General features: G+C 41.0%; 1 protein-coding gene and 1 pseudogene across 2 annotated transcripts; both read left to right on the plus strand.

Moving 5' to 3' along the window:
• The first annotated feature begins 41,808 nt into the window (after window positions 1–41,808).
• On the plus strand, window positions 41,809–114,407 carry HTR1E (5-hydroxytryptamine receptor 1E). Of its 2 annotated transcripts, none has more exons than XM_030859179.3 (2): window positions 41,809–42,219; window positions 109,987–114,407. In XM_030859179.3, the coding sequence occupies exon 2, from the start codon at window positions 110,173–110,175 to the stop codon at window positions 111,268–111,270; it is 1,098 nt and encodes a 365-aa protein (XP_030715039.1). In that variant the 5' UTR covers window positions 41,809–42,219; window positions 109,987–110,172; the 3' UTR covers window positions 111,271–114,407. The 2 variants fall into 2 exon arrangements, with proteins under 2 accessions (XP_030715039.1, XP_060139562.1); XM_060283579.1 differs by lacking the exon at window positions 41,809–42,219 and adding an exon at window positions 45,493–45,586.
• Window positions 114,408–131,597: 17,190 nt separating this feature from the next.
• On the plus strand, window positions 131,598–136,864 carry LOC115854735 (N-alpha-acetyltransferase 40-like; annotated as a pseudogene).
• The last annotated feature ends 7,315 nt before the right edge of the window (window positions 136,865–144,179 follow it).

Raw genomic sequence — 144,179 nt, forward strand, 5'->3', positions numbered from 1 at the left:
CCAATATCACTGATGAACATAGATGAAAAAATCCTCAACAAAATACTAGCAAACAGAATCCAACAGCACAGTAAAAGGATCATACACCATGATCAAGTGGGGTTCATTCTAGGAATGCAAGGATTCTTCAATACACGGAAATCAATCAATGTGATACACCATATTAACAAATTGAAGGAGAGAAACCAAATGATCATCTCAATAGATGCAGAGAAAGTTTTTGACAAAATTCAACACCCATTTATGATAAAAAGCCTCCAGAAAGTAGGCACAGAGGGAACTTTTCTCAACATAATAAAGGCCATATATGACAAACACACAGCCAACATCATCCTCAATAGTGAAAAACTGAAGCATTTCCACTAAGATCAGGAACAAGACAAGGTTGCCCACTCTCACCACTATTATTCAACATAGTTTTGGAAGTTTTCGCCACAGCAATCAGAAGAAAAGGAAATAAAAGGAATCCAAATTGGAAAAGAAGTAAAGCTGTCACTGCAGATGACATGATACTATACATAGAGAATCCTAAAGATGCTATCAGAAAACTACTAGAGCTAATCAATAAATCTGGTAAAGTGGCAGGATACAAAATTAATGCACAGAAATCTCTGGCATTCCTATACACTAATGATGAAAAGTTTGAAAGTGAAATTAAGATAACACTCCCATTTACCATTGCAACAAAAAGAATAAAATACCTAGGAATAAAACTACCTAAGGAGACAAAAGACCTGTATGCAGAAAATTATAAGACACTGATGAAAGAAATTAAAGATGATACAAATAAATGGAGAGATATACCATGTTCTTGGATTGGAAGAATCAACATTGTGAAAATGACTCTACTACCCAAAACAATCTACCAATTCAATGCAATCCCTATCAAACTACCACTGGCATTTTTCACAGAATTAGAACAAAAAAATTCACAATTTGTATGGAAACACAAAAGACCCCAAATAACCAAAGCATCTTGAGAAAGAAAAATGGAGCTGGAGGAATCAGGCTCCTGGACCTCAGACTATACTACAAAGCTACAGTAATCAAGACAATATGGTACTGACACAGAAACAGAAACAGAGATCAATGGAACAGGATAGAAAGCCCAGAGATAAACCCACGCACATATAGTCACCTTATCTTTGATAAAGGAGGCAAAAATATACAATGGAGGAAAGACAGCCTCTTCAATAAGTGGTGCTGGGAAAACTGGACAGCTACATGTAAAAGAATGAAATTAGAACATTCCCTAACACCATACACAAAAATAAACTCAAAATGGATTAAAGACCTAAATGTAAGGCCAGACACTATCAAACTCTTAGAGGAAAACATAGGCAGAACACTCTACAACATAAATCACAGCAAGATCCTTTTTGACCCACCTCCTAGAGGAATGGAAATAAAAACAAAAATAAACAAATGGGACCGAATGAAACTTAAAGGCTTTTGCACAGCAAAGGAAAGCATAAACAAGATGAAAAGACAACCCTCAGAATGGAAGAAAATATTTGCAAATGAAGCTACTGACAAAGGATTAATCTCCAAAATTAACAATCCACTCATGCAACTCAATATCAAAAAAACAAACAACCCAGTCCAAAAATGGGCAGAAGACCTAAACAGACATTTCTCCAGAGAAGTAATACAGATTGCCAACAAACACATGAAAGAATGCTCAACATCATTAATCATTAGAGAAATGCAAATCAAAACTACAATGAGATATCATCTCACACTGGTCAGAATGGCCATCATCAAAAAATCTAGAAACAATAAATGCTGGAGAGGGTGTGGAGAAAAGGGAATCCTCTTGCACTGCTGGTGGGAATGTAAATTGGTACAGCCACTATGGGGAACAGTATGGAGCTTCCTTTAAAAACTACAAATAGAACTACCATACGACCCAGCAATCCCACTACTGGGCATATACCCTGAGAAAACCATAGTTCAAAAAGAGTCATGTACCACAATGTTCACTGCAGCTCTATTTACAATAGCCAGGACTTGGAAGCAACCTAAGTGTCCATCGCAGATGAATGGATAAAGAAGAAATGGCATGTAAATACAATGGAATATTACTGAGCCATAAAAAGAAACGAAATTGTGTTATTTGTAGTGATGTGGATGTACCTAGAGTCTGTCATACAGAGTGAAGTAAGTCAGGAAGAGTAAAACAAATACCGTAGCTAACACATATATATGGAATCTAAAAAAAGAAAAAATTGGTCATGAAGAACCTAGGGGCAAGACGGGAATAAAGACACAGACCTACTAGAGAATGGACTTGAGGATACAAGGAGGGGGAAGGGTAAGCTGGGACAAAGTAAGAGAGTGGCATGGACATATATACACTACCAAATGTAAAATAGATACCTAGTGGGAAGCAGCCGTATAGCACAGGGAGATCAGCTCGGTGCTTTGTGACCACCTAGAGGGGTGGCATAAGGAGGGTGGGAGGGAGGGAGACGCAGAGGGGAGAGATATGGGGACATATGTATATGTATAACTGATTCACTTTGTCATAAAGCAGAAACTAACACACCACTGTAAAGCAATTATACTCCAATAAAGATGTTAAAAAAAAAAATCAGGGACTTCCCTGGTTGTACAGTGGTTAAGAATCTGCCTGCCAATGAAGGGTACACGGGTTCGAGCCCTGGTCCGGAAAGATCCCACATACTTAGTGGAGCAACTAAGCCCACAAGCCACAACTACTGAGCCTGTATGCCACAACTACTGAAGCCCATGCGCCTAGAGCCTGTGCTCTGCAACAAGAGAAGCCACCACAATGAGAAGCCCGCATGCCACAACGAAGAGTAGCCCCTGCTCACCACAACTAGAGAAAGCCCGCGTGCAGCAACAAAGACCCAACGCAGCCAAAAATAAATAAATAAATTTTTATAAAACATAAAAAAATAAAAAAAATTTTAAAAAGCAGTTAAAATAGAATACTAGCCACAAATGAAGAGAAAATGAGTGAACTGGAAAATGGAGCTAAGAAAATACTGAAGAATGTAGTAAATTGATTTATTCATTCAACGACCATTTGAGTGCTAAAATGTTCCAGGCACTGTCCTTTGCAATGGTTATATCTCACAGAGCTAAAGAGAAAAGTCCCTTTTCTGACCTTTTTGAGCTTACACTATAGAGGAGAAGGTATACAAATCAAATAAACAAAAAGAAATGTATAAGGTCATGTCAGGTAATAGTATGTCTTTGACCAAAAATGAAAGAGAGAAGTTAGCTAGAGACTGAAAGTAGATGCCATTTTAGATAGGATTCAGAGAAATCATTTCTGAGGAGATGGCTTTTGAGCAAATACCTAAAGCAAGTGAGGATCCATGAGAATGATCCATAAGAATACCTGGAGGAAGATCATTCTAGATGGAGGAAACACCAGTGAAAAGGCCCTGAAACAGGAACCTGATTGGTATGCCAAAGAATATCAAGAAGATGGCTCAGAGAGAGAGAGATGAAAACTATAAAATAGGGGTTAAGAGACATGGAGGACATACAGGAGCTCTTAAAGAATGAAGTATAAGGATGGAGACAAGTCACCATCCCAAGAAACAATGGCTGAAAATTTTCTAGAAATTATGAAATGTATGAACCATTAGATTGAAGAAATATTATGAATCCCAAGTAAGAGGAAAAACAAATCCATACCTAGACAAGTTGTAGTGAAATCTTGGAAATATCAAAGACAAAAAAAATTCTTGAAAACAGCTCTTCATGGCAAAACCACTCTTTTCTCACTCGTGTTTCCTGGACTCTCTCCCCAACATTTATGCTTCACTCTGAGAGGAAGTAACTGGTACAATTAAAGAAAAGCTTGGCTCCCATCTCTCTTTATCCTTGCCCATGTCTCTCTTTATGAGCATTTTCCTACATGCCCAAAGTGTATATGCTGCCTAGTGGTGAAAGGAACCTGCATCGACAGAGCAGGTGTGAGATGGCCCGCTGTGCAGGACTGTGATTTACAAACTAGGTTGTTAAAGGACATCAAGCTCTGGCTGCAGCAATCAAAAGAACAAGCATTTAACTTCCCACCCTTCATTACTCATCATAAAGCACTAGTGAGGTTATTACTATACTAGTGTCCCGAAGAAAACTGTGTTCTTTCATTAGTCAAAAGCCGACTAATACAGCCTTAGGACAAGTAGAAAAACAGTGGTTGAGCTACTAAAATAGCACAGCAACTTTAAAATGTCACTTAGATTTCTTCCCAAAGTATGTTCCTTATGTCCTTTAACTATGCTCCTACTTAAAAACTTTTGAACTGCTTAGGAAATGCCTTCCTTGTAGGTGAAATTCACATAAAATTAAATTAACAATTTTAAAGTGAACAATTCAGCGGCATTTAGTGCATTCACAATGTTATGCAACCTCTATCTTTCTAGTTCCAAAACATTTTCACTACCCCGAAAGAAAACTCCATATCCATTAAGCAGGTGTTTCCCCTCCCACCCCCGCTCCCCAGGCCCTGGCAACAGCCAATCTGCATTCCGTCTCTATGGCTTTACTTATTTTGGACATTTCGTATGAATGGAATCACGCAACATGTTGCCTTTTACATCTGCCTTCTTTCACGTAGCCTAATGTTTTCAAGACTCACACACAGTTTAGCATGTATCAGTACTGCTTTCCTTTTTAAAGCTGAATAGTATGCCATTGTATGCATATCCCACAATTTGTTTATCCATTCATCCATTCATGGACATTCAGGCTACTACTACCATTTGACTTTTATGAATAGTGATGCTATGAACATGCAGCTACATCTCTCTGTTTCAGTACCTGTTTTTAGTTCTTCTGAGTATATACCCGGGAGTGAAATTGCCAGGTCAAACGATAATTTAAGGCTGAACTTTTTGAGGAAGACATTTCTTTTAAACTTTACAATGTTACATTGTATTTTTATCATGATTCTAATTCAGTTAGCCCATTCAACTTTGTCCCTCTAAAATATTTAAATTTTTTCAAGTATATGTCATTTATTTTGCATGTGTTATTACCTATAAGTATAAATGATACATTAAAGAATTCTGATGTATTTAGATACTCTTAAGCAACTGAAATATATTACCTTCAAATTTCAAAGATATTCCATTATACTATTTTATTGGAAAATTTAACATGTTTTTAACAGCTAATGGGCTATTTTATATATTAAAAACTTCTCCCAAGTCTAGCATAATTTAGTCCAAATTCTGAAAAGAGAATTTGTCACATTCATACTTATAAGCCTATAAAACTGTCTAATGATGATTCTGGTGATTCTTTTATTGTTTGCATTTAAAGTCTCTTATTTTATCTCTATCCAACTTAATTGATTGCTAGTTTGCTCAAACTACCATGACTTATAATTAAATATATTTCTGGCAAATTTATTCAACAAAAATCTCTCTATCATTCACATTAAATAACATCCATATTGTAATTGTAATTCCAAAGTTAAAAGAAGTATTATATTTTCTAAAGAGATTTTAATGGCCAATTTTCTTTATTCTCTTTGTTTCTTTATTCTTTACCTTATTTCCATAAATAAATGTCTAATTTGAAATTACCCTAATTTTAATCTCTGATCATCAGTTCTCTTACAAAATCAAAGATACTACATTCTTGGGCCATCACGATATTTTATTGTGGTCAGATATTTGTTATCAGCTCTGCCCTTAGATGGAATAATTCCTCACTTATGGACCATATCATGATTTTCATGTTACCTAATCTGCCTATAAGGACATAAAAGATATATATCCACCATCTGAGGCATATAGTTTTAAGAAAAGAACTATAAAAAGCTCTACTTATCTGCCATTCCATTTTCCTAGGGACCACTCAAGAGTCATTACACCACGAGGAAAGCAACATTGTATACTAGGTAACACACAGACCTAAAGGAAGCAAATCATCCCAATGTGATATCATGACTGCTATAACAGACATGTGGCAGGTGCAGGACTTTACAAAGGAGGAGGAAAGCTGCTGAGCCTGCAATTCTCACGCTTTCCCAGAGAAGTAACCCTTCTCATGCTTTGCCCAGTGTTTTACAGGATGCATAAGGCTCAGAGGCCAGAAACATCATGACGGCTTCAGAAAAACATGAGTCTCACAGACACAGAAAACAAACTACGGTTACCAAAGGGAAGGGGGTGACAAATTAGGAGGCTGGGGTTAACATACACACACGAATATATATAAAATAGACAAACAACAAGGACATAGCACAGGGAACTATACTCAGTGTTTTGTAGTAACCTATAATGGAAAAGAATTTGAAGCTGTACACCTGAAACCTATAAGGGAAAAGAATCTGAAAAAGATTCACTGTGCTGTACACCTGAAATTAACAAGACATTGTACATCAGCTATACTTCAATTAAAAAAAATACTAGGCATGCGAAGCGAACATTGTCACTAGTAATAACAAAAAAAAGAAAAACATGAGTCTCCTAGTACTCCTATTTCCAAAAGTGTGAAGGACATTAACTGAAGGAAGTGAACGGAGGCCAGACCATACACGGCCTCACAGGCCATGGTAAGAAACTTGAATTTAATTCTGTAGGTAATAGGAGCTTCTAAAAGGTTTTCATAAAGGAGGCCGGTCAGGAGCTCTTTGCTTAATCCAGGCAAGAAATGAAAGAATTTGACCAAATAGCAATGACAAAGGAAAAAGTGGAATTTATGCATAAGTAGGGTATAAAATGGACAAATCTTGGTGTCCGGTTAGAAGATTGAGCTAAGATGTGACAGGGGTTAGGGAGAGAGAAGTGGAGTGTGATTCCAAGGAGGAACCTGTGTAGAGTTGAAGCCAGTCCATCCTCTGCCATGAAAGTAGAACTCAGTGTCCACACTTCTCGAAGGAGGGGTGAGACAAGGGACGTCCCCTTCCAGGAAAAACATGCTGCATCTGACATTACGGACCTAGCCTTTCTGGGGACAGAGAAGGACAGCTCCAGTGTACAGGAGGCTGGAGGGACAAAGATAATTCACAAAACACACACACACACACAAACACACACACAACAGGCTTGCTACTAAAGGCATTTAATGCTAATAGCCATGAATTCTCAAATGTCCTTAAATTCAGCCTCATCATTTAACCATCTCACGTACGGAAGGAAGCAAACGTAAGTTCTTTAAGAAAGACATCGATTCCTAAGACTTCCCTGGTGGCACAATGGTAAAGAATCTGCCTGCCAATGCAGGGGACATGGGTTCGAGCCCTGGTCCGGGAAGATCCCACATGCCGCAGAGGAACTAAGCCTGTGAGCCACAACTACTGAGCCCCGTGTGCCACAACTATTGAAGCCTGAGTACCTAGAGTCTGTGCTCCACAACAAAGACAAGCCACCGCTATGAGAAGCCCGTGCATCGCAACGAAGAGTAGCCCCTGCTCACCACAACTAGAGAAAGCCCGCACGCAACAACAAAGACCCAACGCAGCCAAAATTAAGTAAATAAATGTATAAATAAATAATATTTTTTTTTAAAAAAAGAAAGATATCAATTCCTGTGGAACTCAGTATCTATTATTCTGTGCCTGCTTCACTCTTAATGAAAGTTAAATGTGAGTTCTTGATTCTGATAGTCCAGGCATTTGAAATATTGTTCTGCATTGGAAATGAATTATGCCAGCATCTTAAGGACCACATGATCAACAGCATATAAAAGTGCTTGCCGGGCTTCCCTGGTGGCGCAGTAGTTGAGGGCCCGCCTGCCGATGCAGGGGACACGGGTTCATGCCCCGGTCCGGGAAGATCCCACATGCCGCGGAGCGGCTGGGCCCGTGAGCCATGGCTGCTGAGCCTGGGCGTCCGGAGCCTGTGCTCCACAACGGGAGAGGCCACAACAGTGAGAGGCCCGCGTACACAAACAAAACAAAACAAAACAAAACAAAGTGCTTGCCACACAGAGTGAAACTTAGTTTTTCTCTTCTTCTGCAAAAGACAAACAAACAAGCAAACAAATCCCCAAGGTTCTTATAAAATGTTACAGGAAGTTTATAAGCTAAGTAGATTTTTGCAAAGCTAATGATTTTTCAAAGTCCTCAACAAGATAAATTTACTTGATCAAAAGAGCAACATTCTCTTCCCTCAGATACTCCCTTTTCCTTCTCGAAAGTCAGAGTTTAAAAATAGAATCGCTAGTATTATCAGACAATAAGCCTCATTCTTCCCATCTCTGAACTACTCCAAAATTATAAGTTACACTCCCTTTTAGGTCACCAGGGTCTCAAAATCTATGGTGTTTTTAATATACAGTTTAATATAATAGTTCTCTCATTGAGCAAATAAATACTAAAGCTTCTACCAAAGGTGATTAACATAAAAACTATAAGTAGGAAGCATCGTAATATAATTGTAATAAGATCAGAAATTGCCTCAAACTCCAATAACAATTAACTTAGAATTTTTTTCATACAGGAAATATTATTACAAGTTTTAGTCTGTGGGTCATAGTGCTTCTAAAACAAAAACCTCAAAAACTGTTAGCAAATGGTATTCAAAATTTTCTGCCTCAACTCCATTCACATGTGCGACCAATTCATTTCTCCCATCATAGGCATTCATTCAAAAAAGTACATTGAATTCCTTCTATAAGCAAAGTGCATCCAGAAGTAAATACCACTGACATGGTCCCTATCCTCATAGAGATTAAAGCCTCCTAGTGGTGGAGATAGATAGTAATCAAGTAATATAAATGTAAATAGGAATGGCAAGATTAAAAAATGACATTAAGATACATGCACCCTGGGCTTTCCTGGTGGCGCAGTGGTTGAGAGTCCGCCTGCTGATGAGAGGACACGGGTTCGTGCCCCGGTCCGGGAAGATCCCACATGCCGCGGAGCGGCTGGGCCCGTGAGCTATGGCCGCTGAGCCTGCGCGTCCGGAGCCTGTTCTCCGCAACGGGAGAGGCCACAACAGTGAGAGGCCCGCGTACCGCAAAAAAAAAAAAAAAAAAAAAGAAGATACATGCACCCTAATGTTCACTGCAGCACTATTTGCAATAGCCAAGACATGGAAGCAACCTAAATGCCCATTAACAGATGAATGGTTAAAGAAGATGTGGTACATATATACAATGGAATATTACTCTAGATAAGGACTAGATAAGGCAGAGAGAAAGAATGAAATATTGCCATTTGCAGCAATATGGATGGACCTAGAGATTATCATCCTAAGTGAAGTCAGACAGAGAAAGACAAATATATGATATCACTCATATGTGGAATTTAAAAAAATACAAATTAGCTTATTTACAAGACATAAATAGACTCACAGACATAGAAAACAAACTTATGGTTACCAAAGGGGAAAGAGAGGGAGAAAGGGATAAATTGGGAAATTGGGGTTAAAATACACACACTCCTATATATAAAACAGATAAACAACAAGGATTTACTGTATAGCACAGGGAAATATACTCAGTATTTTATAATAACTCATAAGGGAAAAGAATCTGAAAAGGAATGTGTGCGTGCGTGTGTGTGTGTGTGTGTGTATAACCGAATCACTGTGCTGTACACTGGAAACTAACACAATATTGTAAATCAATTATACTTCGATTTAAAATTTTTTTCAAAGGCATATACAATTTGGTACCTAGGTTTATAAATTATGATATAGGAAAATCCCTGGTTAAAAAGTGCCTCAAGGAGATGAAAGTTGTTTTCTCTCTCCCATAATAGTGCCACAAAGTCATCCAGATTCCTTCCATCTTGTTGGCCCATCATTCCTTAGGGTGTTCCTTTTGGAAGCCCAGTCACCATGCATCATGTCTACATTCTAACTTTACAAAGTAGAAAAAAAAAATAAAGAAATGGAAAGCAAGCAATTTCCTTTTAAGGGACAGGACCCAGAAGCTGCCTACATCATTGCTCCTCTCATTTTACAGTCCAGAATTTAGCTGCCCAGCCACATCTGTCTGCAAGAGAGTCTGTGAAACATAGTCTCTAGCTAGGCAGACATGTGTCAAACTCGGGGTTCTTTTACTAAAGAAAAAAGAAGGGGAGACGAGAGACAGGGGACGCTTCCCAGTCTCTGCCTTATCTAGTCCTTATCTAGCATTAAACAGATGTCAAATGAATAAGGTAATTAGCACTTGCAGAAAATCAGATCACAAGCATATATGGCCTCTCTCATATGAATTAATAAAATGACTGAGTATTAATTAAAAGGGTTTTTGTTCTTAATTTGTTATTATTTCAAGGAAGTTGGAGATTGGGTCTCATGACACTGTTTATCAACGTCTGGGAAATATCCAAACCTGGTTGCTATGTTACCATCTTTATTTGACACATAGTTAAAATCTAATTGAAGTAATCTTTACTAATAGGAGAGAAACTGCTTAAATAAATTTAAAGTACCCTAAATTCATTCCAAGTAATGATTGTAAGTGGTTCTAAACAAACCAGTCACTTAAGAAGTAAGACAATAGTTAATAAAAATTAATGCAAGAATAAATATAAATCAGTGTCTTGCTTGAAATATAATTCTTTTTCTATTTCTTCTCATTCACAGACTTAGTAATCTTTTCTGACAAGGCTCACAAGAAGATATATATGTAAGAAGTATGGATCCATTGGCATTCGCATTTCAAATTACAATTAAGAAAGATGTGAAAACATGATAGAATTAGAAGAGCAGATACCTAGATTCCCCATGATCAGGAACAGAGGAATATCTTTCCCAGGCTTCTGCTGAGCACCCACCCTGTGTTAGATGCCTACCCTGTGTTAGATGGCGTGCTAGGTGGTGTCAAGAGAGTTAGGGGACATAGTTTATGCTGGCAAAATAATCACAATCAATGGTCAAGAAAGATAAGTACATGGGCTCTTTCATCTCCCATGTAATGGGAGATGTAATGTAGACTAAGCATATTTTAAGCCTTCTACCACCGTTTCCTCATTGTGTTTACTTGTCCCCGTCCTACCCCTTGTGTAAGTGTTTACCATACTTGTACAAGCTATTTGTTACCATTGTATTTAACTTTGTCTTATTTAATTCTTATTGTCAAGAACCTTGAAAATTTTGTCTAAGGAAATTAGCAATGAAGTCACATAATGTTATCTACCATACTTTGACTTGGGTAGGAAGCATTTATGAAATACTGTATGGCAGGGAAGATGGAACGGTTAGGTCCGAGTCATTACAGCCAAGCTGTTCTCTAATCACAAGGTACCTCTGGCTGTTTGGCATGAATCTAATTTCACAAAACATGTCATTCATTGTTGCTGGTATAAAAGAATTTTTTAAAAGAATATTTTTTAAAGAACACTGTAGTTATGTAGGAACAGAAGACCAAATTTTATTTTCAATGGTTCTGTTTTTAAATTCAGTATTAGAAATAGATATGAACATCTCTTCTGAGCTCATATACGTGAGTAAAACAACGCCGTTCACCCACATCAATCTGGACTGATGGTTTCCTACTTTCCTTTAAAGCATGAACAGCCATCTCCTGCAACCTTCGCAATTGAGGGGCAATCTCCTCCTGGGACGGGAGCCCCAGCTCTTACCTCAAGATTCTCCTTTGAGCATTCTTGCTACCACCTTGCTGGCATCAAGCATTGACCACCCTTAATAAACAACAGCACAGAAGGAAAAAAAAAACCCAACCTGAAGCATTTAGCAAGGCTTTAGTAAAGACTCTGGGATAAGAAGGCATTAAAAACAGAATATCACATGAAACTGAATACATAACAGCTCATCAGGACTCTGAGGCTCGGTACCATCCTCCTGTACTTCTAGAGAGAAGACGGGGCCAACCGTTCCCTCATTTAACTCCTTCAGCGTCTTGCCACACCCGTTTCTCTCTCTCACACACGCGCGCGCGCACACACACACACACACACACACACAGTTTTGCTTTTGTTTTTTGGCTCCATCATGCGGTATGCGGGATCTTTAGTTCCCTGACCAGGGATCAAACCCTGTGCCCCCTGAAGTGGAAGCCCAGAGTCTTAACCACTGGGAAGTGGTTAGTCCCTCCTCCACACTTTTAAGAGATACAATTGTTTCACCATGATTCACAACAGTTTCCTCACTATTGTGTCCAAGATGGATACAGGAATGATTTTTAAATTAAAATACCATTTGAAGAGATGTTTTAACATACAATATGTCAATATTTGTCACTATTACTGAGATTTGACCCTAAAAAGATGTTATTAAACAGGCACAAAATGTAAGTTGTAATCTCAGAAGAAAGATCATAATTAGGTGTTCGGGGTCCATCACAGAATTAGAATGAAGTCAATCACATACATAACCAACTGTATGGAATTAAGGGATGTTATTGATGCCAGGTGGTACCTGCCCCATTTTCCTTCTACATCACATGATTGAGCCTCTCAGGCCAGCTTTTTCTCCCCTATTGTTTCCTAATGGAATTCCAGCATTTTGCCTTGAAACTGTAGGCCATTTCAATTTCTAACAAAAAGAAATTTCAAATGATAATGAGAAAACATTATTGACTCTTCCTCTGCAGTTACAGAGAAGCAGATTTAGTTTTGTGACCTAAAACTGAACTTACAAATGTAATTTCTAACATATAAATCTTGTAAAACATCTGAACTTCGAAGATGATTGCTATGCCCTATAAAAGTAACCTCTAACATCTAAAAAATCTATAATTGTGATTGTTTAAAAAACCTGTTTTCCAGGTGTTAATATTTAAACAAACTCTTCCTTATTTGCCCAGGCCTTTCCTGGTTTTAGCACTGAAAAGTGCCACTTCCCAGGAAAACGCTCAGTCTCAGGTAAACCCAGACAGTTGGTCACACTAATTGACATCCCTGTGTTCTGTAAAGTATAAATGCATGTAAATTTTCTTTGTAAAGTCAGAAGAGAATGATTGGCATACAGCTCTTCTCCCCAAAGCAAGAAGATTTTAAAACCCATGACTGCAATATTCCTTGCTTAAACAAAGGGATTAAGAATTTGTAATTTAATTAACAATGCAAACAACTGTAAACTCTGAACTTCCATGATAATTGCAAATAAGTCAACATGTCCTGAATCCTAGAATATGGGCAGACATTTTTGTGCTCACCAAGTACTCACAACAAAAGGAAACATACTTAATAAGTCTACCATGTAATAAAACAGATTTATGATTCATTTCAAACTGCTAATTAATAATAATTTTGGTGTTCTCTTAGAATGCAGAGGGGCTTTGAGTCGAAGGGTTTAATGACTCAAACACTGCCCTAATTAGAATTAATACTGTGGTCCTGGATTAGAATCAGAGATGTAAGTATCAATTCATGTTTAGCTTAATATAAATACAAATGGACAGATAGAATAACAATTATAGACGTGTGTATACGTGGGTTAGTACACATACATATATTACCTAAATTTGTCGGCACAGATGGCCTAGAAGTAATGACATCCCAGGAGCCGTTAGCACAGCCAGTTCCTGATCTTGGACCCAGGAGCCAACATGGAAGAGCTTCCAATGGCCAGAGCTGGAACAACCTGAGCAACAAAATAAATAAAACAGTATGAGATTGTAACTTAGAATATAATATAAATAAGAGATTCCATTAAAATTTTAGTAAAGGAATAAAATAAATGGCTAAACACAAAAGTGGACTGAAGTAAAAAGGTAAAGCAGTTGCCAATCCAAAAATGGGCAGAAGACCTAAACACACATTTCTCCAAAGAAGACATACAGATTGCCAACAAACACATGAAAGGATGCTCAACATCACTAATCATTAGAGAAATGCAAATCAAAACTACAATGAGATATCACCTCACACCAGTCAGAATGGCCATCATCAAAAAATCTACAAACAGGGCTTCCCTGGTGGCGCAGTGGTTGAGAGTCCGCCTGCCAATGCAGGGAAAACGGGTTCGTGCACCACTCCGGGAGGATCCCACATGCCGCGGAGAGGCTGGGCCCGAGAGCCATGGCCGCTGAGCCTGCGCGTCCGGAGCCTGTGCTCCGCAACGGGAGAGGCCACAACAGTGAGAGGCCCGTGTACCGCAAAAAAAAAAAAAAAAAAAAAAATCTAGAAACAATAAATGCTAGAGAGGGTGTGGAGAAAAGAAAACCCTCTTGCACTGTTGGTGGGAATGTAAACTGATACAGCCACCATGGAGAACAGTATGGAGGTTCCTTAAAAAACTAAAAATAGAACTACCAGGGACGAGGGGAAGATGGCGGAAGAGTAACACACGGAGATCACCTTCCTCCCCACCGATACACCAGAAATACATCTACACATGGAACAACTCCTACAGAACACCTACTGAATGCTGGCAGAAAACCTCAGACCTCCCAAAAGGCAAGAAACTCCCCACGTACCTGGGTAGGGCAAAAGAAAAAAAAGAATAAACAGAGACAAAACGATAGGGACGGCACCTGCACCAGTGGGAGGGAGCTGTGAAGGAGGGAATGTTTCCACACACTAGGAAGGCCCTTCGCGGGCGGAGACTGCAGGTGGCGGACGGGGAAAGCTTCGAAGCCGCGGAGGAGAGCACAGCCACAGGGTGCGGAGGGCAAAGCGGAGAGATTCCCGCACAAAGCATTGGTGCCGACCAGCACTCACCAGCCCGAGAGGCTTGTCTGCTCACTCGCCGGGGCGGGAGGGGCTGGGAGCTGAGGCTCGGGTTTCGGGCGGAGAGCAGGGAGAGGACTGGGGTTGGCGGTGTCAACACAGCCTGCAGGGAGTTAGTGCGCCACGGCTAGCCCGGAGGAAGTCCGGGAAAAAGTCTGGACCTGCCGAAGAGGCAAGAGACTTTTTCTTACCTCTTTGTTTCCTGGTGCACGAGGAGAGGGGATTAAGAGCGCTGCTTAAAGGAGCTCCAGAGACGGGCGCGAGCCGTGGCTAAAGGCGCGGACCGCAGAGACGGGCAGGAGACGGTAAGGCTGCTGCTGCCGCCAACAAAAAGCCTGTGTGCGAGCACAGGTTACTATCCACACCCCCCTTCCGGGGAGCCTGTGCAGCCCGCCACTGCCAGGGTCCCGGGATCCAGCGTCAACTCCTCCCGAGAACACACGGCGCGCCTCAGGCTGGTGCAACGTTATGCCGGCCTCTGCTGCCGCAGGCCCGCCCCACACTCCGTGCCCCTCCCTCCACCCGGCCTGAGTGAGCCAGAGTCCCGGAAGCAGCTGCTCCTTTAACCCGTCCTGTCTGAGCGAAGAACAGACGCCCTCCGGCGACCTACACGCAGAGGCGGGGCCAAATCCAAAGCTGAGCCCCTGGAAGCTGTGAGAACAAAGAAGAGAAAGGGAAATCTCTCCCAACAGCCTCAGGAGCAGCGAATTAAAGCTCCACAATCAACTTGATATAACCTGCATCTGTGGAATACCTGAATAGACAACCAATCATCCCAAATTAAGGAGGTGGACTTTGAGAGGAAGATTTATGATTTTTTCCCCTTTTCCTCTTTTTGTGAGTGTGTATGTGTATGCTTCTGTGTGAGATTTTGTCTGTATAGCTTTGCTTCCACCATTTGTCCGAGGGTTCTATCCGTCCTTTTTTTTAAAAATTTTTTTCTTAATAATTGTTTTTTATTTTAATAACGTTATTTTACTTTATCTTCTTTCTTTCTTTCTTTCCTTCCTTCCCTCCTTTAGACAACAAATCATCCCAAATTGAGGAGGTGGACTTTGAGAGCAAGATTTATGATTTTTTCCCCATTTCCTCTTTTTGTGAGTGTGTATGTGTATGCTTCTGTGTGAGATTTTGTCTGTATAGCTTTACTTTCACCATGTGTCCTAGGGTTCTATCCGTCCGTGTTTTGTTTTTTTTTAAATTTTTTTCTTAATAATTATTTTTTATTTTAATAAATTTAGTTTTTTATCTTACTTTATTTTATCTTCTTTCTTTCTTTCCTTCCTTCCCTCCTTCCTCCCTCCCTCCTTTTTTTCTTTCTCCCTTTTATTCTGAGCCATGTGGATGAAAGGCTCTTGGTGCTGCAGCCAGGAGTCAGTGCTGTGCCTCTGAGGTGGGAGAGACAACTTCAGGACACTGGTCCACAAGAGACCTTCCAGCTCCACATAATATCAAATGGCGAAAATCTCCCAGAGATCTCCATCTCAACACCAGCACCCAGTTTCACTCAACAACCAGCAAGCTACAGTGCTGGACACCCTATGCCAAACAACTAGCAAAACAGGAACACAACACCACCCATTAGCAGAGACGCTGCCTAAAATCATAATAAGTCCACAGACACCCCAAAATACACGACCAGATGTAGACTTGCCCACCAGAAAAACAAGATCCAGCCTCATCCACCAGAACACAGGCACTAGTCCCCTCCACCAGGAAGCCTACACAACCCACTGAACCAACTTTAGCCACTGAGGACACACACCAAATGCAACGGGAACTACGAACCTGCAGCCTGCAAAAAGGAGACCCCAAACACAGTAAGATAAGCAAAATGAGAAGACAGAAAAACACACAGCAGATGAAGGAGCAAGATAAAAACCCACCAGACCTAACAAATAAAGAGGAAATAGGCAGTCTGAAAAAGAATTGAGAATAAAGATAGTAAAGATGATCCAAAATCTTGGAAATAGAATAGACAAAATGCAAGAAACATTTAACAAGGACCTAGAAGAACTAAAGATGAAACAAACAATGATGAACAACTCAATAAATGAAATGAAAAATACTCTAGATGGGATCAATAGCAGAATAACTGAGACAGAAGAACGGATATGTGACCTGGAAGATAAAATAGTGGAAATAACTACTGCAGAGCAGAATAAAGAAAAAAGAATGAAAAGAACTGAGGACAGTCTCAGAGACCTCTGGGACAACATTAAACGCACCAACATTCGAATTATAGGGGTCCCAGAAGAAGAAGAGAAAAAGAAAGGGACTGAGAAAATATTTGAAGAGATTATAGTTGAAAACTTCCCTAATATGGGAAAGGAAATAGTTAATCAAGTCCAGGAAGCAGACAGAGTCCCATACAGGATAAATCCAAGGAGAAATACGCCAAGACACATATTAATCAAATGGTCAAAAATTAAATGCAAAGAAAACATATGAAAAGCAGCAAGGGAAAAACAACAAATAACACACAAGGGAATCCCCATAAGGTTAACAGCTGATCTTTCAGCAGAAACTCTGCAAGCCAGAAGGGACTGGCAGAACATATTTAAAGTGATGAAGGAGAAAAACCTGCAACCAAGATTACTCTACTCAGCAAGGATCTCATTCAGATTTGATGGAGAAATTAAAACCTTTACAGACAAGCAAAAGCTGAGAGAGTTCAGCACCACCAAACCAGCTTTACAACAAATGCTAAAGGAACTTCTCTAGGCAAGAAACACAAGAGAAGGAAAAGACCTATAATACCGAACCCAAAACAATTAAGAAAATGGGAATAGGAACATACATATCAATAATTACCTTATATGTAAATGGACTAAATGCTTCCACCAAAAGACACAGATTGGCTGAATGGATACAATAACAAGACCCATATATATGCTGTCTACAAGAGACGCACTACAGACCTAGAGACACATACAGACTGAAAGTAAGGAGATGGAAAAAGATATTCCATGCAAATGGAAACCAAAAGAAAGCTGGAGTAGCAATTCTTATATTAGACAAAGTAGACTTTAAAATAAAGCCTATTAGAAGAGACAAAGAAGGACACTACATAATGATCAAGGGATCGATCCAAGAAGAATATATAACAATTGTAAATATTTATGCACCCAACACAGCAGTGCCTGAATACATAAGGCACATACTAACAGCCATAAAAGGGGAAATCGACAGTAACACATTCATAGTAGGGGACTTTAACACCCCACTTTCAACAATGGACAGATCATCCAAAATGAAAATAAATAAGGAAACACAAGCTTTAAATGATACATTAAACAAGATGGACTTAATTGATATTTATAGGACATTCCATCCAAAAACAACAGAATACACATTTTTCTCAAGTGCTCATGGAACATTCTCCAGGATAGATCATATCTTGAGTCACAAATGAAGCGTTGGTAAATTTAAGAAAACTGAAAGTGTATCAAGTATCTTTTCCAACCACAATGCTATGAGACTAGATATCAATTACAGGAAAAGATCTGTAAAAAATACAAACACATGGAGGCTAAACAATACACTACTTAATAATGAAGTGATCACTGAAAAAATCAAAGAGGAAATAAAAAAATACCTAAAAACAAATGACAATGGAGACATGACAACCCAAAACCTGTGGGATGCAGCAAAAGCAGTTCTAAGAGGGAAGTTATAGCAATACAATCCTACATTAAGAAACAGGAAACATCTCGAATAAACAACCTAACCTGGCACCTAAAGCAATTAGAGAAAGGAGAACAAAAAAACCCCAAAGTTAGCAGAAGGAAAGAAATCATAAAAATCAGACCAGAAATATATGAAAAAGAAATGAAGGAAACGATAGCAAAGATCAATAAAACTAAAAGATGGTTCTTTGAGAAGATAAACAAAATTGATAAACCATTAGCCAGACTCATCAAGAAAATAAGGGAGAAGACTCAAACCAATAGAATTAGAAATGAAACAGGAGAAGTAACAACTGACAATGCAGAAATACAAAAGATCATGAGAGATTACTACAAGCAACTCTATGCCAATAAAATGGACAACCTGGAAGAAATGGACAAATTCTTAGAAAGGCACAACCTGCCAAGACTGAATCAGGATGAAATAGAAAATATGAACAGACCAATCACAAGCACTGAAATTGAAACTGTGATTAAAAATCTTCCAACAAACAAAAGCCCAGGACCAGATGGCTTCACAGGCGAATTCTATCAAACATTTAGAGAAGAGCTAACACCTATCCTCAAACTCTTCCAAAATATAGCAGAGGGAAGAACACTCCCAAACTCATTCTACAAGGCCACCATCACACTGATACCAAAACCAGACAAGGATGTCACAAAGAAAGAAAACTACAGGCCAATATCACTGATGAACATAGATGCAAAACTCCTCAACAAAATACTAGCAAACAGAATCCAACAGCACATTAAAAGGATCAAACACCATGATCAAGTGGGGTTCATTCCAGGAATGCAAGGATTTTTCAATATATGCAAATCAATCAACATGATACACCATATTAACAAATTGAAGGAGAAAAGCCATATGATCATCTCAATAGATGCAGAGAAAGCTTTTGACAAAATTCAACACCCATTTATGATAAAAACCCTGCAGAAAGTAGGCATAGAGGGAACTTTCCTCAACATAATAAAGGCCATATATGACAAACCCACAGCCAACATCGTCCTCAACGGTGAAAAACTGAAAGCATTTCCACTAAGATCAGGAACAAGACAAAGTTGCCCACTCTCACCATTCTTATTCAACATAGTTTTGGAAGTTTTAGCCACAGCAATCAGAGAAGAAAAGGAATCCAAACTGGAAAAGAAGAAGTAAAGCTGTCACTGTTTGCAGATGACATGATACTATACATAGAGAATCCTAAAGATGCTACCAGAAAACTACTAGAGCTAATCAATGAATTTGGTAAAGTAGCAGGATACAAAATTAATGCACAGAACTCTCTTGCATTCCTATACACTAATGATGAAAAATCTGAAAGTGAACTCAAGAAAACACTCCCATTTACCATTGCAACAAAAAGAATAAAATATCTAGGAATAAACCTACCTAAGGAGACCAAATACCTGTATGCAGAAAATTATAAGACACTGATGAAAGAAATTAAAGCTGATACAAATAGATGGAGAGATACACCATGTTCTTGGATTCGAAGAATCAACATTGTGAAAAAGACTCTACTACCCAAAGCAATCTACAGATTCAATGCAATCCCTATCAAACTACCACTGGCATTTTTCACAGAACTAGAACAAAAAATTTCACAATTTGTATGGAAACACAAAAGACCCCGAATAGCCAAAGCAACCTTGAGAACGAAAAACGGAACTGGAGGAATCAGGCTCCCTGACTTCAGACTATACTACAGAGCTACAGTAATCAAGACAGTATGGTACTGGCACAAAAACAGAAACATAGATCAATGGAACAGGATAGAAGCCCAGAGATAAACCCACGCACATATGGTCACCTTATCTTTGATAAAGGAGGCAGGAATGTACAGTGGAGAAAGGACAGCCTCTTCAATAAGTGGTGCTGGGAAAACTGGACAGGTACATGTAAAAGTATGAGATTAGATCACTCCATAATCATACATAAAAATAAGCTCAAAATGGATTAAAGACCTAAATGTAAGGCCAGAAACTATCAAATCCTTAGAGGAAAACACAGGCAGAACACTCTATGACATAAATCACAGCAAGACCCTTTTTGACCCACCTCCTAGAGAAATGGAAATAAAAACAAAAATAAACAAATGGGACCTAATGAAACTTCAAAGCTTTTCCACAGCAAAGGAAACCATAAACAAGACCAAAAGACAACCCTCAGAATAGGAGAAAATATTTGCAAATGAAGCAACTGACAAAGGATTAATCTCCAAAATTTATAAGCAGCTCGTGCAGCTCAATATCAAAAAAACAACCCAATGCAAAATTGGGCAGAAGACCTAAATAGACATTTCTCCAAAGAAGATATACAGACTGCCGACAACACATGAAAGAATGCTCAACATCATTAATCAGTAGAGAAATGCAAATCAAAACTACAATGAGACATCATCTCACACCAGTCAGAGTGGCCATTATCAAAATATCTACAAACAATAAATGTTGGAGAGGGTGTGGAGAAAAGGGAACACTCTTGCACTGCTGGTGGGAATGTGAATTGGTACAGCCACTATGGAGTACAGTATGGAGGTTCCTTAAAAAACTACAAATAGAACTACCATATGACCCAGCAATCCCACTACTGGGCATATACCCTGAGAAAACCATAATTCAAAAAGAGTCATGTACCAAAGTGTTCATTACAGCTCTATTTACAATAGCCCGGAGATGGAAACGACCTAAGTGTCCATCATCGCATGAATGGATAAAGAAGATGTGGCACATATATACAATGGAATACTACTCAGCCATAAAAAGAAACGAAATTGAGCTATTTGTAATGAGGTGGATGGACCTAGAGTCTGTCATACAGAGTGAAGTAAGTCAGAAAGAGAAAGACAAATACTGTATGCTAACACATATATATGGAATTTAAGAAAAGAAAAAATGTCATGAAGAACCTAGGAGTAAGACAGGAATAAAGACACAGACCTACTAGAAAATGGACTTGAGGGTGTGGGGAGGGGGAAGGGTAAGCTGTGACAAAGCGAGAGAGTGGCATGGACATATATACACTACCAAACGTAAAACAGATAGCTAGTGGGAAGCAGCCGCATAGCACAAGGAGATCAGCTCGGTGCTTTGTGACCACCTAGAGGGGTGGGATAGGGAGGGTGGGAGGGAGGGAGACGCAAGAGGGAAGAGATATGGGAACATATGTATATTTATAACTGATTCACTTTGTTATAAAACAGAAAGTAACACACCATTGTAAAGCAATTATACTCCAATAAAGATGTAAAAAAAAAAAAATAGAACTACCATATGACCCAGCAATCCCACTACTGGGCATATATCCTGAGAAAACCATAATTCAAAAAGAGTCATGTACCACAATGATCATTGCAGCACTATTTACAGTAGCCAGGACATGGAAGCAACCTAAGTGTCCATCGACAGATGAATGGATAAAGAAGATGTGGCACATATGTACAATGGATATTACTCAGCCATAAAAAGAAATGAAATTGAGTTATTTGTAGTGAGGTGGAAGGACCTAAAGTCTGTCATACAGAGTGAAGTAAGTAAGAAAGCGAAAAACAAATACCATATGGAATCTTAAAAAAATAAAATGGTTCTGAACAACCTAGAGGCAGCACAGGAATAAAGGCGCACACATAGAGAATGGACTTGAGGACACGGGGAGGGGGAAGGGTAGGCTGGAACGAAGTGAGAGAGTGGCATTGACATATATACACTACCAAATGTAAAATAGCTAGTGGGAAGCAGCCGCATAGCACAGGGAGATCAGCTCGGTGCTTTGTGACCGCCTGGAGGGGTGGGATAGGGAGGGTGGGAGGGAGACGCAAGAGGGAGGGGATATGGAGATATATGTATACGTATAGGTGATTCACTTTGTTATACAGCAGACAGTAACACAACAACGTAAAGCAATTATACTCCAGTAAATATGTTAAAAAATAAAATAAAATAACGTAAAGCAGTCGGAAGCTTCCTGTAACCAGTTAATCAAGATGGAGAAAACCATAAAGCAAATTGCTTACAGAAGGGATAGAGTCTAGATGAGGGACAATTTTCCTCATAAAGTTCTGAGGATGCTCAATCCTTAGAGATGCAAGATACAGAATAGAGGGATAGAATTGAGGGAGTAGCCTGAAACAGGGGCTTTGGTTAAAACTTCGTATGTGAAACATTCATTTATTTCTTTGCCTTCCACACCCTAAATATAAAACCCGGGAACTAGATGTCCATTCTCCAGAGGGCACCTTCTCTAGGAAAACTGAGAAGTTCAAGAGAAAAGATGATCTCTGAGACAGTAGATTAAATTCGCAAAGATAGTCAAAAGAAATGGCATCCATAAAGCAAGAATTAGAAGTTGGTTCAATCAGCTAACAGGAGTTTCAGAGGTGAAAAAGAAGAATTGGAAGATGTAAATTAGCAGAGAAATAATACTAGAGAAATTCCCGGAGATAACAAGTACAAGTTGTCAGACTGAAAATTCCCACTGAGTATCCAATACACTGAATTTTTAAAAACAGACCTAGGGCACATCATTAGAAATTTTGTCCACTAAATTTGAATAATACAAATGAGAAAATATAGGTCATCTACCAAAAATAAGAATGGCATGGAGTTTCTCATTCATAACCCTGTATCTGGAGAACATGAGACCAAAACTGTCACAAATATGAGGAAAAATGGTTTTCAGAAATGAATGCTCTGTGAAATTATCAGTCAAGTGTGAGGTAAAAGAAAGATATTTGTGTCAATTCATAAATTCAAATAAATTCTTAGGTGCATCTTTTCTAAGGATTCTGCTTGGCAAGATGCTCCAACAAAATAACAGAACTAACCAAGAAAAAGAAAGGGAAGGAAACCCCAAATGGTGGATTCAACCTAAAAACGTGGTGAAGGAGAGTCCCCAAATGGCAGGTCTAGAGAACAATCAGGCCAATGATCAAGAGCAAAGAAGTTGACTCCAAAGCCTTCAAGGAAAAAAGGGGAGGAAAACAAATGAGATACAAAATATGGTAGAACATTTAGAGAAATTAAATGTAAGTGAATGGAAATTGGGCAAAAGAAAAAAAGAGCACTTTGAAAAATTTTCACTCTACAATAAATGAATACATTCATATAAGTATTGATTTTTGATCACTTAGAGTAGTACTATATCCATATTGGGAAGACTGGAGAAGAGGAGGTGGGAGTCCCAAAAGAGATAAACCCTCACCAATCAAAACAGGAAGTCATTAGGTAATCTCTCAACTTGATTAATAAGAATATAGTAGTATAAGCATATCATTGTAAATAAAAACAACTGAAAATAAAGCAAATAAAGACAATAAAAATGATTACTTCCTAAAAGTTCTTATTACAGGAAAAAAATTTTGTAACTAGGTGAGGTGATGGATGTTAACTAGACTTATTGTGGTGATCATTTCATTATATATATATATATCAAGTCATTATATTGTACACCTACTTGAATTAATTCCTTTTTCTGTGTAGTAGTTAGGATATCAACTTTATACACTGTAAGGATTGTTTGTGTTTGTATTCAGTTTTAGTGTTTGTTTGCTTCTTATTTCATCCTTTTTGCTTGTTTATTTTTGAATATATAAAATATTTACGTGAATATTACATCACAAAATTCAAAACTATTTAAAAGTTTATTCAGGGAAGTCTAGTTCCCAGCCCTGTCCCTTCCTCAATTCTCACCTACCTGCTTATATAACCACTTTCATTCGTTTCTAGCTTGTCTTTCCTGTGTTTCTTTTTTGAAAAACCAAGCTGTGTGTGTTTGTATGTGTTCTAATTTCTCCTTTTTTGTTACACAAAAGGTAGTACACTACATATCCTCTTTTGCACCTTGCTTTCTTTAACAATATATCCTGGAAATCATTCCATATAGTTTCATAAAGATCATTTTTTGTCATTTTCATGGTGGCAAATTATTACATTTTGTGGCTATTCAACTACTCTAAGAGTGGATATTTAGGTCGTTTTCAACATTTTGCTAATACAAATCATTTTGCCAGGAGTAGTTTTGGGCATTTTGTTTTGTATTTGTAAGATGTACCTTCAAAGGCTTAAAAATATTTCTAGTATTTGCCATATGAGATGGTTAAATGCTAGAGAAATCGTTAGGACAGTGAGATCGTTGTCTATCCAAATTCCATCTTCTTCTCTCTACTAACAGAATCCTGATTTAATTATAGACCTCAGTATGTCAACTAGAATACTATATTCTCTACCCACTACTAGGGAGGAAGACTCAACAAGGAGGGGGGTCTTCTGCCCTTTTCTCCTCTGTACAATTTCTGTGTAAAATTTGAACAAAATGTCTGGAACCCCAGCAGCCATTTTGGACTATGAGGCAACCTCAAAAGCTGGAATCTAAGTGCAAAGGATGGCAGAGCAGAAAAATAGGAGACTGTGTTTTGGCCCCAGACTGCCTGCCTCTAGAGTTCTTTACATGAAAGATAAATAAACTTCTATACTGCTTGAGCTATTTATTCAGATTTTTCTTTTAATCAGCCAAATAAAATCTTAGTGATACAGAAACCAGTACCTGAGAGTGGAGTGCCTCTAGGAACTTAAACCAAAATATGTCAAGGCTTAGTGGAGGCAGGCCAGCTGGAAAGCTGATGACCCTTATAATGGGGCAGCCAAACAGTCAAATGCTGATGGACTCCAGTGTTAGGTGATATGGTTGGGATATTCATAATGACACATGTGTTGGCTTTTTCTTGTCACTTTTAGTAAAAAGCTAACAGAGAGAAATAAACTCAGACCAGAGCTATCAAGTCTGCAAACTGAGATTAAAAGGAAACACTGCTTTAATGAAAGAAGTGTTCCCTGCCTGAGTTCTTCAATCTAAGTTTAATTAGAGACCCACGGTTCCAAGCCTCCGAGGTACAAAAGCAGCCAATGCTTCTGTACTTTCAACAAAAACAGCAATAAGAGGTGTCTGTAAAACTGCAGCCTTAACAAGATTTAACATGGAAGGTGCATCCTCTGTCAATGACAAGATTGAGGGTTCAGCCTCCCACTGGAGCCATTATTTCAAATGTCCTCCAGACATCAGCCTTGAAGTTGAAAGACAGTGTTGGAGAGAACACTAAAGCCACAACCAAAAGATGAAACTCTCAGGATTTAGAATTATGTCCCTACAGGAGAGCCAGAATATTACCTCCTTTGAAAATGGATGCCACTGCATCAGCCCAGATCTGTGACCATGAAAACTGTCCCTGCCTCTTTGACTTCTATCTTCCAGAGGAAAACCAGCTGCTTGATGCTCAAGTGTTTACTCTAAAGCAGTTATATCAGAAGTGCTGCAAGGGAGGAAATCTGTTATTGGCTTTCTTCCTCCTTAGATCAGGAGGTCTAGCTGCCATTGGATGGACTTATGACAAGTTCATTCAATCAGGACATTCTTCCACCTGGGCCCTGCTGACCACACAATGTTACCTCAAAATCCCTGATTCCTTTTGAGCCAAAAGTCTTAAATGCTGGTCTTTGACTCTTTTCAAGGTAAGGGGAAAAAAATCTGCAAAAGAAGATCCCTCTGCCAAGATTAGAGTCTGTTTTGCCTTTTTCGAGTAAATCCCTTTGGTGAGATCATCACAAGACTAAATTGAAGGGTTATCTCTTACAGACTTCATGAAGAAGTGAAACCTGAAGGATGGGTAGAATTAAATTAACTATGACTTACTTCAAGTAGAATAAGCAGCATATACAAAGGACTGGAGGAAAGAAGGCTCAGGGCCTGTCCAAAGAAGAATGGACTGGTTTGGCTGAAGCTTCGGGCACAGGTGAAAAGATGCACTTGGACATGGCCTTAAGTGAAAAGTTAAAGATACTTGGACATTGTCCTGTAGGTAACAAGGGTTCATAGAAAACAATGAGTGATGTTTGCAAATACTGTTTTTCTACCAGCTATATAGCGATGCCCACAGCTAATTCATGGAGTCAGCTAGGACCCATAGGAAACTGCACAAGTTCAACTGAGGACAGTGAATAAGCAAAATGGAGTGAATCCGTGTCATACCAGCAAGTCCTTTTAGTGCTCCCCAGCACGGGCAGCAATGGCATTGTGAAAATGAGGTCAACTCTGCCTATTTGGAAAAACTCTTCCATCTTTATGTCTATAGAATAAGACTAACCAATTTGGGGACTTAGGTAGCCTATGATGCATTATCCTTGCCAACTGAGAACTTTAAAAATCTTGCTTTTTTTCTCTCCATCATAGTAAGTCAGCATTATTTGATAGTAGGTCAGCATTATTTGATAGTAGGTCAGCACTGTTAAACATCTAGGAGCATCAAGAGTGAGATTTGTGACTCGCCAATCTAGATTAAAATCTGCAAATGCGTGACCATTTATAAATATGTTGGAATTGCCTAAATAAATACAAAAACAGAAGCTCTCCTAGGTGTACTAAGCAACCTTGATTTTTTTTTTTTTTGCATCAATTTGTATAGTACATTCTCTAAAAGCCTTAATTGAGTTAGGATAAAAAATGTTGTCTTTCTCTGGTCTCATTTATATCCATCAGATTGTGTTACTTCCCTCTGGCAATGTCCAAGGATTTCTCTGCATTTTAAACAATGTGATCCTGAAATGTGGTGTAATCTAAGGTGACTTGGTGAACAACCATTATCCCCACATCAGTGTAGTCATCTCAGCCTCTGAACTTTCAGCTCCAGATTATAAATTTGATCTACCTGTTCACAAAACTAGCTCATAGAGAGAAGTCAGGCCTTGCTTTGAAAGGGGATTAGAAGCAAAGATGGATTCAAGTGCAAAAAGAGTATTAAAAAATAATGAAACCAAAATATATATTATCAATGCCTCTCTAAGCAACACAATAAATTATCCTAACATGAGTGCAACAGGAGTATTGCTCTTTGCTAGAGTTTGCCTTTCTCTCTCTCATTCACTCTGTTTATCTTTTACCTTTCTCCTGTTTGGTACAGTACATTCTTTTAAATTACATGTTGCCAAGGGCAAAGATAGTTTTTGCTGGTACTTTCCTACCTCTGGAGGGAAACAAGGGTGAGTGTCACTTGAAGGTAGACAGCATCTTATTTGTACTGTTGGAAACCTTGCACACTGCAGACTTGATAAAAGCTCTAAAAATAAGGAAGAATTCTACTTCTACTTTCAGTGGTACCATCAAGATCAATGTCCATGGTTATAATGAGAATAAAAATTTTAACTCCATAATTCCAGAGTTTGTGTTCCCATAAACACATAAAAATCCTTCTGTACTCAGGCGTTTGACTAGTTTGATGTAAACTTGTAATAAAGGTGAAAGCTCCGATTATCTTTTTACCTCCACAAAATCATACTTTCTACTCCTAAAAGGAATGCATAGCCATCAATCAGAAGTTAACTAGATATTTTCTTTTTAGTTTAAAAGATTTTAAAATTAATAATGTTCTCTAAATTATGGTATTTTCCTCTTTGGGCTAACACACTGTGTAATGTGGAGATAAAGATGATCGTCTATTACAGAAACCTAGGAGCTCTTACTGGGTTACCAGATATTGTGGATTGATTTGTGTCCCCCAAAAAGATATGTTGAAGTCCCAGTCCCTTGTTCCTGTAATGTGATTTTGTTCAGAAATAGGATCTTTGCAGATGTAATTCAGTTAAGATAAGGTCGTTAGAGTGGGCCCTAATCCAACATGACTAGTGTCCTTATAAGAAGAGAAAAATGCCATGTGAAGAGTCAGACACAGCGGGAAGGCCATGTGATGACAGAGGCAGAGATTGGAGTGATGCAGCTACAAGCCAAGGAATGCCAGGGGTTGCTGGCCACCATCAGGAGCTAGGAAGAGGCAAGGAAGGATTCTACCCAGAGTTTCACATGAAGCATCACTATGCCAACACCTTGATTTTGAACTTGTAGTCTCAAGAACTGTGAGGGAATAGATTTCTGTTGTTTTAAGCCATCTAGTGTGTGGTACTTTGTTACAATACTCTGGGAAATACAACATGTTACAATACTCTGGGAAATACAACAGACAATGAGCTAGTTGGGACCAATTACATCCCCTTTTCCCAGCTGGAGGGACTGCACCTGAACTTGACATCTCATGGGACAGAGACATCACAGCCTCCAGGTACTGGCAGCTGACATTTCCCTACATTACATGCCTTAAACAGCTGTTTGCCTCCTGTTTTACCAGGTGCTCTTACTCTCCCCCCATTAAAAGGTCGAGCAAACGGAGGAGGAGTTGTCCTGTGGGAGCACAGTCTCAAAATGAGTGCCACTATGCCCAGGCCAAGCACAGAATGCTGAGGACACGAGAGATGTGTGCAAGCTGCTGACCTGCCACTCATGAGTGCCAGCCTGCACCAAGTGACACAACTGGATCTTGATCCAAGCCCTTTGCAGGACACATGATGAATTCAAAACAATCTGACATTCCATTTACACACTGAGTAACAGATAGTGTGGAAGTACAAAGCCCATATCCTTGAGTCATGGTGCTTGGCTTTGGAATTGACTCCTCTTTACCAGCAATGTAGCCTTAGGCAATGTATTAACCTCTTTGGCCTTAGTTTCCTTATCTATAAAATGAAGATAATAAAAAATAACAAGAATTTGTTCTGGGTGTCCTTGAGAAGGGTAAATGAAAACAAAATCCATGTAAAGAGGTGAACACAATTAGACGCAAGCATTAATTGCGTTGATTGATATTCTTTTATCTGCCCTGAGCACTAAGTAACAGAGAATTTATTTCTCATGACTGATGATGCGTCTCCAGCCTCCCAGCATGCCAAGCCTCTGTTTTCCTGCAAGTATCACACTGACAAATTTCAGTGGCTCATCATTCTTCCTTGCATGCAGTTGTTCTGAGGCTTCATGTCCTCAAGGACAGCCATGTTATCTGTTTCCATTATTTTTCCAAAATCAATAAGCAAAATATTTACTTAAATTTTTGTACTTGAAAACAGCACAGTCTGAACGACTCTGAGCTCCTTCAAATGCATATGAATGATGATTGGTGAATAACAGGTACGTATTGTCACCACCAGTCATTCAGTTGCTTTCTCACTCAACTGCGAACAATGAGCCACCATATCCCAAGACAGTTTTAAACTGTCTTTACTTTCAGTCATATACAAAATTTGCATTCTTTTAACCAAATTCCAATCAAAATGTTTATAATCTAGCAAAAACTAATGTTTAAAAAATAAACTATCGAGGAGATTCGTTCAAGGTGGTGGAGTAGAAGGACGTGCACTCACTCCCTCTTGCAAGAGCACAGGTATCACAACAAACTGCTGAACAATCGACAGGAAGACACTTGCACTCACCAAAAAAGATACCCCACATCCAAAGACCAAGGAGAAGCTGCAATGAGACGGTAGGAGAGGCACAATCACAATAAAATCAAATCACATAGAGGCTCGGGCTTCGGTCGGAGCGCAGGGAGAAGACTGGGGTTGGCGGCGTGAACAAAGCCTGAAGGGGTTAGTGTACCACGGCTAGCCGGGAGGAAGTCCGGGAAAAAGTCTGGAGCTGCCGAAGAGGCAAGAGACTTTTTCTTACCTCTTTATTTCCTGGTGCACGAGGAGAGGGGATTAAGAGCGCCGCTTAAAGGAGCTCCAGAGACGGGCGCGAGCCGCGGCTAAAAGCGCGGACCCCAGAGACGGGCAGGAGACGGTAAGACTGCTGCTGCCGCCGCCAAAAAGCCTGTGTGCGAACACAGGTCACTAACCACACTTCCTTTCCGGGGAGCCTGTGCACCCCGCCACTGCCGGGCTCCCAAGATCCAGGGACAACTTCACCGGGAGAACGCACGGCGCGCCTCACGCTGGTGTAACGTCACGCCGGCCTCTGCCGCCGCAGGCCCGCCCCGCACGCAGTGCCCCTCCCACCCCCGGCCTGAGTCAGCCAGAGTCCCCGAGTCAGCGGCTTCTTTAACCCCGTTCTGTCTGAGCGAAAAACAGATGTCCTCCGGCGACCTAAACGCAGAGGAGGGGCCAAATCCAAAGCTGAACCCCTGGGAGCTGTGAGAACAAAGAAGAGAAAGGGAAATCTCTCCCAGCATCCTCAGAAGCAGCGGATTAAAGCTCCACAGTCAACTTGATGTACCTGCATATGTGGAATACCTGAATAGACAACCAATCATCCCAAATTGAGGAGGTGGACTTTGAGAGGAAGATTTATGATTTTTTCCCCTTTTCCTCTTTTTGTGAGTGTGTATGTGTATGCTCCTGTGTGAGATTTTGTCTGTATAGCTTTGCTTCCACCATTTGTCCTAGGGTTCTATCCGTCCGTTTTTTTTTAAATTTGTTTTCTTTCTTAATAATTAATTTTAATAACCCTATTTTATTTTACTTTATCTTCTTTCTTTCCTTCCTTCCCTCCTTTAGACAACGAATCATCCCAAATTGAGTAGGTGGACTTTGAGAGCAAGATTTATGATTTTTTCCCCTTTTCCTCTTTTTGTGAGTGTGTATGTGTATGCTTCTGTATGAGATTTTGTCTGTATAGCTTTGCTACGACCATGTGTCCTAAGGTCCTATCCATCCGTTTTTATTTTTAATTTTTTTCTTAATAATTATTTTTTAATTTAATAACTTTATTATATTTTACTCTATTTTATTTTACTTTATCTTCTTTCTTTTTTCCTTCCTTCCCTCCTTCCTTCCTTCCTTCCTCCCTCCCTCCCTCCTTCCTTTCTTTCTTTCCTTCTTTTCTTCTTTCTTCCTTCCTTCCTTCCTTCCTCTCTTTCTTCCTACTTCTACTAATTATTTCTCTCAACTTTTTCTCCCTTTTATTCTGAGCCATGTGTATGAAAGGCTCTTGGTGCAACAGCCAGGAGTCAGTGCTGTGCCTCTGAGGTGGGAAAGACAACTTCAGGACACTGGTGAACAAGAAACCTCCCAGCTCCACATAATATCAAACAGCAAAAATCTCCCAGAGATCTCCATCTCAACGCCAGCACCCAAATTCACTCAACGACCAGCAAGCTACAGTGCTGGACACCCTATGCCAAACAACTAGCAAAATAGGAACACAACCCCACCCATTAGCAGAGAGGCTGTCTAAGATCATAATAAGTCCACAGACACCCCAAAACACACCAACAGATGTGGACCTGCCCACCAGAGAGAAAAGATCCAGCCTCATCCACCAGAACACAGGCACTAGTCCCCTCCACCAGGAAGGCTACACAACCCACTGAACCAACCTTAGCCACTGGGGACAGACACCAAAAACAACGGGAACTACGAGCCTGCAGCCTGCAAAAAGGAGACCCCAAATACAGTAAGATAAGCAAAATGAGAAGACAGAAAAACACACAGCAGATGAAGGAGCAAGATAAAAACCCACTAGACCTAACAAATGAAGAGGAAATAGGCAGTCTACCTGAAAAAGAATTCAGAATAATGATAGTAAAGATCCAAAATCTTGGAAATAGAATAGACAAAATGCAAGAAACATTTAACAAGGACCTAGAAGAACTAAAGATGAAACAAACAACGATGAACAACACAACAAATGAAATGAAAAATACTCTAGATGGGATCAATAGCAGAATAACTGAGACAGAAGAATGGATAAGTGACCTGGAAGATAAAGTAGTGGAAATAACTACTGCAGAGCAGAATAAAGAAAAAAGAGTGAAAAGAACTGAGGACAGTCTCAGAGACCTCTGGGACAACATTAAATGCACCAACATTCGAATTATAGGGGTTCCAGAAGAAGAAGAGAGAAAGGGACTGAGAAAATATTTGAAGAGATTATAGTTGAAAACTTCCCTAATATGGGAAAGGAAATAGTTAATCAAGTCCAGGAAGCAGACAGAGTCCCATACAGGATAAATCCAAGGAGAAATACGCCAAGACACATATTAATCAAATGGTCAAAAATTAAATGCAAAGGAAACATATGAAAAGCAGCAAGGGAAAAACAACAAATAACACACAAGGGAATCCCCATAAGGTTAAGAGCTGATCTTTCAGCAGAAACTTTGCAAGCCAGAAGGGACTGGCAGGACATATTTAAAGTGATGAAGGAGAAAAACCTGCAACCAAGATTACTCTACCCAGCAAGGATCTCATTCAGATTTGATGGAGAAATTAAAACTTTTACAGACAAGCAAAAGTTGAGAGAGTTCAGCACCACTAAACCAGCTTTACAACAAATGCTAAAGGAACTTTTCTTGGCAAGAAACACAAGAGAAGGGAAAGACTTACAATAACAAACCCAAAACAATTAAGAAAATGGGAATAGGAACATATATATCGATAATTACCTTAAATGTAAATGGACTAAATGCTCCCACCAAAAGAAAAAGACTGGCTGAATGGATACAATAACAAGACCCTATATATGCTGTCTACAAGACACCCACTTCAGACCTAGGGACACATACAGACTGAAAGTGAGGGGATGGAAACAGATATTCCTTGCAATTGGAAATCAAAAGAAAGCTGGAGGAGCAATTCTCATATCAGACAAAATAGACTTTAAAATAAAGACTATTACAAGAGACAAAGAAGGACACCACATAATGATCAAGGGATCGATCCAAGAAGAAGATGTAACAATAGTAAATATTTATGCACCCAACATAGGAGCACCTCAATACATAAGGCAAATACTAACAGCCATAAAAGGGGAAATTGACAGTAACACATTCATAGTAGGGGACTTTTAACACCCCATTTTCACCAATGGACAGATCATCCAAAATGAAAATAAATAAGGAAATACAAGCTTTAAATGATACATTAAACCATATGGACTTAATTGATATTTATAGGACAGTCCATCCAAAAACAACAGAATAAACATTTTTCTCAAGTGGAACATGCTCATGGAACATTCTCCAGGATAGATCATATCTTGGGTCACAAATCAAGCCTTGGTAAATTTAAGAAAATTGAAATTGTATCAAGTATCTTTTCCAACCACAATGCTATGAGACTAGATATCAATTACAGGAAAAGATCTGTAAAGAATACAAACACATGGAGGCTAAACAATACACTACTTAATAACGAAGTGATCACTGAAGAAATCAAAGAGGAAACACAGACCCAGGACCAGTCACGCTGAGCTATTTTATTCTCTAAACACTTTAGCTTATGACTCAAATGAATTCACACATTTGCTATTGTAAACTAACCTTCTGCTTGGAATATGACTTCCCCAAAACCTGTACATTCTGACTCATCACTCCTTCCAGGCCATCCTCCATTCTGCCTCCTCTGTGTAATGCTCCTGAACTTCCCCTGTAAGGTTAAGAGAAAATAAACAAACAACCAACCAAAACAAACATAGTTGTTGTGAATAACTCAAATCTCTGGATAGGCCTGTCCTTGATAAGATAAAAGAGTATGGGGAAGTAAAAATCCCGCCTTGAATTTGTGCCTCTAGAGCCTGGAAAGCAAAAAGCCTAATAAGCCATGATGAAGGGAGAATCTGGTGTCTGAGAGGCAGCTCTGCAGACTTTGTCTCCCCGGCAGTGCCCCACCATGCACACTTTCCCCCACCGTGCACCACAGCCCTGAGGGGAAGGCTTGCACCATCTCCCAAGGGAGGCTAAGTAAAGAGAACAACAGCAAAAACAAAGAGAGTAACGTAGAGAAGATGAAACAAAACAAAACAGTACAACGAAAGAAAATGGGAATACCATCTGGAAAGCTCAAGAAGAATATACTCCTAAAGGGGATCTAATGAAGGATAAAGGTGTAACACCAGGGACCCTCACACACAACGTGAGGACAAAGGAATGGGTCGAACATTCGATGAGAGAAAGGCACTACATTTAACATATTTGAAGTTCCTAGAGCTGAAATTTTGAGAGGGGCTCTCAGGGGAAACTCGATTTATTTTCTTTCCAAGGACTCACTTTGGGAAGTACTTGTTGATAATAGTTTCCAGAGTCTGCTGTAGCTAAATTTAAAGGAAAAAAATTTTAACACCAACCCTTTCTGATAGGACTGTGGCCTCTTCTCTCTGTATAGATAGATACATGACACACATGAAATTCTCATGCTGGCCCAGTCACCTGTGAATTCAAGACTTTGCTAAAGTAGGTTTCAAGCCCTGTCAGACATGCATTCTTTGTGCTCCAAACTCAAAGAATTATGCCTCCTTCAGCTTTTACTTCCCATTTCAGAATCCCCCTATTTAATACAAGCTCATCCTCTTTCTGTCTCCAAGGATCCTAAATGTTTCCATCACATCAGGCTTTGTATTGATCTTTAAGGAAGAGGCTAATGACAAAAGTACCAACTCTGGAGTCAGGAGAACTGGAATCTAATCCAGGCCCTGCCTCTGACCAGATATGCGATTTTGGAACAGGACACATACACCTTTCTTTCTTTTCTCAGCCATATTATCATCCATACAAAAAGAAGTGTGCTACATATTAACGTCCAAGGTGTCCAATTTTGTCTAAAATTCTCTGGGATCTGATAAATAAACTTATATCAAATATGCCCATGTTGAGAGAGAGAGAAACACCTCCATTTACTAGCAATGGCCTTAAGTAAGTCAAGTCATCTCCTAACTTCTCTAGGCCTCACTACTGGTGTCAGATTGCCTGGTTTTAAACCCCCGTCTTGCCACTTACTGGCTACAAAGATTTGGGAATATTACTTAACCTCTTTGAACCAGTCTACCAATCTAAAAGATGAGGATAATAGGGACTTCCCTGGTGGTCCAGTGGTTGAGAATCTGCCTTCCAATGCAGGAGACGCGGGTTCGATCCCTGGTCGGGGAACTAGGATCCCACATGCCGCAGGGCAACTAAGCCCACGCTGCAACTACTGAGCCCATGCACCACCACTACAGAGCCCACGCACCACAACTACTGAGCCCATGTGCTCTGGAGCCTGCATGCCACAACTAGAGAGAAGCCCGCAACAAAAGATCCTGCGTGCCGCAACTAAGACCTGATGCGGCCAAAAATAAATAAATAGATACTTTTTAAAAAAAGATGAGGATAATAATGGCCCTTTCCCCATAAGGCTGTTGCAAAGATTAAATGAGTTAATATACATAGCATGTTTAGAGCAGTGCTGCAAATAGTAAGAGCTCAATAAATGTCAGCTATTATTATCATCCTTGTCATTATAAAATGAGAATAACAACCTGCTTTGACTTCTTCCTATGATTCATGAGGGTCAACTGAGATAATGTATATCAAAGTGATTTGTAAATTTAAAAGTGCTATTTAAAGTTAAGGAATTATACAAATGTTCAGCAACTGGTGACTGGACTTTAAAATATGTGCTATATACAACTACTATGGAGAACAGTATGGAGGTTCCTTAAAAAACTAAAAACATAACTACCATATGATCCCGCAATCCCACTCCTGGGCATATATCTGGATAAAATCATAATTCAAAAAGATACATGCACCCCAATGTTCATTGAAGCACTATTTACAATAGCCAAGACATGGAAGCAACCTAAATGTCCATCAATTACAATAGCCAAAGACATGGAAGCAACCTAAATGTCCATCGACAGAGGAATGGATAAAGAAGATGTGATACATATATATAATGGAATATTACTCAGCCATAAAAAAGAATGAAATAATGCCATTTGCAGCAACCTGGATGGACCTAGAGATTATCATACTAAGTGAAGTAAGTCAGACAGAGAAAGACAAATATCATATGATACCACTTATATGTGGAATCTTAAAAGAAAATGATACAAATGAACTTATTTACAAAATAGAAACAGACTCACAGACTTCAAAAACAAATTTATGGTTACCAAAGGGGAAATGTGGTTGGGGGGGAGGGGTAAATTAGGAGTTTGGGATTAACATATACACACTACTATATATGATATAGATCATCATATACAGTTCCTACTGTATAGCACAAGGAACTCGACTCAATATTCTCTAATAACCTATATGGGAAAAGAATCTGAAAAAGAATGGATACATGTATATGTATAAATGAATCACTTTGCTATATACCTGAAACTAACACAACATTGTAAATCAACTATACTCCAATATAAAATAAAAAATTAAATTTAAAACAAAATAAAATATGTGCCATATTTGTACAATGGAAAACAATTCAGCAACTGAAAGGAACTACTGGTACATACTACATACTGATGAACCCAAAGACACTGTGCCAAGTAAAAGAAGCCAGACACAGAATATTGCGTATTCATATGTGCTGATCTTCAAACTTACAGAAACAGAAAGCAGCTCAGTGGCTGCCTAGGACAGGGGTGGGAGGAGGGAAATTGACTGTAAACGGCCATGAAGGAACGTTTTAGGGCACTGGAGGTATTCTACAACTGGACTGTGGTGACGGCTGCACAACTTCATAAAGCTAATAAAACCACTGAATTGTATACTCACAATGGGTGAACGCTACGTTGTATAAACCATACCTCAATCAAGCTATTAAACTAAATAAATAAATACAAAGTGAAGGTGTTATTGTCACCTAATATGTTATATTGTAAACCCTGTTCCTCTTTAAAGAAATGATTTGACATTGCTCAGTTTTGAAGACAAAGTGCTTTGAAAGTTGTCAATCTCTACACAAAGTAGTACTATTACTGATAAAAATAAATAATAATAAACACATTTTAAGGTACTCTCTTATCCCCCCAAACCCCCATCCTCACAGTCAAATACTCCCACAGGAATCCCTTGCTTCATGAGCCTGAGTTCCACAGCCCACTCATTCCCATAACCAAGCTTTCTTTGGAGCTCCATCAGCCCATCTCTGGAACACACTCCAATGGAATGAAAAAGAATAAGCCTTAGAGCAGTCATGGGTTCAAACCTTAGCTCAGCACATACCACCTATATGACCACCAGCAATGTACTTACCCTTGAGCGCCTCCTTTTCCCAAGGGCAGGAAGAGAGGCACTGAGGCAGAAAGATCAGCCCTACACTGAGAAAGCCCAGTGGTCCTCTGCACATCTTTCCAAATCCAGCTGAGCCCCAATTCCTCCACCTAGGCTTCTCTGCTCCTTTAGCTTTTCCATGAAGTCATCCATCGAAGTACCTTCCCCGACCTTGACTTTGAGCTCCTTGAGGGCAGGGACCAGGTCCTACATATATTATTTCAAACTTCCAGGTTGGAGGTGTGCAAGAAATATTTATTGAAAATAACCTATTTCTACTCACCACTGAGTGAGCTGCTTCCTATGATCACTTTCCATGAAGAAGGGTTGACCATGAGCCCCTGTCAATACCTCTAGAGCCTGAGGGTTTGTTCCTTGCTATGTTTGTTCTAACCAACCTAGTCTGCCTTACTTACTTCTTCATGGGAACAGGTGTTAACGTGTGCTAATGTGGAGAAAGAGCCAGCCCGTTGCCAGAGCAAGGAGCTTTTTCCTAGTGCAAGGACAACTGTTCCTGTAAAGTTGGGACTCTGATGACGTAGTCTAATCAATTAAGTTAATCAGCCTAGATTTATTATTTTGCTCCCCATATCCTGAGTTTGGTGAACACCATTGGCCAATAAAGTCAATACATAAATATTTTTAAAGAGAAAATGCTTTCATTCAAAAGCATTGCTGGACACTTGTCATTTGAATACCTGGTGGACAATATTTGTCACTCCTAGGCTCATCTCTACACAGCCCTTCCCTGGAATCCCTCCCAGTGGAGGAAGTATACTTTTCATTCAGTTGACATCAGACTCAGCCATGTGACTTGCTTTAACAAATGGAATGGGAGCAGAAATGATCAATCTTATAATTAAGCAAAAACTTTAAGAAGCACTGTGATGTTCTGCCATGACTCTTCCCTCCGCCTAAGAATGGTCTGGCTCCATCAGCCTGTGTCCCTGGACAAACATGTGGAGTGAACCTGCTAATCCACAGCTAATATGTATTGTGGGCAAGATACAAACATTTGCTGTAATAAACCACTGAGATTTGCAGGTTATGCTTTGTGACCATAGCGGAACTTACTGAGAGTTGACTAATACAGGAAGCTAACTGTAGACATCTCATACTCCTCCTCTGGCTTTTGTCACAACATAAATCTAGAAAGCAATCGGAAGCTCATTCTTTGAAATCAACAGTAAAAGAGATGAGAACTATGTCATACGGTTATTGGGATTGTTTGGTAGGCTATCATGTGGAAAGCGTCTAGGATTCTGTGAGCTCAATTACTGTGAGCTCCTCCCCATTATAACTCCTTCCCTGCTCACTTTATTCCTACTTCCACGGTGGAGGTAGGAAATTACAGATAAATGTCTACTAGGGTCTTGACTTTTCCCCGTACTACTGCTGGGATGAACAAGTCATACACAGTCCCCTACCTTAAGAAGCTTCTAGGCCATCTTCTGGTAGGAAAATGTGCATGCTTGCTCCCTCAGATGTTGAAGTAAGTGTCCAACATCCACGTGGAAAGTTAACAAATGCGACTGGGATATGCCTCAGAAGCAACGCATTGTTCATCATTTTTTCCACTTCCCACCACTACCAACCACCACCCCCATGTCCAGCTAATACTCCCTGGTACTCAGGCTGGGATTCCCTGAGTATTCCCAGGATTCCCCCCACTTTGCGTTCCCACCCCTCCCTGTACTTCCCCTTTTGCCCAACTATTACTTTGGATTGGACTTACAGTTTGTGAATCAGACTTTCCACCAGATGCTAAGTTCTGTGAGAGAAGAAACTATATTTTCTTTATTGTATTCCCAGAAGCTGCCTCATGTCTGGAACATGGTACTCATTTATCAACATTTTTTGAATGAATAAATTTGATCAGTTAATTCCTTCATAATGACTTTTGAGTTCACACCGAAAGTTGATGAGTTTGCTATGCCATGTGCTCAGGGCTCCAACTCAATCCTTATAGATATTTTTTAAACTGACAAGGAGCTCTCCACATGAAATCAGTATGTGATTTACATATACCTACAATCTTAAAGCACTCATAGAACCTTGTGGAAATTCAAATGGGCAATCCACCAGCTAAATTATCAGCTCCTAATTAAGCAGATGTTGGCTTTCATTAAAACTGGTAAAATATATCCCAGAAGTTCATTCATAGCTTGAGAATAACCATGAACTTCAAGAAGCTGAAATCTGCTAAAGCAGGGGTGTTCTGAGGTATGTTCAGCAGAGTTTCCAAGTGTATGATACATGTTTCCATAGTTGCCTACACTGTAATAACCAAAGAATAGATAAGCTAATTTCCTAAAAAAGAATAGAATAGAATGGAAAGAATAGAATCTCCTTCATCTCTTGGAAGGACTCCAGAGTTGCCAGAGTATGACCATGTCCTTGCTCCTGGGATATCTACAAAACTTTGATTCTGTGAGTTTCTTTTTAATGATGAGGAATGATTCTTGTTCTGTTTATTTTTACATAACACCTCTATCATCAAACATATTTCAAAATGATGATTTGGATTGGTACAGCCACTGTGGAAAACAGCATGGAGTCTTCTCAAAAAAAACTTAAAACAGGACTACCATGTGACCCAGCAATGCCATTCCTGGGTATATCTGAAAAAAACAAAAACACTAATTCAAAAAGATACATGCACCCCAATGCTCATAGTAGCATTATTTAAAATTGCCAAGATATGGAAGCAACCTAAGTGTCAACAGATGAATGGATAAAGAAGATGTGGTGCATATACATACAATGGAATACCACTCAGCCATAAAAAAGAATGAAATTTTGTCATTTGCACGGATGGATTTGGAGGACATTATGTTAAGTGAAATAAGTCAGACAGAGAAAGGAAAATACTGTATGATATCACTTATATGTGGAATCTAAAAAATACAACAAACTAATGAATAATACAAAAAAGAAGCAGAATCACAGATAAAGAGAACAAACTAGTGGTTACCAGTGGGGAGAGGGAAGGGGGAGGGGCAATATAAGGGTAGATGGAAAAGGGGGGTTATTACGGGATTATATGAAATCACATGTGTGAAACTTCTGAAAATTGTAAAGCACTATATAATTTAAAGAATCCTTCTAAATACTATATGATATCACTTACACGTGGAATCTTGAAAATACAAAAAACTAGTGAATATAACAAAAGAAAAAGCAGACTCACAAATATAGAGAACAAACCACTGGTTACCAGTGATGGCAGGGGCAATATTGGGGTAGGGAAATAGGAAGTACAAACTATTAGGTGTAAGATAGGCTCAAGGACGTATTGTACAACACAGGGAATATAGCCAATAATTTTATAATAACTGTAAATGGAAAGTAAACCTTTAAAATTGTATAAAAATAAAAAATTTTAATACAAATAAATAAAATGAAATCAGATTTTTAAAAAAGAGTATTTCATTCAATAAAAAATTTTAAATAGAGGAAAAAATTTAAAATTTTTAAAAAATTCCAATGACTTGGAAACACCACCTTTCTTTGGTGGAAAAAAAAAATCCTTCCATCCCATCCTCCTGTTAGGCTTCAGTCAGCTTAAGCCTTTTCTCTTAGTTTCATAGGATTAGCAGAAGCAAAGCACAATTCAGGATTTTGGTTTTCCAACTTTCTCTGGTTCAGTGAAATTCTCCTTCATACCCATCACCCAGTCCCTGCTGATCCTGAGAGGCACTCCAGAAAGCAGGAAGAAGGGTACACATGCTTGCTTTCTGAATTGAAGAAGGATTTTGTTTGCTTTAGAATTGCCAAGCTACTTGAAAAAAATCACGTCAATTTAGCCATGAGGCTACACACAGCAAAGGCAAGCGTGAGTCAGGTATTTGGGGAACCACATGGTTTGTCTGCAGAAGTTCCAATGACCTTTCAACTCAAAGATTATATCAAGCTGTCTGCAAATCACATTGTCTATGTAAAATTTTCTCTTTCATTTTATGGCTCCCATGTCTCCTCTCCCATCTGCCAGGGCTGTGGTTCAAATAATCTGATTTTTTCCTGAAATATCATGGAATAAATCTACATAAAGCCTCAAGGTTTCAGAGCTACCCAGGTTCCAGACAGTTAGTAATCCACTAGCCCTCGGGAAGCCTCCTTCAGCCGGGCCAGGATTCTATAAAGTCCCTCCCAAGTTAAATTCTCTGGCCTCGCGGCAGGTGGCTACTCAGAACACTCGGAAGAGCACGAAAGCTCCTGCCAACTTTTCTCCACCCCAATTTGCCCCCCCCCCACCCGCTTCTTCCCATCCCTGTCCGTAAAACATCCTGTGGATGTTGACTGGAATTTTTCCCTTGAGGAAAGCTGAGGAATAATTCACCTCCAGAGGGTTTGCCTGGAGGAACCGCAGGAGACAAAGTCCAAATCTGCCCCACTCTCCCCCGTAGCCAGGTTGGCCACAGGAGAGAGGAACGGGGTATGCTTCTCCCAGCAGCCACTGGCCCGCCGCCAGCGAAGGGCCCTCGTCCACTCCTCCCCCCTCCCCTTAGGCCAAGTTTATATTGCGGGCAGCGCTGCCCTCTAGCGTTGGCAACTGGGAGCCCTGGGGCGCCGTCAGCTCCAGAATTTCTCTTTTACAGCCTAAGCAAGACCTGAAGCACCTCGGAGCTCCGGCCCCCTGTTCTCGTCCACCACCACCCCCGCACTGCACCCCGCCCCACCTCTTCATCCCACCCACCCCCTTCTCCTTTCAAGGGTGTCCTGGACGGCTGCAACCTACCGGTCGATTTAACAGACGGCCCCGCGCTCCCGCTCTTCTCCTGGTCCGTCTCCTCCTCCCCGCTCTCGCTCTCGCCTCCTCTTCCTGTCGGGGCGCCCAGACGTGGCGGAACGCAGCGCCTGCCGCCCTGCGCGCCGCGCTCCCGGCCTCTTCTCGCCGCAGCCCGGGGTCACCGCGCGGGCAAAGGGCGCCCGAGGGGCCAGCGCCCGGGCTCGAAGCGCCCCGAAGCCGGGTGCCGTGAGAAGCGGCGCTTTGGTAAAGCTCGAGAGGAAAAGGAGCGGTTCGGAGTGAGACTTCTGGAACCACCGGACGCCCGGGTTTGCCCAGTGCGCGGCGGCTGCGCGCACCGTCCACCAGGTGAGGAGCGCACGCCTTCCGGTACGGCCTCGGCCTCCCCTTGACCCCGTCCCGAGGCAGAGGTTCGGGCTCGGGCTCGGGCTGGCGGATTTCTGCCCGGTCTGAGGCTCAAAGGCGGCGGGGATTAGGGCCCGGGGAGGGCGACTACGGGGTTCGCCCAGGCACCGTGCCTGCCTCTGGACTTCTTAGCACGGGACACGGTTCTCGATCAAACAGCACCCCAGATGTGTGAACCTGAGTGTCGACATTGTGTAGAACTGTGCTTTGAGAATTTTATACGGCTTCCTTGCAGAAGGATTTGAGGCGGCGTAAAAATTAAGTAAAGGTAGAAAAGGGGTGCTTGGTCCAGGAAGGAATTTGGGTGGCAGTCCGGAGGAGACGGGTATGCTGCGGGGACCGCGGGAGGACGAGGGGGAATGCAGAGCCAACGCTGATGGAAAAACCTTTTATTAGAAAGGAATGCACGGTTGCTCCAGCGGTCAGAAAACAGTGATGTGCTCCTGAGAAAGAAAATACCCAGGTGGGGAGGTGATGGGGCTGACTCGTTTTCTTAAATTACCAAATAAAGCTTGGAAATGCGAGTGAAGACGGGAAGTTTAGTCTTAAGCTATTTCCACCCAGTACTGCAAGGTGAGAGACTGGCCCCCTACGTAGTGAAAATGAAAGGGAATTGAAGCTAAATGGAAGTGGTTCCTGCTTCTATCTCAGGCTATCAAGGTTGTGCGTTATTAAAATATCATATAGTTTTATGTGTTTCCATCTGCGTCCAGTTTGGGGTAAGACCTTGTATTCAACCTAACCCTGCTTGTCCTTGAGTTAGAAGGATGAAGCAGAGGGTGTCAGCCTCCCAGGGTGCTTCTTCCTAACCTTCCTTATTGTCCTTCCGTGCTTCCTGCACCAAATCTCTCAGAGTCTGGGAGGGACTAATAGATGGTCAAATGGATTGGGGGAGGGTTTTTTTCCCCAAATAATTCAGGGTTCTCTTACCATTTTTCTCTCACTCCCAGCTCCAAGCGGTATATGCTCAGATCTGAACTTGACATTGCTCCACAGTGTATGTTTGCCATAATTATACACTCAGGTGCAATGTGCATGACCTTAAACACCCAGGGTGGACTTGTGAATCCGGGACTTCCCTGAATTAACCCTGTTCAAGGGGCAGGAAGCAGGGGCCTGGGTCTGGTTCCCTGTGCAGTCTCTTCCATGGGGAACATATTAGAAATACATATTTGAAATACAGAGGAGATTATGAGCCAGCCTTTCTTCTCTTGCTGGTGTACTTGTTTACCTGCTGAATTCAATGAGATGATCCTGTCTTCAACAAATAAATGAGTAGAAGTGTCTGAGGGCGGCTTAGCAAATGCAGAAAATATGCCTGCCTGCCTGCCTTTTTCCTCCCTTCAGAAATTTAGCCCCCAGACCACAGAACTGTGAAAATGAAGCAGGCCTCCTAAATGGGGCTCAGCTCAATTTCTGTAATCATGTTTAAAGCGAAGTATGTTGCTTATTTCTAAAATTGCATAGTACCTCCACTACTAACCATTTTGCTGCATAGAAGTGGGAGAAGTACTTCTGCTAGGTATTTCATCACTAGAGAGCTATACAGAGAAGCTCATTCACATCCTGATTCATCGTTGTTGATACAACTTAACTATCATGTCATCATCACCCGATATGGGCTGTCAAAGCCCAAGGGTTGCTGCAGATCTCATGATGAGCTGGAAAGAGCTGGAAAAGAGTTCAAAAAAATAATGTAGCTGAGACTCAGATTCTCAGAATCATGGTTTATGCACGCCCAAACATTCCTTTAGGTGGTCATTGTTCCTTTTGGGAAGACTTCCAGGGATGAAGACTTCACAGATTATTTTCAAAGTAAAAAGTATTCAAATTGGCCGTTTATGTCCACCAGCTGACAAATTTAAAATTCCATGGAAATCAACATAGTAAACTCAAGTTTTCCTTCTCTTCTCTTCTCCTGCCCATGGTGACTTTACACAGGGCATATTCCCAGAGCAGTGCTCCTGGCACACCGTGCCCTTAGGCACATGTTGAGACATGAGCCATCACCTCCTTTGCAACTCTCCCTGCTATCACTTTTTAAATTTATTTTGTTTTATTCATTTATTTAATTTTTGGCTGCATTGGGTCTTCGCTGCTGCACACAGGCTTTCTCTAGTTGTGGTGAGCAGGGGCTACTCTTCATTGTGGTGTGCGGGCTTCTCATTGTGGTGGCTTCTCTTTTTGTGGAGCATGGGCTCTAGAGGCGTGGGCTTCAGTAGTTGTGGCGCATGGGCTTCAGTAGTTGTGGCTCACGGGCTCTAGAGCACAGGCTCAGTAGTTGTGGCACATGGGCTTAGGTACTCCGTGGCATGTGGGATTTTCCCAGACCAGAGCTCGAACCCATGTCCCCTGCATTGGCAGGCAGATTCTTAACCACTGCGCCACCAGGGAAGCCCTCCCTGATATCACTTTTCTTAGCCTTTCTGGTATCTATTCAGAAACATCTGCTCCCCATTTCTTCTTATTGATGCCTGGTCAGCATCAATCATGTAAATAAATTTCTATTCTTTGGAGGAAAATAGCCAAGGTTCTCAGAGATGGGACCTAGGAAGAGACAAAAATCCAGGACACATCTTTAGCCCAGATGACACTGCAATATGTTTCCATTCCCTGCTGTTTGATGAGATTCTTACTGGAGAGTGAAGGGAAATATGTCTCTAGTGGCACCTTGTCCCCAGCTGGCTCAAGTACCTCCCCATGGACGTATTAAACCACCCCCCAGGGGCTTCCCTGGTGGCGCAGTGGTTGAGAGTCCGCCTGCCGATGCAGGGGACACGGGTTCGTGCCTCGGTCCGGGAAGATCCCACATGCCGCGGAGCGGCTAGGCCCGTGAGCCATGGCCGCTGAGCCTGCGCGTCCGGAGCCTGTGCTCCACAACGGGAGAGGCCACAACAGTGAGAGGCCCGCATACCGCAAAAAAAAAAAAAAAAAAACCCACCCCCCCAATCACCACCACCACCAGGATCTCAAGGCTTCAAATCAAAAGTAGATCCCTTTGCAGAAAACCTCAGGCCCTGACCTGCTAGGTTATCTTCACACTAATCAAGCATCTGATTTCCACGCCTCACCTGTATACACGTGTCATTTTTTTCATGTTTCTATAGTCTTTCTTGGAACTTTATTTCTATACTGTCCTTTAAAAGTACAAGATTTAAGTCTAATATTTTAATATAGAGAGGGCTTCCCTCTATTTCCATAGGCTTGTCTACATGAGAAAATAAGCTCGAGGCTGCTCAAGTGGTGTATTTCAACCAAATAAGGATTTCCTGTTCATACCACATTCTATCAAGGCCATCTCATGGCAGAGGTGAGTCTGGGCATCTTAGCTTTATGCTCCTTTATGCTCCACCTCCCACATTTTTACGCATGGGAAATGATATGAACATTAGTTGCAGGGAAACACTGAAGATAAGTATGCTGTATGGGTGAGGAGAGGGGTAGATGGCTGGAGAGGGAAGAGAAAAGGGGGGGAAATGGGGCAGTGGCTCTTTACAGCATCTGACTTCTCCTGTTTTCTCCTCCCTGAGTCATTTTCTAAAACTAGTACTGGGGCCTCTAAAGCTTGGGGCCAGTCATCCTTCCAAAGTCTATCTTCCTAGGAATGAAAGGACTTTCATCAATATCCCATCACCTTTTTATAATTTGGTATTTGTTTCCACATTTTGTGGATTGAGAAACTGAGAACCAGAACTTACAGAGATCATTCAGTCAGTTGGCATGTTCCTGAATCACAACAAATTGGCAAAATCTTTGAGAATTCTGTTTCTGATACAGTTTGATTCTGATTTTATTTTTCATTTTTACCTTATTGTTTGTTTGTTTCATCCCCTGTGGATTACCTGGTCACTGTGGTCTTTGTCCTAATAGATTTCAGTGCTTTTAGTTCTGAAAAATGCACATAACCAGAACACTTGTAATAGGTTTGTTGTTAGAGCTCTCTCCTGGTCACCAGTTCTCAACACGTGCGTTGTAGGATTCGGAAGACAAAATCCTTTGGAAGAAGCTGTAAAACCCAATCCTTCTACATGTGGATCATTTTAAGTTGTAAGGAATGAGCATCTCAAGATTCTAGTTATCAGTACAGACCAGATGGAAGGTCTTTGTGAAATCTGGCTTGAGAAGGAAAGCATTTTTAGAGTAAGAAGGTAGTATTTTGAAAGACAGCAGCCAGTAGCAGCAGCACCTTGCAGTTCTAAAGCTCTCAGCTCCTTCTAACAACCTCATCTACCGAAAATGCCCAAGTAAAGTAAAACCAGACCCTGAGAAATGTCTTTCCTTATCTGCAGCCGTTCTTTATCCCTTTATCAAATAATGGGTATATGGTGATGTTTCCAAGGGATCTGGGAAGGATCTGACTTAAACTTGAAAGTATGGGTTTGGTTGGGACAGCTTGCCCATGAAAGTCAAATTTGTGTCAAGATCTGTATTCTTGGGAATCAAAGACAAGCCAAAGTGTCTTTGGGGAGTAAACTCTGCCTAATAGTGAGATTGATAGGCAATACCTCCCAGAAAATGACTTCAGCTACAGTATTATAATAATGTGCAGAGTTTTCATAAGCCCTTTCATATATGGTGGAATGGGGAAAAGAGGAGGGAACTAATGTAATATGAGTGTCTGCAATGCTTCAGGAATTGTGCTAAGAACTGCACATATATTCTTTTATTTAATGCTCATAGAAGCACTGCAGGGTAAGTATTATCAACCCCTAAAATTCATTCATTCATTTAAAAACTACATTTGTCATCCAACTGCTGGACCTGCTGTCGTTTTCAGGAAGCTGCAAAAAATCCAGAGTGAGTGATGTGAACACACACAAGGGGAATAGCTAGAGAGAAGGTTTGAAAAGAATGTTGGTCATGGAGGGGATGCTATGACTTGGGACTTTACTCTGTAGGCCTGGGGGAATCATTACAGAATTTGTAAATGTATTTAAATGTATTTATTAAGAATAATATACATACAAAAAGTGTACAAATCATAAGTGTTAAGCTCAGTGACCTTTCTCAAAGTGAACATACCAGGTAACTAACCACCACCAAGATAAGAAATAGAACCTCTTCACTACACAAATCTCTTCTGTCCCCACCCCATCACTCCTTCACCTTCCTCCCTAAATGTAAGCACTCCCTGCCTTCCAACATCATAGATTTTTTTTTTTTTTTTTTTGCGGTACGCGGGCCTCTCACTGTTGTGGCCTCAACTGTTGCGGAGCACAGGCTCCGGACGCGCAGGCTCAGCAGCCATGGCTCACAGGCCCAGCCGCTCTGCGGCATGTGGGATCTTCCCGGACCGGGGCACGAACCTGTGTCCCCTGCATCGGCAGGCGGACTCTCAGCCACTGTGCCACCGGGGAAGCCCTGATTATTTTAAGCTTTATATACACATAAATCACATAGAATGGTCTCTTTTGTAATTTGGCTCAATCTTACATTCATGAGATTTATTCTTGTGGATGGTGATACCAGTAGCTTGGTGATTTGTTGCTGTGGTTGAAATCGCGTTGCATTGTATGAATGCGCCACAGTTTAATGAATTATTCTACTGTTGATGGGCACTTGGGTTGTTTCCAGCTTTCTAAACCTGGTGACTAATGTTTCCTTTCACCAAGACTGAGAACACAGGAGAATGAGTAAAAACGCATTTGTTGGCTCTCAGAAGGTTAAAAGAATTGCCAAATTGGGGACTTCCCGGCGGTCCAGTGGTTAAGACTCCATGCTTCCAATTCAGGGGCCGTGGGTGCGATCCCTGGTCGGGGGAACTCCCACATGACGCTGGGTACGGCCAAAAAAAAAAAAAAGAATTGCCCCAATCTGTGCTTCTGCCACAAGCACTCTGTCCCCTGGCTCCCCCCATGACCCTTCCTCCTGCCCCAGCAGCCCTCACACCCCGAATTACAATGGGAACCTCAAAGGGAACATGAACTACTTCGTATTTCCTGAGCTGGTGACCTGTGAATCATTTGCTTTCCCTTCAGTTTTACCTCCTTTCAGCGGCACAATTCCAAACAAAGAAGGAGACGAGGAGGAATCAACTAAAACTTTTTTTTTACCTTTTAGACTACAAGACAGAATTCAGGGCAAGAGAATGGAAATAAAGGAAGTAGAATGTAGAGAGCCTAGTCTTGTTCTGGTTGGTTCAGGGGGACTGACGCAGTTAAAATGTGCAGAGCGGCAGATGCCAGCACTGCACGAAAGACAAGCACTATCTGAAAATGCAGTTAGACCGCCAATGGGCTGTGTACTTGGCTTTGCTGGGGACCTGTCACGGGTCAGGCTCTCTAAGAAACACACTCTGAGATGGGATTTATGGTACCGGATGTGTATTAGGGAATGCCCAGGGGAACCACACCAGAGGAAGGGGAGGAAGCAGGATTGGGCAGAGGGAGAAGTTGAGCTGCAATGTGGGCCTCCGGGGGGCGCCTGAGCATTCTAGAATGATCCACCAGAGTTGTCCCAAGCTGGGCCACAGCGTCAGGCTTCCCAACCTTTCCTCCGGCAGGAACTGAAAGTGGCTGCCCTGAGAAGGGCACAACCCAGCTCTCTGCAGCTGAGGACATTCCTGAAAGGGCTGTCCTGACCCAAACCCAGCGGCCTAGCTACAAGCCCTTTCTTTTTTTTTTTTTTTTAATTAAAAAAAAATTTTTATTGGAGTATAGTTGATTTACAATGCTGTGTTAGTTTCAGGCATACAGCGAAGTGAATCAGTTGTACATGTACATATATCCCCTCTATTTTAGATTCTTTTCCCATATAGGCCATTACAGAGTACTGAAAAGGGTTCCCTGTGCTATACAGCAGGTCCTTATTAGTCACCCATTTCATATATCGTAGTGTGTATATGTCAATGCCAATCTCCCAATTTATCCCTACCCCCTTTTCCCCCCTGGTAACCATAAGTTTGTTTCCTACATCTGTAACTCTATTTCTGTTCTGTAGATAAGTTCATTTGTACCCTTTTTTTAGATTCCACATATAAGCGATATCATATGATATTTGTCTTTCTCTGTCTGACTTACTTCACTCAGTATGATGATCTCTACGTCCATCCATGTTGCTGCAAATGTACAAGCCCTTTCTTGAAGGAGAGATCTGGGCAGCGTGTCTCTGTGTCCATCTCAGGACATTTTTTTATATGGACTCCAACTAGAGAGGGTTAAACTAGATAACTTTCCAGGCTGCTCCTTCTAACTGTGAGATCTGCATTGACTTTTTTCATTATACCCAGGTTTCTAAGCCACTGAAGAGCTTCCAAAGTGTTGTAACTAATTTGCCAATTTGGCTTTCATCTCTCCTCCCTACCATTTCAGCAAGTAAATACATCACTTAAACCACTCAAAGAAGAAGGGCGGCAAGACCCCCTATAAACACACGTGACCCCTTGATGCAGAACTTCTCTTAAGAAGGTGGGGAGGGTATACTGCCAACTGTCTTCAGTAGTAACCTTTTAGATGATCCTAAAGGGACTGTGTGTGTGTGTGTGTGTGTATGTGTGTGTGTGCATGCGCATGCCTGTAATGGTGATGCCTGTATTTAATGCTTGAGAAAGACTGCTGTAACTGCTCCTTTATAACTGGACCTGCATGAAGACTGAAATATAATAGAAAAACTGCTCATGAAAACCTCTCCTTACTATCTCTGCCTATTCAACTCAGTAACATGCTATCCTGTAAAGGGGTTTTTGCTGTACATCTTTGACGAGGGACTGGATGATACTTATCGGTTTGAAGAACCTCTTGGAGCAGATTCTGCTGGGGAAACACCTGCTCACACACCACACGCAGCAGCCCCTGAGCTGGAAACTCTGCCTCTGACCTGATGATTCATTCCATTTTGCCTTTAATGCTGGGCTGCTGCTCCCAGCTTTCCCACGACTGTATTTAGTGAATTCCTACCAAGGGCCTCTCCCCAACACTTTTGTGACCCAGAAAGGGCAGAATTATACTCTGCATCCATCCGAGCTCCATTCCTGGGTCCTATTTGCTTTTCCTCCCACTGTTTGGTCTCCTTTCAAAAACGGTTTTAGTGTCTGCAAAAGCATCATTACGAAAGAAACACGGTCTGTTAAGAAAACGTCATTAGTTTTTGGCCTTCGCTGTGTTAATTTTCTCCAACGTTCTTACTGCAGTTCTCCAGTTTGCTTTTCTTGATTGCAATCTGACGCCTCCCCCTCCCTTATTACCTAAAGTAAGTTCTTTGATCGCTCTGGGTTGTCCCATCTCTAACATGAGAATGACAATTCCTGCCTTCTAGACCTACTGTGAGGAGTAAAGAAAGGGTAGTGTAACATAGGCTGTGAAGAAGCTGAGGTATTATTACAATCACTATCTTCATTATTATTCCTGTGTGGGGTGTTGTAGAAATAATCCTGACCTAAGTTTAGTTGAAGGATGTGGCGCTGGTCTTGTACAAAATAAACAGCGATGGATCCAGGCTGAGTTCCACTGCCCTGAACCCCGTCGGCAAGAATTTTTCCTCTTTTAATTACTAAACTTTGCCTCAGATCAGCCCCAGAGCATGCTCTTGTGGGCTGCTTTCTCCAGCCACTTCATCTCCACACTCTGGATCCACTCACAAATCCCCCCTCTGTACATGCAGGAAGAGAGACTGGTCCCAGGGTGGAATTGTGGAATTGCATTTGTCGTTGCTCTGCACCTAGAAAGTCACATGGTTTCTGCATGCTCTGTAGTGATGCCTCTTAAACCTCAGTGTGCAGAAGAACCACCTGGGAAGCATGTTAAACCTCAGGTGCCTGGGCCCCACCTGCAAAGCTACTATGAGTAGGGTGGGGAGGGCAAGAATTTTCATTTCTCACAATCTCCCGGTGATGCTGATGCTGCTTGTCTGCACACCACACTTTGGGTAGCATGGGTCTGGGTGGGTGGTGGGGGTGAGGGGGGTGGCCACGGGGTCAGCATGCCATACAAAAGAAAATGTTTTTGTCACAGCGAAAGAAACAGAAAACGTATAAGGGAACTCAAAGAACTACAACCCAGATTAGAGGTGTGTCATCTTTAAGCAAGAAAACATTTTGCTGTCATGTTACAAATACTTTATTTCCACAGTCTTCTTTGTGGGGAAAGCAAACTTCCTTTTAAAATGAGCAAAAATGTCACATCAGTGAGCCAATGTTCATCTCAAAGGCTACCAAAAGTTTACAAAATTCAATGTATATTCCTAATTTTTTTAAAAACTAGTAAACCGGAAGTAGAAGAAATAAATTTATTAATAAACTAGAAACAGTAAGGAACAGTTTTTCACAGTAAGAACATCTTTCTCAAACAATAGCCAACATCATGCTTACTGGTAAAACACTATAACAATAAGACAAGGATGCCTGCTAATACTACCATTATTTAACTTTCATCTAAATGTTCTAATCAATGTGGAAGGAAGGAAGGGGAGCAAAGAAAAAAGAAAAGAGAAAAAGAAAAAAAAAGACTAGAAAAGAGGTGTTATAAATACTGGTCAGGCTGTAGCTATATTATTATTTATAGATGATGTGATTATCTACTAGGAAAACTCAAGTTAATAAATGAAAAGTGCCATTAAAAAGAATGGAGGAACTCACGAAGATGAGTGTACAAAAATATACGAAAGCCAATAGCTTGCCTGATTGGCAACAATATTATTGTAGGGATATCTACAAAGCTTGCAAATCACTGGGGAGAAAACAGTCCTGAGAAATGTCAAAAGGTTCTGTCAGAGTCCTAGAAGAATGGGAAATGAAAGCCCACCTCATCTGAAGAAGCTGAAGGAAAGGACCCTACCGGAAGGGACTTCACATTCCAAAACTCATCTCCACGAATTCTGTAATATTTATCACTCCATGGTTTCTGACCACACCATGTGGCACTCTAACTAATTCTCTCCTGTATTACCATAAATGAACAAGAACAGTATCCTTACTTAAGTAGCTTACATCTTTTTTGGTTTTCCCCCTTTTAAAATTTTTATACAATTTTTAAAGGTTACACTCCATTTAGTTATTACAAAATATTGGGTATATTCTCCAGGCTGTACAATACATCCTTGTAGCCTATATTATACCCAAAAGTTTGTACCTCCTACTCCCCCACTCCTATACTGCCCCTCCCCCTCCCACTGGTAACCACTAGTTTGTTCTCTATATCTGTGAGTCTGCTTCTTTTTTGTTATATTTACTAGTCTGTTGTATTTTTTAGATTCCACATGTAAGTGATATCATACAGTATTTGTCTTTCTCTGTCTGACTTATTTCACTTAGCATAACGCCCTCCAAGTCCATCTATGTTGCTGCAAATGGCAACATTTTGTTCTTTTTTATGGCTGAGTAGTATTCCATCCACACACACACACACCACATCTTCTTCTTTTTTTTTTTTTTTAGTTTTGGCCACACCCCATGACATGTGGGATCTTAGTTCCCTGACCAGGGATCAAACCCACGCCTTCTGCATTAGAAGGCAGAGTCTTAACCACTGGACCACCAGGGAAGTCCCTATACCATGTCTTCTTTATCCATTCATCTACTGATGAACACTTAGGTTGCTTCCATATCTTAGCAATTGTAAATAATACTGCTATGAACATTGGGGTACCTGTATCTTTTCAAATTAGTGTTTTTGATTTTTCAAATATATACCCAGGAGTGGAATTGCTGGGTCATAAGGTAGTTCTATTTTCAGTATTTTGAGAAACCTTCATACTGTTTTCCACAGTGGCTGCACCAATTTACATTCCTACTTATTATGTATGAGGGTTCCTTTTCTTCATATCCTTGCCAACATTTGTTATTTGTGCTCTTTTTGATGATAAGCAGCTTACCTCTTAAAACTTTATTTCATGGTGCAGATTTTAATGTTGAACTCTGCCCTTCTCAAAGAAATTTTTGTCACCTGGCAGAAGAAGTGGACATTTAGTAATCCATAAATACTCCCCTACCATATAGTCCAGCATAATTTAAGTAAACATTCAAGGAAAGAAGCAGAGTTTCCTCTTTCATTATGTTTTCATTTGAACTGTTTTAACTTTCTGATCATTCTGTCCCTCTGAACCTAATTTAGTTCCTTACAAAGATGGTCTAAAAAAAAATCAAGTATTAAATATGACATTTTATTAGTAGTTGGCAATTAGCAAATAAATTTACAGGATACATTCATATTGGCAAGCATATTTCATAGATTCTAAACTAGTAAAGCCGTGTAATCTCCTCACCCTTTCTGTGACATGATAAGCCTGTTTCTAAGGCCACCTGAGACCTCACCTGATGTCCAAGGCATTGGAGGGCCAAAATGTGCTGACCCCAGGATTTGGCAACTTACATATAAATGAAGCATCTTATCAAGAAGGCATGAAAATGACTTTAGAGGAAAGAAAAATCTCCAAGCTCACGAGTCTTGCTTGGTTTTCAGCTTGGTAGCAGAGGCAGTGCTCTTGTGATACAGATAGAGCGGTTTTCTCCAGCACATCCATGGTGATTTATACCTTTACCAAAAAGGTGAAAGGTGGCCAGCCAGGTCTCACTGATTTTTGGATAATCTCTCATATTGCCTTAGTGTACTGAGTGCCTCTTTCTTAGACATATTTAACACTGACATGCATTTAATTAATAATTTATGGTTCATACTATTGTTAATAAATTGCTACACATTACTGTTATTATATTAAAACGTGGTATTAGTAGCATATGGTTTGCCAGTTTAATAAAAATGAGCATGAATCTAAGGGTGAGGATGCATGGAGCAAAGACTTAAGGTCAGAGAACCTGGATTAACATCCCAGCCTCCTGGCTTGTGAGCTGCATGGTTTGTCATCATTACTGCTGGACAATAATACCTGCCCTGCCACCTCTAGAGAAGTTTCTCAAATCAGTGTGTGCTGTAGGAATTCATCCTTTACATGATCACCTGTGTTAAGTCAAACTGCATCTTGTTTTCCTCCAAGGGAACAATTCAGCATGGAACTCAAACTTTGGAGTTCAGCGAGCCAGGTTCAAATCCCAGCTCAGCCACTTGTTATCTGCTTGCTTTGGGGAAAATTACTTACCTCTCTAAACCTTAATGTCTTCATTTGTTAGACAGGGCTGGCATAATAGTACTACCTCATAGGGCTACTATGGGAATTTAAAATATGTATTAGTTATCCATTGCTGCATAACAAATTACCCCAAAGCCTAATGGCTTAAAACAACAGATTTTCATTATTTCAGTGTTTATGTGGGTCGGGAATCTGGGCATGGTTTAGCTGGGTCCTCTGGCTCAGATTTCTCACAAGGCTGCAATCAAAGGGTCAACCAGGAGTGCAGACATCTCAAGGGGCAACTGAGGGAAGATATGCTTTCAGACTCACTCATGTAGCTATTGAAAAGCCTCAGATACTGGCTGGCCAGAGACTTAGGTTCACTGTCACATGGACCTCTCTATAGAGCTATTATCAACACAGCTTGCTTCTCCCAGGTGTTGCAGCTTGCTTTCCCCAGAGCTAGGGCTGAGAGGGAGAGATTCCAAGATGGAAGCCACAGTCTTTTTATAACCTAATCTCAGAAATGACATCCCATCACTTGGGCTGTACTCTGTTCGTTAGAGACAAGACACTAGTTCCAGCCCATACTCAGGGGAGGGAGTTACACAGAGGCATGAGTACCAGGAGGAACAGATCACTGAAGTCCCCTTTAAGGCTGCCTACCACAATATGATGATATATGAAAAGTTGTTTGATAAAGACTCAAGTCAGTACCAGCTGCTATTACTATCTCACAGTACTGTTCTTAGACTGAAATTAGAAGCTATGTAATCTATCAGGATATATGTAAAAGGAATTTGTAAAATGTAAAGATCCTTGCAAAATAAAGGTTTTATTAGTTTTATAACATTCAAAATCTACTTCCAAATTATAGGTGGTGATATAAAAACAGCAAATCAAGGAGTAAGTGACCTGAATTCTATACCTTGCTCTGCAAATGCCCTTGGAATAACCATTTATTTGTTTCATGCCTTAGTTCTCTTATAAGAGCAATACTAATAACAGCCTTGCGAGGATAAAATGTAATAGCGTACATAAAATTATGCTGAAACCTAAAGAAATGAGATGCTGATGGTGATGATGATGATGACAATGATAAAAATGATTATATATTTCAGCTACTGCTTCTTGGCCCTTTGTTGACAGTTCAAGTAAACAGATGTGATTTTTTTTATCAGTTATATTTGAAATCTATGCATAAAATCCAGCTACTCCCAATTTTTACACTTTTATATGGCTTAATCTTATCTGGCTTTGCATATTAGATATGCTGCCCTGAAAAGTGGATGCAGATAGAACTTTTGGAAGCTGACCCACAATTCAAATGCACAGAAAGGATTTCCATATATCTAGTGGAAGTTCACAATGCATGTGTGACATAATTAGTATTTTTGTAATAGAAAGAATTATCTTTATCTAATTAGCCTGAGGTTTCTGACATTATATCAAGTGCTTTAGAATTGGGCACACCTGGATAAATATTCTTCTAGTATATGATCAAGCCTTAAAGTTATTAGAGAAAGAACTTGCAAAACAGCCTTTTGAAGTAGGCAAATATAACGAACTTTTAGTTATCTCCAAGAGTGCTTTATGTTTAATTCTTGTGCTATGTACACTTCATCTCTCACTGTACACTGACTCACATTTAGCAGGCACAAGTTCAAAGTCTGTTCAACCACGTTATGTGGTTTTTTCCCCCTGCTTATAAATGTATTACATGTTCATTGTAGAAAATATGGAAATACAGAAAAGTGTACAGAAGAGAATTAAAATTATTCAAAACCCCACCACCAAGAGATAGCCACTGTTGATACTTTGATGTATTTTTGCTCCCAGTGCTTTTACTCTATATAAACAGAAAACAGATGTTTCTTTTTTAATAATATTAGAAGCATACTATGTGCTTTTTGTATCCATTAACTTTTTTCCAATTGACGTTATATCTTTAATAGTTTCACATATAACTAAATATGCTTTTAAAACATCACTTCTGGGTTTCCCTGGTGGCGCAGTGGTTGAGAGTCCGCCTGCCGATGCAGGGGACATGGGTTCGTGCCCCGGTCCGGGAAGATCCCACGTGCCGCAGAGCGGCTGGGCCCGTGAGCCATGGCCGCTGAGCTGCGCGACCGGAGCCTGTGCTCCGCAACGGGAGAGGCCACAGCGGTGAGAGGCCCGCGTACCGCGAAAAACAAAACAAAACAAAAACATCACTTCTCATAAGTATATATTATATGGATATATCATAACATTTAACCAATCATTACCACTGGGTTTTTAGATTGTCACTTTTTTAATACTATAAAATTAGAGTGTGAAATTATATACATTTAATACTATAACATAGCTTGAAATTTTTTACTTAAATCTTGTCGTTCGTTATTCTAGCTATTTTGGTAAGCGGTTTGTAGCAAAGGAGTTCTTGGCGTCACTAGAAGGGAAATGAGTTTTGGTAATTTAATTGTGAAAGGACTCACATACACACCACAGCCTTTTCTTTCCCTTCCTTCCCTCTTTTGGCAGCAATTTATAGGCTTTTAGTGCTGGACATTGTCAAAGCAACAATCTAATTGGAGTGGCACCGGTCCTTTTTTCCCTACCCAGCATCCATCCCCTTTCTCTGATAATTGCGCCCTGATTTTTCTTGAAGAACCACACCTCTTTTTCCTCAGTCTGCATGACCCACTCAGGTCAAACTGAATGCACCCTTGACTCCCAAGAGTTACACGTGACCCAGACCAATTGCAACATCTTGCTCTTCTAGCCACTGTGATCGGTTCAGGGATGTCCCGTGGTCCAGAACAGACCAATCAGAACCAGTGAAACTCAGTTCAGAGGTTTACAGGTGCTGCCAAAGCCTTTTATCTGTATCGGCTGGGTAGATTTGAGGATCTATGCCTGGAAATGCTGGGACCCGACCTAAGGGGAAAGCCCCCTAAAGATAACACCTTACATGGTGAAAAGAAGAGATGGAGAAAGCGTCTTGATTTAACTCTTTGACTTCCTGGATCCAGCTGTTCCTGGATCTACCCTGGACATTAAAGTCTCACGAGCAGTCCCCTTTTCTGCATAAACCAATTTAAGAGGATTTCTGTCATTTGTGTTTGAAAGGATTCTCACTAATCCAGAGATCTTACACCCTCAACTGATGAAGAGGAGTTGTGATTAAGATAGTATAAATTCATACTTTATAACTTTATGAGTTGTGGTTAAGAAGATTCTGGAGCTGAATCGTGTATCCATCACTCACTGTGTAACTGCGGGAAAGTTAACATGACCTTCCCTCCACCTCAGCTTCCCTACTTCTACAATGAGGAAAATGAAGGGTTAAATACATTAATATGTGAAAAGTGCTTAGAACAGTGCCTGGCACCTCCTCAGTGCTATCTAATTGTGCCCCTGCTGCCGCTGTTGTTAGTCTGAAGGTAGAAAGTGAAACACAGGAGAGGTAAGTGACCTTTTTCACTCAGGGCTTTGTTTGCCAACCAAAAATTCAAACTTAGGTCTTCTCTTTTCTGTGCTCAGTTAATGATATCATCATCTTTATGAAAGAGATTTAAGCATTAGGCTTTGAGAGGGTTTCTGTCCGCATATTTGAATATTTCTGTCAAAAGCATTGGAGGGAAATCTGAGGCCCACAAAATAGCTTTATGTTGCTAGCAGTGACCAGCCCCTACCAATAGGACTGTAGGTTATAACTTGTAACCGAATATCTTTTATTATAAGAAATTTAATTAACTGTATTGTTAAATGTATTTATTTAATTAAAATTAAAATACATTTTATTGTAATTTCTATTATTACAAGTGATTGGAAAGGAAATACTTGGTCCCTTTCCCAGCTTTCTTTTTCTTACATAAAATATACCTTCCCACTAAACCAGTTGCCCCTGCAGAATGCCCTCAGGTGGTGGGCTCCCATTACTACTGAGCACTGGGCAGGCAGCTGGTCTCTCCCAAACGTGAATCAGATTTCATCAAGTGTGGCTCGGAGAGAACGTGGCATATGGCCAATGAATACACAGCTGCCTCGTGAATTTTTCCACCGAGATTAGTCTAATACCTAAATGTACAGTGAATAAAACACTTTCTAAATAAGAATATTATGTTCACATTCCTTGTCACTGTCAAATATTAAGAGCCAGGTCATTCCCTTGAATTATAACAAAATCCCACTCTCCTGTTTGAAAAAGTCCACATTACTTAGTATTTATTGTCATACTATTCAAGTCCAGGCTGCCTTTTAAATTTTATTACTAAAATTTTTTTCAGACAGCTACATTGCCTGTTATTAAAATAGAAGCTCTTCTGTGAGTGTAGAACTGCTTCGTAAAGGCCTCATAAAGTTCTGATAGAGATGGAGAGCATGGAAGAATGATGGTGTGATTGGAGGTGCTGGGCCTGGGGCTTTGGAAGGGTCCGATCGCAGTTCCAACGCAGCCCTGACACTTCTTGGCTGCCTGCCATTGAGCAAGGTACTTACTACCCTCTGCCTTAGTTTCCTCATCTGTAAAATGATAGTAATAATATCATGCCCTAATGATAATACAACTATTATCAGAATCAAAATTGGGATAACAAAATTGTCAGAATCAAAATGAGAACATGTATACAATGCTCTTAGCACAGTACCTGCCGCATAGCAAGCCCTCAAAAACAATGACAGCTGCTTTGTTATTGATTCCAAAGTTTGCAGAATTATCTTTGTAACCACGGGACAATTAGCAAACCTTTCTGGGCCTCAGTTTTGTCATCTTTACCAGTAAATTGGATCAGATTCAATATAAAATGCCTTTCAGGTTTAGAATGCTATGACAGTGCCCTTAGGTGTAAGGTAAACCCCAAATCTATAACAGTGTTGATGTTGGGGGAATTTTTTCAAACCTGTTCTTCCACGGTGAAATCAAGCTGTACCCATTTCTCAGCAAGGTTCCTCCATTCATGACTTTTTCTCCATCCAGTGCTCAGATTTGTCAGCACTTGTTTGGGGAGAAGAGTTAATGGCTCATTGCAGAACTTTCCTCATCATGACAACTTTAATAGTGTTATCAACTTTCTTTCCGATTCCATAATGAATCTTTGTCATAATTAAAGGGCTGCATGATGTTGATAGCACAGACAAAAGTAACCAATTCAAGGATTAACTTGGTTACTGAGGATCACTAATATAGGTTATTCCTTCCCAATTGTTTTGCTGGGGTGGGTGCTGAGGGCACTAATCGTCTTCACTGATTAAGCCAACCTGAAAATCTCTTTATCGGCCCTTAACTTCGTACTTCACCAACACAGCCTTTGAAGTATTTATGTTTTTCTTCTCATGAAGAGCTTTTAATTTTTTTTTTTTTTTTTGCCTAGGCTCCAAAGTAAGAAATTAATTTAAAAAGCATTACTTTCAAAGTAGACTTCTGAAAGCCTCCACACATCAACATTAAATCTAAATTGATAAGTATTTTTTTCTTTAAATGATGCAACTTGTAAAACTAGTGGTATATTTCCTGTGTGAATAACTATAGCTATATTGATTTATGAACTCCAGAAAGAATTACCGCTAGGGAAAAAGACAGGCTAGAGAAGCATTCGTTGTGAAGCAGATATAACATTTTAAACTGTGTTTACATTTACATGTGTTTATGTGTTAACTGATATTTATACTCATTTTCCAAAAATGAATTACAGATTGATGAAGGATGTATTCAAAACTCAATTCACTGGAAGAAAAAACAATAGATATAAATATACGCTGTGAAATTGAAAAATGTTTTTCTTCTAATAATATAAATGGAATAATGCAAATAAAAATGTCACCTGAGTAAGTGGCACGCTGTATTTTTGGACCCCAGATTGACTACTGGCATAACTACCAGAAAATAAAATAGAAACTAGATACAGCCAGGAAATGGCAAATATCCTTCCATATTATTGTTAAGAAATTAAAATAACTGCCTCTTCATGGTGTGAATTTTCCTTATTTGAGCCTTTCTTGATTACAAATAACAGATTTCCAATTCAAATTAGCTTAATCATGAAGGGAATTTATTAAAAGTTGCTAGGATATATGGTGGAACCCCAGAGCCACAGCTAGCTGCTAGGAAGTTATCCAGAACCCAGAACCCAGTATGTATATGTCTCTCTTTTCTCTCCTTCCCTCCTCTCCTCTCCTCTCTCCAGATTGGCTCTCAGTGTTCTGCATGCACGTAGGGAAATGTAGGTGTTCTGCAGCTCCCTAGCTTAGATGTCCAGGTTCAGACAACTCAGAGAGAAAACCAGTAAACATCTCTCACTCACAGGTCCAAATTTTTAGAAGAAAGTGATTGGCCCAGCTGTAGTTAGGTATGTACCCTTGGCCCAATGAACAATGGCAAGGCGGTGAGGTTCTGGAATTGCAAACATTGTTGCTGGGAATCTAGTCCTACCGGGACGGGAACAGTATGCAGGAAAAAAGAGGATATGAGTTGTAGAGATACTCCCCCCGAAAGTTGTCTGTCCTTCCTTTTGGCTGGCATGCATAAACACACACACACACACACACACCCCTCTACCTGTCTCCTTATATGAGGTCTCCTGGCCATATGTGATTAAAACAGCTTACATTGAACTACACACTCTCACCCACTCTCCTCCTAAAGGGAGATAATCCAATCAGTCATATCTAGCAACTGAAACCAAAAATGTCATCAATGGGCCCCTATCCTCAAAATGAATGATTTCCAGATTAGCCCATTTTCCCTCTAGACCAGACTCCATTTTGTCAGACAATGCTCTTTTCCATCCTGCAATTCAATGGTTAGATGGAAAAATTAAAAAGCTGTCAGAACCACAAACCACCCCCACTTAGAAAAAGATACAAGAAGCAAAAGTCTTCAAGGCAACACCATGCATTGGTTACCAGACCCCAGAATATATTGCATCTCACAGGAGGACAAGGATTACAGGATTAAAGGGAAGGATAAAAATATTTTATGGGCCTCCATTGGTGTTGTGGTGGGTTCCTTGCTTAATTAACTGCTTCAGTAAAACATAATGCAAATGAGGGAATTCTTTCTGCATGCTGCCCTGAGTGACTTAGCCAATCAGTTCCACTGTCTCTCTGTAGTTCTGTAGCCTTCTCTATTGATACAATTTCTCTCTTGGTCAAGATTCTTTGGTTTGCAAGTAAAAACATACACAGATGTAAAAACACACAGCTTAGGGGGAAAAATAGGTTAGGAGTTTATTGGAAGGGTACAGGGGTGTACCAGTTAGCTACTACCGGATAACAACCTCAAAACTTAATGACATAAAACAGCACCCTTTATTTAACTCAGCTTTGGAGACGGGGTAATTTTTCTGCTGTGGTCCAGCTCAGCTGGTCTCTGCTGAGATAGCTTGTGCGTCTGCACACAGCTGGCATGTCAGTTATAAGCCTGATCTAGTGTGTTCACACACTTACGGGGATTGGCAGGCTGCCGTCTAGTGCACCTAAGTGGGCCATTCAGGATACTAGACAAGGTGTCCTCACTTGGTGGCCACAGCGTTCCTAAAAGAGCAGCTCTTGAGACCCAGAATCAAAACTCATACAATTCCATTTCTGCCATGTTCTACTGGTCAAAGTAATTCATAAGTTCAGCCGGATTCAAGAAATGGGGAAAAGATCCACCTCCCGATGGGAGGAGCTGCAAAATAGTATGGGCATTTCTGCAATCTCCAGCAAGTGATATTTCAAGGAGGTCCAAGATAATGTGAATAGCCAGACACCACAGTGGCTAGAACTGGGAATTGTAAAGCTTGCAGAGCCTGGGAGATTTCCATTTTCATTCAGGCTATTGTCTGCCTCTCATCATAGCTAGCTCTGCTCCCCTCAGTAAGACAACTGACTTTATTCTGTGACTTTCTTCTCTTGTGTGTGTGTACAAGACCAAGAGGATGGCCCCACAGTTCACCAGTGCACATGTCTTCAGTTCAAGTGACCAATAGACAGCTGTTCACCCAGCCCATCCACCGTGTCTGGGGGGAGAGCCACAGAATAGACACATGGTAGCTGGGAGCCCACCCTGTGGAAGGGGAAGTTTGGGGATCCTTCTCAGAGGATGAGAGAGACCCAGGAGGCACTTTCTGTCACCATAAGTAGTGACAAAGCCTGTGTGCTATAAAAAAGACAACTCTCCAAATGAAATATGTACCCTATGGCCAAGTCAGTAGCAGGCAAGTGCAACAAAAATTGAAAACAAGCTTGTCATTTTCTTTTATTTCTTCTGAATCTGAAGCTCCTGTAAATACTTTCTGTTCTTTTAGAAGGTTTATAAATGATATTTAATGGAAGTCAATTTGGTCTGCAGCATATTTTGTTCATTCAATTTTTCCCCATTATCTTGGGAGCATCCCCTAATGAACATCCCCTATTCCATTGCGCCAGCACAGCATCCTTTCCATCCATCTGGGAAATGGGCACAACATAAACCAGAGCAAATAGACTATCTGCTTTCTGATAGCAAGTATGATTTCAGGAGTTTCTCTGAGCCCGTGTCTTATGACTTCACCACATTTTCCTACACTTTCTGGAGGTCCAGCAAAGAGTCAGTTTTCCCTGGCAGTCTTTTTTTTTTTTTTTTTTTTTTTTTTTTTTTGCGGTACACGGGCCTCTCACTGTTGTGGCCTCTCCCGATGCGGAGCACAGGCTCCGGACGCACAGGCTCAGCGGCCATGGCTCACGGGCCCAGCCGCTCCGCGGCATGTGGGATCTTCCCGGACCGGGGCACGAACCCGCGTCCCCTGCATCGGCAGGCGGACTCTCAACCACTGCGCCACCAGGGAAGCCCCTCCCTGGCAGTCTTGTTGGGGCAAACAATATCTCTTGCTGGCACCACTGCTTATTTTCTACAGAGCGATTGAGAGGGACTATACACCCCATGCAGATTATTTTCCCACCTGCACTTACCCATCATGGAACCTTAAGCAAAGCCTCCTCTCTGTCAGCTTGTCACCTACAAAATCTAGATGTAAAATATCTGCTCTTGCTGGTACTTGATATGTTGGTTATCAAGATCAAATGAGTCCAGGTCAGGTCTACATGTGGTAGCACCTTGAAAACAGTAGAATGTTCTGTACATGAAAAGAAAAGGAACTTCTCTCACAGATGCTTGGTAGTGAGATCAATTGGCACAGGTTATTTTATGCCCAGTGTCGTAGTACAGAAGTAAAACCCCACCCTGTAAATGTAGATGAGCCTGTGGAGAACTGTTCCTCTGCGACCCCAGCCTGCTGCTGCCCCTTGCAGTATCCCGGAGGCTTTTCCTCTCAGCCTTCCTCTTTACATACAAACACTTGAATAAGTCCATCAGAAGGAGGTGGAAGGTATGAGAACTTAACCAAGTTTGGTTCTTCCAGAAAAAGCCTCCAGAAAGCTTGCCAGTGGGTTCAAAGATGATTTGTCACACTGGTCTGGTTTAGAAGTCCTTTGGCTCACCCACTTTCTGATATCCCTTCCATAATTTTCTCCTAAGTTTATCATTACTGTCTTCTCTGATTTCCTTTGAATTTTTTTTTAACAGATCATGCATTCCCATGCTTGAAATTACTCCCAAATGTCAAGAGGACTCTTAAAAAATGCCAAAACAGCCAATCTTCCAATTATGTTCTGGATGTAGTAACTTTTGCCCTAATTTTCAATTATTATACTTGGAATTTTTCCATTACTTCAATATTTTGATAAATGTCACATCTACAGAAAAATTAAAAGACTAGTACAATGAGCATGGGTATATCCTTCTGGATTCTTCAACTGTTAACATTGTCCCACATGTATTTGCCTTCTGACTCTGTCTCAAAATTTCTCTCCCCCTCCGCTCGAGTATGCATATTCATGTATGTGTGCATATATACACACACATATGTATAGGCTGAACTATTTGAAGTTACAAGATGTTCTGGGCTCATCTTGGGCTTTCTCTACAACCAATTTGGAATCATCCATTTCTCCAAGGAGTACTGGTTTCTTTTAATGGAGAATTGTACTTAGAAACCACAGTCTGGGCTCTAGGTTTACTTGGTACTAAGGTGTCATTGCTTCTAGGCCTTTTTAGTGAACAAAACTAAGAAAACAGTTTTAAGAGTTCCTATCGTTGATGTTTCCAACTCAAATCCAGCATCCCTGAGTTCTTTCTCACCATCTCTTATTTCATATTTGTATCTTCCTTCTACAAATGAGAACTCTTGTTTCCACCTACATCAGTGTATTTAATCATGTGTTCTATACTGCCATACACACAAAATAGTTTCAGAATTACTGTATCCATACTACTGCTAGCAATAAAACTTCTAAGTAAAGGTCAAGATTTCTTTGCAGTTCTTTCTTTCCTTAGGAAAAAAAAAACTGCAAAAAAGTTCCTTAATATTATAGAGTATGTGTCACTATATTATCAGTTTGATTATGTACCTGTGTTTATATTTGCATTCAATTCTACAATTTTCTTTTTCCATTGCTCTTCAATTACTTTTGAACACATAAAATATTTACAAAGTTCAGAAGTCCATCTCCTCACTTTCATTCTGTGTGTGTCTTTTGCCCTTAAGTGAGTTTCTTATAGGCAACATACTGAAGGGTCTTGTTTTTTTTAATCCAATCAGACACTCTTTGTCTTTTGATCAGAGCCTTTAATCAATTAACATTTCTAGTAATTATTGATAGGTATGTACTTATTGCCATTTTATTCCTTGTTTTCCAGTTGTTTTTTGTAGTCCTTCTTTTTGTTTCTCCCTCTGCAGTTTGATGATTTTGTTTTGTAGTATGCTTGGGTTCCTTTTGGTTTTTGTGTATCTGTTGTAGGTTTTGATTTGTGGTTACCATGGAGTTCACGTATATTGACACATAATTACATCTACTTGATTTAAACTGATAGTCATTTAAGTTCAAACACATTCTAAATGACCTAACATATTTTACTCCCCCTTACCACATTTCATGTTTTTGATGTCTTATTTTACATCTTCATACTTATCCCTTTACGGTTAATTGTAGTTATAGTTGCTTTTACAATTTTTTTGTCTTTTAATCTATTGAAGTGATAAAGTGCTTATTTACGTGATCTTCAGTCTTTACATTGCCTTCCTATTGGGATTTCCCCCCTCCTATAGATCTTTATTTCTTTTCCATTTAGAGAAGACCCTTCAAATTTCTTTTAGAGTAGGTTTAGTGTTGATGAATTCTTTTAGTTTTTACTTGTCTGAAAACTTGTTGATCTCTCCTTGTGTTCTAAATGATAATCTTGCCGGGTAGAGTACCCTAGGTTGCACATTTTTCCCTTTCAGGACTTTAAATATATCATGTCACTCCCTTCTGGCCTGTGAAGTTTCTGTGGAGAAATCAGCTGATAGCCTTATGGGGATTTCTTTGTAAATGACTCTTTGTTTTTCTCTTGCTGCCTTTAGAATTCTCTCTTTATCTTTAACTTTTGACATTTTAATTATGATATGTCTTGGTGCGGGTCTGTTTGGGTTCATCTTGTTTGGGACCCTCCGTATTTCCTGTACTTGGATATTTGTTTCCTTCTTTAGGTTGGGGAAGTTTTCAGCCATAATTTCTTCAAATACATTTTCAATCCTCTTCTCTGTCTCTTCTCCTTCTGGAACCTCTATAATGTGAATTTTGGCACGTTTAATGTTATCCCATAGATCTCGTATGCTGCTTTCATTTTTTTTTTTTTTTTTTTTGGTCTTTCTGTCTGCTGTTCTGTTTGGGTGATTTCCATTATTTTATCTTTCAGATCACTTACGAATTCTTCTGTGTCATTTAGTCTACTACTCATTGCTTCTAGAGTGCTTTTTATCTCACATATTGAATTATCTTTTTTTTTTTTTTTTTTCTGGTTCGCAGGCCTCTCACTGCTGTGGCCTCTCCCGCTGCGGAGCACAGGCTCCGGACGCGCAGGCTCAGCGGCCATGGCTCACGGGCCCAGCCGCTCCGCGGCATGTGGGATCTTCCTGGACCGGGGCACGAACCCGCATCCCCTGCATCGGCAGACGGACTCTCAACCACTGTGCCACCAGGGAAGCCCCGAATTATCTATTTTTGATCTATTTTTGATTGGGTCTTCTTTGTATTTCCTAGTTCCTTGTTAAAATGATCTGCGTTTAGACCAATTCCCTTCCCTAATTCACTTAGCATTTTTATTACCAATATTTTGAATTCTTTGTCTGACAGATTGCTTATTTCTGTTTCATTATTTTTTCAGGGGTTTTTTCTTGCTCTTTCAATTAACACTAGTTCCTCTTCCTTTTCATTTTACTTAACTTTCTCTGTCTCTATGAATTTAGATGAAACATATGAATTGTGGTCTTGAAGCGGTGTTCTTATGTGGACTATGTAGACTGCATTTGCCCAGTCCCTTTGGTGGGAGTGCTGGATTTGATATGGACACCAGTCACATTTTTCCTCAGGGTGTGGTAACCCCTCTCACCTTGGTAGGGGCTGTAGCTGGTGATGGAGGAGCTAGAGCTGGCTCTAGGTGTGAGGCAGGACTTCCTCTCTGTTCAGTGGCCATCACTGCCCTGTCCTGGGTGGGGTCTACTCCCAAGTTACTGGAGCAGAAGCCCTGAGGGTCCGGCTCAAGCTGGCTCTCTTCTCTTTAATGGTGTGTTTTTCTTTCTCCCCGCACTGAGACCTTTGCCCAAAAGGAGGGGAGTGCTAAAGGAAGTGGGGCTCATGTGCTTACAGAGGTCCGATGTGCTGCCTGTGTAGGTGTCTGTGGCTCCGCTCAGATGCAGCCCACAGTTGCATCTTTTGCACTCTTGTGGTCACCCCAGATCTAGTGCTAGGCAGTGGCATGGAGTGGGTGGGGCTGGAGCTTTTGCTCAGACTGGGCTGGGGCACACAGTGAGGCAGTGGTGGGGATTCCAGCAGCCACGCTGCCATCAAAAGTCTGGACTGTTTCTGGGGTGCTTTTTGAGTAAGCACCAACAATGGCCACCACTGCCCCACCTGGACTACACCCAGGGACCCCAGGTTGCTTCTGCATTCCTAGGTTGTAGGTTGAGTCTTTTCCCAGGTCCCAGCAGCCCTAGATCCACCAGTATGGAGTAGCAGGGTTGGGTTGTTCACTCAGCTCAGACTAGGGAGCACAGCGAGGTGGCAGCTGCTAGGGCAGACCTCTCTTCACCCAGCCTAGAGGCAACCAGCACTAGCGCACTCCTTATGAGTGGAGGCTAAGCTTCAGCCTTTCTACCTGTCCCAGCAATTCTCCAAGCAGCCAAGGGGGCTGGTCTTCTACATGTAGGACCCCAGGACTGGGATGCCCAGTGTGTGGCTCAACCCCCTCACTCCCCAGGGCGAATGCCTGCCTGTGTGATCTCCCTTTTCCTCTTAGTTCCCTCCCAGGGGCACAGGTCTCCACCAGATGGTTTCCTTCCCATCCTACCTGATTACATGTTTATCTTTCTTAGAGCCCTGATTATATAGGAGTCCATCTCCCAGTTTCCAGTTAATTTTCCATGAAAACTGTTCCACATGTAGATGTATTTCTGATGTGTTCATGGGGGAAGGTGAACTCCACATCCTCTTACTCCATCGTCTTGATCTCCCTCCTCTGGCCTTAGACCTATATCTGGATTTTGAATCAACACTATAAAGGCTTTTCCCTGGCCTATAAAGAAATTGACCTATGTTTTCTTCTATTCTTGTATAGTATTTTTACATTTAGAACTGTAATTAATTGGGAACTTTGGTATGGATCTAATTTTATCTTTTTTCAAATTGCTATCCAGTTGCCCCAACACCATTTAATTTACAAGTCATCGTTATTCCAGTAATGTTAGAGGCAGGCCACTTTTATCATAATCACAATTTCCACTTGCACTTGAATCTACTTGGGGAGTTTCTGTTCTGTCCCATTGATCTATCTGTCTATTCATGCACTAATATAAATGTGATACCTTTTCAGCTGGGTTCACACAACAGCTACTCCTTCTGCCATTGGTTCTTGGAAGGGGTGCAGGGAGGGAGTACCATCAGGCCCAGTATCTCACAGTCTAAAGACTTGGAAAAGTGTTTGTGGTGGACAGACCCTAACGTGATCCCAGTGATTCTGCCCTCTGGTATTCACACTTTTATAGATTCTCCTCCCCTTGAATGTGAGTGAGACCTGTGACTTGCTTCTAACCAATGAAATACAGCAAAGTTGATGGGATGTCATTCCCTTACATTACCTAAGACTGTCTTGCTAGCAGATGTACTCTTACTCTTCCGCTGGCCTTGAAGAAGCAGAGGGCTCTGTTGTGAACTGTGGAGCAGAGCACATGACAAAGAACTGTGGGTGGCCTCTGGGAACTAAAGGCAGCCTCTGACCAACAACCAGCAAAAAATAAAAACAAACCTGAAGCTCTAGAATCTCTCTCTCTCTCTCTCTCTCTCCATTGTGGGCTTTAAAGAGGCAAGCTGCCATGAATCCTACAGCCATAAGGAAATTAATTTTGCCAATAATCCAAGGAAGCTTGAACGTGAATCTTTCTGCAGTCGGGTCTGTGATGAGAACCGAGTCCTGGTGGACACCCTGATTGCAGACTTGTAAGACCTTAAGCCAAAGACTCAGCTAAGTCATGCTCAGACTTCTGATCACAGAAACTGAGATAATAAACAGGTGTGGCTTTAGGCTGCTAAATGTGTGGTAGTTTATTACGTGGGAAGGAACAACTAATAATACAGTGTTCACTCTTAAATCTAAAATAGTATTTTAAGTAATACAATCCTAACTGTGTATGAGTGTGTGTAGGCTTAAGAGAAAGTGTGTGTGTGAAGAATGAAACACATTTAAAAATTAAATATGGTTTTAAAAACATGGGGTTTTTTTAGTGTTTAAAATTTATTTTTCATTGGATTGTCATTACAATTATGGATATTATGTAATTCTCAAAACAATTTGAACTCATTATAAGTATTGGTAGTTACTAAACATGAAACAATAATTATAACAGCAAATCTTAATAAAATAGATGTGAGAGCTTTGTACCCTTGTGAAAAGTAATTTTACTGACATCAAATTTTTGAATTGCTCCATTTTTTTGGTGCCCTGAATATTTTTACATCTGGGTGCAAAGCACCACAGTAATATAGCTGTTTTCTTCTGGGAGACACAATTTTACACACAAATCGACATTATAAGAGTATATGTGGATGACAAAGTCTGAATATTGATTCCTTTAAAAATGTGTGTTTTATTAAAAATATGATTCCTTTAAAAGTCCCCTACTATTAGGATATTTTCCTACCCGGTTTTAAGACCAATGATATATAAAATACAACCTTCCAACACAAAATGGACCTGCCGATTCAGGAAAAGTCTATGGTTTTCCAGCTATGCCTGACAGAGTGGAAGAATCTATAAAAACATGTTTTTTTAGAGTCAGAGAGAGCTCGGGTGCTACTTGCTTAGCCTATGGTCTTATTACATGTTATTTACTTTTTTTGAGCTTTATTTTCTTTTTCTGTGAAAAAAAGACCACCACCACCAACCTTAGAGTTTTATGAGAGTTGCATATGCAACTCTTATTTAGCCAGGCTGGAAGACTATAATGTTAGATTTGTGCTTATTTGTTTGTTTGACTCTTTATTGGTACTCACGGGGTTCCATGGCTGAGTTCCATCACATGCCAGCCTTGTTGTTAAGCATATAAAACAACCATTGTTGAAACCGCCAGTCTCCAGATACCCAACAACAAGGCTGAGGCTCTGAGACAGCTTAGTAAAATCTATCCAACGGAATTGAGAAGGCTTGGGAGCAGATGTTTGGGGGCATTTTAAAACAACTTTAGTCACCAGTCCAGGGGGAATTTTTGTTCAAGTGGAGCTGGCATTGTGGGATTTTTTCAAAAACAATAAGCAGTCCACCATTGTTCAAAGATGATTATTTCCTGCCTCTGAGGCAATTACTTGAGCTATGTATTTCAAATAATCCTGATCTAAGAATTTTTCACGTGAACCTTTGGGAAAAAGCAAGAAAAAATATCTATCTTTTACTCTTTATAGTTGTGTAGAACAACCTCTAATGATTGGGGTATTTGGAAGTTTCTTTTTATGATAGATGCTGGCCAAGACCATCTGTGTTTTTGTGAAATATTGTTAGAATTAAATCCCCAAATTCAAGATGAGCTTTCCCTTACTGTCACTTTTCTTCCTGCCTCTTGACCCTTCAGGGACTCTCCATGGATACCCTCAGCCCCAGCTTCTCAGGCCTGTGACACTGGAGAAAAAGCACAGTGTGGTCTGTCTCACATCAGTTGATCTGAAGGTTTAGTTCTTTCCATTTGTTTTACAATTTCTTATAAAATAAATTATTTTCCCAGTGGGGGGAAAAAAAAGAAAGACTTACAGGCATTCGCATGGAAAGATTTCGAAGATGTATTGTTAAATGGCATAAAAGCATGTGATGGAATGAAGACTAATATGCAAAACCAGATCCCACAAGCATGGAAAAGCATGGACAAAAGTCTGCAGGGTGCGTGGTGGTTACACTGGGCACCCATGGAAAGGGAGTGGAGTGGGGAGGGGTCAGGGGGCCTGTTGCCTTTAGTTATGTCTATTTCTGTATTATTTAAATTTTTTACATTTAGGCTCTATTGACTCACTGTTTCATTTCTTAAATTGTTTTCAATTGAAAAAGCACATGCAGCACTTGATCAGTAGAGGCACTTGTCATTGACAAGCCTATGTTTAAATGGCAGCTCCTCGAAATCACCTTCCTTGATCATTCTATCTAAAGGACCCTCTCTTCCTTCACTCTGTCCCTGCTTCCCTCATCTCCCTCAAAACACTTGCCACAATCCAAAATTAAATTGTATCGATGTTTATTGGCCTCTCTCCCGACAAGAATGCCGGTTTTGTGATGGTGGAAGTCTCATCAATCTTGTTCAACTTTGATTCTCCAATGAGAATCTGGAAGAGAACTGGGCATAGAGTAGACGGTCAGTGAATATTTGAATAAATACTGGAATGAATGAGACGGGTGCCCATTTACCCTGTGTTCTCAGCTGCACAACTCCCGAGGGGCAGGAGCTGCAAGGGAAAGTAGCAGCTTTCCCACGTTCTGTATCTGCTTCCAAAATACCCCTCTCTTCTTTGTTAGAGACACTTGTTTCAAGAGATTCAGAGAAAATTTGCCCCACGAAGGATCCCAGCAGTCACAGATTTGTGATACAGAAGTGTCTACCAACCTGATGTTGGCCTGGCTCCCAAACAGTATGAGGCAGTGTGTTACTCAGGGTTCTCCAGAGAAGCAGAACCAACAGAATGTGCGTATCTCTCTGGCTCGCTCGCTCTATACACATATTTTTTTAAACACACATTATATCTGTTTATTCTGTAAAAATGTAAAAAGTGAATGTTTTTTTTCCATCAGGGGAGAGCACAAAAGAATAACCACAGCCACCCTCATATGTAGAGAGAGATGGTCCCATATCAGATTGTGACTCCCATCGCAGCTTTGTAGTGAAGCAGTGGTACTATTCAAAAGAATCCAGAATTGGGCTTAAAGTCTCTCTGTCACCTTGCCTGAAGTAGTAAAGAAATGAATTATTCTAGAAGAAGAATAGATGTTTGATATAGCACAACATGAAGGAAACAAAGTGAAGTAATTGATTTTCACTAGTAGTGTTTTTTTTTTTTTAAGTAGTATGAATTTAAGCTTGTATCCATCTTTTGGAGCTTAGATGTGATAAAAGAATAGCAGCACAGGACAGACAGGCCCTAACTATTGGGAGGGGTTAATGTGAGCTGCTCTACAGAACCAAGCTGCTTCCAAAATTGTCACTATGATTTTTCAGGTACCACTCTGTACTGTGGGCACATTTTGAATTAGAGATTGGTCCTTTCTGTTATTCTCTGTCTTGTCCTGTGCAGCAGTTCCACTGGCTCCGGAAGCATCACTCCATATCCTACCAACAGAGAGAGACTGATCTTAAGGAATTGGGTCACAGAATTGTAGGGGCTGGCAAGTCCAAAATCTACAGAGCAGGCCAACAGGCTCGAGACCCAGGGAAGAGTTCATGTTTCAGCTTGAGCTCAAGGTCAGTCTGCTGGCAGAATTTCCTCTTTCTTGGAAGGCATCAGTATTTTTTCGTTTAAAGCCTTCCACCGATTGGATGAGGCCCACCCTCATTAGGAAGGGTGATCTGCTTCACTCAAAGTCTACTGATTTAAATGTTAGTCTCATCTTAAAAAATGCCTTCACAGGCAGGGAAACTCTGCATGTTTCCCCATACTTTGCCCTGTGTACGTATCTCTTCCTTCTGGTTATTCCTGAGTTGTAGCCTTTTATAATAAACCAGTGATCTTGTAAGTAAAATCTCTCTCTGAGTTCTGTGAGCCACTTTAGCAAATTAATTAAACCCAGAGAGGGGTTCATTGCAACTTCCAATCTATAGCAGGTAAGTCAGAAGCACAGGTGACAATCTGGACTTGGGACTGGCATCTGAAGTTGGGAGGGCAGTCTTGTAAGAGTGACCCCTTAACCTGTGGGATCTGATGCTATCTTAGCAAAGATAGGTCAGAATTGAGTTAAATTGTAGTGTTGGGACTTCCCTGGTGGTGCAGTGGTTAAGAATCCGCCTGCCAGTGCAGGGGATACGGGTTCGAGCCCTGGTCCGGGAAGATCCCACATGCCGCGGAGCAAGTAAGCCCGTGCGCCACAACTACTGAGCCTGCGTGCCACAAATACTGAGCCTGTGTGCCACAAATACTGAAGCCCACACGCCTAGAGCCCATGCTCTGCAACAAGAGAAGCCACCACAATGAGAAGCCCACACAGCGCAACGAAAAGTAGCCCCCACTCACCACAACTAGAGAAAGCCTGCATGCAGCAGCAAAGACCCAACACAGCCAAATTAAAAAAATAAATTTATTTTTAAAAAATTTTAGTGTTGGAGAATTTCTCCTTGGTATGGGGAATCGCCCCCAACACACACACACACACACACACACACACACAGAGGAATTGGTGGCCAGAACCTTTAGAGACTCACCCACGTTGTGTGCAGTTGTGCTTTGTTTATTCTCATTGCTATATAGTATGCCAGTGTATGAATATAAAATAAATTTTTTAAATACAAAAAGAAATGCCTTCACAGAAACATTTAAACTAGCATTTGACGAAATATCAGGGTAGCACAGCCTGGCCAAGATGACACGTAAAATTAACCATCCCAGGCAGGATGACAGAGCTTCAGCTGAGGCAGGTGGGTAGACAGTCCAGTGGTGAAAAGATTAGAAACAAGGGCATGTGTGAGGAAGAAGGGGCAAGTTTTATATAACTTCCTGACAGATGTTGAACCTCTCTTAACCCTCTTTTATGCAATGATTGGAAAGAGAATCAGAAGCTGGAGGCAAGGTCAGCAATGGGAGCCCTGGCTTTCCAGTCCCATCTCAGCCAAGCGGGGAGATAAAGCTGTTGGAGGCCAGACAGCTCTGAGTGTCCAGCTTTGACAGCAGTGACCTTCTTCCCCAGTATCACTACATTCTTGGGTACTAGTAAGAAAGCCAATCAATTCTACCCAAATTACAAATAAGTTAAAATGTAATAGGGAAGAACTTTTTGTATTCTATTACAAGTTAATCACTAAAGGGATGTCGTCTATAAGTTTAAATTATATGTAATGGCCCATCTCTGGGAACCCTGCTTCCCAGGTAATGAGCGTTAAGCTAGAATACCTTTGTTTAGCTCACAGGAAACATCCTGACCAGGCCCACCTGTGAATGATTGCAAAGAGGAAGAAATCAACACACTCCCTCTGGAGGCTGATGGGAACCAGAGTGTTTGACTTTACTGCCTCCCCTTCTAGTATGAAAGGAGCTTCAATTCTAACTCAGGCAAGATGGTTCTTTGGGGGCACGATCCCACCATCTTCTCGGTTTGCCAGCTTTTCAAATAAAGTCGTTATTCCTTGCCCCAGAAGCTCATCTTTCGATTATTGGCCTGGTGGGTGGCGAGCAGTACAAGTTTAAGACTCGGTAACAGGGCTTCCCTGGTGGCGCAGTGGTTGAGAGTCCGCCTGCCGATGCAGGGGACGCGGGTTCGTGCCCCGGTCCGGGAAGATCCCACATGCCACGGAGCGGCTGGGCCCGTGAGCCATGGCCGCTGAGCCTGCGCGTCCGGAGCCTGTGCTCCGCAACGGGAGAGGCCACAACAGTGAGAGGACCGCGTACCGACAAAAAAAAAAAAAAGACTCGGTAACAGAAAGGCAGACTGTCTAAAAAGCAAACTTAAGTGGCACACTGCAGAAGTTGTCCAGATAAATCAGGATAAGATTCGGCCGGCAAGTTTGTAAAGTTTATATTTGGGGTTCCCATTATTCCAGCGGAGCTGCAGGTGACAAGAGCAGTGGAACAGGGACAACCCCACCCGGAAAGTGGAGGTTAATGAAAGGATGTCAGAGGAACAGGATTCTAATGGGCTTTAACACCTCTCCGGGTGATGCGGGACCAGTCACTTAATCTTCAAGCCTCCGTTTCCTTTCTGCTTCTCTCCCAGCCCTACAATTTCCTGGAACTTCTAATCTCAGACACTCTGATGGTCATAATGGCCTCAGTCCCCTCTCCTAATACCTAATGCTAACACTCTATGCCTTCAGATATCTGCCACTGCAGCTGTTGATTTTATTTCCACCACTTCAGTCACGGAAAAACCATACTAAAAAACACTTCTTTTCCCCACACTGGTGAGTCAGAATACAGGTTCTGAATTGCTTTATACATACACTGTATGTTTATCTAATTATAAGTAGAGAATAATACTGTGCCAGTGATAAAAACAAAGCGAGGAACTATCAAGAGAGCCTGGCCATATTTCCAAATACCACTATATTCTTTCATAGTTTGGTTTCAAATCAGCTTCCAGTATTTGGGGAGTCAGGTTTTCTTTTTTTAATATTCCTGCTGTTCACTTGATTCAGAAAATCTCTTGTTGCTATGGAAGTCGAATGGGTTTTTTTTTTTCATGTTTTCAAATCCTCTCTTCATGCCTTTACAATTAAAAAAGTCAGACCTAATTATAATGCTAAACATTTCAATGCGAGATCACATGTGAAATAAAAGAGAATGCTTTTTCTGACTCGGTTTATTATTCTACCCGACTTTAACTCTTTCCCACTCTTTCACATCCCACTTAAATGAGACTAAGGTGTGATGAAGATCAATTATATGACTTCAATTTGTCCAAGCTTGGGATCAAATTTTATTACTCTTTTCCTGAGCATCTGGTTATTCTAATTAATTTTCTCCTCCTTATCAGCGAATTTAATGATTCACTTCCATGCCCTTCTTTTGCCAAGCGTGTCAGAGCGGTGTTGTTGGCCAGAGGTGTCTCCATGGCTGTTAGTAAGGTCTGACACTGGGAGAAGAGCCAGGAGCAGGGCACTGAGAAGGAGAGGAGGGATGAGGTCATTCCACTGAGCAGTGACTGTCACCTTCATTTTGCCTGTAGGCTTTGTAATGTCCACGTGTGCACATGCAAGTGGACATGGGCACATACAGAGATAGCCATCGTTGCATGTATCCTGATATCAGAAATGGGTGGCAAGTGAAGATGAGGGCATATTCCACATTTTTTAACCTAGGGACGACCCTGGCAGTCCAGTGGTTAAGACCCTGCGCTTCCAGTGCAGGGGGTGTGGGTTCGATCCCTGGTCGGGGAACTAAGATCCCACATGCCGTGCAGTGCTGCCAAAAAAAGACCTAGTCTAAATTCAAGTTCTTTGCAGAGCTCATCTGAATAAGCCCTTTTAAATCTGAGCCCTTTAATTACTCCAGATTCCCTTAACACGTGGCTACTTCTGTACCTTGACTGTCATAGCAAAGTCACAGGTTGACATGCACCTGCTAAATAGTTAAAAATGTGATGTGAGTGCCTGGAATTAAGAGTGGAGACAAATTAAATCTGAAATGGTATGTGTGGCCCCATCCATGGAAGGTGTCAAAATGTCCCTGGTCTACCGCAGCCTTCGGTAGGTTTATTAACTCCTTCCCGAAGGGAACATGTCTCAGCCCCAGACTCTGAGCATCTGCAAACACTGAAAAATGTGCAGGGAAACAGATGCATGAACATGAATACATCCATGGGGAAGGGTACTATCAGCACCAAAGACTACTGAGGCTGACGTCAGTCACACGGAAACAATAAATCGACAATCCATGCCTTGTGCTTCTGTTTCACCTTTAATTCCCAACGCTAATCTTCAAAGTAAGAACTGCCTTCCTGAGAGCATGTTTTCATGTACCTTTTACTAGTTCACAGAGTGGGCAAAGAAGATGTGAACACAAAGCAGGTAAGATTTTGTTTGCACATGAAGGAGAATTTCTTGGTGATGAACAATTGGAACAGTTTATAAAATGTGGTGTGTGGTTTTCAACCCTGGAGCAGGTTAAAGAAAAAAAAAATCAAAAAACATTTGCCTGAAGTTGCTTGGGTCTGAAATGGCAGGGATTAAACGTACATAATTTTAAGCAGCTGTGAAACTGGTCAGACATAGATATAGAGAGATTAATATCATCATTTGTCCTGTAAATACTTGCCAAGTACCTAGTATACACCAAACACTAGGTCTGGCTTTGGAAATACAATGAACAAACTCTCTTTCCAAGGCCTTCACAGTCTTAGGGGTAGGACAAATAGACAAGTGAAAATTGCTGTACAAGTCAGGACATAATTCTAGAAAACTCTAGAAGAGGAGTTGCACTGGGTGCTATGGAGTACAGAAGAAAGGCACCTTACCTGGGGCAATGCATGCAAAGGAAGGCTTCCTGACAATAACCAGTCCTCCAGTTCTGAAAACTAAATCATGTGATTATAAAGAAAGCTCAGCTGTAGGAATAAAATAATATGCATTGGAATCGTATCATGTGGTTTGGGGTGGTTGTATTATTAGCCCGCAAGACAAAAATCAAGTATATTTACAATTATTCGCAAACTTCCTGCACGTTGCCCCTAAAGTACAATGTACATAAATATTTGCAGTTTTATGTTATAACTGTATTCAGTAATAAATATGCATAAATATGTGGTCTAAGCAATAAACACAAAGATCACAATCAGCATAGCAAGATGCTCTCAATGTGAGAGACACAAGAAAATGTGATACACTAATTTAGTGGTAGAGCAGACTCGTTTGCAGTATTTAAACTGTTTCTTCCTTCCTCTGCCTTTGTATTTTTTTTTCAAGCATGGGTAGTCAGATTTGACTAAGGTAAATGAGGACATGGTGGGATTACACTGTATTACTTTGACTTCTCTTTACAACAATGATAAATTACAGTTGGAACAAAAGGCTTCAAAGTGTCTTAAATTCTCTTAAAATAGTGATTCACAGTACTGAAGAACTAAATGAAAACTTCAGCAAAAGAAACCTTTACAAATACCAAATATTTATTAATTTTGGTATCCTTATATTTTTTAATGCTCTGCGATTAGGAAGAATTCTTTCATTTATAAGAATGACGACTTTCTCTTAAAATTATAACTGATCATTTAAAATTAACAAAGGAAACAATATAGTACCATTAAAAGAAATGAAAAGGAACATCGTTAGAAACATATCCTCCAGATTTACTGTGTTCCATCCACCCCTGGACTGTGTTGCCCCAGCTGTTGCTTCAGAGCCAAATCTGCTCAATTAATATCACCTTCTGCCTCATTTCCATTGCGTCTGTAAGTCAAGTTCCCCATCACTGGCCCCCTCCGTGCCCCATATGAAGCCCTCCAGACCAACCTTGCCTTGAGGGACTCAGCATCCTGGGCTTCCTACCCCTGTCAGGGGAGCTGTCCGAGATGCTCCTCCTTCAATCCTGGGACATGCTCACTGCTGCTCTGGCCCAACGTGGGACCAGAGCTGGCTGACCTCTGTCGCTAGGCATTTCTGAGTCTCCTCACCTTCTACGTAAAGTTCCCTGATAACGAGGCTCTCATTCCTGGCATGGAGTCTATCCCACTCCTCCTTCTTCTATGAGTGCCACTCCAGGGAGTCTCAATGATACGCAACTGAAAGCATTTGAATTCCTTAGTGCAGTAGCTCTCAAACTTGACTGCATATTTTATTCATCTGGGAAATTTTTTTTTTAATATCAGTGTCTGGCCCTACCCCCATAGATTCTGACTTAGGAGTTCTAGGAGGGGTTATAGTCATTAGCATTTTGTACAAGTTTCCCAGATGGTTCTAAGGTACATGCAGCCAGAGTTGAGGACCACTGGCTTAGAAGGCATCAGGCTTCATCCCAGGCTCACCTTCCCAGGAAATGCCAACAGCCAGGTCAGTCCATCTAGGGGTTCCTAGCGTGTGTACATACACACACACACACACACCAGGCTAGGTATAAGTAAATAATTCAAGGAATGATTACAAATAGGAGCAGAGACAAAGTACACCCACCATGCTGTGTCTGAATTCCTGACCCACAGAATCCAGGAGCGTGATAAAACAGTTGTTGTTATATACCATTCTGTTTGGGAGGTTTTGTTACATAGCAATAGATAATTGGAACAGCAAGTTACATAACTTTTCTAAGGTTTTGTTTGATCGTTTTCTAAGGTTTTGAAAAGTTGTGTTGAAAATTAAAATTAATGTATATAATTTACCTGGCACAAAATAAGTGCTCAATAAATGACATCCATTCATGATAGTGATTATCATTTATTTTCATTAACTGTTGTCTCTTTGAGGCCTGGCTGCTGCCACTGCGTCTTAGGTGCTCTTCACATTTGAAGATGCATAAAAATATGAACAAAAAATTCTATGTAACGAATGCTCTTTCAAAGCTAACCATGCAAAAGGACCAGCCCCTTGGCTTGAGGTGACACCAGTCATTTGCCCAACAATTTAATCATAAGTTACTTTTTCGATTCATGTTTTTCCGAGCAATTTAACAAATATTTATGAAACAGTGTGCTATGTACGGTGACACAGAAGATAGAATCCCTGCCCAAAGGAGTTAATAGTCTTAATAATAATTAAGAAAACAAAATCATCAAATAGGCCTAAGAGAGCTTCTAAAATATCCCTTCATTTTGTACTTGAGAAAATCAAAGTCTGGAAAAGTTAATCAAGCTGCTCGGGACCACACATTATTGGCAGCAGACCTGAGACTAGAACCCAGGACTTATTACTTCCAATAATTTATTCATTCCTTCCTTCAAGAGACATTTGTTGAGCACTTCCCATGCTCCAGTCACTGGGGACTCCAAGATGAATAGGAAACACTCTTGCTGACAAGGAGTCCACAGTCTGATGGGAGGTACAGGCACAAAAGCAGATAAGTACAGAGCTCAAGAGAAGAGCTGCAGGGTTGAAAGGTGGCCTAGGAGCAGAGAGGGGGCTGCCCATCTTTGCTGGGGAAAGATTCAGAAAGGAGATGACATTTGGGCTGAGTTTTGAAGGTTGAGTAGGAGTTTGCCAGGCAGAGAAAAGGCATGCCAGGTAAGAATAACCAGTTTTGTGATGCCTTAGAGATAGGACTATGCATTTTTATTAAGCCAGAGTTTCAGAAACTCAGCTCCATGGACATATTCTTAAAGGACCTAGAGAATTTTTATCCTTTTAAAGGGTTAATATTTTATTCAAGTTTATTAAACAGACAATTCTTCACAAACAAAAACAATACAAGACACATAAAATATACATCTTTTCTAAAGGAACAGTAGTGTCTGACCTTCAGAGATCATTTATCTCAGCCCCCATGGACTCATGGGCCATAGCAGAGGAGGGATATAGCTTAATGAGCAGGAAGGCTGTGAAACCAGAGACATAGTTAAACAGCAAGAACAATTAAAGGTTAAAATTAGATTATTATTCCCTTTGATGCCCTTCCCCCATGGCATATCACAAAATACAAAAGCAAAGGGGAGGAAAAAAAAAACAGCAACTGAGAAGATTACCCTTGAGCCAGCCTACCACAATTATAATATGGTATTTGATAAAAGAAAAGACATTTCCAAAGGCCACCATTATTAATGCCACCAAGAAAGAATTGGGAAGTTGCAGTTTAAATCATTGGTTCTGTGCCAGTTCTCTTTTTTATATAAATAACAGTTCTCACTGTGAGTTATTGCACCTTAATTTAGTTAGGAATACATTTTAAAAATGGCTTGCTAGAAGGTGTGACTCAATGGAGGGAAAGGATTATCAGGTAGGGCAATGATCCATAAATAGCTGTTATTATTATTTAACATGTGGGTGTTAAACACCCACAGTGAGCTAAGCACCGATTAAACCTCGGGAAGTTGTGGTTCTTTCTCTGACAAGGAAAGGCTAAATACACAGAAGAGAGGAACGCTTAAATCTACTTAAGATCAGGGAAATTTATTTTTCTACTCCAACTTTTCTTTGCTTTGTTTGTCAAATTAATACAATTCAAGATATTAGACTAGTATTGATAATAGTTATTCCTTACCCGTATTAAGTGTTTTATACTTTACAAAGGGTCTTATATAAAGATCTCATTAGATAACAGGGCACATAGTCTTTGGAAGATGTGAGCATTCAGGAGAGATAGTTTCATTTCAGGAGAAGACGAAAAAAGTAAGAGGGGTCAGCTGACCTTCAGAGCATCACAGGGCAGTTGTACTTGGGGAAGGAGAGAGATTTTTAGGATGGGTAACATATGCACAGAGCAACTGTCCCTCCCACCTCTTTCAGCCACCAGTTTCTCTCCCTAGAGGCAGTCAACAAAATCAATTTCTTGTGTATTCTACCAGAGCTACCAAATGCATGTCCTAGCATAAAGTTTACACGTGTGGTATCATACTGTATGCACTATTCTACACCCTACTTCTTTCTCCTATATTTTGGAGATTATTTCATGCTGCATTATTATTTGTAATGGCTGCATCATATTTCAGGTATACATGTGCCATAATTTATTTAATTAGTGTGGTAATAAAGGATATTTAGGAGGGTTGGATTTTTTGTTTGTTTCTGCAAACTTCTGCTGTTACAATGATTCAATACATATCCTTGTAGAAACAACTTCCCTATAAGTGGATTTGCTGGTCAAAAGTGTACATGAGTTGGTAATTTTGATAGCTGTTGCCAGATTCTTCTCTGGAACATCCTGAAATTCTCAACAGCAGTGTATAGGAGTGCCTATTTCCCCCACTGTCACAGGCACAGTGCGTTATCAAAATTGATGATTTTTATTTATTTATTTATTTATTTTTTTGCGGTACGCGGGCCTCTCACTGTTGTGGCCTCTCCCGCCACGGAGCACAGGCTCCGGACACGCAGGCTCAGTGGCCATGGCTCACGGGCCCAGCCGCTCCGCGGCATGTGGGATCCTCCCGGACCGGGGCACGAACCCGCGTCCCCTGCATCGGCAGGCAGACTCTCAGCCACTGCGCCACCAGGGAAGCCCAAAATTGATGATTTTTGATAATCAGATAAGTAAAAAATAGAATCTCATGGTAGTTTCATTTGCCTTCCTTCCAATTATAAGACTTTTTTTTTTTTCACAGTTCAAAAAACATTAGCATTCCTTTCTGTGAACTCTGTTTATATTCTCTGTAAGATTTTCCTTTTGGGGTGGTTCTCTTTTTTCTGATTGACTTTGGGGAACTCTTTTAATACTAATGAAATACATAATCTGAATAGCATATATTTTTTGTAGTATGGCATTTCTCTTTTGACTTTGTTAAGGATAATTTTTGCCTTACAGAATTGTCTCATTTTAATAAATTAGTGAATTAATCAATCTTAGGTTTTGTTTCATATTTATAAGTCACTATTAATACAAGATTGTTTTTAAAAGAAACTCCCTAGTTTTCATCTGGTATTATGATTTTTGTATGTAAGTGATTAATCCATTTAGTATTTATTTGGTGTGAGGTAAGGATCTAATATTTTGTTTTTCTCGATGGCTACTAAGTGGTCCCAACTTCTTTCATGAATAAATCACCTTTAAATTTAAATGACACTTCTGGCAAATATTAAATTCCTCCATAGACAGTAATGTTTTGTTAAGACCATTATTCAGTTTAGGAATCTAGAAATTCCCCTGGGTCGATTTACCGGAGTTCATGCTAGAATGACCTCCTGAATCCAAGTAGATGTGTGTGGCAAGGAAAAAGTGATATGTAGGAAACAGAGTGCCAGCTGGCGTTAAGATAGCAAATAGGAACAGAGAAAAGTTAAGATAAAAATATGAAGAAAAAGTAGGGAAGATTCCAAAACAAATGCTTATGATGCAGAAGGTGATCTGCATTCCAAGTGCCCTACTGATAAAATAGGCAATCATCTATTCCAATTGCCCTCATGATAAAGTTTAAATTCCATCACGTGAACTCCAGGACCTGTCTGATCTGGCCTCTGCCTACCTCTCTAGCCCAGGATAGGTTGTTACCCCTACTTGTCTTTCAGGTTTCAGCTTAAGCACTATTTCCCCAGGTCTACTTCCCTGACCTGGCCAGTACTGAATCAGGTATTCCTCTTATGTGTCTCTGCAGGATCCTGTGCTTTGTAGAGTCTGTCTAGTCTCTTAATGCTTTCACCTCTGTTGTAGACTTTTCCCCCACCCCCCAGCTTTTATAGATCTTTCTCCTGGTAGATAGATTTCTCTCTGAGAGACTGCCCCTTCTCTTACAATAAGCTCAGTGTTGCTGAGGGCATTGACTCCGCCCAACGCAGAGATCCCACACGGGATTTAGAGCAAAGCCATTTTAGCGCCAATCATGCTCCAAGCCCCAGTGCTTGGTTCAGGGATGGGCGTGTGCCCAAAGGGAGCTAATAGGACACAGTGAAACTTAGACTGGGGAGCCTGAATACAGACTCATACCAGAAGTCATCGCAAAACAGGAGGCTTAAGAATGAACCAAAAATAAAGTGGGACTAAGAAATGGGAAGACAGAGAACATCACTTGAAGCCCTAGGTCAATCTGAAACCAGTCTTGTGCCTGGACTGTTTAATGACAGGTGAGTTAATACATTCCCTATTTGTCCTCAGGTCACACTGAGTTGGGTTTTTTGTCACTCCCAACTGCAACTTCTTAACCTAAAGGTTAAGCTTCTTAAGGGCAGAAACTGTCTTAATGCTATTGTATTCCTAGCACCATGCCCGGAGCACAGCAGCCTTCAATACAGCTACAGGGGAAAAAACAGAATAACTAATCTGATAAAGTTCTTTCAAATTCTGAAGTGACAATTGCTTCCATGTATTGATATTCTACTTGCAAAAGATCACTGAGCCCCGGTTGTAAGGCAGAACCTGGATTCTTTGCAGGGCTCCCTGGGTCAAGGTCCTTGGTTTTCTCATCTATAAAATGGCAACAATAATACCTAATTTGAGGCTTGACGTAAAACTGATGATAAAATAGGACCTGGGAGCGCGCCCCACTGCTGCTTCCGGTGAGCGGCCACAAGACCCGCCACACGCCCCGCAGGCCAAGTCCAAGGTCAGGTGCATGGGGACCCATCCACGGTGGAGCCTGTGGAGTTCTCCATGTGGACCCAGCATTACCCTCAGTACTGCCAGACTGTGTGGGTCCTCAGGCTGAAATTAGTGCCCAAAGTGCAGAAGAAGGCGGACCAAGCCTGGGCTGGGTCCTGGCAGGGTGCAAGGTGCTGAAGGCCATCAGTGAGTGCCGGGAGCTGATGGCCTGGGAGTAGGCCAAGAACCTGGAGCAGGGGTAGCAGCAGGCCGAGGACAGGGCCCCCCAGGCTGGAGAGGCGCAGGCCTGGACATGACTCTAGGAGCTGGAAGTGCTACAGCTGCAGGAGAAGATGGAAAACTTCCTCACCCAAGAGAACCTGGAGATGCAGGTGCAAGACGACTCCTGGAAGACATACAACTGGGCCATTTCTAGCACAGGGCTCCTAGGGGCCCAGCAAGGACAATGCCCACCCAGGGCCCAGAAACCATGTGTGTGTGGGGGGCAGGGGGGATTAGGAGAGTTGAGCCTGATCTGGAATAAAGCATCTGGTGCTTCTTATTAGGAAAGCTCAGCCTACGCCAGCACAGCCCTCACCTTGTGGGCTCTGCACCCACCACTTGGTTAGAAACTCTCCAACACAGTGCCCTGTGCCACCCACGTGCACAGCTCTAAGCACAGCACCAGCCCCTGGGACAGGTTCCATCTCACAGAGGAGCAGACCGGGCCATAGTCCCCTCAGGCAGCCAGGTCATCTCTGAGTATCTTTAAGGTTAGCAGTTAGCAAATTACAAGCCATGGGTCACATCTGGGCTGCTGCCTACTTTTGTTAGTAAAGTCTAATCGGAATACGCGCACGCACACACGCACACACACGATGATAATAACAGCACACATAAATACTTATTCTTAAACTGATTATTTCACCCTTTTTCTCCTGTAGGCTTAATCCTCTTCAGAATCTTTACAGATTATCAAAACCACATAGGAACTCTCTAAACTCAGAAAGGAAGGTATCATGGCTATCTATGAGAGGTTACCCTGATTTTGCAAGTAAAATTGTTTTCACTCAGCTTCCAGTTGTCTCTGCTGATGAGAGAATGCAAAGTCGTGGATAATCAAAAGTCATTTATACATTTTCGGGGACCTTGTTGTCTGACGAGTTCAGCAGTAAATTTTCCTTCCTAATTGCATTTTGCCTACAGTGGCACCAAAGTGAGTCTGGATTACGTGAGCGTATGTTGACCGGGTGATAAAGAAGCTAATCATTGTGTCGGACAGGAACAGAAACCGAAACCATTTTTAAATGTTTTTAAATTTTACTTCATGGAATCCTCAAAGCAGATAATCTACAAAGCAGAGCGATAATGTCAACTAAGTATAGGAAATTTTTTTGTTCGACGCCATCATTATGATTTTTAACATAGCATTATAATTTTTTTATTTTGCAATAATTAAAAAAAATTTACCTACTGTAGTTAGAGGAACTTTTATTAACTGTAAAATTTTACACTACTTGAATAATCTCATGTTTCAATTACCATCTTCTTTTTTTTTTTTTTTTTTTTGCGGTACGTGGGCCTCTCACTGCTGTGGCCTCTCCAGACACGCAGGCTCAGCGGCCATGGCTCACGGGCCCAGCCGCTCCGCGGCACATGGGATCTTCCCGGACTGGGGCACGAACCCGCGTCCCCTGCATCGGCAGGCGGACTCTCAACCACTGCACCACCAGGGAAGCCCTACCATCTTATTAAAGTAGCACAAGTAATGGTTGAAGCATTATTCATAATGCTGTTTTAATTCTGTGAGTGAAATGGATTAAAAATTCTTTATGGAGTGCTGCTGAACCACAGATCACAGTATGAGCAGCTGCGCTTTGGAGAACAAAATGATTCCTCTGTGCATGTGTGACTGGGGAGCCAGGATAGGAGGTATAAGAGCATAAATTGGTTTGCAGAGAAAATGTAGCAGGCTCAGCTGGACTGGGAACTATCGTCTTAGGTGTGCCTAGTGAGATTTGCAGGTGCAAGGCATTGCTAGAGGATTCCTTTCTTAAATGTCTGTAAAGAAACTTATTCCTGTAGTGACATCAGCATCATGGCTTCATGAGATGCTCCCGTTGCCTCTCTCCCTTTCAATCTACAATTAAAATAAAACATCCATAACTCAACAAAGGCTCCTCTGCCCAAGACACCAGGACGCCAGAGAGATCCACACGGCTGTAGATCTAAAGGTGAGTGGATTGGAACACACAGAGGAGACAGAACCGGGGGAACAATGGAGGTGGTGCCCACCATCCCAGCCGCAGCCCCAGAGAATGCAGGAACAGCAGCAGAGGTGACACACACGACTCTGGCCGCCCAACACAGTAGCACCTGCAGCCACAGGGAACCAGGTGTAGTGGAGGTGGCACTCACAAACCTGACAATCCCAGATGTGGCAGAGGCACCTGAAGTCCTGGCTCACCCGCCTCCCCTCACCACAGCGGTGGTGCCCACGACTCAGGCAGCCCCAGACATGGCAGAGGCGTCGACCATCCCCATGCCCCCGATGACAACACCAGCAACAGCAGGGACACTGGAAGCAACAAGGCTCCAGCGGCCCCAGAAGCACAAGCAATGATGACAAGGACACCGCAACACCTCTGGCAGAGGTAGTAGAGGATGGGAAGTGCCAATTCTCAAATACAGCCTGAGGAAGCGCAGCTAAGAGAAACCAAAAACTTGTGCTATAGCGCCACCTACTGAAAGACAAAAGAAAGGCCTCTAATTACCAACCTGTTGACTTGATAGAATCAAGTTTGCAAAAAACGCTTAACTTAAAGACAGGTGTTTGCTACTTCACATGCACTGGCAAAGGAATAACTCATCAAGCACCATGAAAAACCTTGGTCACACAGAACCACAAGAAGAAAATGACAATTCTCCAGAAACCAGACTTAAAGTCATGAAAGACTGTGATCTGATAGAGAATTCAAAACAGCTGTCGTGAAGAAACTTAACAAGTTACAAGAAAACTCAGAGAGGCAGATCAGTGGGCTCAGGAATAACATTAACAAACACAAATAATATTTTACCAAAGAGACTGAAACTCTAAAATAGAACAAGACAGAAATTCTGCAGCTTAAGAACTCAATAAATGAGATGAAGAATGCATTAGAAATCATTGGAAATAGAGCAGACGATATGGAAGAGAGACTAGTGAACTCAAAGATAGAAATCTAGAAATGATTCAGGTAGAAGAGGAGAGAGAACTAAGTTTTTTTAATGAAGAAACTCTATGAGAACTACCTGACTCCATTAGAAAAGGCAACATAAAGATAAGCGTATCCCAGGGGCTTCCCTGGTGGTGCAGTGGTTAAGAATCCACCTGCCAGTGCAGGGGACACCGGTTTGAGCCCTGGTCCGGGAAGATCCCACATGCCATGGAGCAACTAAGTCCATGCGCCACAGCTGTGCCACAACTACTAAAGCCAGTGTGCCTGGAGCCCGTGCTGTGTGACAAGAGAAGCCACCGCAATGTGAAGCCCGCACACCACAGCGAAGAGTGGCCCCCAACTCGCTGCAGCTAGAGAAAGCCTGTGTGCAGCAATGAAGACCCAACGCAGCCAAAAATTAAAATTAATTAATTAATTTAAAAAAAGATAAGCATATCCCAGAAGGAGGGAGCAGAGAGCTTATTAAAAGAAATAACAGCTAAGAACTTCCCAAACCTGGGGGAGGAACTGGATATACAAGTCCACAAGGCTAATAGAACACTTAATTATCTCAATGCAAACAAAGACCTTCTCCAAGACACATTATATTAAAACTATCAAAAAATCAATGATTAAAGAAAAGAATTTTAAAGGCAGCCAGGGGATAAAAAGACCGTAACCTACAAAGGAACTTCCATTAGGCTATCGGTATATTTCTCAGCAGAAACTCTACAGGCCAGGATACAGTGGAATGGTGTACTCAAAATATTGAAAGATAAAAACTGTCTGCCAAGAACACTCTACCCAGCAAAGTTACCATTCAAATATGAAGGAGAAATAAAGACTTTCCAGACAAACAAAATCTGAGGGAGTTCATCACCACTAGACTTACCTTACAAGAGATGTTGAAAGGAACTCTTCTGCCTGAAACACAAGGCAAAAGTAAATAAAACTTTGAGTAAGGTGATAAATAGACAATCAGAAAATTGCAACTCTATATCCGAATAGGTTGTTAAACACAATTATAGTATAAAGGTTAAAGGGGGGAAAATCATTGAAAATAACTATAGCTACTTCAATTTGAAATGAACCCACAAATAAAAAGGGATAATTTGTGGCAATAAAAACATAAAAAAGGAAGAGGAAAAGAATGGAACTTATATAGGCAAATGAAGATAAGACGCTATCAGCAGAAAACTGACATTTTATCTATGAGGCATGTATACAAACCTTATGGTAACCACAAAACAAAAATCTAGAGCAGAGACACAAAATATAAAAAAGATGAAACTGACAAAAGCATCATAGAAAACCATCAAACTAAAATAGAAGACAGAAACACAAAGAAAAAGAAATAATGAAGACATAGAGCAGCCAGAAAACAAAATATAAAATGGCAGTACTAAGTCCTCATTTATCAATATTCACCCCCTAAATATAAATGGATTGAATTCACTGATCAAAAGACACAGAGTGGATGGCTGGAATAAAAAACAAGACCCAACTATATGCTGCCTCCAGGACACTCATCTCAGCTCTAAAGCAAACATAGGCTCAAAGTGAACGGTTGGGACATGATACTCCAAGCAAATGACAGCTAAAAGAAAGTGGGTGTAGCCATACTGATATCAGACAAAACAGACTTCAAGCTAAAAAAGTAACAGATCAAAATTATCAGTATATAATAATAAAGGGGACAATCCATCAAGAAACAAATTTATTAATATATATGCACCTAACTTAGGAGCACCAAAATATATAAAACAATTACTAACACACCTAAAGCGAGAAATTGACAGCAACACAACAATAGCAGGGAAATTTTACACTGCACTTACATCAATGGATAGATCATCCAGACAGAAGCCAAGAAGGAAACATTGGCCTTAAATGAAACATTAGAACAGATAGACTTAACAGATATATACAGACCATTCCATTCAAAAGCAGCAGAATACAAGTGCTCATGGAACATTCTCAGAGTTAGACCGTATGATGGGAAACAAAACAAGTCTCAATAAATTTTAAAAGATTAAAATAACAAGCATCTTTTCCAACCACAAAAATAGAAAGCTAGAAATCGACTATAAGAAGCAAGCTGGGAAAATCACAAATATGTGGAGGCTAAACAACGTGCTATCAAAGAACTATTGGGCCAATGAAGAAATCAAAAGAGAAATTTTTAAATACTTGAAGACAAATGAAAATAAAAATACAACATACCAAAATCTATGGGATATAGCAAAAATAATACTAAGTGGAAACTTTACAGCAATACAGGCCTACTTCAAGAAAAAATTCAAAAACAATCTAAACTTACACCTAAAGTAAGTAGGAAACAAAGACTAAACAAAGATCAAAGTGGTAGAAGGAGGAAATAATATGGATTAGAGCAGAAATAAATGAAATACAAACTAAAAAGACAATAGAAAAGATCAATGAAACTAGGAGCTGCTTCTTTGAAATAATAAACAAAATTGACAAATTTTTAGCTATACTCACTAAGGAAAAAAAGAGTGAAGGCTCAGATAAATAAAATCAAAAATGAAAGAGGAGAAATTACAACAGCTACCACATAAATACAAAGGATTATTAGTAAGAGAATACTTTGAATAGCTATACAGCAACAATTTGGACAGTCTTGAAGAAATGGATTAATTATTCAGATCAATCATACAACTTTCCAAGACTGAATCATGAAGAAATAGAAAATCTGAATAGACCAATCACTAGTAAAGAGGTTTGAAACAGTAATAAAAATCTCTCAAAAAGTAAAGGTCCTGAACAGATGGCTTCACAGGTGAATTTTACCAAACATTCAAAGAAAACTTAATACTGATCCTTCTCAAACTCTTCAAAAAAATTAAAGAGATGGGCTTCCCTGGTGGCGCAGTGTTTGAGAGTCCGCCTGCCGATGCAGGGGACACGGGTTCGTGCCCCTGTCTGGGAAGATCCCACATGCCGTAGAGTGGCTGGGCCCGTGAGCCATGGCCGCTGAGCCTGCGCGTCCAGAGCCTGTGCTCCGCAACGGGAGAGGCCACAACAGTGAGAGGCCCGCGTACCACAAAAAAAAAAAAAAAAAAAAATTAAAGAGATGAGAATGATTTCTAACTCATTTTACAATACTAACATTACCCTGATACCAAAACCAGAAAAGGACAACACAAAAAAGAAATGAAAGGAATTCAAATTGGAAAGGAAGAAGTAAACTGTCACTATTTGCAGATGGGATGACTTTATATATAGACTCCACCAAAAAAAAATTATAAATATATACTCCACCAAAAAAAAAAACCTGTTAGAAATAATAAATGAACACAGAAAAGTTTCAGGGTACAAAATAAATGTATGAAATAAATATATGAAAATCTGTTGCATTTCTGTACACTAATAATGAACAATCAGAAAGAGAAATTAAGAAAGCACCCTTCATATTCTTAGCTATGCAGGGTTTAAAGAGCAAGCAGGATATTTGAAGATATGCTTTGGGCATTCTTTAAAAAAAAAACAAAACATAACCTAAACTCAGTGAAATGACTCACTTTTACAAGGAAGTCTCTGGTATCTTTCCCATTATGGCCGGTAGCTGTGTACATTGATATATTATTTCTGTAGTACAGTTTACCAATTTGTTTAAAAGTCCCAAAATATTTAGCATTTGATTCAATTACACTTTGAGGAGTTATCTTAAGAAAATAATTAAAGACACAAAAACCATGTCATTGCAGCCCTATTGATTATAGGGTGAAAGGTCTAAATTTCTAACTATAATGACATATCTGTAATTTTAAAAATCATGTTTTCAAAGATTATTTCATAGCCAGACAAGATAATTGTAATGCAATTATTAAGCAAAGTACACACACAGAGAAAATTATCCTGGATATCTCTGTGAGTGTATAGGGGGAGTAGGGGAGTGCGGCAGAAAATGTGCCAGCTACTACTAGGGTTGTGCGGTGATGGATAATTTTTACTTCTCATTTTCAACTTGCTGTCTCATCACAAATGTCCGTGATAAACATATACAGCTTTTATAAGTATGAGATCTATGTGCTCCTTGTCTGGAGGCAGGAAGACCTGTTAGGAGGCTGTTGCAATCGTCTGGGTCAGAAATGATAAATATGAACCAAGGCAGTGGCAATTGGGGGAGGGGGCTAAGTGGGAGATTCAGTTATAGCCCACCCAGCCCACGTGTATCCTCAGCCTAGAATGACCTTCATCTTTGCTCAGCCAGATCCTCTCATTCTTCATGCTTCCATTCAAATGCCTCCTGCATAAAATCCTTCATATTTTGTATTTTGAAACAATCACACTTACAGAAAAGTTGTGGGTACAGTACAAAGAGCTTTTTCTTAAACTATTTGAATGGAGCTAATGCTCCATTACCCCTGAATACTTCTGTGTGTATTTCCTACCAAAAAGAAGACGTTCTCTACATAACCACATTACAACCATCAAAATCAGAAAATTAATATTGAAACACTAATGCCATCTATTTCTCACTCCAGTCATGCTTTTTCATAGCAAAAGGATCCTGTTCAGAATCAATGTCTCTTTAATTTCATTCAATCTGGAACACTGTCTGTCTTAACTTTCATGACTTTTACACTGGAGAAAATCACAGGCCAGTAGAATATCCATCAATTTGGGTTTGTCTGGTATTTCCTATGACTAGATCCAGGTTATACATCTTAGTAAAAATAACACAGAAGCTATACTGTAGTCCTATTAAATGGTACATGATTGCAATTTGTTCTATTATTGGTTATGTTCACTTTGGTCACTTGATTAGGATGATTTCTGCCAGTCTTCTCAACTCTGAAGTTAATCTATCCCCCATGTAATTAATAATACTTTATAAGGATGTACTTTCAAACTTTTAATTTATTCATTCATTTATTTCTTATCAGTGTGGACTCACCATTCATTTTATTCTATAGGCTATAATCTATTACTATCATAATTTATTTTGAAGCTCAAATTGACACAGATTTGGCCAGTGGGAGCCCCTTCAAAGTGGCTTCTCTGTCCTTTAACATGTCCTCATTATTCTTTGAGTATTTCCTTGCTTTGTCGTATGTTCCAAGCTCATTTGTACCTTCCTTGTTCCAGACCTGTAATCATCCATTTCTATTGGGTTGGCCAAAAAGTTCATTCCGGTTTTTCCATGCGATCTTACGGAGACCCAACCCAATACAAAGATGCCTGGTTCCCTTAAGAATGGTACTTAGAAACCAAAGTCTGAATCCTAGGAGTATTTATTGCTTTCAGAGTGTAACTGCTCCCAGGGCCACTCAGTGGACAGAGATTAGTAATCTTGGGAATACATGTATATGCAATGCGTATAAATTCACACACATTTACATCTACAGCTATTAACATGTCTGTCTGTATATACTGAAAACCATGAGTTCACACTTAAATCTTTTAATTTAAAAGCTAATTCAAGCTTTCTCCTTTTCCGTATTTGCAATTCCTTTTTCCGACAGTGAGAAATCTGGCTTCCATTAACCTTATTATAGCTACTTATTTAAACACTTCCCCTATATGTAACCAGTTTCCCATCTTTGAAACTACTACTTCTCCCCTGCATAGATGTCCTCCTTAATCCACCAAGGCTTTATATGACCACACATGGATGTCCTCTGTACCATGTTCAGTCACTGAAACCCCACTCCATATGTATACCCTCTTCAACCACTTTGTTCTGATACTTCCATGCCAGGCCACTGGCCCCCATGTGGATGCCCTTGTCACCCTGCTTATGCTCTGATACCCCACTCTGGGCTATCCTACATGTGTACCTTCCTCATTCCACCAGGCCACCTGATACATGGACCTCCTCTTCACTCTGCTTACAAATAATAAAATCTTTAAGTTAAGAGAAAAGAGATACTGGTAGAATTTTTACTCTAGGGACACCCTTGACCAAACCCTGAAATTATTAGAATACTTGAAACACACTCAAGGAAAAGTGATTCCTTCTTTTCTACCCCACAGGCCATTCATCAACATAATGATTGTTTAAAAGAGAAAATATATCAGCTTTTCCTTATTCAGTATCACACACACTCACTCACCGTGAGAGTCTCCTTCACTTTCACTCATTCCTCTGTGGATTGAAAGTTGGCAAAGGAAAATCAAATTTTTAATATTTTTCATGGAAAGCACTGCTTATTACATTCTGTTGCTGGAAAGAGGCTTCTTTTGCAGATTCCTTCTGTTTAGACAACTTTAAAACTTCAATGTGAATTCATAATCCTTTCTTTTCTGGCATAGAGAAACTCAATAATACCAGCTTGGCCAAGGTTAAACTCATTGATTTGGGGACAAAGGAAATAACAGTATATAAATTCAACCCAAAAGAATCTTGGAAAATTTTGATGTTCTTTGACAACAACCCACCATTGAGTCACAGATTTTAGCACCAGCTGCCATCAAAATAAAAATATCAAAATCAATTTAGTGCCCAAGATAACTTTCACATTGCTATGTCAACCTCTTTTTCAAGTTTAATATCAGAAGTCTTAATTTGGACAGAGTTAATGTTTACTTTTTAGGAGGGGTGGTTTTTGTTTTTGTTTTTTTTTGCACAAATTAGATTTATTTCAATTTTTCCAGAAGGGCACTATTAGATTTTACATGATTTTGTCCAAGAATAAATTATTCTGGTCAAAATCAATTTCCAGTTGAGTAAAATAAATTATACGCGAATTTGTTATGCATATGTTTTATGTACTATTCTTGGGAGAAAACTTATGTTTTCATCAGGTTCGCAAATGAGTCATGACTCAAGAAAGTTAAAACTATTGCTGGAGAATGAATAATAATTGTAGGTGGTCAGAAAAATTACCATGACAGGGGAAAGGACAAGAAGGAATAAAATAAGATGTATTTAAAGAGTTTTGACATGAACAGATATAAGAAAACTACCTCCTGGACACGGCAAAGTGGTTGCATATGTATTCACATTTGTTACGGTGTAGTTGGGAAACTCAGCACGTGCATAGAAGCCACTGGAGCCTTTAAGATATTTAATGACGATACACTGCAGTGCATGTATAAATTAGGTGCATGCCTATATCAGTGAAAGTTCCAGCAGGAAACGTAAGGCACAAACTAAAAGGGTATTTGAAGAGATTTTAATGAAGGGAATATTTACAAAAGAGTAGACAGGATTAAAGGAAGCCACAGGGGTGATGGGGGAGCCTAGGATTGACAGCAGTGAAAAACTATTACCACTCATTCCTAAACCCAAAGGGGCGAGGAGGGAATTTTCTCAGAAGCTAGCCTTTGAGAGTCAAGGCTAGGGGACCAGGATGCCTGGCAGGAACTTTGACCTTAGGAAGAGGGGTGTAGAAACTGCCATACTGCAGCCCAACAAGGAAGAAGCCAGGATCATACATGCACCAACCTCACTCTCTCCCCATCCTCCGACCTCTCACTGACCAAATCCACACAAAAGCTGAGGATAGGGGAGCTGGCTCATCCTGTCTGAAGAATTCAGTTTCTAAAGCCCGAATAGGTTCAAGGGTGGAGAAGGACCTGACAGGGCAGACACCACCCAACACAGATGCTGCCTGAATGAGTGCATGGGAGGGACTCATTAAGAAATGGAGATACTTGGTTCCACAACAGCATTGGTACACATTTTGGGCGAAAGTGTATATTTTAGAATCCTTCCCATTTTCTTAATGTTAGTTTTTAGTCTTCACACTTCACGGTGACAACTTTCTGAGTGTAAACAAATAACGTATTTCATCATCATTAACTTTCTGACAGTAAATCCAATCCTTTTTCCGTCAGGCAGAATCACTCTCCTAGTTCCATAATCTTGGCAGTACTTTATTACTGTCAAAAGCAAAGTGTTTATGTAACTTGAGATCATTTGCTTTGATTCCACCTCCAAGTTATACTCATTCACATTCGATTCATATTTCTCTTCTGAGTCATTACGAGTATAAATTGTGTCTGGGAGCGTGGGTAGGTGTATGTGGTTAATTTACTGATCAACGGAGAGGCCGTGTGTCCAGATGACCTGAGTGCCACCACTAGCTCATCATGTCTGTCTTTTCAGGAACTGATTGTATAGGTTGTGTGCTGCAGTGGAAAATGTTCTGGACTTTGGGTCTGGAGGCACTGGTTATGATCTGTCTTTTCAATAACAAGCTGTAGGACTCTGCAAGTCCCTCTACCCCTCCAGCTTCTCTTTTATTTCCATAAAATTATACTCCAATAAAGATATTAAAAAAAATAAAAGGGTTAAATTAAAAAAAATATGGAAGGCAGCAGAGGCTCTGATGTCACGCCTAGCTTTAAAATTCTGTACTTCAAACATTAACTCTAAGTACCATACCTAATAGGAACCATCAGTTTTGCTACTTATTGGTAGCTTTAGTTTGAAAGAGCTTTTTTTTTTAATTGAAGTATAGTTGATTTACAATGTGTTAGTATCAGGTGTATAGCAGAGTGGTTCAGTTATATATACATATATATATTCTTTTTTAGATTCTTTTCCATTATAGGTTATTACAAGATATTTAATATACTTCCCTGTGCTATACAGTAGATCCCTGATGTTTATCTATTTCATATATAGTAGTGTGTATTTGTTAATCCCAAACTCCTAATTTATCTCTCCCCCTGCTTTCCCCTTTGGTAGCCGTAAGTTTATTCTCTATGTCTGTGAGTCTATTTCTGTTTTGTAAATAAGTTCATTTGTATCACTTTTTTATGTTTTTGGTTTTTTTGTGTGTGTGGTATGTGGACCTCTCACTGCTGTGGCCTCTCCCGTTGCGGAGCACAGGCTCCGGACGCGCAGGCTCAGTGGCCATGGCTCATGGGCCTAGCTGCTCCGCGGCATGTGGGATCTTCCCGGACCAGTGCACGAACCCGTGTCCCCTGCATCGGCAGGCGGACTCTCAACCACTGCGCCACCAGGGAAGCTCTGTATCACTTTTTTAGATTCCACATATAAATGATATAAAATGATATTTGTCTTTCTCTGTCTCATATCATACTTCACTTAGTATGATAATCTCTGGGTCCATCCATGTTGCTTCAAATGTCATTATTTCATTCTTTTTATGGCTGAGTAATATTCCATTGAGAGAGAGAGAGAGAGAGAGAGAGAGAGAGTGTGTGTGTGTGTGTGTGTGTGTGTGTCTGTCTGTGTATACCACATATTCTTTATCCATTCATCTGTCAGCAGGTATTTAGGTTGCTTCCATGTCTTGGCTATTGTAAATAGTGCTGCTATAAACACTGGGGTGCACATGTCTTTTCAAATTAGAGTTTTCATCTTTTCCAGAAATATGCCCAGAAGAGGGATTGCTGGATCATATGGTAACTCTATTTTTAGTTTCTCAAGGAACCTCCATCCTGTTTTCCATAATGGCTGCACAATTTACATTCCTACCAACAGTGTAGGAGGGCTCTGAAAGGCTTTTAAACTAATAGAGAGAATGCTAAATACTCTAAATTAAAATTCAGATAAAGAAACCAGTGGACAACATTAAAATCCTCAGTGAGTTTCTGAGAGTCTAACAGTTCTAGCCTCCCATGAACCTTGGCATTTCCCTGAATTGCATAAATTATGTTTACCATTTCATAGGTAAATATTTACATGCCTGAGTAATGACTCCACAAAGCTATGAGGAATGACAGGATAATTTATGCCCTAGAGTAGGTCCATACTTCATAATTCAGCTCCATTGAAGAAACTCTCCTTACTATCCTTTATATCTTCTTCAATGTCCTAGAACAGAGGAGAGAGCTATTCAGCCCCTGCTGAGGCTAAAGTATTCCCTACAAACTGGTACTATTTACATAGGTAAATAAGTAATTACCTTCATATTTAATACCTACTACACAGTGTATTATGTGTGTTACATACACTATTTAATTCTCACAACTGTCCTTTGATATTAAGTCCAATTTGCTGGTCTCAGAGAAGTCAAATAACTTAACCAAGGACAACCTAGTAAGCAATAGGGCCAGGATTTGAACCTAACAGTCTAGAGCTGATGCCTTCATTCTTTTACCCCAGTGTCTCCAGCAATACTGGTCAGACACATACACTATATCTCAAACACTTCATTTGTTTTTCATAGAAAATGAAGCTTTCCTTCCTCCCTTGAGGGATGCCTCTGCACCCTGAGCCCCTCTACATGTCCCTCTAGCAATATCCATCACTCCCTCAGGAATGAGAACCAGGCCCCAAACTTGGCCTCGAATTACAGTGTCCTCCAGCTCTGTATCAGAGGCAACTGACACATCCAGGAGGCTTGTCTTTAGGCATTAAAAGCCCTATCTCTTTTCATGCTTCTTAATTACAGACCACTTTTTTCCCATAAGTATCTACCTCCTCTGTACTTCTACCTCAGTTACCCAAGTGTCCAAATAACCTGCTCCCTACCTCAGTTCTCTCTAGAAAACACCTACCTTCTAAATGTGCTTTAGAAAATTTTACACCTTTACTGGTCTTTGAGGAATAAAGAAAGAATGGAGACACTGTCCTAGACCGCTCCCCTTCTGTCTTAGATTCGGTCTCCTCAGAACAGACTGAGATGGAGAATTGTGTACAGAAGTTTGGCTGGGGAGTCCTCTGAGGAGATTCACCTGCAAGGAAGTGAAGAAAGAAGGACTGATGGATGGAGGACCCAGGGGTGGGTCAGCCCTGGAGAGGGGTCTGGGATGAGCCCCACAGTGTACGCTACATCCCATCAGACTGGTGAATCGAATTTGTGTCTTCAGTGTAATTACCTGTTCTTCTTCCCAACAAAGGGTTTTTAAGGTTCTAAAAACCAGTCTGGAATCTGTGCAGAATTTAAAAGATACTGAGTGTTCTCTCTTGGGAAAATAAATGGAACAAAGATTATAAAATATGAAAGTTCTAAAAATAAAAGAATGAAACTAGGTAGTTTGAATGAAAGCCAGTCAAATCTATATGGAATATAGCATATTACTGATTATCAGGCCACATAGCTTAATTATATTCTATTTACCATGCAATTTTCACACCCTAAAACTTCCCCTGTGAAGTCCACGTTATCTGATTAGAGAAAACAGAGAGAGAGAGAGAGAGAGAGAGAGACAGGGTAGGGGACATGTAAAAAAGCTTAGTTAAGGATGGCAGAATGCATTGCAAATTCAGAAACATCTTTAACATGTAAAAGAAATGATGCAAATTCATGTTTTGGCTTCTATAAATAAGCAGGGTTTATCTTAAACTATTAGTAAGAATATCCTTCCCTTTCATCTTTCCTGAACTTGAGTCATTTACAGTTTGTAACAAAGAACCATTTTTTAGATCTAACTTAAAATGTAACTCCGTTGTTTCAACTGAATTTAGCAAAGCCCAGAAAGAAAATCCTTTCCTAAGACATAAGTAATTTCTACAAAGTGTTGATTTAGGAGCTGCTGTATTAGGAACATACATTTCATGATTGCTAGGTTCTTCTGGTCAAACTTTAAAGATATGTTTTCAATATGTATATACATATCTCAAGTTCTGGGATCAGGAATTTTTAGTGACTGAAAGATGATGAGGAAAATGTAAAGCTCTTACTTAAAAGTATCAAGTCAAACACATTGGTGGTATTATCTTTTCTGAAGACAACTACTTAATTTCGTCCTAATAAGAGATAATATAGTAAATATGCAAATAATGCTGTTAGGTTAATCTGATCAAATACATTAATAACTTAATAACCACTCTCAAGTTTTAAGGAGTGTTTGCATATGAAGAATAAAGAGGTATGTATGTATGTGTGTATATAGTTAAAACATTCTCCATAATTTTTATTGTCCTAGGAATTATATTAAATGCACTTTTAAGTCTGTTTCTAAAGGAGCCATAATTAACATTTTATTTTAAATAAATTAGGCTAGGAATAGGATATAAATTTGTGGAAGGCAAAGTTTTTTATCTTTTTTATTTACACCATATCCCCAACAAGTGGAAGGGTAACTGACATAGAGCAGGTGCTCAGTAAATACACGTTGAATTAATAAATTAGGACAAGTTTAGTGAGGACTATAAGAAAATACTAAGAACAAGAAACGGCCCTGGCCATTCAGTGACCATACTTTGTCTTAGAAAGAGAACTAGCAGGTATTTGAAGCAAAGGGGCTCAATCCAGATTTGGATTAACACTAAAACACGCTGTCGACATCTGTCCAAATTCTTTCCACAATCTTGGATTTTTACGTAAATGTTCTGAAATATTTTAAAATAGCACAACAGGCATAAGCCCAGAACCACGACAGCTTTGTTTCAATATAGAATTAAGAGGAGGCCTATTGGGCTTCCCTGGTGGCGCAGTGGTAGAGAGTCCGCCTGCCGATGCAGGGGACACGGGTTCGTGCCCCAGTCTGGGAAGATCCCACATGCCGCGGAGCGGCTGGGCCCGTGAGCCATGGCCACTGAGCCTGCGCGTCCGGAGCCTGTGCTCCGCAGCGGGAGAGGCCACAACAGTGAGAGGCCCGCGTACCGCAAAAAAAAAAAAAAAAATTCGTGGTGGCATCCTTCACACGTTGCAGAACAAATTCTGGTAATGTTTATTATTTCCAACATCTAGAAGGCTGTTATTTACTATCTGTGCAGTTGTAGAAGGGGAAAAAGTTATATTACTACCTTGCTGTATTTCTTATAAACAATAAAAAAGTAGCATGGAGGGTCACAATTCTATCACTTTTCTCATAAAAGCTGGAATTCATGAACATGGTGATTAGAAGAATTTATTTTTCTCTAGGTAGAACTCGACTGAAATTAGATTGAATCAAAATGATGGTCCTCAAGACATTTGCTGCCATTTGGAAGGACACTGACTTTTTTTTTAATCTAGGGAAATAAAAATATCTTAGCTTTTCAGATACCAATCCAGACTAGTTACTAGTGATTGATCACTAATCAGTCATAACACTCTTGCTTAGTCTGGTTACCACCTCTGAATCCTCAGTCCAGCACTCCAGCAGCCAGGACCCATGAGCTGGGGTTTATATGAGGTGAAACTATTTCCTTTTCCTATTATATCTGAAGTACCTCACCTGTAACAGTTTAAAAAGCAAAATATATAATCCTATAATATTTGCAGAGATATCAGTGCCCTTTTAAGTTCTGATCAGTGCTACTAATCCCTATAAACAATTTCAACACTTTGCTGGAAAATAGTGAAATCTAATTAACTGTACTCTAGAAGGGACTGTGGCTCTTAATAGCTTAGCAACTCAGAGGATTCATCAGGAGTAAAAAGAAACATACAAAGTTCCCTTGGCCCCCTTAATAAGCATAATAGTGATGAAGGAAAAAGGAAATGAGGCAAAAATTGACAAAGTAAATATTGTGAGTTTGGGAGTCAGATAATATAACTATGGGAAAATCAAAACACATTTACTTTTTGAGGCAAGACAGTCAAATGCAAAGTAAACAAACAAATATAGGACCAAGAAAAGGCAAATATATAGGGTGCATGCTCTCCAGCCCCTGCCCACACCCATAGCAAATAACACTTGCCATTCACAGCACTGTCATGCTGAGTTCAGATGCAACCTTAGAAAATCCAACACAGCAGTCCATGCAGCCAGTGATACAACTGGTACATGAGATGAGGCTTTGTTGTCGTTCCCAGTCTTATCTCTGTTGCCAAACTCCAGACTTTATCTGGATCTGACCAGTTTTTCCAGCAATGCCCTCTTTCTGTTTCAATCCAAGACATACATTGTATTTAGTTGTCGCATTTCCCATCTCCTCTGGCCCGTGACAATTTCTCACTCTTTGCTTCTCTTTCGTGACCTTGATGGTCTTGAGGAGTGCTGGCCAGGTATCCTGCAGAATGACTCCTGATCTTGGTTTGTCTGGTGCTTTTCTCATGTTTAAACTGGGGCTATGGGTTTTTGGAAAGAATACCATGGAGAAGTGCCCTTCTCATTACATCATATCAGAGTATATCATATCCACATGACATCACCGGGGATGTAAACCTTTATCACTTGGCTAAGGTAGTGCTTGCCAGGATTCTCCTCTACAAAGGTACTATTTTTTCCTTTCTCTACTCTACTTTTTACAATGGTGAGTCACTAAGTCTAGCCTACCCTCAAGTGTGGGGAATTAAGCTCCAATTCCTGGAGGGGGGAATATGTACTTACATTTTTTGGAATTCTTCTTTAAGGAAGATTTGTGTTTTCAGCACTTATTTATTCAACAATTTATATGTGTATACACTTATGACTCAGTCCTGAGAGGACAGTAGCCTTTTGTTTTGGGGAAATTACCTTTATAAAAGTGCAGCTGATGCTTATATATTTTTTACTTAATTTTTATTGGAGTATTATTGCTTTACAATGTTATGTTAGTTTCTGCTGTACAGCAAAATGAATCAACTATACATATACATATACCCCCTCTTTTTTGGATTTCCTTCCCAATTAGGTCACCACAGAGCACTGAGTAGAGTTCCCTGTGCTATGCAGGGGGTTCTCATTAGTTATCTATTTTATACATAGTAGTGTATATATGTCAATTCCAATCTCCCAATTCATCCCACCCACCCCCTTACTCCCTTGGTATCCATAAGTTTGTTCTCTATGTCTGTGTCTCTATTTCTGCTTTGCAAATAAGTTCATCTGTATCATTTTTCTAGATTCCACATATAAGCGATATTATACAGTATTTATTTTTGCTGATGCTTATTTATATTATTTATTTATGTCAGTATGAACTCATGGATATTTATTTTATTTTCTGGGTTATAATCCAATACTATGTTATTTGTTTCACTGCTCATATTGTCCCAGCTTTTGCAGTCATTGTCATTGGGAGCTCTTTCAGTTAGCGTCTCTTTTATCAGACTGCTTTTCTTTCTCCTGTATGGACTGAATACATCTCTTTGAAAGGTGATGGGGAAATACAATCTGTCTTGTGAAGTATAGATAAGGTTTTAGTCAATAAACAGTCTCTACTGCAGGCAAATAAAGCCTTTTAATATGAAGGGCACCCATAGAAGTGTTATTTACTTTTCAGCTGAGAATAATAAAAATGAACTTTATGAAGTGCCTGTCATTTAAGCTAGCTGGTGCTTGAAGTTGTATTAGCAAATTTTTTTAAGTGAAATGACTTTTTTTTGATCCAGCTTAATGACACAACTGAAGTACTCAATTAATCAGAGAAGATCTGGGCTCCTTCCTGTGCTGTGCACACATTTTTCTCTTAAGTCTTCTGCAGTGCAGTGTGCCTTTGTACCAGACTCAAGGAAATGAGCATTTAAGCTGCCTGCAGAGCTAAGGTTTCCTACTGAGCTTCCACCTTGCAAAGTATTGCTGTCTCAGACCACTTGGCTCCGCTCCAACCGCCTCCAAGGTCATGTTTATAAGAGGGAGGTTTGCAGGTATATATTTTGGGGGGGTTTTGCTCAACCTACTTTAGGTTGAGAAGCAAGAAATAGTGTGTTGTGGGGCTTCCCTGATGGTGCAGTGGTTAAGAATCCGCCTGCCAACGCAGGGGACACGGGTTCGAGCCCTGGTCCGGGAAGACCCCACATGCTGTGGAGCAACTAAGTCCGTGCGCCACAACTACTAAGCCGGCACTCTAGAGCCCGCGAGCCACAACTACTGAAGCCTGTGCGCCTAGAGCCTGTGCTCCACAACGAGAAGCCACCGCCATGAGAAGCCCGCGCAACGCAATGAAGAGTTGCCCCCGCTCACTGCAACTAGAGAAAGCGCGTGTGCAACAACAAAGACCCAATGCAGCCAAAAATAAATAAATAAAATAAATTTATAAAAAAAAAAGAAATAGTGTGTTGCATAGCTCCTGTCAATGCGTATATCTGGAGTCCCCATCTCCTTCATGGCAAATTTCAGGATTTCTTTGAATGCCCAAGGGGCACACTTCTTGAAACCGACTCCACGGATGCCTTGTGAATGTTAATAGTGTATTCTCTGGTCACCACCTTGTTGATGGTGGACCGACCCTTCTTCTCGGCACCCTTCTTTGCAGGAGCCATCCTGCTGGTCTGGGGTTGGAAAATAAGGGCACAAGGGATTGTGGGAGAAGGAAAGCAACATCCTAACCTACCCCTTGATAGGAAGGGAAGTTCTTACCGTATACACTGAGAGGTTCTACCTGGAGGAATGTGTATATTGCTAGGAGCTCTTGCTCTATGGGGTTATATCAGGTTTCTGCCCCCTTTTAGAGCTGGGACAAATATCTTAGGGGTATTCTGTTGTCTTTGCCACAGTGCCCAAGGGTTACAGGCACATCTAACACCAGTGGTAGCCCTGCTTGAGAGATGCCCAGAGCTTTAATCAGCTTCGCTAGTATTTTTGCCTTCTCAAAGGGGGCTTGCTGCTCTGATCCATGTCCCATGCACGCCCTTTCTTTACCAGGCAGTGTAGGGATGGCGGCACTGTGCCAGGTGGGGAGTAAAAACCTCCAAAACCTCCAAATCCCTATAAAAACTTGAATTCCTTTCATGTTCTTAGGGGTTGGATAGGTTTGTACATTATCAGTCAAAGCTTCTGGGACAATATACATCTTACCTAAACAAATGGCTCCCAAAAACTTGATGGCAGGGCCTGGGTCTTGAATTTTCTGTGGGTTCATTGTCCATCACCTCCACAGAGGTTCCAGCAAAGCCTGCAGAGTGTCCTGCAGCAAAGCCAAGTCCTCATGTGTTAACATTATATCATCAATGTAATGGGCCCATTCTGTTGATGTGGGGAGAACGCCCAATCTGCAACATCGAAGGGAACTTCCTGACTATAACGGTTTGCCCTCTGTAACCATCGGTGGGATCAGACAGCAGGGGCATTTCATCCATTTCAATGTCAATCACCATAACATCCTCTTCTTCATTCAAATTCCTTTCCCAGGGATTCCACCTCTTAGCATCCCAGTCAGGCTTTGTCCCACACTTAGACCTTAATCCTAAACAGCTTGTGCCCTCCTAGCTTTGCAAACCAGCACACTAAAGTCTCTAACTTCTTACTCTGCTCTCCCACTTTGTCTGCCAGCCCGGAAGCTAGCAGACTAGTGGACACTGCACACCCTTCTCCAACCTCAGCTCTTCTTCCAACTTCTACTTGAGCTTCCATCTCTAGCTGGGCATAGTGGCCAGTGAACTGCCCACAGTAGAGACTAGCCCACTGTCAGCCCTTCATTTCCCTTCTTTGCTGCAGTGCACCATGCAGAGTTCCTCAAACAAGCTCACTAAGCCAGCCAGGGTTCCAGGGTGTCCCCGGATTCATGTGGAGGACCACAAGCATCTAACACACAGGTCACCCTTCCCCACGTAGAGTCAATGGCCAATTCGGGATTTCCCCCACAGATGCTGCTTTCCCAAAACCCACTTCTCCAGTCTCCTGACTGGCTTACCAATTGTTGGTTTGCAAATTCAGGAACTTCCGGAGTGAAATCTGAAATTGGCCCCCATACACAGAGGGCAAAGAGAGGCCAAAGATAGAGGCAGACCACTCCAGATGGGTAGGCGGGAGGTTTACTAAGCAAGGGAACTTACATATGAGGCTGGTCTCAAGTGTTCACAAGATGAATAGATCTCCACACCTGTCTACCAGAATCTTTAAAGTTTATATGGAGGCCTTAACTGGATGCAGTCATGTATACCGTCCAGATGGTCTCAATAACACCTTAATCTCTCAAGGCTGCATCCTTGAAAACAGCTCCCACTGTGGGAACTGTGAGCAGAACATGCATTCCAAGGATGGGGGATGGAGTGAGGAGCCTCCCATTGCTCTGGTCCAGCTCACGGGCAGTCATGTCCTCTGGATGACCTCTCCCAAGATGAACATAAAACCTAAAACTATTAAGCTTCTAAAGAAAATACAAAAAAAAGATCTTTGTGACTCTGAGGTTAGAAAAACCTTCTTTGGACACAGGAAGCTCTAATCGTAAAGAAAACATGGACCACAGACTTCATCAAAATTAAAGTTTTCTGCTTTATCAAAAGGCTACATAGAAAAATACAAAGGCAAACCACAGAGCAGAAGAAAATTTTCACAAAACATTGTTCTGACAAAAGAATTGTGTCCAGAATATACAAACATCTCCTGAAACTACGTACTTTGTTTCACTTGAATTTTTACAATGATAATGTTTTCCTGTTATGAGTATAGTAACCTCATAATAACCACGTCATGTCCCAGTCATAATTAAAATAAATAAATAAGAAAAAGAGAATAAAGGACACCACACTCTGGAATCTCCTCTCCCTCTTCCTTTGCGCCCACTAAAAGGTCAAATTGAGAAACGTACTACTATCCACCCTTCCTTTCCCCTGGACAGTCAAAGAAAAGTCTTTATGAAGGCTGAGGAGGTGGATTTAACAAACAGTTAGGGAGACAAAATTAGTAATATGAAGGCAAGTTGTCACTCCTGAAATAACAAAAAGAAATTGGCACATACTGAGGGTTTTTTTCATGATTTGAAGAAATTAGGGCAAAATGAAAACAATCAAAGAAGAGATGAAAGAGTATTTATAGCAAGTTATCTAAAACCAATAGGAGACTAGATAAGAAGGTAAAATTAGAAAGGAGTTGAGTGTGCTCATAACTCTGGTGACTGGTGCTCTGACCATCACTGGGATAGTATAAATCAGAGGCTCTGAAGCATCTCGGTAAATGGAAGCAGCATACACTGAGCTGTTTGGTTTAGAGTGATTCTCTCCTATTCATAATTCTAATGAAAAACTATTTAAACATGGCTTTGGACTGCACCGGTATTTTCCATGTCATAATTAGAGCAGAAACTGAAAGTTATAAACCCCCCAAGATGTTCCTGCATCAACTCCTGATAGGATATGTCTGGTTTTAGCTACAATTACTGCAGTTAATTTTCCATTCCAGGGGACTAATGAAATTTGGTGTGTTGCTATCAGTATTTGCCTTGGTTCTGCAGAATGTGTTTTGACTGAAGTGTTATTAGAGTCCCTCCCCCAGCACTACGTGAGAAGCTAAAGATGCTTAAGAGATTTTCAGGTGCTATGTAACAAGCTCTGTTCTAATTAGAAATCATACTACCTCCTAAGGAGTTGGTAGTGATTATCAACTGTATTATTTTCTTATAAAAGGAAGCCAAGACAATTGAGGTTGGGTCATTTCCTGAATATGGCTGTATCTCTGGCCCCTTCACCGCCCCCAACATGATCCCTTAAATTGCTCAGGGAATTCTACTTACCTGGTGTCCCGAGGCCCCACTGACTGACTCGAGCCTCCTCCTTACGGCTTTCCTGCTTCCTCTTTTACATTTCACTCACTCCACAAATGCTCCCCATCCCAATACAAAGGATATTGAATGTAGCAGTAAAGAAAACTATGAACAGCCTGGTTTAAAAAGACAACCTCTCATCTTAAAAAGAAAACAACCCTGACGCCACATTTCCCTCCACATCCACCACCTTATTTTTCTGCTCCCCTTTTCAGTAAACTCCACCACAGCACCAGATGACTCTTGTCAAGGTCATGGATGTCACCCGGATTGCCCAGCCCATCCACAGTCTGTCAGCAGTGTTTACACAGTGGATCACGCTCTCTTACTTAATATACTTCCTTCACATGGTCGTGGCATGGAATTCTCTCTCCTCATTCTCCTCCACCTCAGGAGCTTTTCTTGTCCTCTGATCTGCAGGTTCCTCCTTACCTACCTGATTTTTTTAAACAGTGAAGAGCTCCAAAGCCCAGTTCTCCACACTTGTTCAATTTATCATCACCCCCCAGGGGATCTTACCCAGCCATCTGAAAGAATGTGTTACATGTGTTGCTATGGAACAAACTTCAAGATATATTGTTAAATGAAAACAGATGAAAGATGGCAAGTTGGATGTGTGCAGGAGTTTAGGGTGGCTGACAATACAAGGATAGAAAACTTCTACTCTGAAAGGCTCAGGCACAAATAAACCAGGAAGTCACATTAAAGAGCTGACAATGCAGTCCCCTCAAACCGTAATGTTCTTACTAATTTAACTAGAAATTAAATTTAATTTAAGGCTAAAAAGATGAATCAGGCATACATCCTACCCTCCAGAAATGTATAGTCTGCTGAGGGGAATGAAAAATAAATAGTTACAAAATAAGGAGCAAAATAGTGTCACCAGAGAAATTACAAGTAGGAGTTATGGGAGCTCAGCTAAATAGAGCAGCTTTTAAAAGCTCTATGAAGCTGAAATGATTCTGATTTTTTTTTTACTGCACACTTTCAAAATTAATGCATTTCCTAATTGCCTCTATAATCAAATTGAAATTTCTAAACTTTTCTGTCCCTTATTCATGCTACTGCATGCTCTTAATCTTACAATCGGAGTGGAAAAGACTTTTTACTGAGAACTACTCTATCCCACAAACCTCAAGAACCCAAGAAACACATAGCTAAGGATTAATATTTGGAGAAAAAAACAACTTTATTTCATTTTATTAAACAGAAAGGGGTCAAAATGGAGAGATAAAGACATAAGACACTGGGAAAAATGTAGAGAAGTTGCCCCAAGCAGCTAGTAGATGGCTTAGCTGGGATCTGAACCCATGTCTCTGATTCCAGAGCCCATATTCTTTCAGTTTTATAACATGGTCTCAAATATACATGCACATTTAAACTGATTATAAAAGGAGGGAAAGGTACCAGCGGAGAAAAAAATATTCCATTTATAAGAAAGAAGGAATTGTTGATGGCACAAGTCCCCTGAAAGAACTAGAGAAACACAAGACATTCAAAAGTGGACTCTGAAGTACATCCAGGGACTTCCCTGGCCGTCCAGTGGTTAAGACTCCGTGCTCCCACTGCAGGGGGCATGGATTCGATCCCTGGTTGGGGAAACTAAGATCCCACATGCAGTGCCATGCAGCCAAAAAAAGGAGGAAGAAAAGTAGGTACACCCACAGAAACACTGTAAAACATCATAGAAACAGAGAGGCAGAAGAAAGATACAGACTATCTTAAAAATAATTCCCTCATTTCTGATCTTTAGGGAAATCATCATTATTTTCTTTCATTTTCTGTGTCTAAAAGATAAATGATCCTCATTTACCCTCTTCTTGGTTTTTGCCCTATAAACAGGAGAAATTAAATTTAGAGCTAAATCTCACCCAGGCTGGAGATTTTGATTCCTGCCCACTGCCTTCCTGTTTCCACTTCATCCAAAGACCTCTACCCACCTTCACTCCCATTTCACACATGTCTCAGCTGCTCTTGCCCTCATCCTCCGCTGAAGTCATTATGTCTGTTGGGCCTAATCCACAACAATCTATGTCCCTTCTTAAAACTGCTGAAACACCAGTATTTCTTTGAAGTTTTCCTGGACCTAATGTCATAGAGTCAAATCAGAGGATTTGATCTGTGTTCTAACCAATAGTCATTAGCCATGAATATTCCTATGCAGATTTTGACTTATTCTCATGAATATACATTTATATTTGACTTTACTTTTTAAAAATTCCTTACAGCTATGCATTCAGTAAATGTCACTATCTCATTGACTGCCCAGCTTAATGACAGTGTTCCAGTAGACAGGTGACAAGACAGATAGGTAGTTAGAAAGATGATAGATAGATAGATGGATAGATAAACACAAATGTTAACCAAAACTAAACACATTTTAAAAAATATAGAGATCTTTGAGCTTGGTGATCATTCTGTTTCATAGTCAATTTACTGTATTACTCTGAGAACAATTTGCCATAAACATCAAGGTGACGTTATATCCTTTTTTCTCTCTTTTCTCCAGAGAAAGGCACAGTGGGATACGTAAAATGTCAGAAATAATTAGACGAAATTGCACCATCCCATTGTGACACTAAAATATCTCTGAAGTTAAATATTTGCTGTGAAACTTTAAAATCTGGTTTGAAGGCTTCTTATTATAAACAATATAATTTTTCCTTTAATGTAATGGTCCCAGAATTTTTAAAGCGTGATATTATGTGAATATATGTTTCCAAGTGTAAAAAGCCTTATAAATTTAAATGAGACAGTAATTTGGGTGGCAAGATAGAATTAAAATTTGATAATGTCTTCCTCATAAAGAGTTTGGGAATTTTTTAAAAATGTAGCATTTGAATAATAATGTAAAGATGAAGTTTATTAGTGAATATAACAAAAAAGAAACAGACTCACAGATATAGAGAAGGAACTAGTGGTTACCAGTGGGGAGAGGGAAGGGAGGAGGGGCTGTATAGGGGTAGAGGATTAAGAAGTATACATAATAGATTGTATTATGTATAGAATCTATTATGTATAAAATAAGCTACAGGGCTTCCCTGGTGGCACAGTGGTTGAGAGTCCGCCTGCCAATGCAGGGGACACGGATTTGTGCCCCGGTCCGGGAGGATCCCACATGCCGTGGAGCAGCTGGGCCCGTGAGCCATGACCGCTGGGCCTGCGCGTCCGGAGCCTGTTGCTCCGCAGCGGGAGAGGCCACAACAGTGAGAGGCCCGCGTACCACAAAAAAATAAAAATTAAAAATAAGCTACAAAGATATATTGTACAGCACAGGGACTATAGCCAATACTTTATAATAACAATAAATAGAGTATAACCTTTAAAAATTGTGACTCACAGGACTTCCCTGGAGGTCCAGTGGTTAAGACTCCACGCTTCCACTACAACGGGCACGGGTTCAATCCCTGGTCAGGGAAAAATGATCCCACATGCCACACTGACAAAAAAAAAAAAAAAAATTGTGAATCACTATATTGTATACCTCTATATTATATAATATTGTATACCAACTATACTTCAATTTTTAAAAAAGATGAAGATTACATTCAAATAAGAAAAAAATTATATCAAAAATATGTAAAGATTTTATGAATACCAAAATACTGTCATTTTGTCTTCCACGTAAAAGAATATGGCTTTTTAAAAAATATATCTTTATTGGAGTATAATTGCTTTACAATGGTGTGTTAGTTTCTGTTTTATAACAAAGTGAATCAGCTATACATATACATATATCCCCATATCTCCTCCTTCTTGCGTCTCCCTCCCACCCTCCCTATCCCATCCCTCTAGGTGGTCACAAAGCACCGAGCTGATCTCCCTGTGCTATATGGCTGCTTCCCACTAGCTATCTATTTTACATTTGCTAGTGTATGTATGTCCATGAAGAATATGGCTTTTTCATTCATTAACCAGTAGCATACTATTTTCCAGGAACCCTCCATTCAGAAGAAATGCTGTGGTGCTTCCCTTTACCCACACGAAATGGAACCCAAGAGACTGCAGCTGAAGAAAAAATTACCGCCTCCTTACAAATGAGAGATTTTCAAGTCTACATAGTTTCCAACTGCAGGAAAATAACCATCAGCTTCTCCACAGTGTAGATTAGAACAGGGGAAAATGAACATCACTAACTGTACCCCAGAAGCCAGTGTGGCTGTGAGACCCAAGACCATCACTGAGAAGATGCTCATTTCCATGACTCTGGTGATCATCACCGCCCTGACCATGCTGCTAAACTCGGCCGTGATCATGGCCATCTGCACCACCAAGAAGCTCCACCAGCCTGCCAACTACCTGATCTGTTCTCTGGCTGTGACGGACCTCCTGGTGGCCGTGCTCGTCATGCCCTTGAGCATCACGTACATCGTCACGGACAGCTGGAAGCTGGGGTACTTCATCTGCGAGGTGTGGCTGAGTGTGGACATGACCTGCTGCACCTGCTCCATCCTTCATCTCTGTGTGATTGCCCTGGACAGGTACTGGGCCATCACCAACGCTATTGAGTACGCCAGGAAGAGGACCGCCAAGAGGGCCGGGCTGATGATCCTCACGGTCTGGACCATCTCTGTCTTCATCTCCATGCCCCCTCTGTTCTGGAGGAGCCACCGCCAACTCAGCCTGCCCCCTGGTCAGTGCACCATCCAGCACGACCACATCATCTACACCATTTACTCCACACTGGGGGCATTTTACATCCCCTTGACTTTGATACTGATTCTCTATTACCGGATTTACCATGCAGCCAAGAGCCTTTACCAGAAAAGAGGATCAAGCCGGCACTTAAGCAACAGAAGCACAGATAGCCAAAATTCGTTCGCCAGTTGTAAACTGACACAGACTTTCTGTGTGTCTGACTTCTCCACCTCAGACCCTCCCACAGAGTTTGAAAAGATCCACACCTCCATCAGGATCCCTCCCTTTGCCCATGACCTAGATAACCCGGGAGAACGCCAGCACATCTCCAGTACCAGGGAGCGCAAGGCAGCACGCATCCTCGGACTGATTTTGGGTGCATTCATCATGTCCTGGCTGCCATTCTTCATCAAAGAGCTGATTGTGGGTCTGAGCATCTACACCGTGTCCTCTGAAGTGGCCGATTTTTTGACATGGCTTGGTTATGTTAATTCTCTGATCAACCCTCTGCTCTACACAAGTTTTAATGAAGACTTTAAGCTGGCTTTTAAAAAGCTTATTCGGTGCCGAGAACATACTTAGATGGTAAAAAGCTGGAAGGCATGACTTTTACCAGCCTCGTGAGTGCACAGGGGTAAGGGGTGCAACTTATTAATTCTTGAACATAGTTGGTTCAGGAGGTTTGTAAGTATGTGTGGTCTTGGTTTTTGTTTGTTTGTTTTCTGTTTTGTTTGAGGCTTCTTATTGGGTGTGCTGTTTTCTACCTCTGGTCTTACTTGTGGTACCTAATTGCAAATAAACACTATCATACAAAAACAGAAATTTCACAGCAGTAATAGTAAGGTAAAATAGTAAATACTTTTCACTTTTTTAGCCACTTCAGTTAACCCTGCAATTAAAGAATACCAAAATAAATCTTCATTTGGAGAATTTCTTATTACTTATAAATCAAATATCTGATAACTTGCCCTGGTGTGTGGCGTTAGTTCTGAGCATATGGATCCAAATGCTTACCAATTCCAGTGGAAACTGCGTGACCACATAAAGCATTAAAAGAAAAAAAAGTGGTGCGCTGTCATCTACTGCTTGCAGACCTGATCTAAAGCCACTTATTATGATTACATGGCCCACTCCTTTCCAACACAAATAGTACAGCTGGCATGTCTTCTTAGTTCATGATTAAATACACATCCTCATTCTCTAAACAGAACTTGGAATGAATGTACTGGCACTTTCCTAGGTCTTTGACTATGAATGTGAAACATAAGCAAATAGTATTATAAAACAATCATGGAAATTGGTCATTTTGTTCCTATTTAACCTGACAGACATGTTGGGCCTCCTCCAGTTCTAAGAAGTGTCCCAGCTAAGCCTCGAGTACACTCTCCCATTCTAGCAGGATTAAGGTGTGAGTACAAGTCAAATGTGGAGAACTTTTAAAGCAGTATTAAGCTGCTGAACCCATTAAGGGGTGCAGGGACCAAATGAGAGAATCCATTACCTGAAGAACTTTGTTGGAGACTGTTGCTCATTAAGTTACCAGCTGTGCACTTGGAAAAAAAATTAAAAATTGAAAATCTGTGTTTACAGCAAAGGCCACCCACTAGCAAATGAGTATGAAACTGTGTCTCCTGGAATCCCTATAGCTTCCATACTGGACTGCAGACTGGGGCCAGGAGGCTGCAGGCGGGACCCAAGGCCACACAGTGCCTGGCCAACTTGGACTGATGGCTCTAGTCATATGGTGGAGCTCATCACTAAGTCAAGAGTGATGACAGAAGGGACTGAAAGGGTGGAAGTTCTTGGACACTTCTCAGTAAGTGACTGTTCTAGACCTCTGCTCCTCACCTCCCATCCACAGCCTCTCCCACCTCTTCACTCCCCCCAGATCACATCTCGTTTGTTTGTCAAGAAGACATTGCTTTGCCCCCTGCCCACTTCCACCTCCATGTTTTACCCCTTAGTTCTATCCCCTCTCAAATTTTCTGTAATCTTGCTACTTTCCTCTCTCTCTCTCTCCCCCTCCCTCCCACCATCCCTTCCTCTCCCCACTTTTCTTTAATCTCACCCATCAGTTTGCTCAAGTCTCTTAGACATTAGAACCAATGTCCTCCGGCCCTACTTCCCCTTCCGGCCCCTGCTCCATCTCTCTCCACACTCTCCCATCTGAGTCTCCCCAGTCATCAACCTGCTCGTTCTACCTCCACTTCTCCCCTTCCACTAACTTTTCTCTCCTTTGCCATCTGGGTATGCCCCCCACCCAGTTCCCCCAAAACTGATCTCCCAAAGGGTATCGGCGACTTGCCAATGGGCAAATCCAGTGTCCTTTCCTCTGTCCTTATCTACTTCCCACTCTCATCAGTTAAAACAGCTAAACATCCCTTTCTTGTTTAAGCCCATGCCTTCCAGGATCCCTTTACTAACCTGGTTCTCCAGCTACCTTCTCATTCTTTGCCTCCTTTTCTTCATCCTAGGGGTTTATCCTCAGCTCTCACCTCCCGTATATTCATACTCCACCCCAACCTCCATCATTTCCACAAATAGTTCCATGCCCGAAGCTCTAAAATGTGTGTCTTTAATTCTGATCTCTCTCTTTCTCAAACCCTAGACCCATGAATTATGTCTGGTGAACATCTCCCTACTAACACTCTATTGGTGCCTCAAACACAGCCTTTCTAAACTGAACTCATGATCATTTCCCACACTCATACCTTCTCCTTTTCCACCTTCTCAATCTCAGATAACAGGATTACCATGCTTTTTATCATTCACATTAGGTCAATGAGATTCTCTCTCTTTGTAGCTTGTCTCTCACATCCAGATAGTATAAAAGTCTTATCCATTTACCTCTGTAGCAATGTTTGTATATTCACCCCTCTTCTCCAATAACTTGGTTCTCTCACCTGGACCAATCTTCTTATATGATCCACCTACCTCTGGACCCCTCACCTGCAACTGTGCCCCTGCACACCTGCCACTCTGCCCCTGCACACCTGCCAGATACGTTTTCCTAGAACAGTGGTTCTCAAAGCAACATCTCCAGACCAGCAGCGTCAGTATCACCTGGGAACTTGTTAGAAATGCAAAGTCTAGGGCCCCACTGAAGAACCACTACGTCAGAAATTCTAAGGTGGGGGGGCATCCATCTCTATCTTAACAAGCCCTCTAGGAGATTCTGGTGCACGCTAAAGCCTGAGATTCAGTCTCCTAGAATGTCCTGTCGATTTCTAACTTCAGTGCTCAAAATCCCTTAGTATTTTCCCACCAGTACAAAATAAATTAAAATTCCTAAATATAACATTCAAGGCTTCTTCACTATGTGGCCTCAAACCACATTTCCAGAATTAAGTCTCAGCACTTCTTCTCACCCACCTCATATTCTAGAAAAGTCTGGAGATTTCCTGTGTTTTCTGAGCTCCCCTAACATTTGTCCCCACTGCTTCAGAAACCTGACCCCCTGGCTTCCCATCTTTCTTCTCCCAGTCCTTCACCATGGAGTGCAAATGCAGTCTCTTCTGCGAAGCCTTCCTAAGGTCCTCCTTCCTTCTCTGTCATGTGAAAGTCCTCTCCCAGCTCTATGCTCCCGAAGAAGCTCACTGGGATCTCTATTGTTATATGCATCCTATCTTGTAGTGCATTTGTTTGTATATTTCTTCTGTCTGCTATAGTAGATTGTGAGCTCCTTGAGGGCAGGAACTGTGTCTGTTTCATCTCTGTATCCCCAGGGCCTCCTACAGTGTTTTACACACAGTAGGCACTCAATAAATGTTCCCAGAAAAGAAATGTAAATGTGCAATGTTCTCTCAGTGAGAAAACCAAACTTTTAAAATCCTATGATGTAATAACACACTTCCTTTTTCTTTAAAACTTACCCTAACATTCCCATCTTTGTTCAAAAACTGCTAGGAATGCTTCCACATGGAAAGAAAATGGATTTCTCTCTCCACTGAATACATGAATGTCCTTTACTGGTTAGGATTCAAACTAAGCTGCTCTCAAAGAAGAGACCCCCGAGTATAGTAGTTCAAACAAGATAGTTTCTTTCCTCTCACATGACAGTCAAGAGGTAGGAGGGCAGCCCAGAGTGAACAGGAGACTCTGCTCCACGATGTCCTCCAGGGACTCAGGTCCTTCCATTTTGTGGCTCTGCCGTCCCCTCAAGGCTTGTCCTCGTCTGCATGGCCAAAGCTGACTCACAATCACATCCACGTTCCAGTCCATAGAACAGAGGAGAGAGAAATGGAGAGCAAACAACTTCCTTTTAAGGAAGTCATGTGGAAATTGTACACATTTACCTCTCCTTATAGCCCATTGACAATAACTTGGTCACATGGCCACACCAAGCTGTAAAAGAGAATAAGGGGGTGAATCTCTAGTTGGGCAACCACGTGCCTTGCTTAAAGTGAGAACTTTATAATAAAAGGAAGCAGGAGAGGATGGATACAAGGGGCTAATGAGCAGTCTTTTCCACAAGGGGATACTGGTTTCTGTAGCAGCTCAAATATTACAAGGCAAGTCAGACAGCTGTCCAGCTAATGGTGATCTATGTACCAGGATGTTGAGATTTAAATTACAGGTGATTTAACTGAGATCGTGCCTATGCTGAAAATCTAGTATTTATCATGACTGTAATATCTATAATATCTAAAAACTATATGGGCAACTCGCTTGCTTTCTTATCACCCCTCCATATGTCATCATTGAAAATTCTTGGCAATTATAAGAGTTTAAAATTTTTATTTTTTTTTTATTTTTATTTTTGTTTGTGGTACGCGGGCCTCTCACTGTTGTGGCCTCTCCCGTTGCGAAGCACAGGCTCCGGATGCACAGGCTCAGCGGCCATGGCTCACGGGCCCAGCCACTCCACGGCATGTGGGATCTTCCCGGACTGGGGCACGAACCCGTGTCCCCTGCATCGGCAGGCGGACTCTCAACCACTGCGCCACCAGGGAAGCCCAAGAGTTAAAAATTTTTAAGAGTCTAAAGAAATAAAAAACAAAGAAGCAGAAGCATAACTAATTTTCACTTACTCACTTTCACTAACTAGATAAATTTCATTCCTAATTTACTAGATAAATCTCATTTCTAATTTACTAGATAAATCCTAATATATTTTCTCATACCTACCCACCTCTGCCCTTAGCAAAGAATCTGTATATGCTTCCTAGTATAAATCAAACCTGTTGAAAAAAATTCTGTTGTTTGGTTTACTCATCTAACTGATAGGGCTAGCTCCTATTGACCACTATTGCCCCTTTAAATTAAAGCTTGAGTGAAGTAACAGTACCTTCTGATATGGTCAGTGTTTCTAGGGTAAATATTAGCAGATTAAAAGTAAAACCCAGGGGTGATATTTCAATCACCTCCATTAACTAATAAATTAGGACTTCCTGTTTTGTGTACTTGGTAAAAGAATTCTTGGACATGTCACTCCCTTGGAGACCTGGTAGAAGCTTTGGTTGTAACTGGTGTCAGTAAGTACCCCTAGTAGCATTGCTACTACTATCTGCTTTGAATAACTGTATAGGCCTTCCACACTTATGAACTTCAGTTTGCAAACTGATAATTGTGTACAAGGTCAGCTGCAGAGCAACATCCAGCAACTAACTCTGCTGGTTTCCTGCACAAGTCATTTTAGTTTCGACCATCACGTTGGTTTGCTTATTTGCTGTGTTTGCTTAATTTTTAAGGCCTTCTACACATAACTTCATTATGTACAGTATTTACAAAAACAGTGAGAACATTAGAAAAAAACAGCAAAAAGGAGTCTATGACTACAACAGAAATACAAGTAAAGGTAATTTTTAAATTAAAAGTGATGAGACAGTGACAACCATTGTATATGAGAATGGGATGAAACCTTTTTCAGTTTACAAGGGCCACCAAGAGCAACATGTGAAAAGGCACTGTGCCTAAAATGATCAACTATAATCAGCAGGAAATAAGGAAAAGTGATTAATGAGATGGGAACATGTCTGAGCATCACACAGTGGTTCTAAGAGGTATTTGGGAATGTCTGTGAGCACATTTAGTTATTTCAGTAGAGAACACCAGTGGCATTTTGTAGTAGGAGACAAGGAGGCTAAATCCTGCAATTAAAAAAAAAGCCAGGACTGGCCTGGTGGTCCAGCGGTTATCCACGCCCTCAGTGCAGCGGGCCTCGGTCCGATCCCTGGTCAGGGAACTAGATCCCGCATGCTACAACTAAAGATCCTGTGTGCTGCAACTAAGACCCGGCGCAGCCAAATAAATAAATAAATATTTTTTAAAAATATCAGCCAGTCCCACTCAATAAAGAATTGCCCCACCCAGAATACCATTAGCACCATTATCACCACCTGCTGAAAACCCCAGGTGTATCAGCATCAGCGTGGGGATACTCAGGGGTCTAATGTTAATTCCGGTGTTGGCTGGGGGATATTTGAGAACTTAAAGACTACGCATGGTGAAAGTGCTGCCTATGAACTTTTATTGTAAACCATGGAGGGTTTCAAAGGCTCGAGACTAATTTGAATCTGCCAATATCAAAATGAGGGTCAGGCCAACACATACAGACACCACATTGGTTAGAGAGTTTCCTGTGACACTGGCAGAGGTCGTTAAGAAAAGGGACCCAATTAAATGTCTATCATCAAAGAGGAGATATTGATGCTTCAAAGGACTAACTCATATCCTTACCTGCTGAAAATGTTTTTGAAAACTGAAGTCTCACCTAAGTCACCTCAGGCTTAGAATTAAAAGACAATCTTAGATACCTGTCAGTAGGAAGAAGAGCTATTTCAAATGGTAGAAAGGAAGACACTGGATGTTCCTGGGACCCTTAAATCATCCAGGATCCTTAAATTATCCTCCTTTCACCCCATAAACCCTGGGGAATTCACAGCAGGCTTCAGCCTTGCCATAAAAAAGGGTTGAAATTATTCCCTTCATAATAGAAGGGAATCACTCTGAGGGGAGAATTGCTTCAGGAAAGTAATCTGTTGGCTCCCTGGAAGCTCCCAGCACCCAGCACATAGGGTGGTACGTAGTAGCATTCAATTTATATAATTTATATGTCTGCTGAATTTAATGGAAATGAACACATTGATTACAGACTTTAAGAAATTCAGAAGCAGAAGTATGTCCTGGGTAAGGAGGGTCCTTCTCTATGCAGAAGTGGAATTGTCAAATATTTACAAAGAAAAGAAGGCATCAGGACAGTGATGATACAAAAGAAACAGCAACAAGAGGAGCTGGAAAATAATATCAGCAAAGTCTTAGGTACTCAAAGAATACTGACTGACCATCTGCCATGAGTGTGGGTAGATTATGGAAACTTTTCATTGAAAAAGAAAAAGGTATAACAGCAATGATATGAAGAAAGCAAGAATACAGCAATGGAAAGAGTAGAGGTCAGAAGATAATATTGGTGATGGTTTTGGGTCCACAAACACCAAGTGAGAATCTGGCATGAGTTTGGCATCTACCTAACCACTAGGATCTCTGTAAGGGGAAAATAAAAGGGAAAAGAGGACAGAAAATCTAGGTGTAAGACTACGAGACCCTGGTCTTCAAGGCAGATTTGCAGAAAGCTGATTATATTTATTTTCTGTTTGGATAAAATATAATTTTAGAGGGATTTATAAACATTGCCTTTGCTAAGAGGATGAGGGAAAAATGAGGCAGAGGAGAGCATTTTGCTCATCTGATTCTTAGGGAAAGTGAAGGTGATACCAGAAGCTCTGAAGAATGGAAAAGAATGAATGGTTCTTCAAAGAAAATGTATGAACAACATAGATACAAGAAACAAGGTCATATGGACATGTTTTTCCAGTTCATGTGGTATCAAATAGTCATATGTCAAGGGATGATTTAGGAAATGCCAATTTATGAAGACATCCAAAGGAATGGCGATGGAAACAGTTCTCTGAGGAAAATTTAGACTTGTAAGCAGTCTAATAATAAACAGACCAGTGACCCCAAGTGTTTCTGGTTCATGGTTAAGCACTCAATAAGAAATTGTCAAATGAATAAATCAATTACTCAGTTAAGCAATCAAGCCTGAGTTGGAATTTGGATAACAAAGGAGAACAAGTCGGGCAGTACAACAAAAGTGTTTATGCAGGTCAGTTAAAAAAAGGATGCTGATAAACTACACATTCAGAGGCATGAAGCAGTGATATAAAAAAGCTAAGGCTGCAAGCTGAACCATCAGCCACCCTTTCTAGCTGTACTTTGCAGGTGGGGGGAAAAGAGGTGTTTTATAGAGAACAAGAAGAACATCCAGGGACTTCCCTGGTGGTGCAGTGGTTAAGAATCCATCTGCCAATGCAGGGGACACGGGTTCAAGCCCTGGTCCAGGAAGATCCCACATGCCACAGAGCAACTAAGCCCGTGTGCCACAACTACTAGCCTGCACTCTAGAGCCCACAAGCCACAACTACTGAGCCTGCATGCCACAACTACTGAAGCCTGTGCACCTAGAGCCTGTGCTCCACAGCAAGAGAAGCCACTGCAGTGAGAAGCCCACACACTGCAACGGAGAGTAACCCCTGCTCAACGCACCTAGAGAAAGCCCGCGCACAGCAACAAAGACCCAATGCAGCCAAAAAATAAAATAAATAAATTTATTTTAAAAAAGAACATCCATAAGGTAAATGGTGTTGACATAGACTATAAAACTTTTGAGGCAGCATGCGTCTTCTTACCTGACAACTTTACCTGAATACTTCTTATCAGTTTCTCACTAATGAAGAACTAAGGCCTGACTTCCCTTCCTAATCTCACACACACACACACACACACACACACATACCCGTAGAAACAAAAACAATGTCCTCAAGCACAGTAAGGAAAGCAAAGGTACGTTTGATACAGGCAAGTGTCCTTGATTGAATGATTCCAATTAGAAATGCAACATCAGGTGTACCATGTATGCACATGTCATTTCATGTATGATTGCTGGATACGGTACAAACTGGAACAGGAGCCTATGGGGATCTCAGCCTCACTGGTAATACCTAGGAGAAATCATGATCAGAGTTTCCAAAATATGTCTATAGCCAAGACATCTTGCCTTAGAACACCTGACTTGCCCACAAACTCCTTCTAAATGGGTTAGGGACACAGGCACAACAGAGTAAAGCATGTCTAGGTGGTTCTTGAACCACAATCCACCACGTGGTACCATGTGACACCCTCTCCCCTATCATCCATCAGCTGATTGGTCAGGGCAGCAGGCACCAGCCCCAAGAACAACTGTGTCTACAGGCTGGCTGTGTGCTATGGGGTAGCCTGGTACAAAAGCTCCCCCCAGACAGAAAGTGATAAGTTGCAACGATCACATTCTTACCTCTCAAAAATTTGAACGAAAAATATATGAAGAGACATTCCGCTGTCAAGGGAAGTAGGAGTAGAAAGATAAGCAAAGGGGAGTTGAAACAAAAAGAGTAGCCACTTCACATCCATGGCAAACGGGTAGAATGAAGCTCAGTTAATTCCTGCTCCCAAGGAACTAACAGTGTCACCTGTCATCAAGAGCTGCCTCTTACAATTCCTGACAGCCTTCCGGTCCCCAAACTATGCTCCAGATCCTTGAGGTTTAGCTGTAAGAATGTTCCAGAGACTCCTGTCTCTCTTTTAACAGCAGTTACCATCACAGTCAATCACCACCACCTGCCATAACCTGCACTGTTCTCTCTTCCAACCACAGGAGCCCTGACACACAGAGCTCCAAGGCCTCTGAGCCGGGAGCTTTTGGAACAGCCACGCTGGCTCCATTTGGACAGTAAGTGCCGTTGGACCAGGTTCAAGTCTTTTCTTTCCAGTGACCTTTCTAGGGTGAAAACGTACACTGTTTCCATGACTCCCTGATACCCTTCAGTTACCCTCATGAAACTAAATTAGTTTTTACTCCATGGATTTCAATTCTATCCATTATAGGCTTTTTTCAATTGTTGTTACTACTTGTCTTTTGTTTTGGTTCCTAGGATAAAGTGACCTACTCTTTGCCCAAGGAGCAAGTGATGTTGATTTCCTTAAGTCTTAGTCTTGGGAATGGACCGTAGTAAGGAAGGGCAGGGTGGGAGGGCCAGTGGGCAGAGTGATCAAGGTAATGTCTTAGTTCATCGGGGCTGCTACAACAGAAATGCCGTAGAAACAACAGAAATGGTTGACTTATAAACCACAGAAATTTACAGTTCTGGAGGATGGAAGTCTGGGATCAGCTGACTCCCAGCATGGTCAGTTCTGGTGATAGCCCTCTTCTGAGTTACAGACTGCAGACTTTTCCTTGAATCTTCATATGGCAGAGAGCAGAGAGAGAGACAGGAAGCAAGCTCTCTCATGACTCTCATAATGGCGCTAATCCCATTCGTGTGTGATCCATCCACCCTCCGATTTTCATCTAATCCAAATTACCTCCCAAAAGCCCCACCTCCCAATACCACTGCATTGTGCGGGAAAGGGTTTTGATATATGAATTTTGGGGAGATGCAATATTCAGTCCATGACAAGTACTAACAGGCATCTTTAAAGGGTTTGTGCACCAGGCTTCACTGATTCCACTTGTATCTTCTCCAAGTGTTTTGAGGGCTTTGGGGAGCAGAGTTATGATATTAACAACCACTATGTACTCAGCCAGGCTTAACAGTCACAACCATCCTAGAGGAATAGAATCACCTCTTTCAACTTAAAAAATGTTGAAAGTCAGAATATACTCCAGCAAATGGGCATATTTCCAGTGAGATGAGCCCTTTCTTAATGAAAATAACCAGGAGAAATTACTAAAGTCCAGCAAGGGTGGGTAGGGATTTAGTCTACTAAAAAAAAATAATTTGGGCTTCCCTGGTGGCGCAGTGGTTGAGGGTCTGCCTGCCGATGCAAGAGACGCGGTATCGTGCCCCGGTCCGGGAGGATCCCACATGCCGCGGAGCGGCGGGGCCCGTGAGCCATGGCCGCTGAGCCTGCATGTCCGGAGCCTGTGCTCCGCAACGGGAGAGGCCACAACAGTGAGAGGCCCGCGTACCGCAAAAAATAATAATAATAATTTGAAGATTAAGTTTATTCAATCAACTAACTTTTATTAACATCTCTGTGTCAAGCTTTGCATCACATTGTGTTGTGAACAAGGCACAGTCCAGCCATTAAGGAAAATATGATATATTGGAAGAGGAAGTGAAGTAAACAAATAAGTGATTACAACAGAGTGTGATGCGTTGCATAATAGATACATGTACAGTGTGGTATGTGAGCAGAGAAAAGAAATAAACAGTTCTGTGGGAGATAGGGGAGGGGAGCCTTCCCTCCAGATTTGAACCAGAACATGATATGAGCTCACTAGGTTGACAATTTATTCAGAGACGCAGCATGAACAAAAGCATGGAGATGCGGAGATGCGGAGATGCGGAGATGCAGAGATGCAGATGGTGTTTGGGGAATGAGATGTGGTGTGTGGTGGCCAGAGTGTGGGTTAGGAAGGAGAGTGACAGGAGAAGAGGCTGGCCGGGCAGCCAGGTCCATGAAGGGCCTCAAATCCCTCTCTGAGCACACTGGATCTCATCCTGCCAGCAGCAGAAAAATGCCTGAGGATTTTAACCAAAGGAGAACATGACCAGACCTGCAGTTTGCAAAGCATCTTTGAATGAAAGGGATTGGAACAATGAAGACTAGGTAGACAGGTGCTGGAATAGCCAGAGAGTGGTAAGGGGGAGTCTGTACCAAAGAAAAAAAGAAAGTGAGGGGGAAGAGAGGGTGGGGAGATTTTCAATTTCAGAGATAAAATTGGAAGAGAGACAAATCAGTAGGTTTAACTGGAATATGACCTTTTTCAATCAAAAGAGAGCAAAGTTTCAGACTGCCAAGGGGCAGATCATCAATCTCACAATTTGAGGATACAGTAGTAGGAGAGAACAAGGGTCACCTTCTTTGCCAAATGGGCCAATCCTTTTCACACTTTGGAGGTTGTCTACCTTCGCTTAATCACAGTCAACTGGGCAGAAAATCTCTTCTGGGAAATAACAATAGGATCAGAGGTGCTAATTACACACCTCATTTGTCTGCACTGTTAGCATTACTCCTCAATTGAGCCCTTCTAAACACACTGGTTACTTAACAACTAGGTTAAGCAAACAACCATTACTCTGCAGGTATCCATTCATTTATCATTCTGCAAACATTTACTGAGAACCTACTATCTGCCAAGAATTATGCTAGGTCCTAGATATTCAGCAGTGAGCTAGACAATACAGATTCCTTCCTTAACTGAAATTTAAGTATAATGGAAGAGAGAGACTTTGAGTAGCATTTTCAATACCGTGTGTTAAAATGCAGTAAAAGGCCGTTTTTCTCATATTTCTGACTTGGTAGTTCTGGAGTGAGTCCTGAGATTGTGCATTGCTAGATGTCGCTGGTCTAGGGACCACCCTCTGCATGATACAGAATAATGTAACTCAATCCAGAACATTCTCAACCAAAACCATTTGAAGAGAAACTGGCAGGAGGATGAGATCTCCTGCATTTCATACTTCGAGCAACAGCAAGTAGTGACATAAAAAAGAAATAACAAGCACAGTACAAGCATACTTGCAGAACTCTGATGACACTGAAGCAGAAAGTCTGAGCTCATCCTCGAGCAAGTTGGAATAGAAAGACAGTGGAGATGAGTGTGCACACTTGGGACCTCAAGCAGATGTGGAACTAGTGCCATGAAAGTTTAGAGAACAAGGGCCAGGACAGAGCACTCACCTCATCTCTCAGGCTCTCTCTGTCTTTTTTGTTTGTTTGGTTTTTGCTTTTTGCCCACAGCACAGTGTAGAGGGATTAGATGGCCCCAAATTGTTACAATAGTATTTTCAAAATAATTTTTCTGTGTGTAGTTATGCTTGAGTTAACTGTTCTATCAATAGATGCACTTTACCTCATGGGTTCATAACTTTTCAACTAATCCTTTTGTTGTCCTAATAAAATCGGTAGATCTTAAAGATCCTCCTCAGGCAACATTAAAGAGAGTACCTGAGCATGAAGAATTTAACTAACCTGGATCCTGAGACCATGTAAACCATTGGGCCCTTTGTCTTTTCTTGTTTGTTTGTTCTTTTTGTTTTGTTTTTGGCCGTGCAACATGTGGGATCTTAGTTCCCTGACCAGGGATCGAACCCACGCCCCCCCGCATTGGAAACGCAGAGTGTTAACCACTGGATGGCTGGGGAAGTCCAGGCACTTTGTCTTTTTCAAGGAAATGAAAAGGACAAGAGAAATGGAAAGCAAATGGGAAAAGGCAGAAAGTTGCTCCTGTTAATTTAGTCAGCCTCTCTCCCACCTGCCTGCATTGGACATTGCAAACCCAGAGTCCAACAGCAGGACACAAAAACATAAAGCAGGCCATAAGGAGACGTTAAGAAAAGATGATTTCCCAAGGAAATGCTTTTTACTTTGCATTTTAATCTAGAAAATGTGCTTAAGTTCCAAAACTGACACCACCATTAACAGAAGAGATTTAAATGTGCGCCTAAGTCATCATTCTGAGAAACGGCTCACGTGGCTCCCTGCACACCACCAGACCATGTTCTGTGAGTTTGGTACCCTCCAGGAAGCTGTGATTCCCAGCCCTGTGTGTCCTGTAAAAGCCTCAATACAGGGAGTAAGCCCCAGATGTGGGGGCACATCAACCCTCCTCACTGAGAGGACTGGCCCTACACTGTCAGGAAAAGCCAAGAATCTTCGTTTTGCTTGGTTGTGTTACATTGGTAGCCAAAAAGTATCTGATGGGATATTTCTGCAGTTCTACCCTTAACACTCCTAGACTCTTTGGGTCTTTCCTATGCTTGCTCTTGGTTACATTCATTGGCTGGCCCCAGGAAAGGAGTTAGATAAGTGAAGTTTGTTTTCTGTGTTCCTTACTCCTTTGGTAACCATCAGACACCCAGGTCCTCCTGTTGTTCTGCCCACAGACCTTCCCTGAGGCACCCACCCTGGGCCAGCAGCCCGTGCTCAGAAACCATTTTCCTTCTCTTTTCTTCTGGAAACAGTTCCCTCAATAGCATGGAGAATTTCCCCTGGAACCCACTTCCTGTGGCTCCAGGGAGGCTTTCAACTACAGCAAGCACTGTAATACCACCCCCAGAGAGAAGCAGGCACGTGACCAAGGCCTGGCCAAAGTCCTTCCCTGGGACTCATGCATGGTCCCTGGGGACTGTAAAAAGAGGAACCCGGTGACCATATGCTCTGCTATTTGAAGGAGCCTGAGCCAGTGAGACCAACACAGGAGATGAGATGAAATAAAAGCTGGAGAGATGGAAAAAGCCCTAAGTGTTTTCGTTAATGGGGAATTAGAACAGCTAATTCCTCCCACCTCTAAAGGCTTATGATTCTTGAAAATATATCCATGAATAGTTACAGCTTAGTAAATTACTCCTCTCAAGTAACATACCAGGAACTGAGTCAAGACTTACTCTGGTGGACCGAAAAGAGAATGTGGAGTAACAACCTAGATTTAAATTCCCACTCCAAAATTATTGCACGACATCGGGAAAAGTTGCTTAGTCTCTCAGAGCCTCAGTTTCTTCATCCATTAATATATATATATATATATATATATATATACACACATATATATATTTACTCCCCAGGTTGTTGTTAGACTTAAATGACATAAAACTCAAAAAGGTGCCTCGATAAACTACAAAGCCAGAGAAAGAAAGAGATTGGAGTGGGTAGGAAGTGAAATTAGAAAAATCTCTAAAACTGTGTAAGATAATGCAATGCAAATAAGGGTTCTATTTCAATAAATAACGCTAAGAAATCAGTCATGCAAACTCCGGAAACTGCATGGCACATTCAATCCAAGTTCCGGTTTGATCGAGGGAGCCCTCCAGTGGCTGATAGACAGGACGCCTCTAAATTCTCTTCGCGGTGGTAATCCCAGATGAAGAGACTCATTGTCACATTATGGTACTGTGTAACTAGAAAAGACCTTGGAGAGCATTTCCTCAATCTTCCACATTTGAGATGAGGAGACAGAGATGCTAGGAGGCTGTATATACATATTTCGAAAGTTAGAAATCATACCATTTTTTAAAATATTTAACCCTTTATATTTTGCCGAAGAATGTCAAAATTCAACAATTTCCATTTCAACGTAAGAGCTACTCTTATTTTCAAAATGTATACCTAAGGCATGTCTATAGTGACCAAGACACAAAATGATCACTGGGTAATGTAACCATGGTGCTTTAAACACATTTATATCATGGAATTATTTCTGTACATATGCTTTGCTGAAATTGTCCTGCAGTTAGAACACCAATATTTCTATCTCTTCAAAACCTGTACTTGTGACCATTACTTGATGCCCTCTACTGGCCATAATGTTATTATCCAATGTTCAATACGAATTATTTCTGTGTGTTCTACTAATCAACTTCATAATATGCCAGAATATCAGAAAAGTTAACTTTGGGGATAAACAAGTAAATAAAGGAACAAGGGAATATACAAATTACAAGAATATATCAAAAAAACAGGTAATGAAATAAACCCAAAACAAATCATTACTGGAGTAAATTTTTGGAATGCTAAACAATTATGACATCAACTAGTTTCACCTAACATTTAAGCCTCAAAATATAATTGGGCTGTCAATTTTGTTCTCAGCGTAAAATTTTTCTATTCTGCCATTGTCTATAAGGATGTTCTATTGAACAATTTATTACTGAATTTGACACAGAACAACAGAATTGTTAAAATTCAGTTGTTAACTGTTGAGAGATGCCATGTTTAGAAGTGCAGGCAGGTCTTTTGTCTCCTTAGGTAGGTTTATTCCTAGGTATTTTATTCTTTTTGTTGCAATGGTAAATGGGAATGTTTTCTTAATTTCACTTTCAGATTTTTCATCATTAGTGTATAGGAAAGCAAGAGTTTTCTGCGCATTAATTTTGTATCCTGCTACTTTACCAAATTCATTGATTAGATCTAGTAGTTTTCTGGTAGCATCTTTAGGAGACAAAAGACCTGTAAGCAGAAAATTATAAGACACTGATGAAAGAAATTAAAGATGATACAAATAGATGGAGAGATATACCATGTTCTTGAATTGGAAGAATCAATATTGTGAAAATGACTACTACCCAAAGCAATCTACAGATTCCATGCAATCCCTATCAAACTACCAATGGCATTTTTCACAGAACTACAACAAAAAATTGCACAATTTGTATGGAAACACAAAAGACCCCGAATAGCCAAAGCAATCTTGAGAAAGAAAAAAGGGAGCTGGAGGAATCAGGCTCCCTGACTTCAGACTATACTACAAGGCTACAGTAATCAAGACAGTATGGTACTGGCACAAAAATAGAAAGATAGATCAATGGAACAGGATAGAAAGCCCAGAGATAAACCCACGCACATATGATCACCTTATCTTTGATAAAGGAGGCAAGGATATACAATGGAGAAAAGACACCCTCTTCAATAAGTGGTGCTGGGAAAACTGGACAGGTACATGTAAAAGAATGAAATTAGAACACTCCCTAACACCATACACAAAAATAAACTCAAAATGGATTAAAGACCTAAATGTAAGGCCAGACACTATCAAACTCTTAGAGGAAAACATAGGCAGAACACTCTATGACACAAATCACAGCAAGATCCTTTTTGACCCACCTCCTAGAGAAATGGAAATAAAAATAAACAAATGGGACCTAATGAAACTTAAAAGCTTTTGCACAGCAAAGGAAACCATAAACAAGACGAAAAGACAGCCCTCAAAATAGGAGAAAATATTTGCAAATGAAGCAACTGACAAAGGATTAATCTCCAAAACATACAAGCAGCTCATGCAGCTCAATATCAAAAAAACAAACAACCCAATCCAAAAATGGGCAGTAGACCTGAATAGACATTTCTCCAAAGAAGATATACAGATTGCCAACAAACACATGAAAGAATGCTCAACATCATTAATCATTAGAGAAATGCAAATCAATACTACAATGAGATATCATCTCACACTGGTCAGAATGGACATCATCAAAAAATCTACAAACAATAAATGCTGGAGAGAGTGTGGAGAAAAGGGAATCCTCTTGCACTGTTGGTGGAAATGTAAACTGATACAGCCACTATGGAGAACAGTATGGAGGTTCCTTAAAAAACTACAAATAGAACTACCATACAACCCAGCAATCCCCCTACTGGGTGTGTACCCTGAGAAAACCATAATTCAAAAAGAGTCATGTACCAAATTGTTCATTGCAGCTCTATTTACAATAGCCAGGACATGGAAGCAACCTAAGTGTCCATCAACAGGTGAATGGATAAAGAAGATGTGGCACATATATACAATGGAACATTACTCAGCCATAAAAAGAAACGAAATTGAGTTATTTGTAGTGAAGTGGATGGACCTAGAGTCTGCCATACAGAGTGAAGTAAGTCAGAAAGAGCAAAACAAATACCTTATGCTAACACATATATATGGAATCCAAAAAAAAAAAAAAAAAGCTCATGAAGAACCTAGGGGCAAGACGGGAAAAAAGACGCAGACCTACTAGAGAATGGACTTGAGGACACGGGGCAGGGAAGGGTAAGCTGGGACAAAGTGAGAGAGTGGCATGGACATATATACACTACCAAATGTAAAATAGATAGCTAGTGGGAAGCAGCCGCATAGCACAGGGAGATCAGCTTGGTGCTTTGTGACCACCTAGAGGGGTGGGATAGGGAGGGTGGAAGGGAGGGAGACAGAAGAGAGAAGAGATATGGGGATATATGTATATGTATAGCTGATTCACTTTGTTATAAAGCAGAAACTAACACACCACTGTAAAGCAATTATACTCCAATAAAGACGTTAAAAAAAAAAAAAAAGAAGTGCAGGCAACGGAAAAATATGAGTGAATGCCCTATCTACTCAGATAGCCTTAAGACTGCAGTAAACTTAACTAAAATATATTCCTTAAATATACAGTTTTACACACAAACATGCACACTCCACACAGCATAAAATCATACTTTGACCCAAAGAAAAAATCACAACCCCTAATAATAAACCAAATTATGCCATAAGCAGTTAAATCACTGATGATCCACTCCTACCTTCAGCACCTCATCATCTATGGGGTCTCTGCCTTCCTTCTCCAGTCCCTCAGAGGTGAATCTATCAATACATTTCCCACATAGAGGCGTACCGGGCTCTACTTCTACCTCCTAAATAACTATTTTTGACCCCTCCCCAGTCCTGTTGCATATCCTGAGCGGGGCCGTGCTGCTCCCTGGGTCATCTTTGCTGCCTATGCTCCCAGCTCTTCTTGCCCCTGTGCACCTTAACTCCTAGCCCAGCCTCTTCTCTGGTTCTCACCTGTCAACCTTATTGTACTGTCCCCCTATCCCAGCTCAATGTCTGTATTTGTTTCCAGGGCTGCCGTAACAAAGTGCCAAAGACTGGGTGGCTTAAACTACAGAAATTTATCTTCTCACAATTCTGGAGGCTGGACGTCCAAGATCAAGGTGTCAGCAGACTTGCTTTCTCCTGCGGCCCCCCACCTTGGCTTGCAGATGGACACCTTATTGCTGTGTCCTCACATGGTCTTTCCCCTGGTGTCCCTGTGTGTGTTCAAATTTCCTCTTCTTGTAAGGACAAAGTCAAATTGAACTAGGGCCCATCCCAATTGCCTCATTTTAAGTTAATCTTCTCTTCAAAGGCCCTATCACCAAATACAGTCACATTCTGGGGTACTGGGAGTTAGGGCTTCAACATATGAATATTAGGAATGTACTGTATAGCACAGAGAACTCTACTCAATCCTCTGTAATGCCTACACGGGAAGAGAGTCTAAAAAAGAGTGGATATATGTATATGTATAACTGATTCACCTTGCTGTACACCTGAAACTAACACAACATTGTAAATCAACTATACTCCAATAAAAAATTTTTTTAAAAATATGAATCTTGGGGCTTCCCTGGTGGTGCAGTGGTTGAGAGTCCGCCTGCCAATGCAGGGGACACGGGTTTGTGTCCCGGTCCGGGAAGATCCCACATGCCGCAGAGCAGCTGGGCCCATGAGCCATGGCCACTGAGCCTGCGTGTCCGGAGCCTGTGCTCCGCGACGGGAGAGGCCACAAGAGTGAGAGGCCCACGCACCTCAAAATATATATATATATATGAATCTTGGAGGTGGGACACAATTTAGCCCATAACATGGATGGATGCTTAATAAGCCACAGGGAGCAAGATCTCATGCCCATGTGTGATTGAGGATCCCCAGCTCTGATGCTCTGCCCATAGACTGAGCCCTTCCTATCTGCCCACAGAGGCCAAGGTTCCAACTGTTGTCTGACTCTACCCAAGGAGTCTTATCAACCTTGGGAACATCTCCACAGTTCATGTTGACCATTATCTCAGTTACTCTAAACTACTGTGTCGGTCTCAGACGAATCACAGGTTCATCTACCTCTTCATCTATATCATGTTGCCAGAATATTACTACTACCACTTATAATAATAGTAGTTAAAACATTTATTGAGTTCTAGCCATGTTCCAGGCACTTCTCATGCTTAATTCTCACTATAATCCTGTAAGTTTGGTATGGAATACATGGGAACTAACTGTATTATCTTTGCAACTCTTCTGTGAATCTAAAGCTACTCTAAAATAAAAAATTATTTTAAGAGCATAAAAAGAATAACTGCTAACGGTTCTATCAAATTTTCACTGTTATTTACAAAATTTTGGTGCACTTCCTTCATTCACTTATATATATACATATTTAAAGGTAAACTCAATTAACAATCTCATTATCTTAGATGTGACACAATAAACCTAAGAATCAAATGCTGCTTGATGGATGTGAATGCTTTGCTAAGCTGTACTCTTTAATATGTTCCCTGTAGTTTGGCACTTCATGTACATGTCCTATAAAAAGCTCTCAAAATAGGGGCCTAGGTAACATATGGTGTATTTATTATCTGTTCTTAGTTATCCCTAGTATCATGCATTGCAATGCTCACAATTATAAAACATATTTTTCTGTCCTGCTTCTCTACCTTGATTATAAGTTGCTGATGGCTTATATTTAGATTTCATCGTGATCAGTCTTATGTTGATTCCCTCCGCTTCTCAATTCCAATCATTCTTCTTATAATAGAATGTTAAATGGGACTTTTCCTAATCTCAGCTGAAATGAATAGGTGTCATATGTCCCTACATTCTAAAGAGAAGTGCCAAATACACATTCAGGACTGGCTAAGAAGCATCCAAAAAGCTGAAAACTATAATCCTTTACACCTCACCAATCGCCAGGATATTGGAAAGGAAACTAAGAAATTACTTGAGGTTATTGGTGAGGTCTTTGAACAGAACTGTCAGTGTTATATTCCCACCCCAACCTGTTAGAGGAGTCCCCACTCCCACCCTCAGCCAAAGGACAGAGCTTCCAGAGAACTACTCAGACAGAATGGAGGATGAAGGGTGGACCTCAGAGGAGGGCGCCCCAGGGGGATGTTTGCTGAGAGGCAGGTGTGTGTTAGTCTGCCTGGCACCTGGGAAAGAGTTTAACCCATGTCCTCTGCGGATGGAGAGTGCAGACACTGGGGCCTGCTCTTATCTGGAAGATCTTACAGAGAGAAGCTGGCTGGAATGCCTTTGGACTGCAGGGCAAGAAGAGAAGGCTGGGATGAAGAAAGCTGCGCTTGCACCCACAGTGGGTGGAGGGGACATGTTTCCTAAGGGCTAGAGTGGGCACAGCAGAAGATAGGCTTGAGTGACCTCTGAGGGACCCTGTCTCAGGGGATGGCTGGAGAGATGGGGTGAGCCATGCAGAAAGAGGCTGAAAGGGGTCAGCCAGGGCACACATAGCCAACTTCAGGAAATGTTGAAGCCTCTCGGCCAGGGAGCAGGAAGGCTGTCTGAAAAGTCCATAAAATGAGCCATGAGGTAAAGAACCAGCATTTAGGCATAATCTGGTTATGACAGAGAACACCAATTCCGGGCTGCAATCACACCGGGTAAGGCAGAATTGCTTCAGTTCCAAATGACCAGAACTGATCTTGAAACTACAGTAAGTATCCTACTAAAACAACATTTTTTATTTATTTATTTTTGGCTGCGTTGGGTCTTCGTTGCTGCACGCAAGCTTTCTCTAGTCGCGGTGAGCGGGGGCTACTCTTCGTTGTGGTGCACGGGCTTCTCATTGCAGTGGCTTCTCTTGTTGCAGAGCACGGGCTCTAGGCACACGGGCTTCAGTAGTTGTGGCACAAAGGCTCAGTAGTTGTGGCACATGGGCTTAGTTGCTCCGTGGCATGTGGGATCTTCCCAGACCAGGGCTCGAACCCGTGTCCCCTGCACTGGCAGGCGGATTCTTAACCACTGAACCACCAGGGAAGCCCCTAAAACAACATTTTTTAAAACACTGAAAACAAGACATCTTAATAGGTTCTGCTTGAATTAATAGATTTTTTTGTATTACCAAGAGATTAAAACAGGTAGCATTTTGAAAGGGAGGGAGGGAGGCAATATTATTACTATGCCTCCTGTGGCACAAATAGTTTCTGACAGAAAGCTTTAACCTTAGAATCGCACAAATTGATTTTTAAGGGAATGGAAAACCTCAAAGACTGCTAGGAAACGTAGGTGAGAATCACCTTTCAAAATCATATTGATTCTCCCTAGAAACCAACTATTATACAAAATGCAAATTGCAACGCAGGTCTGTTCAGGAGAAAGGGCTTGTTGGCACAGTATCAAATAACGCCCATCAGCCAAATGGCAATCTACTCACTACACAAATAGATGTGTCAGTCCTGCATTGTCAAGAGATCAGTCACTCACCAACTTAAATTAGAACCTGTGAATCAATACTCTGTTTTAGGAAACGTAACTACTCTCATCTGCACAAAAGTGCAGTCTTCCTCAGAGAAATTTTTTCATGAATTTCTCACCCATGATCAAAATTTACAATAGCCCTTGCTAAGGTTTTGTCAAGAAATGATCCCCTGACACTTGAGAGCTGTATGTACACGAGGATGACAAAGTCAAGATCTGGAACCTCACATTCTTTAAAGTAATTCTAATGGAAACCTGCAACCCTAGATGCTTCCTATGCCTAGAAATCGGTTATGGACAAGAAGGCATATTAAGCAGCTGTAAGCCCCAGCACACATGCCTAATGTCCTTCATTTTCAGGGTGACTGTCTGTATTAGTCTGCTCAGGGTGCCATAACAAAGCACCAAAGACTGGGTGGCTTAAACAACAGAAATTTATTTTCCCACAGTTCTGGAGGCTAGAGGTCCAAGACCAGGCATTGGAAAATTCAGTTTCTGGTGAGATCTCTCTCCCCAACCTGTAGATGGCCCCCTTCTCACCATGTCCTCAATGGCTTTCCTCTCTGCTCACACAGAGAGAGTTCTTAGGTGTCTCTTTCTCTTCTTATAAAGACATCGATCCTACCGGATCATGGCCCCACCCCTATGACCTCTTTTAACTTTAATTATCTCCCAAAAAGCCCTCCAAAATACAGTCACTTTAAGGGTTAGGGCTTCAACATATGAATTTGGGGAAGAGGAAAACACAATTCTGTCTATAACACTACCTTTTTGGTAATAACAGCACACTGATTAATGTTAAGACAGCCTGAGATCAAAATGCATAATTTCTATTGTCTAGCTCTTCAGAGTTCTAAGATAACCATTCAACATAAGTAATGGTTTATTGAGTTAGATACCACTAATTTGAAGTTGGCGTTGTTTGAACTGGGGAATCTGAAGCTTCCAGTGGTACCATATATGCAAAAAATATTACTGAGGCAATTGCAACTGTTAACAAGATTGCAGAATTGGGGAACCAATAGAGAAAAAATTTCAACTGCTGCCATTGGTATATAAATAATGAGCTGGTTACTAATTACCGTTATCTGGTCGTAAAAGCAGTTTGTGGGCTCCCCCTTCAGGTACTCCTTGCCCATCTTCAGTCAAATAACTGTAAGTTCAGTGCTCTAATACTAAATATATATTTAACATTAAATATATATATTTCTTTTCAAACAATTCTGAGTCTCTACTGTATACAAATCACACTCAAGATCCTCATTTGGATAATCAAGGCCCTCCTTAATCCAGCTCTATTTATGTACCCAGCACTGGCTCCAATTATTCCCTAGTATAACCTCTTCTTCTTCTGGCCCTTGGACATCCCATGCTAGTTTGACCCTGGCTTGCAGGGCTGGCTTGCCCCTTCTGTCCTTAGCGCTTCAGGATCTTGGAATGAATTCTAAAAGCAGAATCTAGGAAACAGAGATGCTTCCCAACCTTAGGGCTCCAACAGCTATGATTTAGGGTCTCAATTCCTCACTTTCATTTTGAGAATTTCCACTTCCTATAAGTTTCACTCAAGTCCCGCTTCCTTGAAGAAAGACTAATTTTCCTAGTAATTTTTATGGAGTTGCTCATCTCTGAATTTCAAGATCCATTCCACCCACTGTAGCTATGCAGTACAGTTTTCCTTCCTAGGCTCTTTTTTTTTTTCATAAGCAGGTTTTGAAATGGAGTGCCAATTCCTTCAAGTCAGGTACCGCTGACTTTCACTGTTTTTTTAAACATCCAAAGAGCTCAACAGAGTGTGGAAACATCATTCGATAAATTTTTTTTTCTTCAGAGTAGCTTGAATTCACACCTTTCACTGCTTCAAATCACTCCTCTGAAGTAATGCTAATTACTGAGGCTGTGCTGCATCTAGCATTCTATTCATGCTTGACATCACAAACCAATTCTGGAGCAACAGGTATGTGACAGCAAGAAAGAAACATAAAAAGAGGGTTGAAAATTGACAAATTCCTTAAAAGAGATGGAAAGAGTCACTGGGCAGTAGTCAAAGATAGTCACTTAGGGAAGTTTTAATGCAGAAAAGAAAGCTCTTATTTGACATACTAACTGGAAAACAGTTTAACTTTAGTTTATGTACATTGGTGCTAATTATTTAGATGATAAGAACTAAATCAGTTTCTTTTCTTAAAACCAAATAAATTCAAACCTCTTGAACTTCCTGAAATACTAAAGCAAAGTTTTGGGTAGAGTGGGCTAGAATAGATGGGGTGGGGAATATGATTGTATTTTATTTTTTAGATGAATCCTATCACCTAGGAGCAGTTTCTGCCCCTTTCCAAAAGTGAGTGATAGGGGTCACACTCTGGCCTCGCTCTAATATTAGGCAGTGATGGAAAAATGCCTCTTTCAGCTCTCTGAATCAATAATTCTCAACTCTTGAGAACTACAATATTGTATTCTAACTTGCCTTTACGACTACTGCTTCACTAAAACTCATCTGTGCTATAATTATACACACGTTAAGCATATAAGCTAAAAATACATACTTTTAATAAAATTCTACACACAAAAGGATAGGATGGGTTGCACTGAATTATCTAAAATAGCCATTCTAGAACCCAAGCAGCAATTCTCAGCATTTTCTAATACAGACTACAGTGATTCTGAGCAGAGAGAGCTCATAACCCCTTCGGACTGAATTTCATGATGTCTGATCAGCCAAACGACGTTCCCAAAAGTTTTTGGACAAAGTATTAATTTTAGCTGAACATAACCTGTCTTTGACCAAATCTCCAAAACATTTTTTTACATGACAGATTTTGAGTTGTGCCAAAATTATACAGTCAGGATTCCCCACGTAATTCAATGGTTTATCTTACTCAATAAACCATATGCAGTAGGTTGGAAAAATGGCCACACATGCTTCATCTCTTTGTATTCATACCCTCTTTGTCATGGAAGTTTGAGCGCCCTCAAACTTGACTCTGAACTTGGCCATAAGGCATGTTTAACCAACAGGATGCTAGCAAACATGATGCAAGGACTGAAAAACACTTGTGCTTTGGGGCTTCCCCTCAGACCACCACCACCACCACCACCACCACCATATGAGGAAGCCCAAACAAACCTATCGATGACTAAAGGCATGTGGTCCAGTCAGCCTTGCCACCCAAGCCAAGAGCTACCCCCACCCCCGAAAGCAGAGCTGACCTGTTGGTGACAACAGGTGACAACTGATAAATTATACTTCAATTTAAAAACTGGTTAAAACCAAAAAAAGACGGTTAAAATTAAAAAAAAACAATAAGATTCTTGGATGTTAAAAACACTGACAACTACAGTGGAGACTCATTGCAAACAAACAGGCTGGGGGAGGATCCTTTTAACATTTTCAGAGTAAAATCTTCAGATGGTGTTATTTCTAAGTTTTCCTTCCTGCCGTTTTTATGCTTGTTGCATTTGGGGGAATTAAAAGACAAAAGAGCTTTAAGAAACTAGGCTTGGAGACCCTTTAGAGGCTTTCCCAGTGTTCAAGAAATATGATGGGAATGGGTTAAATGTCTTCATTGAATGTAAGCGAGTGTCTGGCCTGGAGCCAGTCACTGTTTGGGCCTTCAACCTGACCAACATGTAAACCATGTATGAGCGACGCGACTGGGGCTGGAAGGACCGAGAGAAACACAAGGAAATGATGGATTACCTCTCATCGCTTGGGAAAAACAGTTCGGTCCATGTCGCCCTTCCTCTCTTCCGGTTTGACGTGGTGTGCAGGGACGAAGTCCTGTACCACTACGAAGTCCAGATGTAGAGCAAGGTGCGGCGGAAAGGCCTGGGCAAGCTCCTCATACAATCCAGCAGATCACGGCCAGCAGCACACAGAGGAAGTTATGTTAGCTGTATGTAAGCACAATCGTGGCGCCTACAGGTTCTTCAGAGAAGCGCTGCAATGTGAAATCGACGACTCTCCCCCAAGCGTGTCCGGATGCTGCTCCAATGGGGTCCCGAGCCGGAGGACGAAGTCTGGGGACAGCCAGCACTCCCACGCGGGCGGGCACTCTGGTGGCTGCTGTCCCTGCACTCCCAAGCCAGAACACTTCTCTCAGGCCTGTCCTCTCCCTGGCCTCATGCCGCTTTCCAGGTGCCCTCAGAGCTGTGGCCTCCTCAGCCCTCCCCGTGCCAGGCCGCACCCTGAGAGCACAGAACCTTGGGGAGGAGAGGGCCACGCTGCCCCTCCCGCTCTCTCCTAGAAGAGCAGGAGGCCAGGACGGAGCAGAGCGGACAGGACGCTGTGGGAAGAGCCGGCGGATGCCTGGGCACAAGGCGCATGCTCTCATAGTGGCTGCCCACTCACTCGGCTCTCGGCTCTCGCGAGAGTGAGAACCCTTCCGCGTAGGGTTCCTCGATTTTCCTCCAGCGGAATGCCTGAGAAGCCCGCCGGCCCTACCACCACCAGCACACGCTCACAGTTGGACAATGGAGTGTTTATACCCGCCTTTCTGAAAGTTCTGGACCCCGGGTCAGGGTCTGGCTGCTTCCCAAAGAGGAATGGACTCGGTGTAGATTTGGGCTTTTAGGCGTAGAGAGAGGCTTCGGAAAGCCTCCCGTTTCATGGATGGGATGCTCGGATGGAGACCTTGGGAAGGTCTTTGGTGCCGCGACACAAAGAAGCGAGAGAGCTCCTTATGGCTGTGCTTTTATGGATCCACAGTTAGAGCAGAGCTGTGCCAGGGGACCAGATGACTCAGGGAGGAAGGCTGTCTCCCTCACTCCATTGCTGCCAGTGAGGGACTGAGAGGACCAGGAACAGGTGTGAATGGGGCCTACCACGGGGACTATGGCTTCTCCGGGCTTTTGGACTTGGCTACATCTTGACCTTAATCTCTTGATCTCATGGCAGTGACTCGAGTTTTTCTTTCATAGAAAACAGCCGGAGGCTCTGCCTGCTCTTCTCCGTCACCTCTCACCACTCTTTCTGCTTCTGCCTCTCACGCCACCCCAGATACCCAAGTTCTTACTCTCAAGGGGAGAATAACATCAGGGAGACCCTCGTCTTCCCCCAAAATGGCCCCTCTTTCCTGGCATATTTAGTGCTGTTTCCTCTCCTGTCTTGGCGCTAATAGCTCTCTGAAGGTGGGTATCCCTCCCCACCGCCCCGCCCATCCCCCCGCCTGCTTAGAGAGCCCCCAGCCAGCAGCGGGCCCCTCTGCCCGCACTCCCCAGCCTGGCCCCTCGCTACCACACAGAGCCACCAGTGCCACTGCCCTGCCTGGCAGCGCAGGCTGCAGCAGGAACGCCTCTCAGTGGCCAAACAGCTGCTTTTCTTTCCGGTATCACCTGTGGCAGCAGCTGGGAGCCAGGAGAAGGTCTTCCTCTCCTTTCGTGGGATAGAGAGAGTTTAAACTCGCCCTGATCTCTAGGGCGATCTCTTCCCTTGTTCCCCTTCCAGGGAAGAAAATGACCAAATCCTTATCCAGGCAGAAGCACGTAATGCCTTCCCTTGGACAACCTTGAGCTCTGCTTTAGGGAGTGTCCCAAAGGTTCTGCCTTCGTGAGGTTGCTCACGAGGAGGCCTGTCCGTCCTTCTGACCGCTGTCTGCTCACGTCCCACCCTCTGCCCTCTCTCGGACCGCCCCTGCTGGCAGATCTCCCGGGAGCTGTTCCTGCTTCTCCCCCGCTCCGCCCCCCGCCTCGCCTCCTCCACACCCACCCCCGTTCCCGCCTGTGCAGGGGGGCCCTGTACACACGGCCTCCTTCCCCCGGCCCAGCCCTGCACTGTGCGTTGCTCTTGACCAGCCAGCAGTGGACGTGGCCTTGCAGCTTTACACAGGAATAAGCCCACCTTTGCCCCTACCCTGCTGGCTCCCAGGGGATTTTACCCAAGGGTAAGAATTTTAATGACTGGGAGGGGATGGGAGGGCTCATTCCAAGAATCATGGGGCGACAGAAGCATATTTAGGAAAAGATTTTCCTCTGATCCCTGCTGTCTCTCAAAGGACACAGGATGATAAATATTTACTGTATTAGATCATGGATTTCTTTTCTTTTTTTCCATTAAAAACCAAAACAAGTTTATTAAAGTAAACTTTTTTTTTTTTTTAGAGATCATGGATTTCTGATGCCTCCCACTAAAGGTGTCCGAAAGGGAACCCAGCGTAAATCCCACATAAGGTGAGTTCAGTGTATGTTCTCTCTTTCTGCTCCCTGGGTACCTGGCAGCGAGCCCGCTGGTAGATGGGTGCTTTGTGCTGGGCCCTGCTGGTCCAGCTGCCTCCAAGGGCTGCTGTCGGGGGAGGGGCTGCCTGAGACCTGCAGGTCACCCTGTTGTTGGTTTTGAGCCCATTCAGTTCTCAACTATCAATCTTTCTCCATTTCCCCAATGTCTTGGTTTTGAGAAACATAGCAGGCCTTTTGTACCAGGATTTTTTGTTTGTTTCTTTGGGGAATGTTAAAATATTAATTTTGAGATTTTTTTTTTAGCTGTATCTACCGTATTTCAGGTTATTTTCGTTGATGTCAGATGTGTGTATGACATGTTTATGGTTCTTTTTTTAACCCTTCCTGGTTTGTTTTTTTTAGAGGAAACTTTGAATATAAACTCCTTCTTGATATATATATTTTTTTCTTTAGCAACTTGTTATCACTGGAAGAAAAGGGGGAAAATGACCTCTTTTTGCATTGGTTGTATTTGTTTTTTGTTTGTTTTCATCTATTTATTTATTTATTTTTGGCTGCATTGGGTCTTCGTTGCTGCTCGTGGGCTTTCTCTAGTTGCAGTGAGCAGGGGCTACTCTTCGATGCAGTGCGCAGCCGTCTCATTGCGGTGGCTTCTATTGTTGCGGAGCACGGGCTATAGAGCACAGGCTCAGCAGTTGTGGCACATGGGCTTAGTTGCTCTGTGGCATGTGGGATCTTCCCGGACCAGGCCTTGAACCCGTGTCCCCTGCATTGGTAGGCAGATTCTTAACCACTGCGCCACTAGGGAAATCCTGTATTTGGTTTTTTGGGTTTTTTGTTTTCCTGGGGGGTTTTTTGTTTTGTTTTTTCTTTGTTTGTTTGTTTGTTTTGGCTGCCCCGTGTGGCTTGTGGGATTTTAGTTAGTTCCCTGACCAGGGATTGAACCCGAGCTCTCAGCAGTGAGAGCATGGAGTCCTAACCACTGGATTGCCAGGAATTCCCTCATTGGTTGTACTTGTATGTCACAAATAAAAGATACTTTGTTCAGCTGAAAAAAAAAAATTTAATATTCTCAGTGGAATCTGGAGTGAAATACTGGACCTCTCCTCTGAAGGATATATTTCCACTAGGGTTTCAGAAACTATTCATGTAATGCCAAAATGAATTGAAGTAAGAAACACTGCCTTTAAAAAGCAGGTGTCTCATAGGCAGGTCAGTTAGATATAAGTAGTTTCTGACTACAAGCCAGTCATTTGTTTATTTTGAAAACTAGAAGCTTGGTGGAGTAAATACAGAATTGACATTCTCAAGTTGAACAGACTCAAATCTTTATATTAAAACAGTAATTATCTTGCTTGTGTGCTGGATGATGAAAGGTCATTGAGGAAAAAATAGAGGGAATATTGAAGGGCATGTGCTTAATAAAAATGCTCACCACATCATCTAATGATTAGATATTATTTAATATTTAATGATTAAATATTATTTAATAATTTAATATTATTTAAATAATTATTGAATTATTTATTGAATTTTTTTCTTCAGATGAGGACTATTAGGATCTACTCTCTTAGCAACCTTCAAATATGCTACACAAAATTTTTTTTTTTACTATTTTTTTAATAGATCTTTATTGGAGTATAATTGCTTCACAATACTATACTTGTTTCTGTTGCACAACAAGGCAAATCAGCCATATGCATACACATGTCCCCATATCCCCTCCCTCTTGAGCCTCCCTCCCACCCTCCCTATCCCACCCCTCTAGGTCATCGCAAAGCACCCAGCTGATCTCCCTGTGCTATGCGGCTGCTTCCCACCAGCCAACTGTTTTACATTCATTAGTGTATATATGTCAGTGCTACTCTCATTTGCCCCAGCTTTGCCCTCCCACCCCATGTCATCAAGTCCATTCTCTATGTCTACCTCTTGATTCCTGCCCTGCAAATAGACTCATCAGTACCTTTTTTTTTTTTTTTAGATTCCATATATATGTGTTAGCATACAGTATTTGTTTTTCTCTTTCGAACTTACTTCACTCTGTATGACAGACTCTAGGTCCATCCACCTCACTACAAATAACTCAATTTCGTTTCTTTTTATGGCTGAGTACTATTCCATTGTATATATGTGACACATCTTCTTTATCCATTCATCCAATGATGGACACTTAGGTTGTTTCCATGTCCTGGCTATTGTAAATAGAGCTGCAATGAACATTTTGGTACATGACTCTTTTTGAATTATGGTTTTCTCAGGGTATATGCCCAGTAGTGGGATTGCTGGGTCGTATGGTAGTTCTATTTGTAGTTTTTTAAGGAACCTCCATACTGTTTTCCATAATGGTTGTATCAATTTACATTCCCACCAACAATGCAAGATGGTTCCCTTTTCTCCACACCCTCTCCAGCATTTCTTGTTTCTAGATTTTTTGATAATGGCCATTCTGACCGGCGTGAGGTGATATCTCATTGTACTTCTGATTTGCATTTCTCTAATAATTAGTGATGTTGAGCAGCTTTTCATGTGCCTCTTGGCCATCTGTATGTCTTCCTTGGTGAAATGTCTGTGTAGGTTTTCCACCCATTTTTTAACTGGATTATTTGTATTTTTGATATTGAGCTCCATGAGCAGTTTGTATATTTTGGAGATTAATCCTTTGACTATTGTTTCATTTGCAAATACTTTCTCCCATTCTGAGGGTTGTCTTTTGGTCTTGTTTATGGTTTCCTTTGCTGTGCAAAAGCTTTTAAGTTTAATTAAGTCCCATTTGTTTATTTTTTTTTTATTTCTGTTGCTCTAGAAGGTGGGTCAAAAAAGATCTTCCTGAGATTTATGTCAAAGAGTGTTTTCCTATGTTTTCCTCTAAAAGTTTTATAGTGTTTGGTATTACATTTAAGTCTTTAATCCATTTGGAGTTTATTTTTGTGTATGGTGTTAAGTAGTGTTCTTTTTTTTTTTTTCTCTCTCATGTTTACTTGGCATAAATTATTTAATGTAATTCTGGGTGCAATTTACACCATGTTAACACTTATTTTTTTAATTAATTAATTAATTTATTTATTTTAACATCATTATTAGAGTATAATTGCTCCACAATGGTGTTCCAGCCTCTGCTCTATAACAAAGTGAATTACCCACACACAGACACATGTCCCCACATCTCCTCCCTCCGGCATCTCCCTCTCTCCCACCCTCCCTATGCCACCCCTCTAGGTGGTCACAAAGCACCAAGCTGATCTCCCTGTGCTATGCGGCTGCTTCCCACTAGCTAACTATTTTACGTTTGGTAGTGTATATATGTCCATGCCACTCTCTCACTTTGTTCCAGCTTACCCTTTCCCCTCTCCGTATCCTCAAGCCCATTCTCTAGTAGGTCTGCATCTTTATTCCTGCCTAGCCCCTAGGTTCTTCTGACCATTTTCTTTTTTTGTTTTTGATTCCATATATATGTGTTAGCATATGATATTTGTTGTGCTCTTTCTGACTTACTTCACTCTGTATGACAGATTCTAGGTCCATCCACCTCACTACAAATAGCTCAGTTTCATTCCTTTTTATGGCTGAGTAATATTCCATTGTATATATGTGCCACATCTTCTTTATCCATTCATCTGTTGATGGACACTTAGGTTGCTTCCATGTCCTGGCTATTGTAAATAGAGCTGCAATGAACATTTTGGTACATGACTCTTTTTGAATTATGGTTTTCTCAGGGTATATACCGAGTAGTGGGAATGCTGGGTCATATGGTACTTCTATTTTTAGTTTTTTAAGGAACCTCCATACTGTTTTCCATAGTGGCTGTATCAATTTACATTCCCACCAACAGTGCAAGAGGGTTCCCTTTTCTACACACCCTCTCCAGCATTTATTGTTTGTAGATTTTTTGATGATGTCCATTCTGACCAGTGTGAGATGATATCTCATTGTAGTATTGATTTGCATTTCTCTAATGATTAATGATGTTGAGCATTTCATGTATTTGTTGGCAATCTGTATATCTTCTTTGGAGAAATGTCTATTTAGGTCTACTGCCCATTTTTGGATTGGGTTGTTTGTTTTTTTGATATTGAGATGCATGAGCTGCTTGTAAATTTTGGAAATTAATCCTTTGTCAGTTGCTTCATTTGCAAATATTTTCTCCCATTCTGAGGATTGTCTTTTTGTCTTTTTTATGGTTTCCTTTGCTGTGCAAAAGCATTTAAGTTTCATTAGGTCCCATTTGTTTATTTTTGTTTTTATTTCCATTTCTCTAGGAGGTGGGTCAAAAAGGATCTTGCTATGATTTATGTCATAGAGTGTTCTGCCTATGTTTTCCTCTAAGAGTTTGATGGTGTCTGGCCTTACATTTAGGTCTTTAATCCATTTTGAGTTTATTTTTGTGTATGGTGTTAGGGAGTGTTCTAATTTCATTCTTTTACATGTACCTGTCCAGTTTTCCCAGCACCACTTATTGAAGAGGGTGTCTTTTCTCCGTTGTATATTCTTGCCTCCTTTATCAAAGACAAGGTGACACTATGTGCATGGGTTTATCTCTGGGCTTTCTATCCTGTTCCATTGATCTCTATTTCTGTTTTCGTGCCAGTACCATACTGTCTTGATTACGGTAGCTTTGTAGTATAGTCTGAAGTCAGGGAGCCTGATTCCTCCAGCTCCATTTTTCTTTCTCAAGATTGCTTTGGCTATTCGGGGTCTTTTGTGTTTCCAACTAGAACTTTTTTGTTCTAGTTCTGTGAAAAATGCTAGTGGTAGTTTCATAGGGATTGCATTGAATATGTAGATTGCTTTGGGTAGTAGAGTCATTTTCACAATATTGATTCTTCCAATCCAAGAACATGGTATATCTCTCCATTTATTTGTATCATCTTTAATTTCTTTCATCAGTGTCTTATAATTTTCTGCATACAGGTCTTTTGTCTCCTTCGGTAGGTTTATTCCTAGATATTTTATTCTTTTTCTTGCAGTAGTAATTGGGAGTGTGTTCTTAATTTCACTTTCATATTTTTCATCATTAGTGTATAGGAATGCAATAGATTTCTGTGCATTAATTTTGTATCCTGCTACTTTACCAGATTCATTGATTAGCTCTTGTAGTTTTCTGGTACCATCTTTAGGATTCTCTATGTATAGTATCATGTCATCTGCAAACAGTGACAGCTTTGCTTCTTCTTTTCCAATTTGGATTCCTTTTATTTCTTTTTCTTCTCTGAATACTGTGACTAAAACTTCCAAAACTAGGTTGAATAATAGTGGTGAGAGTGCACAACCTTGTCTTGTTCCTGATCTTAGTGGAAATGGTTTCAGTTTTTCACCATTGAGGACGATTTTGGCTGTGGATTTGTCATATATGGCCTTTACTATGTTGAGGAAAGTTCCCTATATGCCTACTTTCTGGAGAGTTTTTATCACAAATGGGTGTTGAATTTGGTCGAAAGCTTTCTCTGCATCTATTGTGATAATCGTATGGTTTTTCTCCTTCAATTTGTTAATATGGTGTATCATGTTGATTGATTTG

The sequence above is a fragment of the Globicephala melas genome, chromosome 14, assembly GCF_963455315.2.
Source record: "Globicephala melas chromosome 14, mGloMel1.2, whole genome shotgun sequence".
Classification (NCBI taxonomy): Eukaryota; Metazoa; Chordata; class Mammalia; order Artiodactyla; family Delphinidae; genus Globicephala; species Globicephala melas.

Bases quoted from the DNA above. Each gene is read 5' to 3' on its own strand.
- HTR1E (XM_030859179.3), top strand. From the start codon at position 110,173: ATGAACATCACTAACTGTACCCCAGAAGCCAGTGTGGCTGTGAGACCC.